Below are 144179 nucleotides of genomic sequence, written 5' to 3' on the forward strand. Positions count from 1 at the left end.
AAAGTAATTATTGATGTCTGGAAATTCAGCCGCAGACGTCCTGATGGGATTGTAACTTCTCTATTGAGCAATGTCAGTATTTGTGGACATTAAACTTCTGGGATTTTCTTCTTTCTTCTTTCCTTGTTACTGTAATTACCCCTGAGAGAAATGCGGCTCCGTGGCTTCATTACACATGGAAATCAGAGAATCAATTATATGTCCCGGAGCTGATTATTTTGTTTCTTAGTCTTTATTCTACAACGAAAGAGAAACTTTTTACATTCAATGTTTTTACATTTTATTGATGGCTTGATGGTATAGAAGTGCCTGATACAATCTAAATGTCAGATTAAAATAAACAGGTTATAGTCAATATAATATAATAATAATAATAATAATAATAACAATAATAATTCCTAAACATTAAAATGGGAAAGTAAATTATTATTATTATTATTATTATTATTTTCTATTTTAATTTCTTTGTTTCATATTAAAAACACTTTGGGAGTAAATTATCACTTGCACTTTCTTACATTGCATTCATTGATGTCTTTTACACAACATGTGATCATAAAAAAAATCTTTATTTATTTAACTGTTTTTGCAACTCTTTGTCTCTAAAATTCTAAATTGATGAATCACCTGAAAACATCCAGAAAACTCAAACTCTGTTCATACGAATAAAGATAAAAAAAGTGAACACATTAAAAACACTTAAAAAAAAGCTAAAATTAAAAGAAGAATTTGGAACAATTAAAAAAAATGCAAAAAACTAACAAATTTTGACAAAAATGCACAAATGCAACAAAGAATCAGGTCCCTTTGTTTACAGTTTCCTTTAATTCTTACAAAACAAGGACATTATACAAATGTATTCATATATTGTAAACATAATGATAAAATAATAATGCAATAATCAAATACCAACAGGTTTTTAATGCATTGTATCATCGGTAATCATTCCACATTTCCACGAGTGTAATAACATTCTGCATGTACTGTATAGAATAAAATACTGATTACATGTAATGTCCATCTCTGACACCTTACAAACTCCAGACCCGTGGATATGGCAATAGTATAATTGAGTTTATCTCAAACGTCCGTTCACACATTGCTGCCCATGCACAGTCCATTTTCACATGACTACATATTACGTTCACTATAAATACCCAATTCATTGCACATTGTAGTGCTCGGCTACCACATGCCCCACACATAAGTAACCAGTTAATTTACTTATTTGCTACACTATAAAGTTAATCATCAGTCAAGAAATGTTTAATTCAACTCTCCCGCTTTTCCTCTTCCCTGTTTGGTCTCACTTTTCGGGCACTGCTTGCTGCAGCACAATATAGCATCAAAAAAATGTGTACAATAAAGTACACATGCAAGGAGTACTAAATTCAAATATATTTTTATTTTATTTTGCAAAGGTCAAATATACAAATAAGCATGTAAAAACACAATCATGTAACATGAAATGACGATATTTTAGCGGACTCCTATGAAGGGGGAGTAATCACGTGTAGAGATGAGCGAACCGGTCCCGCTTCGGCTCGAGGTCGGTTCGTCTAACGGAGGTCCCGTTCGAGTTCGGTTCGTCGAACGTTCGACGAACCGAACTCGAACCGCATAGGAAACAATGGCAGGCATTTACAAACACATAAAAACACCTAGAAAACACCCTCAAAGGTGTCCAAAAGGTGACAAACAACTCACAACACAACACAAACACATGGGAAAGTGACAAGGACATATACTCATGCGAAAAGAAAGGGCTGGACAAGGAAAAAGAGGAGGACGCACAGATATATGAGTATATGCAAGGAAACATCGATGCCATTACTGTGCAACTTGAGCCCTGCTCATTTTAGGCTTCCAATCTGGATAAATTGCCTGAGCTTGCCACGTACGCCTTGGGGATCTTGTCGTGTCCTGCAGCCAGCGTTCTCTCGGAACCTGTCTTCAGTGATGCTGGGGGTCTGCTGGCAGATAAGCACACGTATCTGTCCACTGACAATGTGGACATGGCTCTCAGAGGACTTTTCTTCCCCTGGGTCAGCCAGGGGAGGTGAAAGGCACGCGTATTTTTGAGAGTGCTTCATGCAAAGCATCTTTTTCTTTTTCAAAAGGGGGGTCAACTGATGCCAGTCAAGTGGGGTGTGTGTGGCCCAATTAGTGGCAACGAGGGAGACTGTGGTTGGAGTCCCCTCGCTGTGTTTCTAAAAGAACCAAGATGAACAAGTCATAGCTCTCAGAGGACTTTTCTTCCCCTGGGTCAGCCAGGGGACGGGAAAGGCACGCGTATTTTTGAGAGTGCTTCTTGCAAAGCATCTTTTTCTTTTTCAAAAGGGGGGTCAACTGATGCCAGTCAAGTGGGGTGTGTGTGGCCCAATTAGTGGCAACGAGGGAGACTGTGGTTGGAGTCCCCTCGCTGTGTTTCTAAAAGAACCAAGATGAACAAGTCATGGCTCTCAGAGGACTTTTCTTCCCCTGGGTCATCCAGGGGAGGCGAAAGGCACGCGTATTTTTGATAGTGCTTCATGCAAAGCATCTTTGTAAGCTTGAAAATGGGGGTCAACTGATGCCAGTCAAGTGGGGTGTGTGTGGCCCAGTTAGTGGAAACGAGGGAGACTGTGGTTGGAGTCCCCTCTCTGTGTTTCTAAAAGAACCAAGATGAACAAGTCATAGCTCTCAGAGGACTTTTCTTCCCCTGGGTCAGCCAGGGGACGGGAAAGGCATGCGTATTTTTGAGAGTGCTTCATGCAAAGCATCTTTTTCTTTTTCAAAAGGGGGGTCAACTGATGCCAGTCAAGTGGGGTGTGTGTGGCCCAATTAGTGGCAACGAGGGAGACTGTGGTTGGAGTCCACTCGCTGTGTTTCTAAAAGAACTAAGATGAACAAGTCATGGCTCTCAGAGGACTTTTCTTCCCCTGGGTCATCCAGGGGAGGCGAAAGGCACGCGTATTTTTGATAGTGCTTCATGCAAAGCATCTTTGTAAGCTTGAAAATGGGGGTCAACTGATGCCAGTCAAGTAGGGTGTGTGTGGCCCAGTTAGTGAAAACGAGGGAGACTGTGGTTGGAGTCCCCTCGCTGTGTTTCTAAAAGAACCAAGATGAACAAGTCATGGCTCTCAGAGGACTTTTCTTCCCCTGGGTCATCCAGGGGAGGCGAAAGGCACGCGTATTTTTGATAGTGCTTCATGCAAAGCATCTTTGTAAGTTGAAAACGGGGGTCAACTGATGCCAGTCAAGTGGGGTGTGTGTCGCCCAGTTAGTGGAAACGAGGAAGACTGTGGTTGGAGTCCCCTCGCTGTGTTTCTAAAAGAACCAAGATGAACAAGACATGGCTCTCAGAGGACTTTTCTTCCCCTGGGTCATCCAGGGAAGGCGAAAGGTACGCGTATTTTTGATAGTGCTTCATGCAAAGCATCTTTGTAAGCTTGAAAATGGGGGTCAACTGATGCCAGTCAAGTGGGGTGTGTGTGGCCCAATTTTTGGAAACAAGGGAGACTGTGGTTGGAGTCCCCTTGCTGTGTTTTACACGCTTTTAGAAGGGCATGACATGGCTTAGAGGTTGACTTTCAGCATCTGGAAACTGTTGGCTACCAAAATGCTGCCTTTCCAACCTTTTTAACCGAGGATTTTCGAGACCTTATGCCCATCGCAGTGCCCCAAGAGCCGATGCCCAGGCGCCACTCCTTCTCCAACAAAGGCGTGCACGCGCTACACCAGCATGTCGCACTAAACATCACTGATTCCTTGAGAAACTCTGTGTGACAGGGTGCATTTCACCACAGATAATTGGCCCATTAAGCATGGACAGGGGCGTTACATGTCGCTGACTGGGCAATGGGTTACTGTGGGGAGAGATGGAGAAGGGTCTGCTGTACAAGTCTTGCCGTCCCCACGAGTTGTGTCAATCCTTCTTCTGTATGTAGAAGTTAATACACTGCTTCTGCCTCTTCAACCTCGTGTGGGTCCTCCACCTTGGCCCAAACCCTGTGTGGTCAGGCCACCCTTCCTTGTAACTGTGCACAAGGAATACCACACACCTCCTTACTATGCTGGCAGCAGAGCTCAATGCCATCAGGCGGTCAAAGGTTTACTTTGAAATGTATGGGAAATGTGAGTCACACCGCTGAGAAGTTGTGGATGGTTAGCTCTGGAGACCGAGTTTCATCAATGGTTGTCTCCACTCAACCAGCAGCCAGGGAAGGCCGGGTGCGACAATGATGCAAACATGGGTGTGGCCCTTCGCTGTGACAATGTGACACACGTGCCTTGTGTGGCTCACGTGTTGAACCTGGTTGTCCAGCAATTTTTAAAGCACTATCCTGGCCCACATGGCCTTCTGCAGAGAGCACGGTGTAATGCCTTCCTTGATCCACACACTCAGATGGGCTGTAAAGGATAGGCTAGAGGGAAGCCACTCACCAAGCAGGACCCCTAGAACCCTGAAACCCTTTAACCCCTATACAGGGATTAGGAATTACACAGGGCCCAAGTTGATCAATACCTGTGGAAGGCTGCAGTTCCAGAGAATAGTAGTCAGGCAGGGTCAAAACATTAATTGAGGAACAGGAACAGAATGGGACGGCCAGGACTTAATCAGAAAACAAGCAGAGGTGAAATGCGGATCGGCCAACAAGGTACATAAACAGCAAGCAGGAAAAGTAGTCACAGGTAACAAGCACACAAAATCATAAAACTGAACTGGGGGTAAAAGTAACCAGAGGTTCATAGCTATGTCTGGCAGTGGTCTGCAGACAGGAGGGGCATAAAAAAGGGTGCAGTGTATTCCCATTGGTTGTAGCTGAATGATGGTACTTCATCTATGAGATACCCACCACCTACATTCAGCCTGTGGTTCTGCATCTGTCAAGGAATCGCAGCCCAGTGGGCGAGCATAACCTGCATCGACCTGTGCTGCTGGCATTGACTCCTTTCCCATCATCAGCACTATTCACGAAAGGAACACGTTGTCACCTGGCGACCGGAGTACAAATTGATTGAGTGGACTACGCTGGTGACTTAACAGCCGTGTGCGGCAATGATGCAAACCTGGCTGCGGCCCTTCGTCATGGCAATGTGACACACGTGCCTTGTATGGCTCACGTGTTGAATCTGATTCTCCAGCAATTTTTAAAATACCATCCCGGCCTACATGGCCTTGTGCAGCGGGCACGCTGCTATGTGCTCACTTTCATCCTTCGCACCCAGCAGCTCAACAACTTTCATTGCTCCTGAAGTCTTAGGGTCTGGCGGTTAAATGCCTGAAATGCAATGTTCCGACACGCAGGAATTTGAATCTGCACATGTTGCAGCGTCTGTGGCAGCACCGCAGAGCCCTGCTGAAATACGGTATGACGTATACCCTGGGCTAACTTGATCCAGAGGTGGTGCAGATCACGCTGCTGGAGTGGTGTCAGATCAAGGACCTATACACCCTTCTACACAGTTTAAAAAAATTCGACGAAGATCTTTAGCACTGGCGATGCCATTCTCAGCGTGACAATTCTGGTCATCTACAAGATGGAGCACACTGTATGCATTATTCGGAGTCAGGTGTTGGTCCAAGAGGAAGGGGAGGAAGTACAGGAGGAGTCATATGCAGAAGGGATAATAAGATCTACAAGGTCCAGACGGTGAGCGGCACCTAGGCGAAAGTCAAGGGACGGTGTGGGAGAGGGATAAACAAGGGCGCATAGTATCTGCAAAAATTGTTGAGGAAGGTGCAGGAGCCCATGAAGAAATGGAGGACGAACTGGCGATGGGCATGGAAGACTCAGCAGATGAGTGAGAGCTTGCTCACATTTCGGTTGTGCGAGGTTGGGGGGAGAGGGCAGAGGAAGGAGGCACGATTCTCACCTCTCTGCCACCAACACACCAAGGACTTGGTCCTCCTGGATGCACAAGACACATGAGCGCCTTCTTGCTGCACTACCTAGAACATGACCCTCGGATTGTATGAATTCAAAGTAATCCTGACTACTGGGTTGCCACACTGTTAGATCCCCGGTACAAGACAAAATTTGGCGAAATAATTCCTGCCATAGAAATGGACGCACGTATACAGGAGTATCTGCAAAAGGTGGTACGCAATCTTAGATCTGCTTTTCCACTAAACACCAGTGCTGCACAGAGTGAATCTCAACGCTTTGTCATGGATAGGAGGAAATGGTCTTTTCCTTGTCCACATCGGAGGGACCGAGGGATGGCTGCTGTGCTGAGATGGCGTTGAGTACGGTGTCCCTGCAGAGTTGCACTTTTGGTCATATACCAAAATGAGTTGAAAAAGGACAGATGCTGGTGGAAAGGGGAACAGGTGTGTTGGAAAGGGGAAAAAAGTTTTGGTCCGTGGGTTTGGTGGTTAAGCAACAGTAACATTTGCTGAAATAACACCATCTGTTACAGTGGGACTGGCAGATTTGTATAAGGTGGTATATACTATGTTACCACTATATAACGAAAATTAATAAGAAAAGAAAGAGAAAGGTATATATCCACATCAGCAGTCAGTGTCCACCGTGCTCCCAGATGGAAAAGGAGAGGTTGGCAACTGGAAGGTTCGGTGGAGGATACAGAGCTGTGTGGCTATGAAACTAATAGTAGCCTGAACCAAGTTAGACGCCACTCGGATCTTGAGACTGGGAGCCCTGTTAGTGTCACAGGGTCCACACGCCCACCCAGCCCAGGAACTCCCTGTTAACATCACAGGGGCCATTGAGTACGCTGACCGTGTGCATTGGGGCCACACCTGTGGACAGCAGGCGCATCAGCAGCAGCAGGCCTGTTAATGCCACTGGGCTGCACAAGCAGGACTTGTAGGACAGGAGCTGGTCTTAACCGTTCTGCGTTACCAACTGTGGTGGCGGCCTGCATTGACGCCCTATCCCTGCCTACCTCTGGCCTAAAGCCGCAATGGGTTCAACACATGGAGGTGTGCTCTTTCGGAGCATAATAGCAGACTGCGCACCTCCTTGTTGGCTCCAGCCCGTTTTATAACCTGGGTCCGCCCCAAACCAGGGTGGACCACAATGCACCTCCTGGAGACAAAAGCAGAGTGATACATCATGAGTGGCATAACTAGCGTCCTATTTGGAACCGCAACTTCAATAATGACCTCATGGCTGCCACGACACAAACACCTCACCAGTCATCGTCTGACCATCAATAATGAGGTGACAAGTCATAGGGGCGGGCCTCTGCAAGCCATTTGGGAGTGGCCTGGCCACATCGTCAGGACACCTGATGCCCTGTGGTCTATATGGGCCCCCCACATCAGGGGCAGGGCCAAAGAGTTCATTACCGGACCTAGTTTCTGATGCAGTAAGTGCCTGAGCATGCTCAGTAGCATGAAATAGAGTCTCTGAAAAAAGACTATCAGCTTTAGCATGGTGTCTAGGCCCAACACAGGACTTAGACCCGGCACGGAGTGCAAGTACCTGTGCAAAGAGGCTTTTCACACTAAGTGTGGGAGCATGCGCTGTATCCCGAAATGAAGACTTAGCCTCAGGAATGGCACAGTCAGGCTGAGCATACTCACTAGGCGAAACACTGGAGTTAGGCTGCGGCTGGGGTAAATCGGCACACGCATGCGCACTAGCTAGTAACAATGAGTTTGCGTGTGCAATGCAGGCAGACGTGCTGCAAATATCTGTGCACTACTGGGGCAATACAAAAGTCCAATAGCCACGTTAAGGATGCCACTAAGTTCACTCAGTGTTTGCTAGTATAATGGCTTAGTAACAATGAGTTGGAGTGTGCAAAGGGCAGGAGGGTACAGTGGCAGGGTTGTGGGTCTGGGTAGAGGAATGGAAGCCTGCCTTTCTATCCCTCCTAATGGGGAAATGCAGCGAGGAAATCCCTGACCTTAGCTACACAGATGCTGTCATCTTGTGTAGCTGTTAAACTCTGTTTTCAGGACCTGTCACCTATGGCTCTGACCCTGCCGATATGAGCCCTTAAAAGGACTGATAGAAAGTGCTATCCCTAAGCTGTCTAGCGCTGTGTATGGAGCGTATACAGCAGTATCAGCGATAGGACAAAGGACGGAGCTGCGCCAGTGATGTCTGACACGAAGGACGCAGAAGGCAGATAATGGCGTGCTGGAGGAAAATGTCCGTTTTTATAATGCAGGGACATGTGACATGGACATCCTATCACACATGCCGTTGCTTCTCTGGCTAAAAGTCCACTTAGCTGTGTGTGTGTCTGGGATTGGCTGACATGCTGGCCCGCCCCACTACACGCGCGCGCTTAGGGAAGGAAGACAAGGAAAAAAAAAAAAATGGTGATTGCCATTATCCAAACAGCAGTGATTTGAATGCGCTGTTCCCGCACACTATACACTGTAATTTCATAATAGTGTGAGTCACAGAGTGACTTACACTATTGCAGCAGAAAGCCAGCTATGAATTAGCTGTTTTTTTGCTGCTAGAACCGTTCTCGAATGTATCTAGAACTATCGAGCTTTAGCAAAAAGCTCGAGTTCTAGTTCTATCTAGCACAGCCCCAAAATCACTCGAGCCGCGAACTGGAGAACCTCGAACCGCGAACCGCGCTCAACTCTAAACACGTGTCCAGCATTAAGTATATAGATGGTAATTATAACAGACCATCATATGTAATGTTGTATAGCAGTAGATATCAATAGGTGAAGTAATCCAATTATAACATAATGTACTTATGGGCGATTCATCAGGTATTAGTAACCAGAACAATAAAGGATTATAGTATCCTACCCATGATGAAATGCACATAAGCACAATAAGTAGTGTCAAGGGTGGAGGCTAGTTCAATAGGCTACAGCATATTAAAGCTGGGTTTACACACTGCAACATCTCAAACGACATCGCTGTAACGTCACCGGTTTTGTGACGCAATAGCGATGTTGTTTGCGATGTTGCAGTGTGTGAAACCTATCAGCGACCTGGCCCCTGCTGTGAAGTTGCTGATCGCTACAAGTCGTTCAGGACCATTCCTAGGTCCTTTGTTTCCCGCTGTGCAGCATGCATCGCTGGAAAGTTTCAGTGTGTGAAGACTTTGCAGTGACTTTGTTAGCAACTTCCCTTTCAAAAAGCTGCTTATCAACGTCCCCAACAACCAGCTAGGTCGCTCTGCAGGTCCGGATCGCTGTTGCGTTGTTGGCCAGGTTTGCCTGTTTGACTGCTCACCAGCGACTTAACAGAGACTTAGGGAGGTCGCTATTGCGTCACAAAACCGGTGACGTTACAGCGATGTCCTTTGCGATGTAGAGTGAGTCATTAGATATCGATGGACAATAAAAGGATTAAGTATCCTGCATACAAAGACTCACCCATGGAGGAAAGATCAGATGGTCAGATTGCTGGGCACAGTGACAGATAAGCCGACCCATGCTGTTTTTTTAAATTATTTACTTAAATAATAAAAGAAAAAAATTCTCTTATTTTGATACACAGTTAAGATAGGCGCATGGCTGCAACTTGTAGCCATAGGCTTTATCTATGCTGGGTATCACAATATGGGTACACGCCCCTAATCGTCACTGACTGCGAGATCAATCACGTGATCTGGGAACCATGAAACCATGCGTTCCACTGGGTGGTCACTGATAGTTGACGTATGTGTCGCGTTCTGGGACGTGACATACACCTTCCCTTTTCATGACATGCCCCCAACCGTCACGGACCGCGTGATCAGTCATGTGACCCTGTAACCAGGAATTACATCTTTCCACTTATGGATTTGTGATGGAAATATACGTTCTGCCAATCTATCCGGTAAGAACGTTGTATATACATATTGGATTAATGTGGTGCACCTTTATCTATCATGATTGAGTCACTCTTCATTGAATCGCTCTTATATACCAATCCCGGTGTAACCTTTGAGTATCCGGGTTTTCTCTCTTACCGCCGCATCATCTGCATAATTTGCAGAGGCGGACCGCCCAATAGGAGGTGGGACGAAGGCTCCTTTTTATAGCCCCACTATATCGTACATCCTCATTGATACCAGGCCACACAGGGTTGAGCTCTGCACTGAGCCATTACCGCCATCTTCAAGTGCCATATGTCTCCCCTGATGAGCATATGATGTGAAACGCGTCAGGATGCACTTGGTCTGGATATTAGGGCTAGCCACAACAGGGCCAGCTGTGGACTGCCCTTGTCAGGGCGGGAGTTTAGTGTGGAAAAAGGGTCAGCTTAATCCCTGACAGGGTCAGTGACCAAGCCACTACTCCCGTCATACTGACTTATGGATTTCAGCAAACACAGGAGAACCTTGACCCCTTAACGGGATACAAGAATTGGGTGAGATTATTCCATTTATTTGTGCCTTCAACATTGCACTATATTATCTATTTTGTATTGCTTATTGATAGACAGAGATCCTGTTGAATATACTATATCCATTAATAGCCACTATCTATTGGATACTGTAATTTACACTGTATATGCCTATCAAGGTGTCTCTCTGTCTGTTAATTCACACTGTGCGATTTTATAGCTAGGCAGATATTCATTTATGCCTAATATCATTATTGCTGGTTAATAACAACTCTGGGGTGTTTGATATAAACCTTTCATAATATTGTAGGTCACATATACCCATTATCCCCCCAGCTATTGATATTGGATGAGGTATTATATATATAGGGCACTTCACTCTCTTGTTCACCTGTGTTATATCATATGGGCGAACATAATATTCACCCGCTTGATTGAAAGTGATGGTGCTACAATCTATTAATCCTTGATTGGCCTCATCATTTTCAGGTTTTAAATTGTTGTGTGGATCACTGTTTGCACTTATTTATTTCATTTTATACAACCCAATTAAAAGTTAAGTTTTAAATGTCACATGTTGCTATATTCACAGAAAATCATACATGTAAGAGTTCTATTCTGATACCTACTGGTGTTGAATCTTTGCTATTTCAGTATCACAATATGGGGAAACCCAAAGAAAAGTTTTTTATTTATTTATTTTTACTCCTGTCTATAGTGACCCACAGGCTCTGTGATTGCAACCAGCCATACACACTATCACACAGGCTGGGGGGGGTGTCTGACTGTAACCAATCATAGACAGTAGGACTGTCGGTGAGGGGGGGGAAACAGTGAATATGTATGAAAGTATATGAGACTCGACAAGTATAGCATGCTTGCGCTAATCCCCCATCCCTTCTACCACCGTTATTAAGCATCGGATTCTGGTTCCCATTAGAGTTGAGCTAACCTTTCAAAGTTTGGTTTCACAATCTTCACTGAATGGTTCGTCAAATCTTTTTGAATCCCATAGGATTCAATGGGAGACCAAACCTAAGGCAGAGAAAACACCTTTAAGAGTGTCGAAAAGCTTCCTAAACAGAAAAAATACATTTTACAGTGCAGCCCGTGTTTTGTCACAGCCATTAGCTTCCTTGCCTTTTGACATAAGAAATAGTGAGGGAGGTTGATGAGAGATTGGTGAAAGGCTGCTACTCCAACACTCCTATGAGTAGAGATGAGCGATGTTCGAGGCTCAAGGTTCGCCAATTTCATGTTCGAGTGATTTTGAGGGGTGTTCGAGATGTCCGATGAACTCGAGCATTTTGCTAAAAGCTCGACAGTTCGAGTTACGTTCGAGAACGGTTCGAGGACCAAAAACGTGGCTTTTCACAGTAAGACTATGTGCACACCTTGCTATCTGCATGCGTCCTGCCTCCTCAGCACAATCCCTCTCTCTTTCCTACTCACCAATCACAAACGCCTTGCTGCACGCTGTCACAAATCTGCGGCATCTTTTCCTCTTTTGAAAATGTCTGCTGCTTCATTATTCAATCAGTTATTCCGTGCTTTCCCTGCACACCGGCGCCCATGATTGGTTGTAGTCAGACATGCCCCCACGATGAGTGACAGCTGTCTCACTGCAACCAATCACAGCCGCCGGCGGGTGGGTCTATATCGTGCAGTAAAATAAATAAATAAATAATTAAAAAAAAAAAAAGCGGTTCCCCCATATTTGATACTAGCCTGGAAAAAGCCACACGGCTGGAGGCTGATATTGTCAGGATGGAGAGCACTGCGTTATCGGGAGCCCACCACCCTAACAATATCACCCAGCAGCCACCCGGAATTTCCGCATCCATTAGATGCGACAGTCCCGGGACTCCACCCAGCTCATCCCGAATTGCCCTGGTGCGGTGGTAATCGAGGTAATAACGTGGTTAATCATGACAGGCGTCTCCCCGAGACACCTTCCATGATTAAACTGTAAATGAAAGTAAATAAACACACACAACGAAAAATGCTTTATTTGGAATAAAATCCAAAAAAACATCATCTTTCACCATTTTATTAAAATCCCTAAATACCCCTCCAGGTCCGAAGTAATCCACACGACACTGTCAGCTCTGCTACAGAACCTGAGTACTCTGTGTCCTGCCCACGTAGCACATGAAGAGAATCGCGCTGTCACCTCAGACTTCAGTCTGCTTTGCAGACCCCAAGATAACGAAATCTGCCTATGTTCCTCATTGGAGCCAGTTGCTGAATGGATAGAGCGTTCGTCTAAGAAGCATAACTTAACGAGTTCAAGTCCCGGCTGTGTCGGTAAAGATTTTTTTATTTTAAATTAATTAATTATTATTCTTTATTTGTAATTAATTGTAAAATGTAATTATTTTAATTATGCACAAAGGGGATAGCTCTCTCTTTCTCTCTCTCTCTTAGCCAGGTACAAATAGGCAGCTGGGGGTTGGGGGCAGCCCGTAACTGCCTGCTGTACCTGGCTAGCATACAAAAACATGGCAAAGCCCAAGTTATTTTTTGGGGAGCAAAAAACTCCTGCATACAGTCCTGGATGGAGTATGCTGAGCCTTGTTGATCTGCAGCTGCTGTCTGGTGTCTGTCTGTATGGCAGAGAGCAGACAGCAGCTGCAGAACTACAAGACTCAGCATGCTCCATTCACTAGTGTATGCTGGAGAGAAGACAGCAGCTGCAGAACTACAAGGCTCAGCATACTCCATCCAGGACTGTATGCAACAGTTTTTATGCCCCCCCAAAAAATAACATGGGCTTCGTCATATTTTTGTATGCTAGCCATGTACAGTAGGCAGGTACGGCTGCCCCTAACCCCTATCTGCCTATTTGTACCCAGCTGGGAACTAAAAAAATAGGGAAGCCCTTTTTTAATTATTTCATGAATTTCATGAAATAATTAAAAAAAAAATCGACATAGGCTTCGCCTCATTTTTGTGTCCAGCCAGGTACAACTAGGCAGCTGTGGATTGGAATCCTCAGCACAGGTTGGCCCGAGCTTTCTGGGTGCCTCTGCTGTGAATTGCAGTCCGCAGCCACCCCAGAAAATGGTGCTTTCATAGAAGCGCCATCATCTGGCGCTGTATCCAACTCTTGCAGCAGCCCTGAAGCCGGGTGCTTGCTGGGTAATAATGAGTTAATACTAGCTTTGTTTTACTAGCTAGTATTAAGCCAGAGATTCTTAATGTCAGGCAAGTTTGACCAGCTATTATGAATCTCCAATAAAGGGTTAAAAAAGACCCCACAGAGAGAAAAAATACTTTAATAGAAATAAATACACAGACAAACTTAGAGACTCCATGTTTATTACTCCCTCTCAGCCCTCCACGATCATGGTCTTCTGTCTTCTTTCTCCTTCAACCCATGCAGATCTGCTACATCAGACAGTACTGCATTGGAGGAAGACGCCACAGCTCCCCGTGCAGTCTAATCACTCAGTGAGAGTGAGCAGAGACTGCGTACTTTAAGCGGTGATGTCCCCGCTGACAGGCAGGTTAACGTAGCAATGGTGCTCCGATCACTTGATTCCCGGTGCCGCTATTTACCGGCTGTGACAGCTAGTCCCTGCATGTGGGCTGACTCTGTAAAGATCGCACACATGCAGGAATGGGGAGTCGACCATGTGCCAGAGCATTTCACCGGTACACGGACATGCTGGAACGATCACCGTGCACCGGAGAGATGCACTGACAGGACCTAGCAATGACGTCTAGCCATGTTAGCAGTCTGTAGCCAATGAGATAATAGACACGTGACTGGTCACATGCTATTTTGACGTCACGATAGGTCCTATCATTAGTACTGGTTACCAAGAGGACGCAGCGATTATCAGAAGGAAAAGCGGCGGGAGACAGTGTGCAGGACGCGTCGTGGGGACCTGTAAGTGTTTTGGCAATGTTTATTAACTGCATGTGTACATGTATAATTTGTTTTTATGTGTTTGTGATTGCCTCCCATTGTTTTCAATGGGGTTCGAGAGGTTCGTCGAACGGTTTGTCGAACGGTTCTCAAATGGGGCCTCCGTTCGACGAACCGAACTCGAGCCTTCAGAGGCTCACTCTTCTCTACCTATGAGTACAACCCGGTAGGTGGAGCAAAACCAGCCATTGACGCGCAGGCCAAGGAGGCCCCACTAACAAAGGGTGGAAATTATGTAGCGATTCCCAGGAGGTGTCAACAGAAGGGGAGGAGAGGGACGTGCCATACAGTATGAGGGACATCCCCGAGAGCAGCAGTGGTCAGAACAGCGGGACTACACAGGTACAGCAAATTTCGGTAATGATGGGAGTGGGCAGGGCTTCAAGGGCAAGGAGGCGGAGCTGGGTGTGTTGCCCAGTAGTGGGGGCATCCCCAGGGGGCAGTATGGGCATGCCCACCACTGGTAAAGATTGCAGCAGGACTCCACCACAAGCAATCATTCAAGCCCAGCAAGCAGTGGTAGTGCCCTGGGTGGGCGTGGCTTCCCGCAAACATAAGCCAACTTGGAAACATCATATGGCATGGTCAGAACACCGAGGCCCAGATCCTGGCGGTAGGCATACCCAGCAGCAGTGTCACAGGAAAGGGGCGTAGTTTAGAGGAAGCATGAATGGAGACAATGGAGGAGGTGGCAGAGAGCAGTGCTTCTCTGCTCTGGGACAGGAGTCCCTTACTACTGCTGGTGGGGAGCAGAGGGGCAGAGAGAAGGAAGAGGTGGGACTCCTGATGGAGATACGAAATCTGTAGTCCCCTGTTAACCTGAACTCCTCGTTCAGGTCAGACAACTACATGGACATGGAGGAGGGAGGGAACAAGAAAACTAAAAAGACCAAGAAAATGATGAAATAGAAAAGCTATAAATTTATAAGCATGGCCACCTTAGAGGTGGACGTTACCTCCTGTGTGATCTCCCAGGGGCAGGGATACCAAGACTCTGCTGTGTGCCTGGGGTGTCTGTCTGATGAGGAGAGCAAGAAAGGAGGAGGTGTTGGAGCCACAGCCACTGTAGTAGGAAATAGGGGTAGTGGAGCTTCGGCACTAGTAGTAGCAACTGACGTTTGTTCCCTGAAGGAATTCCCCTCTCTCTCCCCTTTCCTAAGCCGGTCGCTACAGTAGGTGGGGGATAAGACGGTGTGTGAGCATGTGACAGGGGGGCCTAGCGCTGATGAGCAGGTGCTGAAAGGCAACATGATGACCCAGGAGGGGGGGAGTCATGTGCCCTTCAGAGAAAATGGGCTGAAGGACGTGGCTCCCTGCATCAATTAAGTCAACCCCTGGGGCTAGAGTAAAGGATAGCATTCCTATATCAGGCTGGGCTCCCCACCAATTAGTGGACTTTCGGTCCCAGGGGAGAAGACTGGTATGAATACTGTAATTATGATAAATAGGGCTAAAAACCTGCCTCTGCCTGTTCCAGCAAATATGAGTGAGGAGGGAATGATTATGGAAGTGACATTGACTAAGGTTGCATGTGAGGTGACTGGTGAAGTGTCTGTTGGAATGACTGGTGTGGTTGGAAAGTATAGAATGCTTGTTGCAGGTTCCACTGCCCCCTCAGCTGCAGTGTCAGGCTCCAAGCATGCCAATACCTATGCCCAGGTGGCTGCTGCTGGAGACAGTATAATAAGAGTGGCTGTCGCTTTGTCTGATGACTTTGGGGCCGGTCACTTGCAACAGCGCCTCCTGAGCATCCCGAAGAGAGGAGAGGGGACCATGACAGTAGGGGATGGGTGGATAAAAAGACAGTGACTTGCTGCCTTTGTGAGGCCTCAGCAACAACAGTAGTAGGGTGTTATGACTCTGGCCCCTGACCCTGGGGCACTTACAGTGGAGGTTCTGTGTAGCAAGCTGGATGAGGAGAAGAGGTTGCAGAGAGATGAGGAGGCCGACACCCCACCATCCTCATCTAGTGAGAGTCTGGATGAGGATGTGCACGAATTGAAGACAAAAAGAAAAAGAAAAAAGTCAACAAGGCAAAATAAAGCAAGGAGGAAGGCCAGAAAGAGGGACTCTGGCATTCCTTCCCTGGAGTGGGGCCTCTCGGGGACAGTAATCCAGCATCCCGGCGGTCCCTCCTGTTGTACCATCATTCCAGTCCAGAAAGCCAAGGGAGCGTTCCGCCACCCCACCTTTCCAACTGGTACCAAACTCTGGATAACATATCTTCTTCCCATTTAGGTGGGAAGGAGGAGGGCGAGGTTTCAGAGGTGGCGGACAAAGATGTAAGGGCGCTCTAGGGGTGCAAGCTTTCCTCCACCAGGGGACCCCCCTTCGGAGGAGATCACTCCAAAGCCACCAGACAAAAGTGTGAGAGGTGCAGAAATAAAGTATGGATGTGTTGGTGTGTCTGAAGGGGGTGAAGGGGACATCCTCTTCGAAGGAGGACCACACTGCTGGAGATGGGAAAAAGTTGGCTGTTGAACTTAAACACCCATTATGGCAGCACCAATAACATCACCAGCATTAAATTAGATGTAGCTAGATTTATGGCCTTTCATTTTTTTTAGCCGTTATGATGCTGATATTTTGTCTTTGCAGGTGACCAGGTTGATCAACTAGTCATCCTTGTGCAAAGCAAGGCAAAAGTGGACCCATGGTCCCACCTACTGGTCTCTTGTGGCTGAGCCTTTTAGCGGGGCGGCGGTCCTTTTTAAAGCTACGGGGATCTCATACTAATGGGTAATTGAGTTACAAATGAGGGGGTGCTTGATTTTGGATGTGCTCATGAGGGGACATGAGCTTTGGGACAGGATAAGTCTCAATATGATCTTTAGAGGGGACTTCAGCAATGTCTCAATGCCCCAAGTTAAAGAAGGCTCCAGAATCTGCTGGCATACGATAGCATTGCACTAAATAGTATAGCCAGTGTGGCTCGCCTGGTGGATGGTCACATCAGGAATAACCCAGGCAATGCGGGGTTCCTCTTTTTAGAGGAAGTCAAACTATGTCTAGAATAGATAAGTTTTATTTGAAGAAGGAAGCCATCTGCTCGCCGATGTTGGTGATGGAGGTGGAGTTCTATGATAACGGTCTGATTTGTTTTTCTCTGAATGTTGCAATGACTCCACGGTTGGAAAGAGGTGTGTGTAAGTTAAATTCATCACTCCTGGTCAGAGCAGATGTAAGACACTGCTTTGAGGAATATCTTCAGAGCCAGGTACCATTGTTGGCACTCTTTAAGGCCTGCAACACACATCCGTGCCGCCGGCACGTGTTTGTCATTTTTTACACGTACCGGCGGCACGGAGACACGTTCAGCAATGCTACCCTATTGTAGCAGGCACACACACGTAAAACCACACGGAACGTGTGTCCGTGTGCGTTTTTATGTGTGTGCGTTTTTAAAAGCGCTGACATGTCCACGTTTTCTCCGGCAGCACGGGTGTCACACGGCCCGCACCCGTACCACACGAGTGTAGTGTGGATGCGGTCCCGTGTGACATGCGCCGGAGAAAACACACGTGTCAGTGAAAAAAAAACAAAACATTAACTCACCTTCTCCAGCCCTCCTGTCTCTGCCGCTGCTGCCTCTTGCTGCCGACCGCCGCTCATTAATCTCATAGAATATTCACTTCACTGCCTGGCAGCAGCAGCAGCGGGGAGACGGGAGGGCTGGAGACCGAGGATCAGCACCACGGACAGCAGCGCGGACATCAGGAAGGACCAGGTGAGTATGTTAATTACTGGTTCTACGTGTGCTATCGCGGATAGCACACGTAGAACACACGTGTCCCGCACGTACCAGAGACACGTACTTACCTGCACGCAACACGCAGGGGAAATACGTGTCTCTCGGCACGTGCGTGAATTTCACGTGAGTGTGGCAGAGGCCTAACATTGAGTCATTGTGGTGAGAGATGTTCAAGCATTGGGTGGCTAGGTTCTTCCAGCAGCTTTACAACCTCAGGAGCCTGAACAGGGATCACCTCTATCAGAGCCTGAGGAGGAAACTCGAGACCATTGTCTCGGCTGAAGGTGACTGTGAGGAAATCTCCAGGGTGAAAACCTTGCTGAAGAGGTCTGGGTACAATAGGCACATATCCTTGGTCTTTGAGAGGGAGTTTGGAAAATACCACTCGCCTGACCGTTACAAAAACTGCAGGATCTGCAGGATGTCAGTGAATTGTAAGACGTTGGTGGATCTGAAGGATGGTACGGGATCCCTAGTGTGGTCCATGTCAGGGATCCTGGAAGTCGTCAGATCCTTCTACTCTCAACTTTTGGGGAGAAAGGAGCCAAACTGGGAAGAGGTATCAGCTTTCTTGTTTAGACTGTTCCCATGGCAGGGGACAATCCCTCCTGTGTTGTTTAGGGAGAAGCTATCCAATAAAAAGAAATTAGACTGGTGATTGATGGGCTCCTGCCCAAAAAGTTGCCAGATCCAGATGGCTTAACATTTTAGTTTTACTAGACCTTTATGGACTCTCTGGTCCCCTTGCTGACTCTGGTTTTTAATAAGTGTCTTTCCTCAGGCACTCTGCCAAATTCAATGAGAAGGTCTGCTTTGATACTTCTTTGAAAGGGTGAGGATTCATCGCACGCTGAGAAAAGGAATCCCATATCACTTCTCAATGTGGACAGGAATTTTTTCGCAAAAGTGCTCTTTGCTAGGCTGGGGAACTTTGCACCAAAGCTCTTTTCGGGGTCCCAGCACTGCACTATTCCTGACTGTAGCACTTTTAGTGCTGTTCTGTGTGTCCGCAAAGCCATGAAGATGGATAGGGCAGGTCTTTGGAAGGGGTACATGCTGTCCCTGGATTAAACATTAGCATTTGATCGGGCCAATTATGAGTATCTCTGTCCACTCTACTGAGGTTTTGTGGATTGGCTTTAGGTTTTGTATAGAGAATGCTTAGGTGGGATGACCCTTTGCGGTCAGCTCTGGTGTTTGCAAGGGCTGCCATCTGAGCCCTCTGCTGTATGCTTTCACAATTGACCCTTTCATTAGCAGGGTATATTGTGGATGTTTCTAGTAGGTTTAAATGGGAAATCCTGGCTCACGGGCCATCCTAAGAGTGGTAGACTATCTGGACGATGTCATAGTTCTAATTTCCCAAGAAGGGGAGGCACAGATGGTGATGTTCGAAGTGCAGCGCTACTCGGAGGTATCCAGGACAAAGATCAACCAGGTAAATGTAAAACTCTCTAGCTGGGTGGATGGGAGTCTGATTTTAGTCTCCCAGGCACTTTCCCAGAGACCCAAAAATATGCCAAAGTCCTGGTCATTGAGTTCAGCCAGGGTGATTACCCAGGGAAAAATTGGGAATGTAGGATCCAAATTACCGCCCAGAGGGTGGACCGCTGGAAGGGATTGGCTTTAACCCTGAGGGAAAGAGTTGACTTGTGCAAAGCTTTCTTGCTCCCTTTATTGATTTATTTTGATAGTGTTTGCATTTTGCAAGAATCTCTCTGAACGAGGGTTTACAATGTGTTTTTCCAGCTGTTATGGGGAATCAGGCTTGACCTAGTAAAGAGGAGGTTACTTATAGCACAAGGAAACTAAAGGGTTTTAATACGGTCAACTTTGCGGTATTCTTAGTAGACAACTTTTTAAAGGTGAACATCTAGAACCTCTGGAAAGGAAAACTCCTCCGTGGATATTCACCTGCTGGGAGTGGTTTCGATCCTTTTTCCAGGAATGGGAGAAAGACGGGCATATGAAGGACATTTGTGCACCCCATGGACATATTCCGACTTATGTTACCCCAGTTCTGAAGGTGATTCGCCACTGTGATTTGGGGGTGTGGGAGATAAGGACTCTGTCAAGGAAATTAGTAATTGAGAGGTTCTTCTCGATGCACTTCTGAAAGCCACTGGTTCTCAAGAACTGCTCAGGCTGGTATCTGGAGGTGGGGTTATGGTTATTAAATTCTAATCGGATCCCCATGAAATTTTGGGACTTGGACTAGCATTGCTTTCATGGTAAGCTATATGTGAGGGACAATCTAAAGTACAGGAACTCCGAGGATAGGAATTGTCTTTGTGAGAGTTGTTCTGACATACTGGAAAGTATGGAGTACTTCTTGCTTAGTATATATAGAACTTTACATATACAGAGGTCTACAGGAGGGTGGGAACTTTCACAGGCTGGCCTCGGCTGGCCAGCCTCTCCTACACCAGTCAGGCATGTGGTGAATTTGGACGTCTGTGTGGATGGGACCTTACCACTTTATTTTTAGTGAGAATAGCGGTTAGGGTCTCACCTTGAAACACACATTGTTTAGTTTCAATGGGATGCAATATATTCCCAGTAGAAGTTTGTAGAAAAATCCTTGGTGACCTGGTGGGGGTTCCCTCCCTGGAACACGAGCGACTGGGGGCATTAAGGGTCTCTTGCCTCTCGAGGGGCTTCTCCTTTACAGAGCACGAGGCTTCTTGTGTCCCAAGCTTTCCGGGTGGAGCGCTAATCTAACACTGTACTTTTTTTTTTTAAAAACATGTATAAAAAGGAAAGGATTGCAAGCACTGAACGTGAGCAAGGTTTGGTGTTTGTACTGTTTCGGTAATGCTTATAGTGGTTGTAGTGCAGGGTTGTTAGTGAGATTGGGTGGGGAATCGGTGGGTGGTGGTTTTCTGGGGGAAGGTGCTTTTAAAGACCGTCCTGTTCTGGGCTGGGCCCCTACCTGGGGAAAACCTTCGGAGCCTGATCCAAGCCTAGAGAACTTCCCTTGAACTTGGTGGCTGATCAGGTCAGTGGTGGTGGGATAGTTAGAATTGTTAAGTAAGTTAGAATTGTAAGTTTGCTGTGGGAAAAAACACTGTGTGGATATATATATATCCCAGCACCACTCCTTACCCACTGATCCGGTCCATGTGTTCACCAGTCATGGCTGCCGCTCCCGCTCTTGCTCCCCTGAGTCCTGTTCTTGGTCTCAGGACTCTGACTCTGACTAATGCCTCTGTATAGGACCAGGCCGCGCCCACTCTCCTGGTCTTATAGGCCCAGCACACCTGAAGCAGGAAATGACATAGGGCTGTGCTGGGTATATAAGACTTGCCTTTCCATGTGGGCGGGGCCTGATCAATGTGTCTTGTAGCTAGTCTTATGAGCTAGGTGCTCAGGTCCCTTGGTACCGTGTCCTGCTGACTTTTTGTCCTTGCTCCCTGGTACCTGTGCCTGTTTACATTATTGTCCTAAAGAACTCTGTGACTCTGGTGACCTGTTTATACTTGTCCCTGCCTCGCCAGTGCTCCGGCTTCCGGTGGGGTGCAAGGTCCAGTGGATCCACCTCCTGGGCCCACCAGCCTTCCCGGCCCTGACAGATTGATCAGGCCATGGATCCCGCTGGAGCGCAAACATCCGAGCTGGCTGAGCTGCGCCAGGAGCTGGCACAACAGCGTGAAACCCTGACCCGGATGCTGAAATTCATGACGTCCGTGGACCACCGGTTGTATACGCTGCAGACTGCCGTCTCGTCCACCCAGCAACCAGTCTCCAGGTCCGAACCAGTTTCCTCCACGGCCTCGCAACTTCGCCTCGCTGCTCCGCCTTGCTATGCAGGGGATCCCAAGGCCTGCCGCGGTTTCCTGAACCAGTTGCTCCCGCACTTGTTTGCCTCAGACCAGGCCAAGGTGGCGTTCCTGATGTCACACCTGGAAGGCGAAGCCCTGGCCTGGATTAACCCCCTGTGGGAAAACGAGGATCCAATGATCACCGACATCCAGGAGTTCCTGCGAGCCTTCAGGGGAACCTTCGACGAACCCGGACGAACTACCGCAGTGACCTCTACGCTCCTCCGGCTACGCCAAGGGACCCAAACAGTCGGACAATACGCCATCCAGTTCCGCACGCTCGCTTCGGAGCTGGGCTGGAACAATGAGGCCTTAACAGCGGCCTTTTGGGAGGGCCTCTCTGGTCGTATTAAAGATGAACTAGCCGGCCGTGATGTTCCACGCACCCTGGACGCTTTGATTTCCCTGGCCACCCGGATTGACCTCCGCTTTCAGGAGCGTACCAAAGAGAGAGTCCGGGAGAAGCGACCACCTTGCCATGTCTTGCCTCCGCAGAGACCTACCGCTCCCTCGTCCCTGCCTTTCCGTGACTTATCGCCAGAACCCATGCAGGTGGACCGTCTGACCCAGGTCAAGCAACGCCGTGCAGAACGGCTCGCCCGGGGCCTGTGCTTCTATTGCGGAGATGGGTCACATATGCTATGTTCTTGCCCGGAGAAACCTGGTAGACCCCAGGTCCAAGGGATGGTGGGAACCGCCACCCTAGCCACCGAAATTCCTTTGGTTCCAGTGAAACAGACTGTACGGGTGACGACAGAGGGGACCCAGTTTTCAGCTGAGGCCCACATCGATTCCGGGGCAACAGGCAACTTCATTCACCAGGCCACGGTAGACAAATACCAGGTCCCTGTCACCCCGCTGAAGAAGCCTCTCTGGTTCGCCTCCATAGACGGCAAACCGCTCTACACACCTGTCCGGTATACCACCGAGCCCGTGAACCTCCAGGTTGGCGCTTCGCATACCGAGACTATAGCCTTCTATGTCATCCCAAGAATGGCTCCTGAGCTCCTGCTGGGTCTGCCCTGGCTTCAATTCCATGACCCTACCATTAGTTGGCGCTCTGGCACTATTTCCCACTGGGGACCCTTGTGTCAGGACCAATGCCTACAGCCTGTTCCTCAGTCCCTGTCACCTGAACCGTTGGAACCACCGACCCCTGAAGAGGTGACGACTCAGTCCAGTGCTGTACCACAACTCCTGTCACCTGTGACTGTGGTGCCACCAGACCCAGAGGAGACGACGCACTCCAGCGTCGTTCCACCGGCCCTGACAATTGAGACTGTGGTGCCACCGGACCCAGAGGAGACGACACACTCTAGTGTCGCTCCACCATCCCTGGCTATTGAGACTCTGATGCCACCGGCTACCGAGGATGAGACACGGTCCTGTACCCAGTCCGAGACGCCCGGTCCGGCCGTCCAAGACTCCAGTCCTGTTTCTGACGCTCCTCCCCTTTCCATTGCCTCCCTTGCCGCTGACATGGGTTCCCCGATACGGGACATAGTGGCCATGAAAACGGTCCGGGGTAAGCAGTCCTTCCTGGTCGATTGGGTGGATTGCGGTCCTGAGGCCCGGTCCTGGTTGTCCCGGAAGTACGTTTCTGCCCCTCTTCGGCGCGCCTACATGTCCCGGCCGCGGGGAGGGGGGCTTCAGGGGGGGTACTGTCACGCTCCCCGTGTCCCAGCACCACTCCTTACCCACTGATCCGGTCCATGTGTTCACCAGTCATGGCTGCCGCTCCCGCTCTTGCTCCCCTGAGTCCTGTTCCTGGTCTCAGGACTCTGACTCTGACTAATGCCTCTGTATAGGACCAGGCCGCGCCCACTCTCCTGGTCTTATAGGCCCAGCACACCTGAAGCAGGAAATGACATAGGGATGTGCTGGGTATATAAGACTTGCCTTTCCATGTGGGCGGGGCCTGATCAACGTGTCTTGTAGCTAGTCTTATGAGCTAGGTGCTCAGGTCCCCTGGTACCGTGTCCTGCTGACTTTTTGTCCTTTTTCCCTGGTACCTGTGCCTGTTTACATTGTTGTCCTAAAGAACTCTGTGACTCTGGTGACCTGTTTATACTTGTCCCTGCCTCGCCAGTGCTCCGGCTGCCGTGTGCCCTGCCTTCCGGTGGGGTGCAAGGTCCAGTGGATCCACCTCCTGGGCCCACCAGCCTTCCCGGCCCTGACAGGTTCGTAGTGTTTTTATGAGTCGGGCAGGTAGGGCTAGTTTTTGTTGGTTTTTGCCTGTTTTTTGTTTAGTTGGTTTTTATGTTGGCTGAGTATTAAGTTTTTGTAAATTGTTTTCATTTTTTGTAATGATTTTCATCTTTGATATAAAATAGAGTTCCATGCACCACACAGGATATGGCCTGTCATTTCCATTTTGAAAATGAATTGGTGGATGAGTGACAGGATTAGGTCTCTTGATCCCAGACCCCTGACAATTTGGAGACCCTACTTAAAGTCTCCACATTTCCAAAAACGTAAGGTTAGACAACAGGAAAGTGGCAACAATTCGTAAAGACTACAAATGGTTCAACGTCACAACATGGATGTGTGGGACCAGCCCTATAACAAGACCTGAACCAGCATTTCTTCCTTCACCACAGACAGCAAGATAACTAACAGGTGTAGGCCTCTTGCTTCCAGAACCCTGGCACTACACCATCACTTAATCTGAACAGTTTATGACTGGGGTGGCAAATAGAGATGGGCAAACTTTTCAAACTTCAGGGGTACACTTAAAGATAGCAAGGTCTGAGCCACCAGAATCTCTACACTACAGTTCAAAAATATGGGGCCACCCAGACAATTTTGTCTTTTCCATAAAAAAATCATACTTTTATTTATCAAATTCATTGCAAAATGAATAGAAAATATAGTCCAAACATTGTCTAGGTTAGAAATAATGATTTTTACTTGAAATAATAATTTTCGCCTTCAAGCTTTGCTTTCATTAATGAATGTTCCCTTTGCAGCAATTCCATCTTTGCAGAACTTTGACATTCTAGCTATTAATTTGCTGAGGTAATCTGGAGATATTTCGCCCCATGCTTCTAGAAGCCACTCCCACAAGTTGAATTGGCTTGTTGGGCCCTTTTTGCGTACCATACGGTCAAGCTGCTCCCACAACAGCTCAATATGGTTGAGATCTGGTGACTGGGCTGGTCCTCCATTACACATAGATACCAGCTGCCTGCTTCTTCCCTAAATAGTTCATGCATAATTTGGAGGTGTGCTTTGGGTCATTGTCCTGTTGTTAGATGAAATTGGCTCCAATAAAGCGCTGTGCACAGGGTATGGCATGGCATTTTAAAATAGAGTTATAGCCTTCCTTATTCAAAATCCCTTTTACCTTGTACAAATCTTCCATTTTACCAAAGCAACCCCAGACCATCACATTACCTCCACCATGCTTGACAGATGGCGTCAGGCACTCTTCCAGCATGTTTTCAGTTGCTCTGCGTCTCACAAATGTTCTTCTGTGTGATCCAAACACCTCAAACTTCGATTTGTCTGTCCATAACACTTTTTTCCGATCTTCCTCTGTCCAATGTCTGTGTTCTTTTGCTCATATTAATCTTTTCCTTTTATTAGCCAGTCTCAGATATGGCTTTTTTTCTTTGCCATTCTGCCCTGAAGGCCAGCATCCCAGAGTCGCCTCTTCACTGTAGATGGTGACACTGGCGTTTTGGAGGTAGTATGTAACGAAGCTGCCAGTTGAGGACCTGTGAGGCGTGGTTTCTCACACTAGAGACTATAATGTACTTGTCTTGTTGCTCAGTTGTGCAGCGCGGCCTCCCACTTCTTTTTCTACTCTGGTTAGAGCCTGTTTGTGCTCTCCTCTGAAGGGTGTAGAACACACCGTTGTAAGAAATCCTCAGTTTCTTGGTAATTTCTCGCATGGAATATCCTTCATTTCTAAGAACAAGACTAGACTGTCGAATTTCACATGAAAGTTCTCTTTTTTCTGGACATTTTGAGAGTTTAATGGAACCAACAAATGTAATGTTCCAGAGTCTCAACTAGCTCAAATTAAGATCAGTTTTATAGGTTCTCTAATCAGCAAAACTGTTTTCAGCTGTGCTAACATTCATGCATAAGGGTTTTCAAGGGATTTCTTAACATCCATTAGCCTTCTAACACAGTTAGCAAACACAATGTACCATTAGAAAACTGGAGTAGTGGTTGTTGGAAATGGGGCTCTATACACCTATTTAGATATTGCATTAAATACCAGAAGTTTGAAGCTAGAATAGTCATTTACCACATTAGCAATGTATAGAGTGTATTTCTGTTTAATTTAACGTTAGCTTCATTGAAAAAAATGTGCTTTCCTTTCAAAAATAAGGAAATATCTAAGTGACCCTAAACTTTTGAACTGTAGTGTATATCTCCTGTCCTTGACCCTGATGGTAAGACCCCCACTACTTTCACACACCACATTCAGCAGATAGAAGACAGCAGCAGCAAAAAATATGTCTTCACTGCTCCAGGTCTCGCTCCAGAGTAAACTGAATAACTGCCAATCTCTGCTGTGAGCAGAGGCTATTTATCTAGACTGGAACACATCACCAGGGAAAACACCTGGGCAGAGTTAATGAGCTTTTGATAGCAAGGAGAATAGACATTAACCCTGCGACTGCCAAAAGAAAAATGGAAGATTCACATTTAAGGCCTCAGATGAAACAAAGAGACTCCTAACCTGAGCCAGTCACAAATCTCTGAAAGAGATGACCGTGACACCCATCTTGGAGTCTTGAGATTTAAAAACCTGTCAGTCAGACAGCAAGACAGTGCCTTCATTCTCCCCATGTCACCATTGTGTCTTTGCGCAGCAGGGAAGTATGGTTCATGCAACACACAGGATGTGGCCTGGCATTTTCATTTTACAAATCAAGAGATGCACGATTGAAAGGTATAAGACTCTTATTCAAAGAATTCTGGCACTACAGCCAAAAGACAATTTTGAGACCCTAGTAGGAGTCTTCACATTTCCAAAAAGGAAGGTCAGGCAACAGTAAAAGTGGCTACAATTGGCACAGACTACAAATAGTTAAAAAAAAAAGCAACATGGATGCTTGGGACCGGCCCTATAACAAGACCTGAACTAACAATTTTACCTTCACCAGAGACAGCAAGATGACAGACAGGCGTAACCCTCTTGCTCTCAGACCCCTGGCAATATAGACAAAAGACAATTTGGAGACTGGACTTGGAGTCTCCAAATTTCCAAAAATTAAGGTTAGGCAACAGGAAAAGTGGCAACACTTTGCACACACTACAAATAGCCAAACAAAGCAACATGGATGCTTTAAACTGTCTCTAGAGCAAGGCCTGAACCAACTTTTCTACCTTCATCAGAGACAGCAAGATGACAGACAGGCGTAGGCCTCTTGCTTCCAGAACCCTCGCAGTACACCATCATTTAGTCTGTACAGTCTGGGCCTGGGGTGGCAAAGTCATTAAATATCTACAACTTTTTCATCTTTATAAAAGTCAGACAGTGTATGTGTGAAGCCCACCTGCAGTAGTCGCCCCAGGGACATCACTCCACCTTCAGGGACGCCACAGGATCTTCTTTTGGTATTTCTGGCAACAGGTATGTTGGTTTTTATTATCGTGACGCCACTCACGGTTTGCAGTCAGGGTTATGGGTGACTGCCACTGCAGGTTTAATGAGCGTCTGGGGCTGATGGGGTCTGCAGTTGGATGGTGTGGCATCCCGTGAGTGAGGCGGGCCCCAGGGGCTCGGGTGTGTAGAACAACAGGTCCCACAATAACTCAGTCTCAGTCCAAAATGTCTTTCAACAGATCTTTACTCACTTTTAGGTGTTTTGTGAGGTACCCGGGCAATGCAGAGATTAAACCAGGTATCCTTTAGCCGGTCTAAGGGTAACCATTAACTCGCCTTCCTAGCACTTCTTGTTTTGGATAACCCCTGACATGAAGTACTGTGGGATTCATCTAGGGAAGTCGCTACTGCCTTTTCTCCCCTTTTTGGCCTGTTTGCCTGCAGCGTGGACCAAGTGAGATGGCTCCAGGCTCGATCCCCCTTATGGGCCCTCTTGTTGCTGCCGAGGCTCGGACTCTAGATGGTTGGTGAGGAACTGGTAGTTCCCCTCACCAGCAGGTTTAGCAGGTAGTTAAACTTGAGCCTGCTCTGGGAACCTATATCCCGTGCGTGCCTAGTCACCAGAAGTCCTCGTACTTGACCGACTGACTCCCTCAGCGTCTTTCTGACTGACTGACTGGTAACCATTCTCCCCCGCTAACGGCTACTTCACGTGCAGGATCTGACTAGAGTGAATGCACGTCTCCGTCACCACTACAAGACTGGCTCTCCTCCTACTTTCCTGATAGCCTCTGCAACTTTAGCTCCCAGCCCCTCCACTACACCCCTTGATGAGATGTGGAGGCAAGCCCCCTCTTGGGTCTGCCCCAGGGTCCCATCTAATGGTTTGGGAGACCTGGTTGCTATGTGTCTGTGCGTACACACCCTATTCAAGCCTTCAGGATTACCTGGAAGTACTGCCTCAGCATGGATGCAGTACTCATTTGTGCCTGTTCAGGTCAGAGGTGCCACATATGCTTTGCAGGGACAGGCGGATATGCACTTATCGTAAATACACTGCCAGCAGCGCTGAAGAAACGTTCTGAGAGAACGCTGGCTGCTGGGCACACCAAACCTTTTTAGTCATGACTGGTGAGCTGATGACACTCTTCCATTTATAATGACCAAAATGCAAAAGGGTCCAATCCCCTCTATGGAATCAATATTGAGCTCTAGATACTCCTGCACCATCCTCTCCAGTCGTTCACTATGTACAGGGGAAAACACTGTGGAACAAAGAAGTGCAATAGGGTACTACCCGGTAAGGAATCAATAGACAAAAATTAGACACACTCACCTATTGCGGTTCTGACAATCATAACCCCTATAAAACATGTGCAGAGAAATTAACAGCCACAGCTCTGAGGTTAGACGTAGAAACCAATAGAAGAAGAAATCGGGTATACGCCGCGCTATCACCACAGAATCCTTTGTTAATTTAATTCCTTTATTTTCCGTGCAGGTCGATGCATTTCAGAGACATCTGTCTCCTTCATCAGGACATCAAAAGAACAGTATGACATCAGCTGAAGACAAGCTTCTATATATACAAGTGCAGTGCCACGTCAGAGGAACGCTCGCCACAAAATCAAATCATGGCGGGATAATCAACTGTTACATTACTGGTCATGTAAACATACAATTCATACAAAAAAAGACACATAACAAAACACAGAACTTCATACATTTCAAAAAACAGTATAAATGAACAAAAAAGTTGACATTAATTATCTTAAAACAGAAAGGATCCTTGGACCAATGCAGTTCACTAAGGACCTCTGGGCATTTTGTATTAGAAGATTTCCTCTGGCGTCCCCTTGCTCCCCTTTTGTGTCCTTTATATATCAACCCTGCACCCAAGTAGCCTGGAGTCGGACATGGTGCACCCCTGGCTCAAGGCAGGTCTATTCAGATACGCAGATATTATAGATGGAGGCACAATGCAGATCCATTCCTTTGAGTTTCTGAGAGATAAATTTTCCCTCTCTGATCGATTCTTTTTCCAATATCTGCAGATCAGAGACTTGGCTGGCTCTTTCTTTGGTAGGGCTGGGGTTTCGGATCCCATAGATTTTAAAAAAAATTGTAGAAGGGGCACTTACACCAAGTGATTGATTTCAGAAATCTACATATTGCTTTCTGAGCCTGGGGGGGCCTGAGGGGATTTTTCCATACATGCGGAAATGGGAGTCTCTGTTGGGAAGGCGGGTTCTCCCTCAGGACTGGGCAGCAATCTGGGGTAACGCAGCCAAGACATCAATTTGCACATTATATAAAGAAAATATCTATAAAATTTTGTTCTTTTGGTACCACACTCCAGCTTTCCTCCATGGCATAGACCCCTCTATACCGGCTTGTTGCTGGAGATGCAGGGGGAGCACGGGCACTATTTTACACATTTTCTGGTCCTGTCCAGGGATAGTTCCCTTCTGGGAGCAGGTTAGGGGACTAATGCAGAAAGTATTATATATAGAGGTGGATCTAGATCCCTTGATCTATATTCTGGGCCTCGGGATTGGGGGTTTGGGTAAAACAGCCTCCAGGCTTTTGTCCCACATCCTTACGGCAGCCAGGTGCCTGATTGCCAGAACTGGAGGCAGCCGGGGACTCCCTCACTCCAGAGCCTCAAATATAGATTGTTGGAGGTTAGACGCATGGAACATCTTACGGCATTACTGAATGACACAGTGGAACGCTTCCAGGTGGTGTGGTCTTCATGGGATTACTTTGCAGGGCGTGAGGATTTGTGAGACACAGGCACATAGGCCCTATGGACACTGTCTGGACTCTCGAGTTCTCTTCTTTCTCCCCGACACTTTTCCTTTCCCTCCCCATCCCCTCCTCCCTGTCTTGTCATTGTTTGTCCAGTTTTGAAGTTTGTTACTATATATTAGTATTCACTGGAATTGTTACCATTAGTAAAGTGTCCCTCAGGTCGCAGAGGCTACACCCTACGGCTTGGGGTTACTCAAGCTCGCGGGATAGGTGTGGTGACACGGAAAACAATGACTAGGTATTGCGACTTTATACATGACATTTATCTTCTTCGGGGATATGTATTTCAAGCACTGTGAATGTTGCTTTTTTTTACTGCTTATATGTATCTTGAAAATTTCAATAAAAATTTCAAAGTTAAAAAAAAAACCAGAAAGGAAAAATAGAAAAACAAGGAGGAAGGGGTAGGGGGAGAAGGAGGGAAAGTGGGTCTAGAACTCCAAAAACTGTGTAGGATTTTGCATTTATAGAAGGCTGTGTCCACAACCCTACAAAAGCGAGACAAAGATTTAGAAGAAATAGGAGTTCAGTGCTTGTAAGGAGCAGGAAGAACTGGGAGGGATATAAGGCTTATACTTGTTTAAGTATTTTTATTTGTGTTATATATTAAAAATTAAAAAATTAAAAAATCATGACAAAATTGTGTCATCTTTATAGTGAAATGTATATAAAAATTGGGAACCAAGTTATATTAGTAATAAATAAACAGCAAAAAAAACAAAAGAAAAAAATGGTGAGGAGAATTATCTTTTTTAATTAAAAAATATATTACATAAAAAAAGGTGAAGATGTGTTATAAAAAGATTGTGGTGTTATATTCCTAAAGTTATATCCCTAAAGTTATATCAAAAGCTGCTGAAAAAAAGAGGAGGGGGGCAATTACAAAAATGCCTGTTTGTATATGTAAGACTTCAAGAGAGAAACAACAGAGAAAAAGAATGATAGGATGTAGAGAACATGCATCTATGTGAAGGAAGCAAGTGCCTGTGTACCGTGGAGTTGCGCATGCGTAAAAAGGTACCAAAGTTTCAGAACCATGGGAAAAAGGAGTAAAGTGCCCTTGTGCAGGGGTAAATAGAGTTCAAAACTGTGGGGAAATTATGAAATGTGCATGCGCAAGAGTCAAGCCAGTTCAGATTATAGAAGGAGGTGTATAGCGGGCATGCCGATGATAGTGTGTCTGAAATACAGAAATTGCTCAACACTTTTTACAAAAGAAAGGACAATAAGGGGTTAGGAAATATAAATTACAAAAATATAAATATAAACTATTCCCAATTACAATGTTCTCGGATAAAAATACTAGTGTAAAATGAATATAAAGGGGGATGGAAATATGTGCTGATTATAAATTAAAAACAAAATTAATAAAAAAATGTAAATGTGAAGCGTATAACCTGTACCACGGGTAAAATATAATGGACAATATGCAGAATGTTGAATATAAGATATGCAAATAAATTTAAAAAATTCAGAATATGCAATTAATTAAAAATATATAATAAAACAATTGATAAAATTATTAATAGAATAAATCTGTCACTTCATTGAGACCTAAAGGCTTAAAGGGGGCTTTACACACAGTGACATCGCTAGCAATGTCGCTCCTGAAAGCACCCGCACCCGTCAGTTGTGTGTCATGGGCAAATCGCTGCCTGTGGTGTACAATATTGCTTGTACCCGTTACACATACTTACCTTCCTAGCGACGTCGCTGTGGGCAGTGAACAGCCTCTTTTCTAAGAGGGCGGTTCGTGCGGAGTCACAGCGACGTCACACGGCAGGCGTCCAAAGAAGTGGAGGGGCAGAGAGCAGCCACATGGAAGTCACGCCCACCTCGTTGCCAGAGGACATAGGTACGGTGTTGTTCATTGTTCCTGGGGTGTCACACGTAGCGATGTGTGCTGCCTCCCTCAGGAACGAGGAACAACCTGCATCCAGCACCAGCAATGATATTTGGAAAATGGACATGGGTGGCATTGTGGCTCAGTAGTTAGCACTGCAGTCATGCAGCACTGGGGTCCTGGGTTCAAATCCCACCAATGACACCATCTGCAAGAAGTTTGTATGTCTTGGTTTCCTCCCAAAGACATACAGATAAGGACTTTAGATTGTGAGCCCCAATGGGGACAGTGTTCCTGATGTATGAGAAATTGAGAAGCGCTGTGGATTATGTTAGAGCAATATAAAAATAATGATTTGATTTCTTTTTTTTTATTTGGACAACGTATCAACAATCAACGATTTGGTGAGTATTTTGCATCGTTAGCAATCACTCTTACGTGTCACACGCAACGACATTGCTAACGAGGCTGGATGTGCGTCACAAATTTCGTGACCCCAACGACATCTCGTTAGCGATGTTGTTGCGTGTAACGGGGACTTAAGAGTATTTCATTTATAGATTCAAAAGGTCTCTTTTTTACTGAGTGTTTCTAGTCTATTTGGAACATTAGAAGGAATATGTTCAATCGGAGTGATTTTAAAGGACGCACCTTTATTGTGTACCTGTGTGCAGTACCTCAAGAGGGCTGTTATGAAGCCCTTGTGATGTTCTCCCCACATGTTGTTTACTACAAATGTATTCAATAGGATTTATCACAAAGTCAGATTTGCAAGTGAGATGGCCTTTGATAGGAAAATTTTCAGATCCCATAGATGAACAAAAAGTCAGCCTTCAGCCTTTTATGTGGGATAATTTTGCAACATAGACAGTTTTTTGCTAGGCATTTGTATGAGCCAGCTGATGTTACCAGATTATGAGTGTCAATTTGCATCCTCGGCCTACTATTTGTCCAAAATAGAGATGAGCGAGCATCTAGCGGCTCGAGTTCGGTTTGGTTCGTCGAACGGAGGCCATGTTCGAGTTCAGCTCGACGAACCGTTCGACGAACCTCTCGAACCTCATTGAAACCAATGGCAGGCAAACACAAACACATGAAAACACATTATAAATATACACATACAGTTAATAAACATTGCCATAAGACTTAAAGGTCCCCGCGACACGTCCTGCACTCTGTCTCCCACTGCTTTTCCTTCCGATAATCGCTGCGTCCTCCCTGTAACCAGCACTGATGATAGGACCTTCCGTGACGTCAAAAAAAGCATGTGACCAGTCACGTAGCTATTATCTCATTGGCTACAGACTGGTCACATGGCTATGACATCATGCTAGGTCCTGTCATTGCACTCTCTGGTATGCAGTGATCGTTCCAGCATCTCCGTATACCGGCGAAATGCTCTGGCACATGGTCGACTCCCTGTTCTGCTTACCTGTTCCGTTATTCACCGGCTGACACAGCCGGCCAATAACGAAGATCACCATTGCTATAGCAACCCACCTGTCAGCGGTGACGTCACCTCTTACAGCCTGCAGCCTCTGCTCACTGACTGACTAAATAAACAGCAGTGCACGGGGAGAAGCAGCGTCCTTCCTCCCATGCAGCGCTGTCTGATGTAGCAGAGCTGCATGGGTTGAAGGAGAAAAAAGACAGAAGACCAGGATCGTGGAGGTCTGACAGGAAGTAATAAGCAGTAATAAGCATGGAGTCTCTAATATGTCTGTGTATTTATTTCTATTAAAGTATTTTTTCTCTGTGTGGTGTCTTTTTTTTTTAACCCTTTATTGGAGATTTTTAATGGCCGGGTCCAACTTGCCTGACATTAAGAATCTCTGACTTAATACTAGCTAGTTAAACAAAGCTAGTATTAACTCATCATTACCCAGCAAGCCACTCGTCACCAGGGCTGCTGAAAGAGTTGGATACAGGGCCAGATGATGGCGCTTCTATGAAAGCGTCATTTTCTGGGGCGGCTGCGGACTGCAATTCACAGCAGAGGGGCCCAGAAAGCTCGGGCTAACCTGTGCTGTGGATTCCAATCCCTAACTGCCTAGTTGTACCTGGCTGGACACAAAAATGGAGCGAAGCTCATGTCGATTTTTTTTTAAATTATTTCATAAAATTCATGAAAAAATTAAAAAAAGGACTTCCCTATTTTTTTAGTTCCCAGCCGGGTACAAATAGGCAGCTGGGGGTGGGGGGCAGCCGTACCTGCCTGCTGTACCTGGCTAGCATACAAGAACATGGTGAAGCCCACGTCATTTTTTTGGTGGGCAAAAAACTCCTGCATACAGTCCTGGATGGAGTATGCTGAGCCTTGTAGTTCTGCAGCTGCTGTCTGCTCCCCTGCATACTGCATACACTAGTGAATGGAGCATGCTGAGCCTTGTCGTTCTGCAGCTGCTGTCTGCTCTCCTCCATACAGACAGAAATCAGCTGCAAAACTACAAGGCTCAGCATACTCCATCCAGGACTGTATGCAGGAGTTTTTTGCCCCCCCAAAAATTATGTGGGCTTTGCCATGTTTTTGTATGCTAGCCAGGTACAGCAGGCAGCTACGGGCTGCCCCCAAGCCCCAGCTGCCTATTTGCACTCGGCTGGGAACCAAAAGTATAGGGAAGCCCTTTTTTTTAATTATTTCATGAATTTCATGAAATATTTAAAAAAAAAATGACGTGGGCTTCGCCCATTTTTTGTGTCCAGCCAGGTACAACTAGACAGCTATGGATTGGAATCCGCAGCTCAGGGTGCCCAAGCTTTCTGGGCACCCATGCTGCGAATTGCAGTCCGTAGCCGCCCCAGAAATGGCCCTTTCATAGAAGCACCATCGTCTGGCACTCCAACTCTTCTAGATGCTGTCACGCTCCCAGTGTCCCAGCACCACTCCTTACCCACTGATCCACTCCATGTGTCCACCAGTCATGGCTGCCGCTCCCGCTCCTGCTCCCCTGACTCCTGCTCCTGGTCTCAGGAGTCTGACTTTGAGTATTGGCCTCATGGTTCTGTATAGGACCAGGCCGCGCCCACTCTCCTGGTCTTATGGGCCCAGCACACCTGATGCAGGTAATGACATGGGGCTGTGCTGGGTATATAAGACTTGCCTTTCCATGTGGGCGGGGCCTGATCAACGTGTCCTGAAGCTTGTCTTCTGAGCTAGGTGCTCAGGTCCCCTTGTGCTGTGCCCTGTTACTGTTTTGTCTTTTGCTACCGGGTACCTGTGCCTGTTTCCAGTATTATCCTAAAGAACTCCGTGACCCTGGTTACACCCGTCCCGGCCACGCCAGTGCTCCAGCTGCCGTGTACCCTGCCCCCCAGTGGGGTACTCGGTCCAGTGGATCCACCTCCTGGGCCCATCAGTCCTCCCGGTCCTGACAGATTGATCAGGCCATGGATCCCGCTGGAGCGCAAACATCAGAGCTGGCTGAGCTGCGCCAAGAGCTGGCACAACAGCGTGAAACCCTGAGCCGGATGCTGAAATTCCTGGCGTCCGTGGACCACCGGTTATATACGCTACAGACAGCCGTCTCATCTGAGTCCACGCAGCAACCAGTCTCTACGTCTGAACCTGTTGTCTCTGCAGCCTCGCAACTTCGCCTCGCTGCTCCGCCTCGGTATGCCGGGGACCCCAAGAACTGCCGGGGGTTTTTGAACCAGTGCTCGCTGCACTTCAAATTACTCCCGCACCTCTTCGCTTCCGACCAAGCCAAGATAGCCTTTGTGATGTCGCACCTGGAAGGCGAGGCGTTGGCCTGGATAAATCCGTTGTGGGAGAACGAGGATCCGGTGACGACCGACATCCGGGAATTCCTGCAGGCTTTCCGAAGTACCTTCGATGAACCGGGACGCAGTACCGCGGTTACCTCCTCGCTCCTCCGGCTACGCCAAGGGACCCTGACCGTCGGCCAATACGCCATTCAGTTCCGCACGCTTGCCTCCGAGCTAGGCTGGAACAATGAGGCCTTGACTGCCGCCTTCTGGGAGGGGCTCTCCGGTCGCATCAAGGACGAATTAGCCGGTCGTGATGTTCCCCGTACCTTGGATGCTTTGGTATCACTAGCCACCCGGATTGATCTCCGTTTTCAGGAACGAACCAAGGAGGTATCCCGGGAAAAGCGACCAGTCCGTCACGCCTTTGTCCCGCAGAGGTCTACCGTTCCCCCGCCACTGCCGTTCTGCGACTCCACTCCTGAGCCAATGCAAATAGACCGGCTGAGCCAAGCCGAGCAACGTCGTGCAGAGCGACTCGCCCGGGGGCCTGTGCTTCTATTGTGGAAGCGGTTCACATCTGCTCCGCTCTTGCCCTGAGAGGCCAGGAAGACCCCAAGTCCAAGGGATGGTGGGAACCGCCACCCTTGGTACCGGAATTCCGTCAGTCCCGGTTACACAGACTGTCCAGGTCACGACCGAGAAGACCCAGTTCACGGCAGAGGCTCACATTGATTCGGGAGCAGCGGGTAATTTCATCCAACAAGCTACCGTGGACCGTTATCGGATACCGGTCATCCCGCTTGCAAAACCCCTCTGGTTCGCCTCCGTGGACGGAAAACAATTATACGAACCTGTCCGGTACACCACCGAACCCGTGAGACTTTGTATTGGTACCCTGCACACTGAGACTATTGCGTTTTATGTCATCCCGAGAATGGCTCCTGAGCTCCTGCTGGGTCTGCCCTGGCTTAAACTCCATGATCCTGACATCAGTTGGCGCTCCGGCGCAATCTCTCGCTGGAGTCCCTCGTGCCATGATACCTGTCTTCAGCCCGTCCCTCAGCCCCTGGCACCTGATCCTATCATGTCACAAGAACAGGAGAAAATGACGCAGTCCAGCGTTGTACCACAGATCCTGGCACTTGTGCCTGTGGTGCCACCGGAACCGGAAGTGATGACGCACCCCAGCGTCGTTCCACCGTCCCCGACGATTGAGACTCTGATGCCACCAGCTACCGGGGATGAGTCACCGTCCTGTGCCCGGTCCGAGTCGCCCGGGCCGGTTCTCCACGATGTCAGTACTGTTTCTGTCGGTCCTCCTCTTCCCGTTGCCCCCGCTGCCACTGCTGGTAGATTGGCTAAGCGCCGTGCGGCTAAGAAGGCGGTACGGGGTCAGAGGTCCTTCCCCGCCTTTGCGTTGGGCCCCGGCCCGGTGTCTCGATCCGGGGTGCCCCTGGGGTTCTGTGCTCGGAGGGGGGGGCTTAGAGGGGGGGGGTACTGTCACGCTCCCAGTGTCCCAGCACCACTCCTTACCCACTGATCCACTCCATGTGTCCACCAGTCATGGCTGCCGCTCCCGCTCCTGCTCCCCTGACTCCTGCTCCTGGTCTCAGGAGTCTGACTTTGAGTATTGGCCTCATGGTTCTGTTTAGGACCAGGCCGCGCCCACTCTCCTGGTCTTATGGGCCCAGCACACCTGATGCAGGTAATGACATGGGGCTGTGCTGGGTATATAAGACTTGCCTTTCCATGTGGGCGGGGCCTGATCAACGTGTCCTGAAGCTTGTCTTCTGAGCTAGGTGCTCAGGTCCCCTTGTGCTGTGCCCTGTTACTGTTTTGTCTTTTGCTACCGGGTACCTGTGCCTGTTTCCAGTATTATCCTAAAGAACTCCGTGACCCTGGTTACACCCGTCCCGGCCACGCCAGTGCTCCAGCTGCCGTGTACCCTGCCCCCCAGTGGGGTACTCGGTCCAGTGGATCCACCTCCTGGGCCCATCAGTCCTCCCGGTCCTGACAGATGCCCTGGTGATGGGTGGCTCGCTGGGTAATAATGGGGTTAGAGCTAGCTGTATATTATCAACTGGCCTTAAGCCCGAAATTCATGGTGTCATGCCAATATTGGACATGGCCACCATGAATTTCTAGTACAGATAAAAAAAAAATACAACACACATAAAAATATTTTTATTAGAAATAAAACACAACACAATTAATGACTCCATCTTTATTGAAATAAAGAACCCCCCTCCACAGTAATCCTGGGTCAAAGGTCCCGCGCCGTCCAATCCGGATCCAATATCATCTGATTGGTTTGCTGGAAGGCAAAGCAATCAGATGATGATGTGTCAGATTCAAGGGCCTGAATGAAAACTGTGGAAAAAGAAAGCGCAATAGGGTCTTACCCCAATATATATAGGGTGAAGCAAGGAGTAATACTACTCACCAATTCGGGTTGTGACAGTCACAACACCTATAGCAGCATGTAACACCAAGTCCCGGCAGCGGTCCCCATGAGGCAGATAACAGAGAGTAATAGAGACGGGTTTCACAGCCGCGCCAAAGGACTACTGGATTCTTCTCAGATTAATGTTTCTTTATTTCATGCACAGGTGAAGTCTACGCGTTTCAGGAGAACACAGCTCCCTTCTTCAGGACAAACCAGCAAAGAATCATCAAATCTCTAAGAAAAAGAGAGAGAGGGAGCGAGAGAGAGAAGAGAGAGGGAGAAGAGAGAGAGAAGAGAGAGAGAGAAGAGAGAGAGGAGAGAGTAATGCAGCCTCATTTGATGAACTGCTCTGATTTTAGAGGTGTGTCCCGCGGCTCACAGCTGATGTCCGGCTCCTCCCCTCAGTATATAATTAAATTAAATTATAATTCTAAATATATAATAATTATAATTTAAAATTAAAAATAAAAAAAGAAAGAAATTAAATTCTTTACCGGGACTAGAACTCGTTAAGTTGTGTTTTTTAGGCGAGCATTCTGTCCACTGAGCTACTACCTCCAATGATAAAGATAGGCATATTTGGTAATCTTGAAGTCTGCATTGCTGAAGTCTCTGCTGACCGCGTGATTCACTTCATTGCTACGTGGAGCTGATACAGAGCACTTGTGTTCTGTAGCAGAGCTGACAGTGTCATGTGGATTACTCCGGACCTGGAGGGGTATTTGGGAATTTTAATAAAATGGTGAAACTGGGTGTTTTTTGTCTTTTATTCCAAATAAAGGATTTTTCGCTGTGTGTTTCTTTACTTTCACTTTCAGTTTAATCATGGAAGGTGTCTCGTGGAGATGCCTGCCATAATTAACTCATTATTACCCCGATTGCCACCGCACCAGGGCAATTCGGGATTAGCTGGGTGGAGTCCCGGGACTGTCCCATCTAACTTTTTTTTAAAATTATTTATTTATTTATTTTGCTGCATGATGTCATTTAAAAAAAAAAAAAATAAATAAATACATTTTTTACCGGGACCAGGAATAGAACTCATAAAGTTATGCTTCTCAGGTGATGCTCTATCCAACGAGCTAGTGCCTCTAATGATGAAGATGGGCAGATTTGGTAGTGTTCATGTCTGCATTGCAGAGTGACGTTTCTGGTGACAGCGCGATTTACTTCATTGCTACATGGAGAGGACACAGCGCGATCGTGTTCTACGGTGCTGCTACATCTTCTTGTAGCAGAGCTTACAGTGTCGTGTAGATTACATTGGACCTGGATGTGTATTTGGGGATTAATAAACTGGTACAAGAGGGTGTTTTTTTGTCTTTTATTGCAAATAAAGGATTTTTTGCTGTGTGTGTTTCTTTACTTTCACTTTCAGTTTAATCATGGAAGGTATCTCGGGGAGACACCTGCCATGATTAAACTCATTACTACCCTGATTGCTATCGCACCAGGGCAATTCAGGATGAGCTGGGTGGAGTCCTGGGACTGTCGCATCTAATGGATGCGGCAATTCTAGGCGGGTGCTGGGTGACATTGTTAGGGGGTTGGGCTCCCGATAACGTGGTGCTCTCCATCCTGACAATACCAGCCCCCAGCCGTGCGGCTTTATCCTTGCTCGTATCAAATATGGTGGAACCACATTTTTTTTTTTTACTATTTATTTATTTTACTGCATGATATAGACCCACCCGCCGGCGGCTGTGACTGGTTGCAGTGAGATAGCTGTCACTCATCGTGGGGGCGTGTCTGACTGCAACCAATCATGGGCGCAGGTGGGCGGGGAAAGCATGGAATACCTGATTGAATAATGAAGCAGCAGCCATTTTCTAAAGAGGAAAAGATGCCGCAGATTTGTGACAGATGTGCAGCGAGACGCCCGTGATCGGTGAGTAGGAAAGAGAGAGGGATTGTGCTGGAGATGCAGGATGCATGCAGATACACAACGTGCGCACAAAGCCTACCTGTGAAAAGCCACGTTTTTGTTGATCAAACCGTTCTCGAACCTAACTCGAACTGTCAAGCTTTTAGCAAAAAGCTCGAGTTCGAGCTTGAGCTCGAACACCTGCAAAATTTCTCGAACATGAAATTGGCGAACCTTGCTTATCTCTAGTCCATAAACACAGAAATATGCTCAGTTTTGCTCTTTGGAATCATCTGTGCTGTCAGGACAAACAAGAATTACACGAAAAACACATACCCAGACTGTCCCCAACCACCCAACCAAGGGTAAACAAAGTTCCAGATGTTCCTCTTTGCTTAGTAAGCGAGAGGCAAACTCGAATAAAATTACCTTTTTTACCAGAAAAGAAACAACCCCCTTTTTTTTTTACTATGGATTTCAGTGGAATCATGCAAATTTGTAGTTCCCCTAACTGCATGGGCTCCTCCAAACCCATGAGTGGATTGTCACCCTGGGCAATGGAGTGCCTCCCCCAAGATAGGGTTTCCAGGGAAGATGGTCTCACCAATCTATCTCTGAGACATGTATCCACAGATATTGCTAAGGATACCAAGGCCTCTAGTCACTCAGGGGTCTTATAAAGAATCAAAGCATCCTTCAACCTTTATGACAGTCCCTGACAAAATTGTATTGTAAGAACTGGGATACTAAATGTGGTATCAGTTACCCATCTATAAAATTCTGATCAGTAAGTCTCTGCTGACCAATCCACCTGCTGAAGGCTGCACAGCCAGTACTCATCGATGAGTCCTAAGGCCTCAAATAATCCATCTACCAACTGGCGGAGATCAGAACTGGGAGGCAGAGAAAAAGCCCAGGTTGGGGGTCTCCCTGCAACAGTGAGATCACAATCCCCACCTGCTGCTCCTCATCTCCACAGGAGTAATCTAAAGTACAATTTACACAATTTTCTGAAAACTGTGTCTCTTCCCCTATAACACATGTCTAAGAGAGGAGGCTTGGGTTCAGGCTGGACCTGTTACCCACAGGATCTCCAAAGCCTGGAGTCTGTGACTACTGCTGCCACTGAATAGCTGACCAGAGGTCTGCAACCTTGAGTGACCGACCCTGAAGATGCCTAGTCAGGACAGTGACGGGATCCATAATAAAAGCCTGTTTATTATTAGTTTTTTTTTTTTTCAAAGCACCATTAATTTCATTGTAATGTACATGTGAAAACCGGGTTTACATATAAAATATATCTATAAATTTAATTGAACACAGAATTAGTCTCCATGAGCAGCAGTTACAGAGATATGGGCTGCAGGGGAACAGTGGCTAATAGACAGGATTACCTCTGTTATTTTCATTAATACATTTATTTCTAACATATTTTTGACAAGGATAGATCAAAAATAGAAATCATATATACACTATGTAACAATAATGGTGAGCAATTCATGAAATGTAAAATCATTATAAAATCTTCGCCTAAAACTTCATTAGGGTAAAAAGTAAACAAAGTCTAAAATATTATTATTATTATTATTATTATTATTATTATTATTATTATTATTATTATTATTATTATTATTATTATTATTTTAATTTCTTTGTTTCATATTAAAAATACTTTGGGATTAAATTATCACTTGCATTTTCTTACATTGCATTCATTGATGGCTTTTACATGACATTTGAGCATATAAAAATTTTCTTTATTTTTTAAAAATATTTTTTAATAATATTACTTTTCTTATTTGGAGTATATCATCATTTAAAATTTACATTCATTAACTTCAAAAGTTTGCTTAAAACAGTCTCATTAATATGTAAAAAAGGATAAATAATAATAATAATAATAATATAATGTATAGTATGTAATTTTAAAACTAATAATTGGTAAATAAAACATTATTAAAGAATAATATGTATTATTATTATTATTATTTTGTAATAATAATATACTTTTCCTATTTGGAGTATATCATTATTTAAAATTTACATTCATTAACTTCAAAAGTTTGCTTAAAACAATCTCATTAAAAATTAAAAAAGGATAAATAATAATAATAATAATAATAATAATAAGAATAATAATAAGAATAATTAATACTAATATAATAATGTATTGTATTTAATTTTAAAAATAATAATTGGTAAAACAAAACATTATTAAATAATAATAATAATAATAATAATAATAATAATAATAATAATGGTGTCAGAGACCTCGCCCTCTCTTGGATCTCTTCATACCTCTCAAATCGCACTTTTAGTGTCTCCCACTCCCACACAACCTCTTCATCCCACCATCTCTCTGTTGGCGTCCCTCAAGGCTCTGTCCTAGGACCCCTACTTTTCTCTATCTACACATTTGGCCTGGGACAACTCATAAAGTCCCATGGCTTCCAATACCACCTATATGCCGACGACACCCAGATCTACCTCTCTGGCCCAGATGCCACATCTCTGCTGTCCAAAATCCCGAAATGTCTATCTGCTATATCCTCCTTCTTCTCCTCTCGCTTCCTAAAGCTCAATGTGGCCAAAACTGAACTAATCATCTTTCCTCCGTCTCACCTACACTCTCCACCTAATCTATCTATTACAATAAATAACACCATGCTCTCGCCAGTACCCAAAGTTCGCTGCCTCGGAGTGACCTTTGACTCTGCCTTGTCCTTTATACCACACATCCAATCCCTCACCACCTCCTGCCGTCTTCAACTCAAAAATATTTCCAGAATCCGCCCTTTCCTCAATTTGCAATCTACTAAAATGCTAGTGCATGCCCTCATAATCTCCCGCCTCGACTACTGTAACATCCTCCTCTGTGGCCTCCCTGCCAACACGCTTGCCCCTCTCCAGTCCATCCTTAACTCTGCTGCCCGACTTATCCACCTCTCTCCTCAATACCACCCCGCTTCTCCTCTCTGCATGTCCCTCCACTGGCTTCCAATCTTCCACCGTATCCAATTCAAACTTCTAACACTGACCTACAAAGCTGTGCATAATCTTTCCCCTCCGTACATCTCCGAACTACTCTCCCACTACACTCCAACACGTCACCTCCGGTCCTCCCAAGATCTCCTCCTCTCCTCCTCTCTCATTCGCTCCTCACACAACCGACTCCAAGACTTCTCCCGAGCATCCCCAGTCTCCTGGAACTCGCTGCCTCAACACGTCAGACTATCCCCTACTCTTGCAAACTTGAAACGGAACCTGAAAACGCACCTGTTCAGAAATGCCTACAATCTACAATGAACTCGCTGCCGCCCGACCACCGTGCGCAGCTGCCGCCCGACCACCGTGCGGAGCTGCCGCCCGACCACCGTGCGGAGCTGCCGCCCGACCACCGTGCGGAGCTGCCGCCCGACCACCGTGCGGAGCTGCCGCCCGACCACCGTGCGGAGCTGCCGCCCGACCACCGTGCGCAGCTGCCGCCCGACCACCGTGCGGAGCTGCCGCCCGACCACCGTGCGGAGCTGCCGCCCGACCACCGTGCGGAGCTGCCGCCCGACCACCGTGCGGAGCTGCCGCCCGACCACCGTGCGCAGCTGCCGCCCGACCACCGTGCGGAGCTGCCGCCCGACCACCGTGCGGAGCTGCCGCCTGACCTACACCCCACCTATTGTCTCCTCCCCATAATCCTATAGAATGTAAGCCCGCAAGGGTAGGGCCCTCTTCCCTCTGTACTAGTCTGTCTACTGTAACTTGTATACGTATTTTGTATGTAACCCCCTTCTCATGTACAGCACCATGGAATTAATGGTGCTCTATAAATAATAATAATAATAATAAATAATAATAATAATAATAATAATAAATATTATTATTATTATTATTATTATTATTATTATTATTATTATTGACACATATTAATATTATTTAGTATAACAAATAAAACATATTTAAGTGTTTGCTAATTAAGTAATAATAATAATAATAATAATAATAATAATAATAACTCATTCTTTAATAATATTTTATTTTACCAATTATTACTGTTTTAACATTAAATACAATACATTCTACTAGTATTAATATTTATATTTTGTTTTTATTACAAAATGCTATGAACCGTCAGTGAACAGTTAATCACACATTGTAATATAATTTTCTATTTTAGTTTCATGAATCCCTTCTGTTTGTTTTTTTTTACACAATTATAATAATTAAATGACTTCATAATTTCATTAGTGATAATTGGAAAGAAAATAAAGTCATTATTGATGTCTGGAAATTCAGCCGCAGACGTCCTGATGGGATTGTTACATTGTATCTAGCATGACTTTCTTGTAATCCATTCTCTACTTTGCAATTAAACTTCTGGGATTTTCTTCTTTCTTCTTTCCTTGTTACTGTAATTACCCCTGAGAGAAATGCGGCTCCGCAGCTTCATTACACATGGAAATCAGAGAATCAATTATACGTCCAGGAGCTGATTATTTTGTTTCTTAGTCTTTATTCTACAACGAAAGAGAAAGAGAAACTTTTTACATTCAATATTTTTACATTTTATTGATGGCTTGATGGTATAGAAGTGCCTGATACAATCTAAATGGCAGATTAAAATGAACAGGTTATAGTCAATATAATAATAATAATAATCCCTAAACATGAAGTAAAGAAGCGGAGAGAGTCAAAATTATTATTATTATTATTATTATTATTATTATTATTATTATTATTATTTCTGAGTGGATTAAATTATCACTTGCATTTTCTTACATTGCATTCATTGATGGCTTTTACATGACATGTGAACATATAAAAATATTCTTTATTTTTTAACTGTTTTTGTAACTCTAGCTCTAAAATTCTAAATGATGAATCACCTGAAAACTTCTGGAAAATTCAAACTCTGCCCATACAAATAAAGATATAAAAAGTGAACACATAAAAACAAAAGTAAACACATAAAAAAAAACTAAAAAAAGTTGAAAATAAAAGAAGAATTTGGAGCAAATGAAAGATCAAACAACAAAAATCATCAACAAATTTTGACAAAAGAATGTACAAATGCAACAATGAATCAGGTCCCTTTGTTTACAATATCCTTTAATTCAAGTAAAACAGGGACATTATGACAAATGCATTAATATATTGTAAACATAACGACAAAATAATAATGCAATAATCAAATAACAACAGGTTTTTATTGCATTGTAGCATCGGTAATCATTACACATTTCCACGTCATGTACAAGTGTGTTGGTGGTGGGGGCTGCTGCCGCTGCAGGGGGCCGCTCGGATCCGGGTTTCCTGCTGCAGCTCGAGTGGTGACTGGACCCGGGCTCGCACAGGTGTCCATCCTCACAACCGTCGGAAGGGGGAATATTTACAAGGGATTCGATGTGTCTGTGACGCCACCCGTCAGTTCTGGTGAGGTATGGTGACACCGCCGCTGCCTGGTGATGGGGCTCCTGGGGTTGATGAAGCAGGGCAGCAAGATGAAATCCCCTCCATGGGTAGGGGAGGTGTAATCTTGGGGCCCGGTGTCGGTACACGGGAGTAATGGCTGCTGGAGGTGGCGTGCCGGGTTGGACCGGGGGTCAATGGTGTACTCACAGTTCAGTAATCACACACAAGTCCAGTGGTAAACAATTTGCCAGTGACCAGTCACCGTTGCGGTGTATTCGGGTCCCACACCCGGGTGTAGTAAACAGGTGTCTCTTCCTCCTGCACTCTGTGCTTGTCTCTTTTGTGGGACGACTCCGCATGGAACGGGGAAGTCCCCTCCCAGTACTGTATATGTTGGGAGCTGTGGCCCGCAAAATCTGACCCTTGGGATTTCTGTGGGTTCTGACAGACACCCTATCCCCCGCATTGGGCTTCCGTTTCACTCTCTGGGCTTCTGGAGAACAAGGCCTGAAACCTCATCCTCTGCTGGTTGATTAACAAGGGGCATGCAATCTTCCTCGTCCTAGGGTCCAGGCACCCCGTCTGTGCATGGCCTCCAGACCTTATTCCCGCTGTCAGCACCGGCGGACTACAACCCTGCCCCGGTCTACTTAAGCTCTCCCGCGACTGGATCTCCGTCGCCTGTGGCCCTGTTTACAGTCTGCCACCTAGCCGGGTAGTCCAAGGGCCCCTACCCCTGACTACATATCTCAGTCAGCAATCGACTACTATCACAACTCAACTTGAACTGCAACTCTACACTTCAACTGTCCAAACTTGACTATCATGTTTAAGCCTCTGACACCTCAGGACCCCTAGGTGGGCATTCTCATCCACCTGCTCCCGCCGACTGGTGTGTCCTTATTATCATGAGGGAGTGGCTAGGCTTTAATGGTGTCACGCTCCCCGGGTCCCCTGCTCTGCTCCCCGGCTCACCTGCCACGCTCTCCGGCTTCCCTGCGTCGCTCCCCGGTTCCTCTGTCCGGCGTCCGCCGCTCCCCGGTCTCCAGCCTCCATTGCCTGCGGTTCCCAGGCGTCCTGGTCCCCGCTCCCGGCGCCCGTCGGCTACTCAGCCCCAGCCCGGCTCTCCTGCTTCCTCCTCACCGCTCCCTGCCCTGGCTTCTGGCACCCGGGCCTCGCGCATGCGCATTAGGGCGCGCGCGCGGTCATTGACCCTTTCTTAAAGGGCCAGCATCCACTGACAGGAAATTGAGCACACAGGTACAGGGTATAAAGGGGTTAGTGTCCAAGTGGGTGGGGCCTGTTCTTCGTGTTTCCCAAGCTAGGAGTCAGGTCTCCTTGTGTTCCTGTGAGATACTCACCTCTCTCTCTTCTAGAGCCGGTCCTGCCTCGCCATCCGGTCCTGCCGAATCCCGAACGCTGACTATCTGCCATCCTGACAGTCCGTTCCATCTCGGATCCCTGTGGTGACTCGTCCTCTCGCTTCATCGGTTCCGGACTCCGCCTGACTACATCTCGGCTTCCGAACCTGAGCTCCGTCACCCGGACTACCATCAGTGACTCCGTGGTCCCAGGGACTTCTCCATTCTACTCTTGTGCACGGACTGTCCTGCTACCCGTAGTGCTCCAGCTACCGGACCCCTTACCTTCATCAAGGAGTTCGGCCCAGTGGATCCACCTCCTGGGTCTGCCCGTCCACCTGGCCCTAACAAATGGCTTTGTGTTGTACCGGGGTGGGTTGTACCTGGTTTTGCCAGGGCGTCACAAGTGTAATAGCATTATGCATATACTACATAGAATAAAATACTGATTACATGTAATGCCCATGTCTGTCACCTGAGAAACTCCAGACCGATGGGTATGGCAATAGTATAATTGAGTCTATATCAATAGTCCATTCACAGATGTCTACCTATGCACATTCCATTCACAGATGGCTGCCTATGCACATACCATTCACAGATGGCTGCCTATGCACATTCCATTCACAGATAGCTGCCTATGCACATTCCATTCACACATTGGCTGCCTATGCACATTCCATTCACAGATGGCTGCCTATGCACATTCCTTTCACAGATGGCTGCCTATGCACATTCCATTAACAGATGGCTGCCTATGCACATTCCATTCACAGATGGCTGCCTATGCACATTCCATTCACAGATGTCTACCTATGCACATTCCATTCACAGATGGCTGCCTATGCACATTCCATTCACAGATGGCTGCCTATGCACATTCCATTCACAGATGGCTGCCTATGCACATTCCATTCACAGATGGCTGCCTATGCACATTTCATTCACAGATGGCTGCCTATGCACATTCCATTCACAGATGGCTGCCTATGCACATTCCATTCACAGATGGCTGCCTATGCACATTCCATTCACAGATGTCTACCTATGCACATTCCATTCACAGATGGCTGCCTATGCACATTCCATTCACAGATGTCTACCTATGCACATTCCATTCACACAGGGCGTCCTACGCACATTCCATTCACACATGGCGACCTATGCACAGTCCATTCACACATGGCGTCCTACGCACATTCCATTCACACATGGCGACCTATGCACAGTCCATTCACACATGGCGTCCTACGCACATTCCATTCACACATGGCGACCTATGCACAGTCCGTTCACACATGGCGACCTATGCACAGTCCGTTCACACATGGCGACCTATGCACAGTCCGTTCACACATGGCGACCTATGCACAGTCTGTTCACACATGGCGACCTATGCACAGTCTGTTCACACATGGCTGCCTATGCACATTCCATTCACACATGGCTGTCTATGCACTGTCCATTCATACAAGGCTGCCCATGCACAGGCTATTCACAAATGACCGCCTATGCACAGTCCATTAATACAAGGCTGCCCATTCACAGTCCATTCACACATGACTGCCTATGGTGTTCACTGTGAATACCCCATGCATTGCACATTGTAGTGCTCGGCTATCACATGCCCCACACATAAGTATCGCAGTTAATTTACTTACTTGATACACTATGAAGTTAATCCTCAGTCAATAGATGTTTATCTCAACTCTCCCGCTTTTCCTCTTTCCTGTTTGGTCTCACTTTTTGGGCACCGCTTGCTGCAGTACAATATAGCGGCAGGTCCTCCTGTTCCAGGTATAACCCCTATACCTTGTCTTGTAAGCTTTTCTTGTTATTTTGGAGTTGATGGGGTAAGAGGGAAAGCAACATCTATTCTGCAATTATTTCTCAAGTTTTGCTTTACTGTGCTTTTGCATCTTACAATTTTTGATCTTTATTTTACCCTTTGTTTATGATTTTTTCTTTATTCATTGCATTTAAATAATGCTCATTATTGAGGTATACCTTAGAGATATGCATTTTTCCTATCTCATTTTTTCTTGGCCTTTGGTCAAGGTTTGAGCTTGGTCAATATACTGTATTAGTTTTCCTGGTAGAACTGAGGTAAGTTCATCAAAGACATGGATTAGTGCGAGATCACACTTACAATTCTGAGTGGTGTGCTTTTTCTCACACACACCCTAGAAACATGTTCACACACGTACTGACTAACATAGGAGTTGATTTTCACACTTTCATGTTTTCACTCTGGACGCTTGAACTGCCTTGGTGCATGGCAATCAGGGTAATGGTTTAAGGAAATAATGTCAGCTTTGTGATATCAGCTGGCATCAAGCCCTAGTGTTAGTAATGGAGAGGATTCCATTAGACATCATCCATTACTAACCCAGTAATGTAAAAACACACCCAAAATCAATAGTTCAATAAACACTCCTCAAAAATTATCCATGCAGCTCCACAATATGCCGTGACTTCTGACTTAGGCCAAAAACTGATATCTAAAAAAAAAGCACAAACAAAGAAATAAAACAAGACATTTACCCTTTACTTAAAAGAAATAAATCACGTACAGTATAGACCAAACATTTCGACACACCTTCTCAATCAAAGAGTTTTCTTTTTTTTCAGGACTCTGAAAATTGTAGCTTCCCAATGAAGGCATCAAAACTATGAAGTAACACATGTGGAATGAAATTCTTAACAAAGTGTGAAACAACTGAAAATATGTCTTATACTCTAGGTTCTTCAAAGTAGCCACCTTTTGCTTTGATTACTGCTTTGCACACTCTTGGAATTCTCTTGATGAGCTTCAAGAGGTAGTCACCGGAAATGCTCTTCCAAAGTCTTGAAGGAGTTCCCAGAGATGCTTAGCACTTGTTGGCCCTTTTGCCTTCACTCTGCAGTCCAGCTCACCCCACACCATCTCGATTGGGTTCAGGTCTGGTGACTGTGGAGGCCAGGTCATCTGGCATAGCACCCCATCACTCTCCTTCTTAGTCAAATAGCTCTTACACAGCCTGGAGGTGTGTTTGGGGTCATTGTCCTGTTGAAACATAAATGATGGTGCAACTAAATGCAAACCGGATGGAATAGCACGCCGCTGCAAGATGCTGTGGTAGCCATGCTGGTTCTGTATGCCTTCAATTTTGAATAAATCTCCAACAGTGTCACTAGCAATGCACCCCCACACCATCACACCTCCTCCTCCATGCTTCACGGTGGGAACCAGGCATGTAGAGTCCATCCGTTCACCTTTTTTACAAAGACACGGTGGTTGGATTAAAATATCTCAAATTTGGACTCATCAGACCAAAGCACAGATTTCCACTGGTCTAATGTCCATTCCTTGTGTTCTTTAGCCCAAACAAGTCTCTTCTGCTTGTTGCCTGTCCTTAGCAGTGGTTTCCTAGCAGCTATTTTACCATGAAGGCCTGCTGTACAAAGTCTCCTCTTAACAGTTATTCTAGAGATGAGAAGGTGTCTCCAAACTTTTGGTCTGTACTGTAGATTCTGCCTCAATTTCACTTGAAAAAGTTTCCTAAAAAATTAACACAATGAAAAGCAATGTAAAGTGACATTGCTGTGCAAATAATCAGTTAATTCTTTTAACCACTTGAGGATTCATAAAGAGAGATGGGTGAATGCGCTCGGTTCGGTACTCGACTGAGCATTAGGATGCTTGAAACACTAGATTGAATATCCTGATACTCAATTCTCTGTCATGTGTTGCTGCTGATTTCCAGCCACAAAACATGAGGGTATTGCCTTAACATCACTATAATGCTGCAGCCATGTTGGTTACTGGCATTACTGTGAATGACTGGCCGCATAGTATCAATGGGTCTACATATGACCCAATGACACCATGCTTGGTGCACTGTACGAAGAAATAGTATAGGGAAAGCTTCTGCTGGAGAAGGGAAAGTGTGTTACAGCATTACAGTTCCTGCTGCTGCACCAATAAACCAAGTGTCTTTTTCAGGGCAAATTAAATAGATTCTATTGTCTAATACTCCTGGTTTTGTCTGCATTTTTCATCAGGGTTCATTAGTCACAGACCTTAGTGTTGCCACATACAACTTAAAGTCCTTTCAGGTCCAATTTAAATAGATTCTACTCTGTAAAAATACAGTTAGGTCCAGAAATATTTGGACAGTGACACAATTTTCGCGAGTTGGGCTCTGCATGCCACCACATTGGATTTGAAATGAAACCTCTACAACAGAATTCAAGTGCAGATTGTAACGTTTAATTTGAAGGTTTGAACAAAAATATCTGATAGAAATTGTAGGAATTGTACACATTTCTTTACAAACACTCCACATTTTAGGAGGTCAAAAGTAATTGGACAAATAAACCAAACCCAAACAAAATATTTTTATTTTCAATATTTTGTTGCGATTCCTTTGGAGGCAATCACTGCCTTAAGTCTGGAACCCATGGACATCACCAAACGCTGGGTATCCTCCTTCTTAATGCTTTGCCAGGCCTTTACAGCCGCAGCCTTCAGGTCTTGCTTGTTTGTGGGTCTTTCCGTCTGAAGTCTGGATTTGAGCAAGTGAAATGCATGCTCAATTGGGTTAAAATCTGGTGATTGACTTGGCCATTGCAGAATGTTCCACTTTTTTGCAGTCATGAATAGAGATGAGCGAACCGGTCGCGGTTCGGCTCGAGGTCGGTTCGCCGAACGGGGGGTCCCGTTCGAGTTCGGTTCGTCGAACGTTCGACGAACCAAACTCGAACGTATAGGCTATAATGGGAGGCAATCACAAACACATAAAAATGCATTATAAATGTACACAAACAGTTAATAAACATTGCCATAACACTTACCGGTCCTCGCGATCCCTTCTGCACTCTGTCTCCTGCCGCTATTCCATCCGATGATCGCTGAATCCTCCCGGTGACCTGCACTGCCAGCAGAGAAGCAGGACCTATCGTGACGTCAAAATAGCCATGTGACCAGTCACGTGGCTATTATCTCATTGGCTACAGACTGGTCACATGACTATGACACGTCATGTAGGACCTGCGAGTGCATCTCTCCGGTACACGGTGCACATATGTGTATCGCCGTGTACCGGCGACATGCTCTAGCACACGGTCGACTCCCCGTTCCGTTAGGGACCGGCTGACACAGCCGGTCATTAACGGAGATCACCGTTGCCATAGCAACGCAGTTAGCGGTGACGTCACCGCTAACCGCGGCTCCGAGAGCACCGTTGCTATGGTAACGCGTCTGTCAGCGTTACCAGTAGCAGCCAGCACTGATCACTCACAGAGTGAAGGCTGCACGATTGTAGTGAGCATTGTAGTGAGGATGGAGGTTCCCCAGCCCCAAGTGATGCCCCTCACTACAATCGTCACTACTACTACACTAGAAAGAAAGCAGACAGAAGAGCAGGATCGTGGAGGGCTGACAGGGGTAATAAAGATGGAGTCTCTAATGTGTCTGTGTATTTATTTCTATTAAAGTATTTTTTCTCTGTGTGGTGTCTTTTTTTTAACCCTTTATTGGAGATTCTTAATGGCCGGGTCAAACGTGCCTGACATTAAGAATCTCTGGCTTAATACTGGCTGGTAAAACAAAGCCAGTATTAACTCATGATTACCCAACAAGCCACCCGGCTCCAGGGCTGTTGGAAGAGTTGGATACAGCGCCAGATGATGGCGCTTCTATGAGAGCGCCATTTTCTGGGACGGCTGCGGACTGAAATCCGCAGCAGAGGCGCCCACAAACCTCGGGCTAACCTGTGCTGCGGATTCCAATCCCCAGCTGCCTAGTTGTACCCGGCTGGACACAAAAATAGGGCGAAGCCCACGTCATTTGTTTTTTAATTATTTCATGAAATAAGTGAAATAATTAAAAAAAAACGGGCTTCCCTATATTTTTGGTTCCCAGCCGGGTACAAATAGGCAACTGGGGGTTGGAGGCAGCCCGTGGCTGCCTGCTGTACCTGGCTAGCATACAAAAATATGGCGAAGCCCACGTCATTTTTTTGGTGGGCAAAAAACTTCTGCATACAGTCCTGGATGGAGTATGCTGAGCCTTGTAGTTCTGCAGCTGCTGTCTGCTCTTCTCCATACAGACAGACAGCAGCTGCAGAACTACAAGGCTCAGCATACTCCATCCAGGACTGTATGCAGAAGTTTTTTGCCCCCTGAAAAAATTATGTGGGCTTCGCCATATTTTTGTATGCTAGCCAGGTACAGCAGGCAGGTACGGCTGCCCCCAACCCCCAGTTGCCTATTTGTACCCGGCTGGGAACCAAAAATAAAGGGAAGCCCTTTTTATATTATTTCATGAATTTCATGAAATAATTAGAAAACAAATGACGTAGGCTTTGCCCCATTTTTGTGTCCAGCCAGGTGCAACTAGGCAGCTGGGGATTGGAATCCGCACCACCGGTTGGCCTGAGCTTTCTGGGCCCCACTGCTGCGAATTGCAGTCTGCAGCCACCTCAGAAAATGGCATTTTCATAGAAGCGCCATCTTCTGGCGCTGTATCCAACTCTTCCAGCACCTGCCTGCTATACCTGGCTAGCATACAAAAATATGGCGAAGCTCACGTCCTTTTTTTGTAGTTTTTTGGCAAAAAAAAATAAAAAATGCTTCCCTGGATTTTCCATTGCCAGTGAAGGTAACACCAAGCAGTGGGGGTTAGCAGCCAGTAGCTGCTTGGATTACCCTTAGCTAGCAATACAAAAAATGCAGCGGGAGCCCATATATATTTTTTTTAATTATTTATTTAAATAATTAAAAATAAAATGGGCTTCCCTGTATTTTGATTGCTGGACATCACAGTGCTGTAAAAATAAATCTTTAAAAAAATGACGTAGCGCTCCGCGGTATTTTTGATTCTCAGCAGATAAAGCAGACAGCTATGGGTTGCCACCCCCATCTACCTGCCGTTACCTTGGTTGGCAATCAAAATACAGGGAAGCCCATTAATTTTTTCTATTTAAAAAATAGTTAAAAAAAAAAAATTACGTTGGGTCCCCCCATTTTTGATAGCCAGCTAGGGTAAAGCAGACGGCTGTAGCCTGAAAACCACAGCTGGCAGCTTTACCGTGGTTGGGGATCCAATGTGGAGGTCCCCTCAGGCTCTTTTTTATAATTATTTTATAAATATTAATAATTACACAATAAAAGTAGGGTCCCCCCCAAATTGGATCACCAGCCAAGGTAAAGCGGACAGCTGTGGTCTGGTATTCTCAGGGTGGGAAGGTCCATAGTTATTGTGCCTTCACAGCCTAAAAATAGCAGGCCGCAGGCACCCCAGACGTGGCGCATCCACTAGATGCGCCAATCCTGGCGCTTCACCCCAGCTCATCCCGTGCCCTGGTGCAGTGGCAAACGGGGTAATAAATCGGGTTGATACTAGCTGTAAAGTCACCTGAGATCAAGCCCAGCAGTTTGTGATGTCATGGCGTCTATTAGATACCCAACATCATAAACTGTCAGTACTAACAAAAACAAAAAATCGACAAAAGAAATTTATTTGAAAAAACAGTCCCCAAAACATTTCCTCTTTCACCAATTTATTGTAAGAAAAAAAATAAAGGGGTCCCACGACGACTCTGGACCGTCTAGAATATGGGGGGGAGACACTCAGGGAACGTATCCCCCATTTTCTAGGAGTGCGGACCCTTCATGTGAGGAGTGTGGGTGCAATGAATCTGCACTCACTCTCCCCGGGTCCACAGCAGCAGAGTCCATGTCGTAATGGTTGCTACCAAAGCTGCAATGCCCTGCTCATGAGGTAAGGGCATGCCTAATCAGGAGAACTACTGTAGAGGAAGCTCTGCTCACTGGTATATAGGTGCTCAGAGGTAATAATAGATAAAATTAGTGAGTAACCTCGGCACTCTATATCTCCCAGACTAAGTCAGTAAGTCACAATGGATAGTAATGCAAAATCACTCTTTATTGGTCCGTATTAAGAAAAATTTTTTTTCATAAGCATATATGTTTTTGTCCAAAACAAGTTACAAATGACGTTTCGGCCTGAGCCTTCGTCAGATTGGACTTATCTGCATGTAATCATGAAAAATGACAATAATCAGTATCACATAAGAGTGAGAGAACAATAACATAAACTCGAACAATGTAGAGGTACAATTGGGATGCAGCAAAAAAATTGCAACACAGCAAGAAATGAAACACATGATACAAATGTCATAATACAGTACAAGGACAATATAGTAATGACAAATATGGGGTCAGAGTAGGCTTAGACAGCTCTGGTACGAAAGAGATGTCAATCATAAAGTAACATGTGCAGTAGGTGTAGAGCTACAGTATGCATGGCAGAGCTAATGGGTAGACTGACCATAGAAAAAGAACGGAGAAAAAGTGGAGAAAAAGTGGAGAAAAAGTGGAGCATAAGAGGAGAAAAAGTGGACAAAAAGTGGAGAAAAAAGTGGAGAAAAAAGTGGAGAAAAAGTGGAAAAAAAGTGGAGAAAAAGTGGAGCATAAGAGGAGAAAAAGTGGAGAAAAAGTGGAGAAAAAAGTGGAGAAAAAAGTGGAGAAAAAGTGGAGAAAAAGTGGAGAAAAAGTGGAGAAAAAGTGGAGCATAAGAGGAGAAAAAGTGGAGAAAAAAGTGGAGAAAAAGTGGAGAAAAAGTGGAGCATAAGAGGAGAAAAAGTGGAGAAAAAGTGTAGAAAAAGTGGAGAAAAAGTGGAGAAAAAGTGGAGCATAAGAGGAGAAAAAGTGGAGATTAAGAGGAGAAAAAGTGGAGAAAAAGTGGAGCATAAGAGGAGAAAAAGTGGAGCATAAGAGGAGAAAAAGTGGAGAAAAAGTGGAGAAAAAAGTGGAGAAAAAGTGGAGCATAAGAGGAGAAAAAGTGGAGCATAAGAGGAGAAAAAGTGGAGAAAAAAGTGGAGAAACACTGGAGAAAAAGTGGAGAAAAAGTGGAGAAAAAGTGGAGCATAAGAGGAGAAAAAGTGGAGAAAAAGTGGAGAAAAAAGTGGAGAAAAAAGTGGAGAAAAAGTGGAGCATAAGAGGAGAAAAAGTGGAGAAAAAGTGGAGCATAAGAGGAGAAAAAGTGGAGAAAAAGTGGAGAAAAAGTGGAGAAAAAGTGGAGCATAAGAGGAGAAAAAGTGGAGAAAAAAGTGGAGAAAAACTGGTAAAAAAGTGGAGAAAAAGTGGAGAAAAAGAGGAGCATAAGAGGAGAAAAAGTGGAGAAAAAAAGGAGCATAAGAGGAGAAAAAGTGGAGAAAAAGTGGAGAAAAAGTGGAGAAAAAGTGGAGAAAAAGTGGAGCATAAGAGGAGAAAAAGTGGAGAAAAAAGTGGAGAAAAAGTGGAGAAAAAGTGGAGAAAAAGTGGAGAAAAAGTGGAGAAAAAGAGGAGCATAAGAGGAGAAAAAGTGGAGAAAAAGTGGAGAAAAAGTGGAGCATAAGAGGAGAAAAAGTGGAGAAAAAAGTGGAGAAAAAGTGGAGAAAAAGTGGAGAAAAAGTGGAGAAAAAGAGGAGCATAAGAGGAGAAAAAGTGGAGAAAAAGTGGAGAAAAAAGTGGAGAAAAAAGTGGAGAAAAAGTGGAGAAAAAGTGGAGCATAAGAGGAGAAAAAGTGGAGAAAAGGTGGAGCATAAGAGGAGAAAAAGTGGAGAAAAAGTGGAGAAAAAGTGGAGAAAAAGTGGAGAAAAAGTGGAGCATAAGAGGAGAAAAAGTGGAGAAAAAAGTGGAGAAAAAGTGGAGAAAAAGTGGAGAAAAAGTGGAGAAAAAGTGGAGCATAAGAGGAGAAAAAGTGGAGATTAAGAGGAGAAAAAGTGGAGAAAAAGTGGAGCATAAGAGGAGAAAAAGTGGAGCATAAGAGGAGAAAAAGTGGAGAAAAAGTGGAGAAAAAGTGGAGCATAAGAGGAGAAAAAGTGGAGAAAAAGTGGAGCATAAGAGGAGAAAAAGTGGAGATTAAGAGGAGAAAAAGTAGAGAAAAAGTGGAGCATAAGAGGAGAAAAAGTGGAGCATAAGAGGAGAAAAAGTGGAGAAAAAAGTGGAGAAAAAGTGGAGAAAAAGTGGAGAAAAAGTGGAGAAAAAGTGGAGCATAAGAGGAGAAAAAGTGGAGAAAAAGTGGAGAAAAAGTGGAGAAAAAGTGGAGCATAAGAGGAGAAAAAGTAGAGAAAAAGTGGAGAAAAAGTGGAGAAAAAGTGGAGCATAAGAGGAGAAAAAGTGGAGAAAAAAGTGGAGAAAAAGTGGAGAAAAAGTGGAGCATAAGAGGAGAAAAAGTGGAGATTAAGAGGAGAAAAAGTGGAGAAAAAGTGGAGCATAAGAGGAGAAAAAGTGGAGCATAAGAGGAGAAAAAGTGGAGAAAAAGTGGAGAAAAAGTGGAGAAAAAGTGGAGCATAAGAGGAGAAAAAGTGGAGAAAAAGTGGAGAAAAAGTGGAGAAAAAGTGGAGCATAAGAGGAGAAAAAGTGGAGATTAAGAGGAGAAAAAGTAGAGAAAAAGTGGAGCATAAGAGGAGAAAAAGTGGAGCATAAGAGGAGAAAAAGTGGAGAAAAAAGTGGAGAAAAACTGGAGAAAAAGTGGAGAAAAAGTGGAGCATAAGAGGAGAAAAAGTGGAGAAAAAGTGGAGAAAAAGTGGAGAAAAAGTGGAGCATAAGAGGAGAAAAAGTGGAGCATAAGAGGAGAAAAAGTGGAGAAAAAGTGGAGAAAAAGTGGAGCATAAGAGGAGAAAAAGTGGAGAAAAAAGTGGAGAAAAAGTGGAGAAAAAGTGGAGAAAAAGTGGAGCATAAGAGGAGAAAAAGTGGAGATTAAGAGGAGAAAAAGTGGAGAAAAAGTGGAGCATAAGAGGAGAAAAAGTGGAGCATAAGAGAAGAAAAAGTGGAGAAAAAGTGGAGAAAAAAGTGGAGAAAAAGTGGAGCATAAGAGGAGAAAAAGTGGAGAAAAAGTGGAGAAAAAGTGGAGAAAAAGTGGAGCATAAGAGGAGAAAAAGTGGAGATTAAGAGGAGAAAAAGTAGAGAAAAAGTGGAGCATAAGAGGAGAAAAAGTGGAGCATAAGAGGAGAAAAAGTGGAGAAAAAAGTGGAGAAAAACTGGAGAAAAAGTGGAGAAAAAAGTGGAGAAAAAGTGGAGAAAAAGTGGAGAAAAAGTGGAGCATAAGAGGAGAAAAAGTGGAGAAAAAGTGGAGAAAAAAGTGGAGAAAAAAGTGGAGAAAAAGTGGAGAAAAAGTGGAGAAAAAGTGGAGCATAAGAGGAGAAAAAGTGGAGAAAAAAGTGGAGAAAAAGTGGAGAAAAAGTGGAGAAAAAGTGGAGAAAAAGTGGAGCATAAGAGGAGAAAAAGTGGAAATTAAGAGGAGAAAAAGTGGAGAAAAAGTGGAGCATAAGAGGAGAAAAAGTGGAGCATAAGAGGAGAAAAAGTGGAGCATAAGAGGTGAAAAAGTGGAGCATAAGAGGAGAAAAAGTGGAGAAAAAGTGGAGAAAAAAGTGGAGAAAAAGTGGAGCATAAGAGGAGCATAAGAGGAGAAAAAGTGGAGAAAAAGTGGAGAAAAAGTGGAGAAAAAGTGGAGCATAAGAGGAGAAAAAGTGGAGATTAAGAGGAGAAAAAGTAGAGAAAAAGTGGAGCATAAGAGGAGAAAAAGTGGAGCATAAGAGGAGAAAAAGTGGAGAAAAAAGTGGAGAAAAACTGGAGAAAAAGTGGAGAAAAAGTGGAGAAAAAGTGGAGCATAAGAGGAGAAAAAGTGGAGAAAAAGTGGAGAAAAAAGTGGAGAAAAAAGTGGAGAAAAAGTGGAGCATAAGAGGAGAAAAAGTGGAGAAAAGGTGGAGCATAAGAGGAGAAAAAGTGGAGAAAAAGTGGAGAAAAAGTGGAGCATAAGAGGAGAAAAAGTGGAGAAAAAAGTGGAGAAAAAGTATAGCATAAGAGGAGAAAAAGTGGAGAAAAAAGTGGAGGAAAAAGTGGAGCATAAGAGGAGAAAAAGTGGAGAAAAAGTGGAGAAAAAGTGGAGAAAAAGTGGAGATTAAGAGGAGAAAAAGTGGAGAAAAAGTGGAGCATAAGAGGAGAAAAAGTGGAGAAAAAGTGGAGCATAAGAGGAGAAAAAGTGGAGAAAAAGTGGAGAAAAAGTGGAGCATAAGAGGAGAAAAAGTGGAGAAAAAGTGGAGCATAAGAGGAGAAAAAGTGGAGAAAAAGTGGAGCATAAGAGGAGAAAAAGTGGAGAAGAAGAGGAGAAAAAGTGGAGAATAAGTTGAGAAAAAAATGGAGAAAAAGTGGAGAAAAAGTGGAGAAAAAAATGGAGAAAAAGTGGAACACCCTTTGGTACCTTTCATGTGGCACTAAGGGGTGCTTAGCTTTGTATTTAGCCAAAAAAATGAAAAAAAAATGACGTAGGGTTCCCCCTAGTTTTGTAGCCAGCTAGGGTAAAGCAGACGGCTGCAGCCTGCAGACCACAGCTGGCAACCTCACCTTGGCTGGTAATCCAAAACTGAGGGCACCCCACGCTGTTATTTTAAATTAAATAAATAATTAAAAAAAAAAACACGTAGGGGTCCCCCAAAATTGGATCACCAGCCAAGGTAAAGCAGACAGCTGGGGCCTGATATTCTCAGACTAGGGAGGTCCATGGTTATTGGAATCTCCCCAGCCTAAAAATAGCAGGCCGCAGCCGCCCCAGAAGTGGCGCATCCATTAGATGCGCCAATCCTGGTGCTTCGCCCCAGCTCATCCCGCGCCCTGGTGCGGTGGCAAACGGGGTAATATATGGGGTTAATACCAGATGTGTAATGTCACCTGGCATCAAGCCCTGGGGTTGGTGAGGTCAGGCGTCTATCAGATACCCGACATCACCAACCCAGTCAGTAATAAAAAAAAATAGACGACAAACACATTTTTATTTGAAAAAACACTCCCCAAAACATTCCCTCTTTAACCAATTTATTAGATTGAAAAACAAATCCAGGTCTGCTGTAATCCAAGGGGTTGCCATGACGATCCACACTGTCCCAGTCAATGAAGAGCAGGATGTTCCCCATTGGCTGGGAGAGCAGTGCAGTGACCTGAGCCAACATCAATGGGTCAGCCCAGGTCACTGCAGGGCATGACAAGTGCTGCTGTCAGCGAGGTACATTACCTGCGCTGATCTCCAGCACACTGACAGCCCCTGTCACTGAGGTCAATGACCGGCGCCTTCACAGCAAGTATCGCGAGAGGTCCGTGACGTCACCGCTAGTCAGTCTCGGGTCGGAAGCGAGAGGTGATGTGACAAGCAGCGGCCATGGAGGACAGTGACAGCGCTGAGGTCGGGATGGCGGGACTTCATCACCGCAGGTAAGCCGAGCGGGGGGGGGGATGTGTGTGTGTGTGTGTGTGTGTGTGCGTGTGTGTGTGTGTGTGTATGTATGTGTACATGCCGCAGGCAGGAGGGGGCGGAGTGAGCTGGAGCTGAGCGGGAAAGTGTGGGCTTCCTGCACGTAACTAAGATAAACTTCGGGTTACTAACCAAAGCGCTTTGCTTGGATACCCGATGTTTATCTTGGTTACCAGCTTGTGGCAGGCTGCCAGCGATGGCTCCTGCACACTGTAGCTGTAAAAAGCCCTGCTTTTTGCTGCTAGAACCGTTCTCGAACATATCTAGAACTATCGAGCTTTTAGCAAAAAGCTCGAGTTCTAGTTCGATCTCGAACAGCCCAAAAATCACTCGAGCCTAGAACTGGAGAACCACGAACCACCAACTGCGCTCAACTCTAGTCATGAACTCCTGGATAGCTTTGGCTGTATGCTTGGGGTCATTGTCCATCTGTACTATGAAGCGCCGTCCGATCAACTTTGCGGCATTTAGCTGAATCTGGGCTGAAAGTATATCCCGGTACACTTCAGAATTCATCCGGCTACTCTTGTCTGCTGTTATGTCATCAATAAACACAAGTGACCCAGTGCCATTGAAAGCCATGCATGCCCATGCAATCACGTTGCCTCCACCATGTTTTACAGAGGATGTGCTGTGCCTTGGATCATGTGCCGTTCCCTTTCTTCTCCAAACTTTTTTCTTCCCATCATTCTGGTACAGGTTGATCTTTGTCTCATCTGTCCATAGAATACTTTTCCAGAACTGAGCTGGCTTCATGAGGTGTTTTTCAGCAAATTTACCTCTGGCCTGTCTATTTTTGGAATTGATGAATGGTTTGCATCTAGATGTGAACCCTTTGTATTTACTTTCATGGAGTCTTCTCTTTACTGTTGACTTAGAGACAGATACACCTACTTCACTGAGAGTGTTCTGGACTTCAGTTGATGTTGTGAACGGGTTCTTCTTCACCAAAGAAAGTATGCGGCGATCATCCACCACTGTTGTCATCCGTGGACGCCCAGGCCTTTTTGAGTTCCCAAGCTCACCAGTCAATTCCTTTTTTCTCAGAATGTACCCGACTGTTGATTTTGCTACTCCAAGCATGTCTGCTATCTCTCTGATGGATTTTTTCTTTTTTTTCAGCCTCAGGATGTTCTGCTTCACCTCAATTGAGAGTTCCTTAGACCGCATGTTGTCTGGTCACAGCAACAGCTTCCAAATGCAAAACCACACACCTGTAATCAACCCCAGACCTTTTAACTACTTCATTGATTACAGGTTAATGAGGGAGACGCCTTCAGAGGTAATTGCAGCCCTTAGAGTCCCTTGTCCAATTACTTTTGGTCCCTTGAAAAAGAGGAGGCTATGCATTACAGAGCTATGATTCCTAAACCCTTTCTCCGATTTGGATGTGAAAACTCTCATATTGCAGCTGGGAGTGTGCACTTTCAGCCCATATTATATATATAATTGTATTTCTGAACATGTTTTTGTAAACAGCTAAAATAACAAAACTTGTGTCACTGTCCAAATATTTCTGGACCTAACTGTACCTCTCCTAGCTGCACACATAATTTAAAATGTGCAAGGCTTGCAGTAAGGGATGGGCAAGTGGATATCTTGCTCATGATGCTGCACTCACAGACCAAACGTAGGCTATAACGGGAGCACAACAAACATATGCATCATCAAGACCTAGCTTCCTGTCCGATTTTGCAGGAGGGCACGGTACACCACTGTTGAAGCCAGAGCAGTGCAAGCAGGTTATGGGTTGGATTGCAGATAATGCTTCCATTCGGTTTGCCAGCACCACCCTGTCCTCCACAATGTCAAGTCTCACTAGTTTGGACCACGTAATCCTCAACCCGATCCTTCTTCCTCCCATCATGGCACATCCAAGGTGACAAGGGACAAAACACTTGGACATTTCGAGGAGCTCTTTGCCTTTCAATTTCTGGATTCTTCTGGCCTCTCACCATGTACATGTCAAGAGAGACTTTGGGAGATCGGTGATGCCAAAATATTTGAGCAGCCATAGTCAGAAGAAACTGTCTATGGGGAACAGCATTTACTGTATCAACAAGTGTATGATGATGAGACAGTTGCCAACAAGTCAACAAGTAAGGAGGAGAATCAGAGTGAAGAAGTGGAAAACGAGGTGGGGGATGAGGAAATGTTTTATTGCACTACAGAAGGTATTTCTCACACCAGCTTCATCCTGCCTGAAGAGGATGAGCAGGAGGAGTAAAGGGAACAGGTGGAGATTGATAATTATCCTTCTTTTGGGGACAGGGAAGTGTTGCTCGTGCCTATTGGGAGTCTAGCACACGTGGCAGACTGTGTCCTGCTGCCTTTTCAGGGACTCTTGTGCTGTGCGCATTTTGGGCAACACCAATTACTGGATGTGCCCCCTTCAAGATGCACACTACTAGGAGAAATTTCCATCTCTCCTTCCTGTAGTTGGGATGGCTACGAAAATGGTGTAAAAATTCTAATCTGAAATTTCTGATGGCACAGGTCATAGTTCTTTGGACAACCAAGGAGCAGAGATGAGTAGAGAAACACAGCAGGCCCAAAAGAGTCAAGGGTACACTATCAAAAATCTGCTACAGTTTAATGAGACCCTCCAAGTGCCCCTTCCCAGATGTGCCTTGTGCTCTGACAAGAAAGAAAAAGTATTGGAAGATGGTGGAAGATTACATAACTGACTGGAACACCATACATCATAATTCCTCTGCATCGTACAACCATTGGGTATCCAAGCTATATACATGGTATGAACTGTTCCTAGGAGACCAAAAACACAAATTCTCTCTAAAACTAATACTTTATTAAATGTTGCTAAATCTATTTTCAGACAACCAAATCAAATAACACAAAAAAGAAGTGTTTGTGTGAGGAGTGCATACTGGGTATCAAGACATGCTCAAGGGTAAATGGGACTAGCTGGTACAGTGATAAACTGAGAGGAGGGCGGCCACTGCACTTGGTGGTAGGAAAATTACTGCCCCTCCACTGTACACTGCCTGACAATTGGGCGTTAAGCACCCTAGGTGCATGATGCCCCTAGTCGATGGCGGTTGTCCTTTAAATATCCCTAGCTAAACACAGATACAATACCCGTCACCAAGAAACCTCATGATAAAGTGCTTTTTGCATAAAACAATATATATGTGGCGCCCTGGGCAAGCCAGGACGTCACAAGCACTACACCAACACACCCCACACTCCCGGTCAGGCACACCAAAGTCTGACAAAAACCCTTGTTGCCTCCCTCCAGGGGCTGATGCTCACACCAGGGGGTGGGCCAGGTGGTTGGTCCCGCCCACCGAGGAGTGCACAGTCCTTGAGGCGGGAAAAGAGAGCAGATAGTTTGCAGTGGAGAAGAGTGGTGGAAGTGAAGTGGCAGTTGAGGAGTCTGAAGTTGGTCCGGGTGTGTGGCCCGGACGGAACAGCAAGGTTGGCAGATGGTGGTGACCGTCTGCAGGAGAGGCCTATTGGAGCTATCCGTAAGGACCATGGATGGGCGGTGGCCCGGCAGTACCGGACCGGTACGCAAAGATAAGCCAGCACCATCCGGCAGGGGCTTACGGACCCCGACAAGGCTAGGAGTCGCCATGCAATTTGTCAAATCCGTTAGCGAAGGGAACCTCCTGGGTTTCCCAGCAGCCAAGTCCCGATAGAAGGCAACAGTCCAAACGTTAGAGGGAAACACAGTCACCACCAAGGCTAAAGTTCCCAGGGCCAGAGCCTACGGGCAAAAGGGGCTCCCTCAGCACATATCCAAGCTGGGGAGCGGGTTACTGGTGGGAACCCATTGGAACCGTACACACTACACAGGTGCAGGGAAAAGCAGTCACCATCAACCTGCCGGGAGGAGAAACACCGCAGCCATCTGTGGGACCCGTCCATCCAGCCGCTTTGTTTTATCGGAGACTCTGTGTACATCATTGGCTAAGTGAGTACCACCGTGCCGTGTGGCACAGCGCTGCCCCCGCGACCCTGCACCTCGCCAGGCCCCGTAACCTGCCTGCCATCCATCCTACCCCAAAACCGGGCCCCGGGACAACCAACCCCCTACCCACGGAGAGGAGAACTAACATCCAGGCTGCTCCCTGCCATCGCTCCCAGGATCCCCGTCCAGAGCAGCGGTGGTGTCACCAACCTCACAACAACCGTCGGTGGCGTCACGGACAATATCAAATCCCCACAATCCAATCCCCCCCTTTTCACTCACGGGCGAGGAGTGCCGCTCAAGTCCCCGGGATCCGGCCCACCGCTCGAGCCACCACCGAGCAGCAGCAGCAGCAGCTGGACCCGAGCAGTGGGAGAGCGCAGCGTCCCCTCCTCCGCCCGCGACATATACTTCGTGACATTCTTACCTATAGATGGGTATTCAAATAACAGTAAACAGTATCATAACTCACTAATCCAGTGTATATCCACAGAGCTACAATAAACCCCACAAAAAAATGCTCACTTTAGCTATTATTTGTATGGCACAAATTAGTTAACAAATATGTAATGGCTTGTAACTGAAACCAGCCAGCAAGTTAGCCTTATTGAAAAAATTAAGGGAAAAAATTGTCGGGGTACTTGCACCCACATGAAACATGAAGACCCCGACGCGTTTCCCCCCAATTAGTATATGGGGCTCATCAAGGGTTTGATGGTGGCTTGAGGACCAGCAATGTGTCCTATGATGAGTGGGTCACCTAAAAAAATGATGAATGATGAAGGATGCCTGGGGATAACAACATGGTATTCCCCGTGAAGCCATACCTCAGGCCGGCAACTGATTCCGATAGTTGGTAGGCTTTTTGGAAGACATTCTTATAAACCTTGGAAGAAATGGAGAGTAGAGCATCTGACCAAATTTAGATATAGTTTTGAAAAGATTCTTAACTCCTGACTCTCAAAGTGGGAAAGGATATGCAGGCATTCTTTATTGAAAAAATTGCAGGGGTACTTAGCATTTAGATGGTAACCTTCCTAGGCCATAGAAGGTTTAAGACACCAAAAAGTGCCCCAAACATGAAGATCCTAGTCAGAACGCGAGTGCAAGTGCACTCGTAACACAAGGAACTGGAGGTGAAAGATAGAACAAGGAGTCCGAAGACGTATCCCACGTGTACAGCCCTGGAAAGACTCACCCCAAGGCCTGTCCTGCGGCACCATTGGGACCGGGTTTATTCAATTGTAACGGTTTGTTGACCACTGTCTGTCCTGTTTTGTTTTTTATGTTTATTCATATATTTGGCACCTGGGGGAGGATACCTATTAGTGGAGTTTAGGGACAGGTAGGGTAAGCCACCGTTGAGCGAGGGATATCCAAAAAATCAAGGTATCCTCCATTGTCAGGAAGGGATAGGCAGAGTGCATTTATTCAGGCTCTGCCTTTGTCCACCTGACAATATTAATAAACGGCTTAAATTCCCTTCTCTTACCACTTTTTGGCCCTCTGTGTTCACTTGCACTTATATTGTCTTTATATATCCAAGTTTTTTAGATTTTTTACATGGGTTGTTACCTTGAATATTTTATAAAATCATTAACAGAAAAAAAGTTTACTCCTAAAATACGTAGTTTATTTTGATACAAAAGTTAAAAGATAAACACACAGAACCCCCCCCCCCTAAAAAAAAAAGCCAAATAAAAAAGAGAGAACCCACCATCCCATGGGGAAAGGGATATGGAGAAGAACCAGCTGGTTACAAGTGAACCGGTAGGTGATATGTCTGGATTAGGATAATTATATCACAATACTGGTTAACTTATGCACAATCAGATCATACTTATGTCCTAATATCAAAAATAACCATAGCTACCACCACCAATTATTCACCTTCAGATACAATCAAGCCAACTGGTACTCCAATAATCAAACATGAACACTGTTGTCCCGGCCTGTCAGTCGGTCAATTGAGTCAAAGATATATAAATGTCAGTCCAAATTTTAGTGGTATAATTACCATATCCCCCATCAGCAAGAAGTCAGGAAAGCAAATATAAAAGGGACAGGTAACAAATTTCTTCATCCCAAATGTTCAAAGACTAAAATGCATCAAGAAAGGGACCCGACGCGTTTCCCCTCTCAAAAGAGGTTCATCAAGGGTACAGATGGAATAAAATGTTGGAAATTATATTTGTAATTTCTTTAAATATCCACAGACAGATACAGTACAGACTAAAAGTTTGGACACACCTTCTCATTCAAAGAGTTTTCTTTATTTTCATGACTCTGAAAATTGTAGATTCACATTGAAGGCATCAAAACTATGAATTAACACATGTGGAATGAAATACTTAAAAAAGTGTGAAACAACTGATAATATGTCTTATATTCTAGGTTCTTCAAAGTAGCCACCTTTTGCTTTGATTACTGCTTTGCACACTCTTGGTATTCTCTTGATGAGCTTCAAGAGGTAGTCACTGGAAATGGTCTTCCAACAGTTCCCAGAGATGCTCAGCACTTGTTGGCCCTTTTGCCTTCACTCTGCAGTCCCGCTCACCCCAAACCATCTCAATTTGGTTCAGGTCTGGTAACTGTGAAGGGTAGGTCATCTGGCCTAGCACCCCATCACCCCATCACTCTCCTTCTTAGTAAAATAGCCCTTAAACAGCCTGGAGGTGTGTTTGGGGTAATTCTCCTGTTGAAAAATAAATGATGGTCCAACTAAACGCAAACTGGATGGAATAGCATGCCACTGCAAGATGATAGCCATGCTGGTTCAGTATACCTTCAATTTTGAATAAATCCTCAACAGTGTAACCTGCAAAGCACCCCCCACACTATCACACCTCCTCCATGCTTCACGGTGGGAATCATCCATGTAGAGGCCATCCGTTCACCTTTTCTGTGTCGCACAAAGACACGGTGGTTAAATCCAAAGATCTCAAATTTGGACTCATCAGACGAAAGCATAGATTTCCACTGGTCTAATGTCCATTAATTGTGTTCTTTAGCCCAAACAAGTCTTTTCTGCTTGTTGCCTGTCCTTAGCAGTGGTTTCCTAGCAGCTATTTTACCAAGAAGGCTGCTGCACAGAGTCTCCTCTTAACAGTTGTTCTAGAGATGTGTCTGCTGCTAGAACTCTGTGTAGCATTGACCTGGTCTCTAATCTGAGTTGCTGTTAACCTGCGATTTCTGAGGCTGGTGACTCAGATAAACTTATGCTCCGCAGCAGAGGTGACTCTTGGTCTTACTTTTCTTGGGCGGTCCTCATGTGAGCCAGTTTCTTTGTAGCATTTGATGGATTTTGCCACTGAACTTGGGGACACTTTCAAAGTTTTCCCAATTTTTCAGACTGACTGACCTTCATTTTTTTAAAGTAATGATGGCCACTCGTTTTTCTTTACTTAGCTGCTTTTTTCTTGCCGTAATACAAATTCTAACAGTCTATTCAATAGAACTATCAGCTGTGTATTCACCAGACTTCTGCACAACACAACTGATGGTCCCAACCCCATTTATAAGGCAAGAAATCCCACTTATTAAACCTGACAGGGAACACCTGTGAAGTAACAACCAATTCCGGTGACTACCTCTTGAAGCTCATCAAGAGAATGCCAAGAGTGTGCAAAGCAGCAATCAAAGCAAAAGGTGGCTACTTTGAAGACCACAGAATATGACATATTTTCAGTTGTGTCACACTTTTATGTTAAGTATTTCATTCCACATGTGATAATTCATAGTTTTGATGCCTTCAATGTGAATCTACAATTTTCAGAGTCATGAAAATAAAGAAAACTCTTTGAATGAGAAGGTGTGTCCAAACTTTTGGTCTGTTCTGTACATATAGCATATTATCATGTAATCTCCATTAGATTTGATTCAAACCTTTATAGATCTATGGTAGCAGCCAACCGATGATGTTTTATTTTCCATAAAACTTGCAACGCATATATGTATTCAAAGGGGCTGACGGCACATTTGAAGATGTGAGCACATCATAAATCCTCACTATCTGTTGTATACCAGATTGGATACCAAATGTATACAAATTACAGATGTCCTATATGTCCGATGGGACTCGGCATAGACAGAGTTTCTGCAGCTCCAATGTATGTCCTCAGAGTGACCCATCACGATTTACTTATTTTATACTTGACTAATAAAGTATATCATTTTTAGAGGTTTTATTTTGAGTTGGTTCTTAGTAATATACCTCAGTACTTGTTATTATTTGGTCTGATTGTGAATGTCCTTGTAGCAGAGGATTTCAAAAAGATGGTAGCCCTATCTATATTAGGGCATGCTGCACATTTTTCCACAAGATGGACATTCCTAATTCAAACAGCACTAAGAAAAGAAATTACACGGTATAGACTGATAATGGCTGGCACGAGAATCTCTCCAAGTTTGCTTGTTCGTCTTTCGGTGATGCTGGCCATAGGTGAAAAATTTTGTTTGACAATTGGATCTGTCAATAATATAGGCCAAAATGTACTTATGCTCTTCTTCATTACTGGCCATTGTGAATGGTATTTAGTTATTAACTTTACCTGATTAGTTTCCGGTGTTTCTTTGCTGAGTACAGTAGTTGTTGATGGTTGGAGTTTTTTCGCTCTGTGGTACGCATTGTTGATGGTCCTTTTACTGTTACCGCGTTCAATTAATCACTTTTTAAATTCATCCACTTATTTTTCAAAATCGATATCACTGGAGCAAACTTGTCTAATGCAGAGAAATTGTCCAGTCTTTTATACAGGTGACAATTTAAGAGCTGTCTGTAATGCAGGTAACGAGGTGATTAGGAGTGTGTAACTGGTCTGTAGGAGCTAGAACTCTTAATGGTTGGTAGGGGATCAAATACTTATTTCTCTCTACAAAATGCAAATACATTTTTATATTTTATACAATGTTATTTTCTGGATTTTATTTTGGATATTCTATATCTCACAGTTAAATTTAACATACCCTAAAAAAGTTAGACTCTTCATGTCTTTGTCAGTGGGAAAACTTTCAAATTCAGCAAGGGATCAAATAATTATTTTCTTCACGGTACATGGACTATGGGAGTGCATTATAAAACATGGAGGACTATATGAGCAAATACAGCTACAAAACATTCGGAGTATGGACTAGAGCATGGCGCTTAAGGGAAATTTAATTTAGTGCCTGAGCACCCCAATATTCAATCAGGTGTCAAGCAGTAGCAAGCACGCTCAACCATCACTAGTTAAAAGCAATAATTCTGTTTAAGAAACTATTTATTGTAAAATCAACAGTTTAAGCATTATCCTCAAGTGAATAAAAAATGAAGTCTCTAAGGCTTATAATACCAATGATATACTTCATCGTCTATAAAAAGGATTCAGTCGTAGCACAACATCTATATTACAAAGACAGGAAAACATGTCCATTTATTTAACACATGAACAACATAAATCTGTGTGAGAACTGAGGGACTGATTGAAAGGAAACAATAACGATATGTGGATCTACTGTAAGTATGTTGTAGTTTTGATTAAATTCATACTAAATACATACAGATAATTTGAAATACAAAACTACATAAAGCAATATAAGCTCAAAGAATGTAAAAAATGTCTTCAATAATTTATAATATAGTCAGGAATTGTTCTTTTTTATCAAAAGTTATTTTGTTTTACTTTACTTGAAGTCTTCTACTCTGTTGAACGTTTCTAAAATTAAAATAATAAAGTAGGTTTCTTGTGGGGGTCCAGGTTTGCTAAATCTTTGCTCATTTTTGAGTCTCTTGTGATCACATTCCTCCTGTTATGCTTATTTTCAGATTCTGACCTGAAAGTATTCAATAGAATATTTAATAAACCCTTAGAATGACTAAAATGACTAAAAATACCAATCAAGATTATTTCCTAATTGAATTGGACTCTTCCTTAATCTGCTAATAAAAAGTTATATTATAATAATCTCCAATTCAACAATAGAGAAAGAGCCACGGCACAATCCATTCAATATTCCAAAGGGCTTTATTTATTTCATTTGGTGCAGGTAAAAATAGCAGAGAAACAGACGGGTGCAGGCCCCCAGTGGACGACGGCTGTTTCGCACCTCCAATGGACCCATTGAAGCACAAGGAGGTGCTAAACGGCCACCATCCACTTGGGGCCCGCATCCAGCTCTTTCCCCGCTATTTTTACCTGCACCGAATGAAGTAAATAAAGCACTTTAGAATATTGAATGTATTGTGCTGTGGCTCTTTCTCTCTTGTTGGGTTGGAGTTGGATTTTTTCCTACTCTGACCACGTGCACCCGTGACCATTTCCCTTAAACGGATGATCTGGAGCTAGCCTACCTCTTCCCAGTATAAAGGTATTGCTTGGTTGTTGCAAATCCGCTTCTGCGTATCATTTTATATTATGATAATACGTATGATAATACTTAACCCTTTAGTGACAGAGCCAATTTTGACTTTAATGCCCAATCTAAATTATAGAAATCTGACCAGTGGGAATTGTACTTCATGACAGTGGTAAATGTAGAATGATATGTTTTGCGTTTATTTGTGAAAAGTTTGAAATTTGGCAAAAAGTTGGAAAATTTCACAATTTTCAAACCTTTAATTTTTATGCCCTTAAACCAGAGTTACGACACACAAAAAAGTTAACAAACACATTTAATACATCTACTTTACATCAGAAAAATTTTTGATGCATATTTTTTTTTGTTAGGAAGTTAAAAGGATTAGAAGTTTATCAGCAATTTCTCATTTTTCCAACAAAATTTACAAAATCATTTTTTAGGAACCATATCACATTTGCCGGGTTTTTGAGAGGCCTAGTTGAAAGAAAATTCCCAAAAGTGACAACATTTTAAAAACTGCACCCACCAAAGTACTCAAAACCACATTCAAATGCTTATTAACCCTTCCGGTGCTTCACAGGAATTAATGTAGAGTGGAAAGAAAACAACAAATTACGTTTTACCAAAAATGTTCCTTTAGCCCCAATTTAATCACTTTTAGAAGGAATTGTAGGACAAAATGAACACAAACTTGGTTACCCAGTTTCTTCTGAGTGATTTGATACCCCACCTGTGGTCAGAAACCAATGTTTGGACAAATTTGAGGACTCAGAACGGAAGGAGCACTATTTGAATTTTGGAACACAAATTTGGCTGAAATAGATTGTGGGCACCGTGTTGCATTTACAGGGCCCCTAATGTACCTAAACAGCAGAAATCCTTCATACTGGTCCTTATTTTGGAAACCAGACTCTTCCAGGATTGCATCAAGGGCTAAAGTAAGCATTTTAACCCAACAGAAATGTCACAGAATTTGATAACATTTGGTCGTCAGATTGAACATTTTCATTTTTTTCCCAAAAATGTTGCTTCAGCACCAAATTTTGCACTTCTGCAAGAGTTAAACCCAAAAGTTCACTCCAACATTAGTTGTTCACTTTCCTATGAGTGTAGTGGTACATCAAATGTAATCAACAAAGTATTGACAAACAGGAGGGCTTGCAACGTAAGGAGCAATATTTGAATTTTGGAAAGCAAATTGGGCTGAAATAGATTTCTGGTACCATGTCACATTTGCAGGGCCCCTAATGTACCTACAATGTAAAAACCACCAACAAGGGATGCTATAAATGTCAACTAGATCACTCAAGGACTTTATCAATGAGTATAGTGAGCATTTTAAATACTTTACAGGATTTGATAACATTTGATAACATTAGGTCATCATAATGAAAATATTTTTTTTCCCAAAAATGTTGCTTTAGCACCAAATTTATCACTTTTAGAAGAGAACACCAAATGTGGATCACAGGGGCTCTCACCCACTTTATTATGAGTGCATTCTGTTTTTACACATGACCAGGCTCGAAATGGCTCGAAATGGAAGAAGCAACATTTAAGTTTTGGAAAGCAAATTTGGAAAAAAAAGATTGCCGGCACCATGTTGCAGTTACAGAGCACCTAAGATACCAAAACATCAGAAACTATATTTTTAGAAACGAGACCCATCAAAGAATGTAAGTAGGGTATGCTAAGACTTTAAACCCATTTGTGCCTCACAGAACTTTTTAAAATATGTATCTAAAAATGATAGTTATTTTTTCCAATTAAAACATTATTTTAACCTAAAATTTGGAATTTTGACAATGCGTAACACAACAATTTGTCCCTTAATTTCTCTTGAACACAAAGATACCTCACACAAGGTCAAAATAAATGTTTGGGTACATGGAAGGGTTTAGAAAACAAACAAAGCTATTTGATTTTTGAAATGCAAATTTGGACAACCTGTTGCAATTGCAGAACCCCTGAGGATACAAAAATGCAAAAACATCTACTTGTCACTCCATTTGGCAAATTGAACCCTATCATGAATTCATCTATTAATGTGGTTGATATCAACCACTGTGGGTATCAACCACTGAGGACTCTCTGTTCTTTTAAACAATTTTTTTATCTCTACTGGCTAACACGGTACAAAGATATATTTTACTTCTATTAATGTGGTGATTATATTTAATCCACAAACTTCACAGAATTTTATTAGATAGGTCAGTGAAAGCAAAACACATAATATTTTTCTGTTAAAATTTTATTATAGCCTAAAGATTATAATTTACCCTAAGAGTAACATGCAGTGAAGTGAACAGGACAATTTGTTATGCATTTTTTTTTCATGGTATTCACCATACAGATTAAAGGGAACCTATCACGTCCCATATGCGTGCTAACCTACAAGCAGGGTGATGTGTGGCCTAGTAACCCCTTCCTACCCATCCCTTTGTTGTAATATTGTGTAATATGAATGTATAAAAAAGTTTTATAACTTACATGTTCCCTATGTAAATGATCAGAGGCTCTAGTCCCCTGGGCGTTGCATTGCCCTTTTGGCATTTGCATGCTTTCCATGGTATCATGCCCCTGTGGGCGTGATACCCTGGATTTACATACCATGGATTTACATGAGCGACATCAACGATGCTCCTTGAGATCCCGTGCATGCGCGCTTACCATTTCCGCAGCAGTAGTCTTCTGAGCATGCGCAGTGCGCATCTGATACCAATAAGCAAGCGCCCGGATAACAAGGCTGCGAGAATGGCAAGCACGCATTGTCAACGTGATTCTCTTCTCCCACTCTTGACACACTTGAGAGCAATGCAGCAGCAGATTCTGGATCCAGGATGTGAGGCACCAGAAACAACAGATACAGGAGGCCTGTGGTAGCATTTCTTCTTCGATATTACTCTCGGTGTCTCAAGAGTGGGAAAAGAGAATCGCTTTGACAATTCAACACAATGGGCAGCACTTTGAACACATCCTTTAGTGGGTTAATGTCATTCCATGTCACAAACATGTCAATAACTCGATAATGAATAAAGCTACATTAAAAATGAGCAGACCATTGTTTTTTCTTGTGCAATTCTCTATATGCTTAATGTGTCACATGACCTTCTTCCCTTTAAAAAAATTAAAGTTGAATTCAAAATGGCGGCTTTGCAGATAGGGGGCATCACCCAGCCTCAAATGTTTGGCCCCTCCCATGTACCAATATGCCACAAACAGGTGATATCAGCAACTACTTCCATTTTATCAGGGTGTATCCATACTTATGGCCCACCCTTTAGAATACATAAATGACTAAACGTGAGTGGACCTGTGAAAGTTCAGCTTCTCTGGGTTCGGCCTGGCTTTAATTAAAAGCACGGTTTGGGACCTTAACTTGACCTGAACTTGATCCTGGACCCTGAACCCCATACCCCAAATAAGTCAATGAAGACCTGAACTTCTGTGCTGTAAAATGTCTGTAAATTGGTCATACTAAGGGCTAGGGCAGTGTATAAGTAAGCAAAGTGGGGGCAATTGCTCTTCAAACAAATATAGACAGGGAATATTTTTTTTTTAAATCACGTGAGGTCCTTCCTATTTTTAGTAACCAGTGCAGGTAAAGCAGACAACTGCGCGTTGCAACCTTGAGCTGTCAGCTTTACCTTGGCTGGTTATCAAAAATAGAGGGGATCCTATGCCGCTTTTTTAAACTATTTAAATTGATAATGGAAAAAAAACAGCATAAGCTCTGCCCTACTTTTTATAAATATTCAATGTAAAGTTGACAACTGAGGGCTAGAATTATCAGGGTAGGAAGACCGATGGTTATTTGGACCCTCACAGCCTAAAAATAGCAGTTCACAGCCACCTCAAAAGTGGAACATCCATTAGATGATCCAATTCTGCCCAGCTTATAAACACTTCCCCACGCTGTCTTGTTCACAAATTTATTACTCAAAAAGAAATCATGGAAGTTCCAATGAAATCCAAAGAGTAATATCCCACAAAATTAATTGTTTCCTGTGGAGGTTCATTCTGAGAATTTTCTCAGAATGATACTCCATAGGTAACTGTCAGTCATCGACAGCTTGGAGTTTCTCCCTAGTGGTGATATCATTGTTTTACTAATGTCACCACTCATGGGAAATTCTAGGCTGCTGCTTACTGACAGTAACCTATGGAGACTTGATCTGAGAAAATTACCAGAATGCAGCCCTATAGGTATAAATGGGCTTCAAGTTACATTACTCTTTGGATTAGGTTGAAACATCCAGGATTTATTTTGAAGTAGTAAAGTGTGCTGGTGAGTCTTTATTTAAATAACTTTTTTTCCCTCATGTCTGTGTTTTTATGAATCTATACTTGCTTGGTTAGTAAGGAGGGTGTCTGATAGAAGCCTCCCCGTTACTAACCCCTGACCTTTATGTCACCTGTCATATCACTGCTGACATCAATCCCAAAAGTAATACCCTGCACCAGGGCAATAAGGAAAAAGCACCAGGTAAAGCACCTTCTGGATTGGCTGCGGGCTGAAATATTTAGGTTGGGAAGGGCCCAATATCCATTTGCCTTTCCCGTTTGATAACACCAGCCCTCAGTTGCCTGTTTACCTTGGCTGAATATTAAAAACAGAGGTTACCCCACATAGTTTTTTTTAAAAAAAATATTTAAATAAACAGTAAAAAAAAATGGAAAACGATCCCCTCTTTTTTTTATAACAAATAAAGGTAAAGCTGACAGCCGACAGTTGCAACCCTCAGCTGTCTGTTTTACTTCCACTGGTTATCAAAAGTAGTCAGGAGACCATGCCATTTTATTTTATTTTTTTAATCCTTATTGCTCACAGCAGCATACAGGCAACTTCTGCATGCAGTTACGCATGTTGATTGGCTGCACTTCAGCTTTTCAACAAACTTTGTAAGGATGCGAACTGTAACTGAACTCTGAACTTAGACATTGGACTTGATTGGATGATCAGATGAATTGTGCAACCAAAAAAAATGAAAAACGTGGCCCACCCACCCCCAGAAGTGATCTGTGCATAGCTGAGTGCATGTGAGTAGAGACGTGAACTGCCCAATTAGTTACTTCCATTAGAGTTCAGACCAAGTTCAGGTCCCAAACCAATCTTAAAGGAAACCTGTAAGGTCCCTTATGCATTCTAACCTACAAGCAGAGTGATGTGTGGCCTAGAAACTCCTTCCTACCAATCCCTGTGTTGTAATATTGTGTAATTTGAATTTATATAAAAGTTTTATAACTTACATGTTCTAGTCCCCTGGGTGTCGCTTTGTCTCATGGGCGTTTGCATGCTTTCCGTAGTATCATGCCCTTGTGGGTGTGATACTATGGATTTATCTGAGTGACGTCATCTTCAGCTCTTGGAAATCCGTGCATGCGCACTTGCCATTCGCGCAATCTTCTTATCCGGGTGTTTGCTTGTTGGTTTGTGCATGATCAGAAGACTCCTGCGGTTCCGACCATGCGCAGAGCGCATCTAAAGCCAGTATGTAAACATCCGTATATGATGGTTGCGCGAATGAGAAGTGCGCAAGCGCAGGATCTCCAGGAGCTGACGGTGATGTCGCTCATGTAAATCCATGGTATCACACCCATAGGGGCGTGATACCACGGAAAGCATGCAAATGCCTCTGGGGCGATGTGATACTTAGGGGACTAGAACATGTAAGTTATAAAACTTTTTTCTATAAATTATTATTACACAATATTACAACACAGGGATGGGTAGGAAGGGATTTCTAGGCCACACCTCACCCTACTTGTAGGTTGGAACACATAAGGGACCTGACAGGTTCCCTTTAACTTAAAGTTCGGCTGCACCCGTAGATCTGAACTTCAGTGGGTCTGCTCATCTCTAACTATAATCTAAATTCCTAAGATTAGGAAGGAAAAATCTCTGCAGAGTTTCTGCACTGAATAGAGTGTGTTCAATATGTTTCAGCCCAACTTTTAAGGTAGAGTGTGGTGGATGTGCATATGTATTACTCCTAAAAAAAATGTCTTTTGTTAAATATAAATCCCATGATTAAACCGCATTTTCTATTTTATAGAATTTTATTTTTAGACGAAAATTCTAACATCTAGTACGACCCGTCAATGCAAGAATTTGTCACCGCTATCAGCACATTCATTTCTGCATCTGCATATGTGGGAAAAAATCATTTTAATTGTCATCGTCGTTTCAATGGAATATAACATCACAATTGTGACTGAAATAATTCTTTTAGGTTTTCAAAATTTCCAACGTATAAAGAATTTTTTCTTCTTTTTGCTGCTTTTGACTTATTGTGTGACCGTATGTGGAAACCTCCTGATCATTCTGGTGGTGTCCTCCAGCCGATCGCTCCACTCCCCCATGTACTTCTTCCTCACACAACTCTCCTTCTCAGATATTCTCCTCTCCACCACCATTGTACCCAACTTGCTCCGTGTTGTGCTGTATGAGGGAATTTCTTTGCCTTTTATTGGATGTTTAACTCAATTTTATTGTTTTTCCGCTACAGAATCAATAGAATGTCTTCTCCTGACCATGATGTCCTATGACCGGTATCAGGCCATCTGTAACCCTTTACACTACAACTCGGTCATGACTGTTAGATTTTGTGTACAAAGTATTTTTCTCTCATGGTTGTTTGTGTTTCTTGTAATATTGATGATTTCTGTCACAATGAGTTATTTATTATTTTGTGGACCAAACGTCATTGACCATTTTTTCTGTGACTTTGACCCAATACTTGCACTTTCCTGCTCGGACACTTTGCTAGTGAAGATGGAAAGTCGGTTAATAGCTGTTCCTTTAGTTATTTGTCCATTCTTAGTTATAATAGTTTCATACATATATATAATTGTCACCATACTGAAGATCCCATCTGTGACCAGACGGCAGAAGACCTTCTCCACCTGCAGCTCCCACTTGGCCGTGGTGTTTTTATATTATGGGTCACTTATTAGCATCTATTTATCTCCAAATATGAACAATGCAAAGAAATTTCTCTCACTTTTCTACAATGTTGTCACTCCTCTAATTAACCCCATGATTTACAGCTTTAGAAACAAAGATATTAAGAGGGCCTTAGTGAGGATTTTACAACAAGTGCACAATAAGTTTGACAAATGTTAGTTCATTCATCTTTATTTCTCTACCAGTCAAGTGAACGGAAATACGGTAAATATTATAGAGTAGGGAATGTAAAGAGGTATTCGATAGATTACAAATATTTAAAGAATGGTGTTCTTCATCTTAAGAATAGAAAAAGATTTGTGTAACAGATTATAGGACTCCTTTATGCTCTTTTATATTAATCCATGGAAAAGTTAATGAATTGAAATCATTTTTATTAGGTTTTATTTTTAAATTATATCATATTTTTAACTATTATTTTTGTGGCGCTCTGAGACTTTAGTCGCCAAAGAGAATGGAACCTTATTTTAGGTGTGATATTTGCCTCAGGTAAGATGGTGGGGTTAATCACCGGTGTTCCACATTTCACACTTAAGGCCCCTTTACACACTGCAACATCGCTAACGACAACGCTGTAACGTCACCGGTTTTGTGATGTAATAGCGACCTCCCCAGCGACATTGCAGTGTGTAAAACGCATCAGTGACCTGGCCCCCACTGTGAGGTTGCTGGACACTACAAATCTTTCAGGACCATTTTTTGGTCCTTTGTTTCCCACTGAGCAGCATGCATTGGTGTGTTTTACACCGTTACAACGACTTCGTTAGCAACTTCCCTTTCAAATAGCTGCTTTAATATGTCCCCAATGACCAGCTAGGTCATTCTGCAGGTCCGTATCGCTGCTGCGTCATTGGCCAGGTCTGCCTGTTTGACAGCTCACCAGCGACTCACCAAAGACTTTGTAGTGATCCCGGCCAGGTTGGGATCGCTGGTGAGATCACTAGAAAGTCTCAGTGTGTAAAGGGGCCTTTACATAAAGCTCATGAGCCTTCTCCCAGGGGTGGATGGCTCAGGGTAGGCAGGGGGGTGGCCATCATGAGTCATGGGACTTTCCCCGGTCATTGAAGCAAGCCACTTAGAAGTAGGAGCACACTCACACAATTACTAGTCAGTCTACCCGAGACACCAGTTCTGGGGCATGATACCATCATATCTTTCTTCTCTTCATGGGACCTGGGGCTGGGAGCGGAACGTTCAGCCGAGGTGCCTCACAGCAGGAAGGGCAACTCTGAAAAAGAACTTTCTTCTTCTTTCCAACACTGGCGACTTCTCCTAACTTATCCGGGGTCTACGGAGTCCAACACAGCGGGTGACAAGTATTATCCGGGTGAGCGGCACAACATAAAGAGTGAGTAAAGACACCTGCAACTGCAGCAATTGACTCTGACTCGTAATTACCTGCACCGCCGCCCCGCACCTCGGCACTACTCCCCTCATCATCCTCCCCGGGGACCGTGCCACCTGTGGACAGCAATACCATCTCGGGCTGCTGCTACCATCCGCCCTGGAGGACAGCGACAGCCGCAGCAGCAGCTAAATCCCTGGCTGCATACCACAGGTGGCATCACAACATTTTTACTTATACTACACCCATCATCTTCCTTCCTTATTGGTGTACACCTCGATGTATGATGATGAGTAACGCAGGTACGAGACGCCCCATGCCTGACCACCACAGCCCCAAGGGGGGTACATATTTTATTTAAAGTTTAAATTTTTGTGTATTCTCCCTTGCATTTTTGCTGTTCTATGTTGTGATGAGCAGACACTAAAATGCTCAAGTGCTCGGTTCACAAAACAGTGGTGTTCCGCGCCCCCTTGCAAACTGGGACAGGAAACAAGATCAGATAAGTGTGTTTGCCGAGGTCCCACAGCAGGTCCAGTTTAGCCTAGCTCACATCCATGGCCTTGGAGTGCACCACGATCAGTAGGATGGGCACTTCCCCATCCCTAAACGCACCCCTTGCACATTTTTAATTAGGTATTCAGCTAAGAGCGCTATTAATAAGGACTACAATAAAATACATGTAGGCCTGACAAGTACTTTTGGTTTCACATGACAGCAGGAAGGACTGTAAAGAAATAACCCCTGCCTATAGGCCTCTATTGCGAAACTAGCCCTTCTCCAGAAACTCTCACTAAAGTAAGTGTAATAAAGTATTGCATTATTAGCGAAAAAAATAGATTTTTTTACATTACAGCAGAAATGACTCTACGGCAATAAATTCTGCATAGATGCCTATAAAATATTATTTCTAAATGGTATCAAGACTAAAAGAGAATACATATGGGACGCCCTGGCAAAACCAGGTAGTCACAGATAGGCCCCCGCATAACACCTTACCTCATCTAGAAAACACACAGCCGACCTGAAACCCTAGTCACCCCCCTTAGGGAAAGACAGACACAACAGTGGGTGGGACAAGGTGGTTGGACACACCCTCTCCCAGGGGGTCTAGACAGCCCGGGGCGGGAAAACAATAGTTGGTTCAGTTTGTAGTTCAAGTGGAGAGGAGTGTGGGCTGGAACTAGGTTTAGCTCCAGCAGAGAAAGTTCAAGTTGAACGGTGCCAGGGTTGGAGCCCTGGTGCCTTGGCTAGGAGGCAGACGGTGGTCTCCATCAGCAGGAGATGGGAAAACGGCTCGGCAGAACCGAGGTGGACTGGGACAGGGTTGTAGCCCGAAGGTACCGTCACGGGGGACCGACCCAGAAACCGTAGCACAAAGGAGGGTACTCGGACCCTGAAACCAGGACCGGAAACTAGTGGCCTGGTTAATTAACTGATTGAGGCCAGGATTATAGGTCCTGTCCCACCCAAAGTCCTTCATAGAAGACAACAGCCCACTGATAGGGATAGACCGCCAGGGCCCATAGTTTCCACAGACCAGTGTCTGCGGGCATGGCTTCTTAGGCAACATCCAGCCGGGAGAAGACTCCTGAGTTCCAGATAAGGCAGTCCACCATACACAAAGTCAGTGCAGAGAAAAAATGACAGAGACCACCAGCCCGGGTGGGGGACCCTAATGCAACCGGCTGCGGCGGCCGGCCACCAGCACCTTGGTTTACCAAAAGACTCGTGTGGTTTATTGACTGTGTTGTCGTTATACCCTGTACAAAGACACTGGGTCCCGGGGCAACCATCCCTACCCACGGAGGGGTTAACATCTAGCTGCCACTACATCTCCCCCGGGTGCCCACAACAGCTGTGGTGGTGTCCCACTTCACCACACACCACGGGTGACGTCACGAACTTAATACGGCCTATCCTGTACATCTACGTCCATGTCCCACTTTTTATTCGGCGTGTCCGCGAGACCCCCGGGTCCGGAGACCCTCGAACCACCCCCATAGAAGGTCCGGATCCAAACAGCGGCAGCTGCTGGCACGGGGGCGGCACACACACATATATATATATATATATATATATATATATATATATATATATATATCATAGTATCATAGTTTTTAAGGTTGAAGGGAGACTCTAAGTCCATCTAGTTCAACCCGTAGCCTAACATGTTGATCCAGAGGAAGGCAAAAAAAACCCCAATGTGGCAAACAAGTTTCAATGGGAAAAAAATTTCCTTCCTGACTCCACATCCGGCAATCAGACTAGTTCCCTGGATCAATACCCTGTCATAAAATCTAATATACATAGCTGGTAATATTAAATTTTTCAACAAAGGCATCCAGGCTCTGCTTAAATGTTAGTAGTGAATCACTCATTACAACATCATGCGGCAGAGAGTTCCATTGTCTCACTGCTCGTACAGTAAAGAATCCTCGTCTGTGATTATGATTAAACCTTCTTTCCTCAAGACGTAGCGGATGCCCCCGTGTTCCAGTCGCAGGCCTAGGTGTAAAAAGATCTTTGGAAAGGTCTCTGTACTGTCCCCTCATATATTTATACATTGTGATTAGATCCCCCCTAAGCCTTCGTTTTTCCAAACTAAATAACCCCAAGTTTAATAACCTGTCTTGGTATTGCAGCCCACCCATTCCTCTAATAATCTTGGTGGTCTTCTCTGCACCCTCTCCAGTTCAGCTATGTCCTTCTTATATATCGGTGACCACAATTGTACACAGTATTCTAAGTGCGGTCGCACTAGTGACTTGTACAGACGTAGAACTATATTTTTTTCATGAACACTTATACCTCTTTTAATACATCCCATTATTTTATTAGCCCTGGCAGCAGCTGCCTGACACTGTCCACTAAAGTGAAGTTTACCATCCACCCATACACCCAAGTCTTTTTCTGTGTCTGTTTTACCCAGTGTTCTACAATTAAGTACATAATCATAAATGTTATTTCCTCTACCCAAGTGCATGACCTTACATTTATCTACATTAAACTTCAATTGCCACTTCTCAGCCCAATCCGCCAATTTACATAAATCTCCCTGTAATATAAAATTATCCTCCTCTGTATTGATTACTCTGCAAAGTTTAGTATCATCTGCAAATATTGAAATTCTACTCCGCATGCCCCCAACAAGGTCATTTATAAATATGTTGAAAAGAAGCGGGCCCAATACTGACCCCTGTGGTACCCCACTATGAACTGAGACCCAGTCAGAGTACGTACCATTAATAACCACCCTTTGTTTCCTATCACTGAGCCAGTTTTTAACCCAGTTACACATATTTTCCCCTATCCCCATTATTCTCATTTTATGTACCAACCTTTTGTGTGGCACCGTATCAAAAGCTTTTGAAAAGTCCATATACACAACATCCACTGCATTTCCCTGGTCCAGGCTTGAACTTACCTCTTCATAGAAGCTGATCAAATTAGTTTGACAGGATCGATCCCTCATAAACCCATGTTGATACTCTGTCATAAGGTTATTTTTCTTGAGATACTCCAGTATAGCATCTCTCCAGAAACCCTCAAGGATTTTATCAACCGTAGAGGTTAAACTTACCGGCCTATAATTTCCCGGCTCAGTTTTTGTCCCCTTTTTGAATATTGGCACCACATTTGCTATGCGCCAGTCCTGCGGTACCGACCCTGTTATTAAGGAATCTGAGAAGATTAAAAATAATGGTCTATCTATCACAGAACTCAATTCCTGTAGTACATATATATATATATATATATATATATATATATATATATATATACAGTCATATGAAAAAGTTTGGGCACCCCTATTAATGTTAATCTTTTTTCTTTATAACAATTTGGGTTTTTGCAACAGCTATTTCAGTTTCATATATCTAATAACTGATGGACTGAGTAATATTTCTGGATTGAAATGAGGTTTATTGTACTAACAGAAAATGTGCAATCCACATTTAAACAAAATTTGACCGGTGCAAAAGTATGGGCACCCTCATCAATTTCATGATATTTCCTAACTACTTTTTACTGACTTACCGAAGCACTAAATTGGTTTTGTAACCTCATTGAGTTTTGAACTTCATAGGCAGGTGTATCCAATCATGAGAAAAGGTATTTAAGGTGGCCACTTGCAAGTTGTTCTCCTATGTGAATTTCCTATGAAGAGTGGCATCATGGGCTCCTCAAAACAACTCTCAAATGATCTGAAAACAAAGATTATTCAACATAGTTGTTCAGGGGAAGGTACAAAAAGTTGTCTCAGAGATTTAAACTGTCAGTTTCCACTGTGAGGAACATAGTAAGGAAATGGAACAGTTCTTGTTAGGCTCAGAAATGGCAAGCCAAGAAAAATATCAGAAAGGCAGAGAAGAAGAATGGTGAGAAGAGTCAAAGACAAGCCACAGACCACCTCCAAAGACCTGCAGCATCATCTTGCTGCAGATGGTGTCACTGTGCATCGGTCAACAATACAGCGCACATTGCACAAGGAGAAGCTGTATGGGAGAGTGATGGGAAAGAAGCCGTTTCTGCAAGCACGCCACAAACAGAGTCGCCTGAGGTATGCAAAAGCACATTTGAACAAGCCAGTTACATTTTGGAAGAAGGTCCCTTGGACTGATGAAACAAAGATTGAGTTGTTTGGTCATACAAAAAGGCGTTATGCATGGAGGCAAAAAAACACGGCATTCCAAGAAAAGCACTTGCTACCCACAGTAAAATTTGGTGGAGGTTCCATCATGCTTTGGGGCTACGTGGCCAATGCCGGCACTGGGAATCTTGTTAAAGTTGAGGGTCGCATGGATTCAACTCAGTATCAGCAGATTCTTGACAATAATGTGCAAGAATCAGTGACAAAGTTGAAGTTACGCAGGGGATGGATATTTCAGCAAGACAATGATCCAAAACACCGCTCCAAATCTACTCAGGCATTCATGCAGAGGAACAATTACAATGTTCTGGAATGGCCATCCCAGTCCCCAGACCTGAATATCATTGAACATCTGTGGGATGATTTGAAGCGGGCTGTCCATGCTCGGCGACCATCAAACTTAACTGAACTGGAATTGTTTTGTAAGCAGGAATGGTCAAATCTACCTTCATCCAGGATCCAGGAACTCATTAACAGCTACAGGAAGCGACTAGAGGCTGTGATTTTTGCTAAAGGAGGATCTACAAAATATTAATGTCACTTTTATGTTGAGGTGCCCATACTTATGCACCTGTCAAATTTTGTTTAAATGTGGATTGCACATTTTCTGTTAGTACAATAAACCTCATTTTAATCCAGAAATATTACTCAGTCCATCAGTTATTAGATATATGAAACTGAAATAGCAAAAACCCAAATTGTTATAAAGAAAAAAGGTTAAAATTAATAGGGGTGCCCAAACTTTCATATGACTGTATGTATATATATATATATATATATATATATATATATATATACTCTATATATATTTTTATATATATATATATATATATATATATATATATATATATGTATAGGCCTGTAAATTACTTTTGGTTCATCGTTTCAGCAGCAAGGAAGGACTGTAGGTTAATAATCCCTGCTTAGATACCTAGAGTACAATATCTATTCTCCAGAAGCTTGCAGTACACTAAGTAAAGCTAAGAGCAGTATTGTTAGAGAAAAAAAAGTGAAAATGTAATTTTTTTTTTCACATTTTAACAGCAAAGACTGTGAGATAATAATCCCTGTGTACATGCCTCTTATGCATATCCCTTCTCCAGCAGTTAGCTCCACATTAAAGGCAGCTAAGAGAGATATTATTGGAGAATAGAAAAGATTTTAGCCCTGAAAATACTTTTGATTTTATGTTGCAGCAGCAAGGACTGTGAGGCTATAATCCTTGCTTTCACGCCTCTAATATTCTATTCCTACTCTTTCAGCTTGTACTACACTATATATTTTTTACACAGCGACTGTAAGGCAATGATCACTCTAAAACACTATCCCTTCTCCAGCAGCTCTCCCTACAAAGTTTACGTGATAGAGTGAGTCAAATGGTGCGTCATCAGGTCTTATATAAACCTGATGATGCAATGCAGCTGGCCTATCACTGTAATGCTAGTAGTCAACATAGCTACAGCATCAGTGTGATTGGAGGTTAAACTGCTCATGTCTTGTGGCTGAAACACAGATGCAAAATATGCAGGGCTTGAACTTGTGCATGGCAATTGAGCACTAGGGATACTCAACTGATATCAAGCTTGCCAAAACACCTCATTGATCAATCAAAAATTGAGCAGTAGCAATAATTCTCACCTATTACTTCTGTCCTGCTGGAGAGTGGACCTATGCCTAAAGGCCCCGTCACATGCAGCGACGTATATAACGATATATCACCGGGGTCACGGATTCCGTGATGCACATCCGACATTGTTAGCGATGTTGTTGCGTGTGACACCAACGAATGGCCGTTAACTATGGAAAATACTCACCATATTGTCCATCGTTGACACGTCATTCATTTTCCAAAAATCGTTGATTGTTGTGGACGCAGGTTGTTCGTCGTTCCCGAGGCAGCACACATAGGTATGTGTGACACCTCAGGAAAAACGAACTACAGCTTAACTGCGGCCGCCGGCAATGCGAAAGGAAGGAGGTGGACGGGATGTTACGGCCGCTCATCTCCGCCACTCCGCTTCTATTGGGCGGCGGCTGTGTGACGTCGCTGTGACGCCGCACGAACCACCCCCTAAGAAAAGAGGCGGGTTGCCGGTAACAGCGACTTCGCTAGACAGGTAAGTACGGGTGATTGCTCTGAACGATATTGTGCATCACGGGCAGCGATTTGCCCATGACGCACAAACAACGGGGCTGGTACGCTCGCTAGCGATATCGCTGCGTGTGACGTGGCCTTAAGTCTCAAGTCTTTTGCAGTCTCTAACATTTTTTCCTCCAGGATTCCCCTGTATTAGCTCCATACATCTTGCGTTTAACTCTTACCAGCTCTCCTGCTCCTTCTGAAGAAAATGTTTCCCATAGTAGGATGCTGCCACCACCATGTGTTATGGAGGGAATGGTGTTTTCAGGAAGCTGTGCAGTGTTAGCTTTCGGCCACACATGATGTTTTGCATTAAGTCCAAAAAGTTCTACTTTGGTTTCATCTGACCAGAACAACGTTTTCCACATGCTCACTGTGTCCCCTATAGGGCTTTTTCCAAACAGGACAGGGCTTCTTATGGCTTGCTTTCAAAAATGACTTTCTTCTTGCCACTCTTCCATAAAGGCCAGATATGTGGATAAATTCTACCACCTGAGCTGTGGATCTCTACAGCTCCTCCAGAGTAACCATAGGCCTCTCAGCTCCTTCTCTAATTAGTGATCTCCTTGCTTGGAATATCACTTTAGGTGGACGGCCATGTCTTGGTACATTTTCATTTCTGTCATACTCCTTTCATTTTTATATAATGGACTTAACAGCGCTCGGTCAGATGCTCCATTCAGAGTTTCAGCTATTTTTTATAACCTAACCCTGCTTGACTCTTCTCCTCTTTATCCCTGACCTGTCTGATGTTTTTCTTGATTTTCATGATACTATTTGCTCTCTAATGTTCTTACACAAACCTCTGAGGCCTTCACAGAACAGGTGTAGTTATACTAAGAAAAAATTGCACACAAGTGGACTCAATTTAATATTTATTTGAATTGTGGGGAAAATTGGTAACTCAGGATTTTATTTAGAGTATCATATTGCAAATCGCTGGAAACAAATGTACATCACAATTTTTTGATTTATATTTTAAAAAAGTTAGAAAACTCTATCATTTCCATTATACTTTACAAATACTTGCTACATTGTGTTAATATAACGCATAAAATCCAATAAATTGCATTTGTTTGTAGGTGTAACTTGAAAAACATGTGGAAAAGTTCACAGCATATGAATACCCATACAAGGTACTATAAATGACCCCATAGCTGAAACAACGAATTCAAGCACAGTGATTAATGTATAAAATGACCTCCTTTCTTACTCAAAATCTCCTACGTACAGTACACAGAGCCAAATAGCTGCTTCCTATTTACAAGCAGGAGATGTGACCGAAATACAGAAATATTAATAGTGGAATTTAAATCCTATTTAAAATGGTGTCAGTGTACAAATGTGACGATTCAGTTTGATACCTTTTTCAAATATTCAAAATATAGCACAACGAACAAAAAAGTGTGTGTTCAGGGATTGGCAGGAATCTGGTAGCTTTTGTTTCATTTAAGTAGTGAAAACAAGATCAGAAATTTTGAAAAAAAAAGTTGCTCATGTCATGACTAGAGATGAGCGAACTTGCTAGAAAAAGGTTCGCCATTTTCAAATTTCCGGGGGAGACAGGTTTTTGTGACGTACTACATCTGCAAATGTTGTTGCCCCACCCACATCCCCCCACCCCCCCACCTCGAGAGGGATTCACAGACTGCAAGTGCCTCTCACTGTTGCGCTGGCTCATATCATTCAGTGAAGCAAGCCTCTGCTTTGTGCTCAATATTTCATGAACTACACATCTGAGCACTTGTGATACTAGGCCGAGCACCTCAAGTACCCGAGCACCCCAAGTATCCAAGCACCCCAATGCTAGATCAAGTACCGAGCAGTGCTGAGCATGCTCGCCCATCGTTAGCTAATGCATGTGAAATATAGGAGGCTGCATGGTAGTGTCGTGGGCGGAGGGGCCGCGCTCGCTACGCTCGGGTCCGGGGCTTCTGCTGCTGCTGCTCGGTGGCTCGAGTGGTGGGCTGGACCCGGGGACTCGAGCAGCGCTCCTCGCCCACGAGTGAAAAGGGGTGGTTTGTTTGGGGAGATAGTTCGAGACGCAACCCAGGGGTCGTGGTGATGATGGGCACCACCGCTGCTGGTGACGGGGATCCCGGGAGTGATGGCAGGGAGCAGCTAGGAATATTGGTTTCCCCTCTGTGGGAAGGGGTTGGTGATCCTGGGGCCCGGTTGTGATACGGGAAGGCAGGGTAGCTGGGGTGCAGGGTTGCGGAGGCAGCGTGGCGCGGTGCCGAATGGCACTGTTGTACTCACTCAGTGTTACGGGGGGACTGGCAGATTAGGACCAGGGGTATATATCCCAATCGCCAGTCGGGACCCACCATGCTCCAGATGGTAATGGAGCTGTTGGCACCCTGTGCATTAGGCGGAGACTATAGAGCTGGATGGCTCTGAGATAACTCAAGGAACCGGTCACGTGTGTAGGGACACGTCAGACCGGATGACAACCCAGTTAGCGTTTCGGTGGAGCGGACACTACTCCGACCACGTGTGTAGGAACACGTCAGGCCGAATGGTAACCAGTTAGCGTTGACCGAGAAGACCGCCGCGACAGCGCCCTGTCGGCCACGTGTGAAAGACACGTCAGGCCGAGCGGTCCTCCGATTAGCGCCTCTGGTCACCACTCGACTGGCCACGTGTGTAAAGGACACGTCAGACCAAGTAGTCACACCAGCAGCATTCGACTGGGAAGCCGAGGAGGATAACAGGGTTCACACACCAAATCCAGGAACACCCTATCAACTTCACAGGGGTTCTAGGGTGCGCTGTCCGTGCGTGTAGAGAACACAACCGGATAGGTGACACAGTAAGTACGCTGTCCATGTGCGTAGAGGGCACTCTCGGACAGCTGACGCAGCAGGTATGCTGTCCGTGTGTGCAGAGGGCACAACTGGACAAGTAACGCAGCAGCCGCAGTCCAGTCAACACCACTGGACTGCAATAGCCTGGGTCCGCCTCAAACCCAGGGTGGAACCACCAAGGTCCAATAGCAGAGTGCCATGTCATCAGTGATGTCACATGCGACCTATCCGGAACCGCCACGTCATTGATGACCTCATGACAGCCACACCTCAAACACTTCACCAGTCATCGTCTGACGACCAATGGTGAGGTGCCAGATCATAGGGGCGGGCCTCTGCGAGCCAGTCCGGAGTTGCCACGTCATCAGGACAGCTGACACCCTCTGCCCTATCAGGTCCTGCCACCACATGGACATGGTAAGTGAGGTCCTTCCCGGACCTAGCCTCTGATGCACGAAGTGCCTGAGCATGCTCAGTAGCCTGAGCAACAGGCTCAGAAAGCAGACTATCAGTTTGAGCATGTTCAGTAGCCTGAACTGAGGACTTAGTCTCAGACATAACACAATCAGGCTGAGCATGCTCACTAGGCAAAATACCGGGCTTAGACTCTGGCTAGGGTAAATCGGCGCACGCATGCGCACTAGCCGCCTCTCCACACTTGGACATGGTGGAAGGAGCAGCCAACTGGACGACCCGAGGCATGGCCAAGAATGGCAGCCGGCGCCTGGGCGCAACAGGAACCGCAGCAGGCTGCTTGCGGCTATGGCGGCACCTGTTCGTAACAGTACCCCCCCTCTAGCGGCCCTCCCACTCGAATGGTCTATAGTCGCTACAGATACCACTGAGCGACGGCCGAAAGATGGAGACATGCAGTTGAAGCTACAAGACTCGCTCCACCGCGTAATCTCACCAGACGACCAGTCGATATGTGGGGAATGCCGCTTCAACCAAGGAATACCCAGCAGAATATCATCTGCACCCTTAGGGAGAACCAGAAATGAAATGGTCTCCCTATGCCCAGATGACATGGCAAGGGTAATGGGCACTGTCCGCTGGTGAATTACCTTGGGCAACAAGGACCCATCCACCACACGGACTCTCACTGGCCTTGGCATTTGCACCAGCGGGATGGCATGCCGCCGGGCAAAAGAGGAGGAGATGAAACTATCCCCAGAACCTGTGTCCACACTTGCCCTTGTGGACCATGTTGACCCCTTAAAGCAAATGGACACAGGAAACGTCACCCTAATGGATGACGCAGAGTCCAGTCTACCTCCAGCTATGGTCACCAATCGCGGTCGCTTACCCTGACGCTTTGGGCAACGGTTGGCATAATGACCATACTGCCCACAAACGAAACAGGAAATGCCCTTGCGACTCGAAGACCTAGCAACACCAACCCTAGTGATGTCCATAGGCACAGAAATGTCCTCTAAGGGAGGTGCAGTAGGAGAGACCACTACAGTGGCTGAACGACCCTCTGACCTGCGCTCCAGCTGATGTTCGGAGGTCCGCAGGTCAATGCGGGTAGCCAGAGTCATGAGGCCCTCAAGGGTAGTTGGTACCTCACGCGACACTAATGCGTCCTTCACGTGCGAGGCTAATCCCCTCCAGAACAGTGGAATGAGAGTCCTCTCTGACCACCCCAGTTCTGCAGCAAGTGTCCTGAAACTCACAGCATATTGATTTGAGGAGGCACGCCCCTGCTCCAAAGTCAGTAGCTGTAGGGCCGAGTCGTGAGTGACTTGAGGCCCCAGGAACACTTGTCGCAAGGACTCCAAAAACTCCTTAGAGTCCTGTACTACGGGGTCATTCCTCTCCCACAATGGTGTAGCCCACTCCAATGCTCTATCAGAGAGCAAGGAGATGATAAACCCCACCTTCAACCTCTCTGTAGGAAACCGTGCAGCCAACAGCTCTAGATGGACTGAGCACTGGTTCACGAATCCCCTACATGCCTTGCTGTTCCCCGTAAACTTGTTGGGCAGAGAGAGGTGAGGGAGGGTTGGAGTAGGCTTGGTGACCGACACCATTGCAGCCGCTTGAGCCACCATATCATCCATATCAGTAGCAAGAGCAGACTTCTCCAAAGACCTCACTCTGGCATCAAGCTGCAGTATGAACTGACATAGCTGCTCTATCTCCGCCATGCTAGCCAGACCCTGGCGCAGTCTTACTGTTACGGGGGGACCAGCAGATTAGGACTAGGGGTATATATCCCAATCGCAAGTCGGGGCCCACCGTGATCCAGATGGTAATGGAGCTGCTGGCACCCTGTGGGTTAGGCGGAGACTATAGAGCTGGATGGCTCTGAGATAACTCAAGGAACCGGTCATGTGTGTAGGGACATGTCAGACCGGATGACAACCCAGTTAGCATTTCGGTGTAGCGGACGCTACTCCGACCACGTGTGTAGGAACACGTCAGGCCGGATGGCAACCAGTTAGCGTTGACCGAGAAGACCGCCGCGACAGCGCCCTGTCGGCCACGTGTGCAAGACACGTCAGGCCGAGCGGTCCTCTGATTAGCGCCTCTGGTCACCACTCGACTGGCCACGTGTGTAAAGGACACGTCAGACCAGGTAGTCACACCAGCAGCATTCGACTGGGAAGCCGAGGAGGATAACAGGGCTCACACACCCAATCCAGGAACACCATGTCAACTTCACAGGGGTTCTAGGGTGCGCTGTCAGTGCGCGTAGAGGACACAACCAGACAGGTGACACAGTAGGTACGCTGTCCGTGTGCGTAGAGGGCACTCTCGGACAGGTGACGCAGCAGGTATGCTGTCCGTGTGCGCAGACGGCACAACCGGACAAGTAACGCAGCAGCCGCAGTCCAGTCAACACTACTGGACTGCAATAGCACAACTAAAACGGCAGCACGGCGCCTGACCCTGATGTGCTGAGCCACGAATCTTGGCGTGACAGGCACCGTTCGCCCAGCCCTACCTACCGCTTTCAACAAGGCCTATGCCATCAAGAACTCTAAATAAAGACTGCTCACCTCCATGTTCTCTCCAGCCCCTTTTATAACCTGGGTCCGCCCCAAACCCAGGGTGGAACCACCAAGGTCCAATAGCAGAGTGCCATGTCATCAGTGACGTCACATATGACCTATCCGGAACCGCCACGTCATTGATGACCTCATGGCAGCCACACCCCAAATACTTCACCAGTCATCGTCTGACGACCAATGGTGAGGTGCCAGATCATAGGGGCGGGCCTCTGCGAGCCAGTCCGGAGTTGCCACGTCATCAGGACACCTGACACCCTCTGCCCTATCAGGGCCTGCCACCTCATGGACATGCTCAGTGAGGTCCTTACCGGACCTAGCCTCTGATGTACTAAGTGCCTGAGCAACAGGCTCAGAAAGCAGACTATCAGTTTGAGCATGCTCAGTAGCCTGAACTGAGGACTTAGTCTCAGATAAAACACAATCAGGCTGAGCATGCTCACTAGGCAAAACACCGGGCTTAGACTCTGGCTGGGGTAAATCGGCGCACGCATGCGCACTAGCCGCCTCTCCACACTTGGACGTGGTGGAAGGAGCAGCCAACTGGACGACCCGAGGCACGGCCAAGAACGGCAGCCGGCGCCTGGGCGCAACAGGAACCGCAGCATGCTGCTTGCGGCTATGGCAGCGCCGGTTCATAACACTCAGGCACAGATTCACAGAGTCTGTGGTAAACCAAACGGCTGGATGGACGGGTCCCGCAGCCGGCTGCAGTATCTTTTCTCTCCCCGGACAGATTGATGGTGGCATCCTTTCCCTGCACCTTTGTAGAATGTATTGACTCCGATGGTTGCCCAACGGTAGTCCGCTCCCCTGCGTATATGTACTGAAGGAGCCCGTTTTTCCCGCAGGCGCTGGCCCTTGGATCTCTAGCCTATGGCGGTGGCTTTTTATCCTCACTGTGTGGACGGTTGCCTTCTGTCGGGTCTTGGGTGTTAGGAAACCCCTGGGGTTCCGGTCACTCTCAGATTTGACCGTTTTCGGCGGCTCCTAGCCCGGTCGGGGTCTGATGGCCCTGCCCTTGTGCTTGGTACAGATCTGCTCCCCGGCTCGGTACCGGTGGGCCACCGCCCGTCCCCATTCCTACAGTTCCGCTGACTTGTACCACCTCCTGCAGACAGCCACCATCGTCTGCCAACCTTGCTGACAGTGCCTGGGCTCTTACCCAGACACTAAGTTTCTGTCCTCTCACTTTCAACTCCAACTCGAATCTCCTCCACTCCACGTGAACTCCAAACTCAACTGAACTGAACTCACTGCTTTTCCCGCCTCCAGGCCTGTGAACTCCTCGGTGGGTGGGGCCAACCGCCTGGCTCTGCCCATCTGGTGTGGACATCAGACCGTGGAGGAGGCACCAAGGATTTTGTTTGACTGATGTAGACTATCCAGGGGAGGGGGGGTGTGTGATGTTGTGTTTGTGACTATCTGGCTAGTCCAGGGCATCACATCCCCCCTTGGTGAAATGCAGACCGTCCGCGGGCTGCCCGTCCATCACCGGTTTTATTTCTGAAAAATATAAATTTAACATAGAAAACATATAACATAAGCATAGTTTAATTCTTCCCTTACAGGAGGCTTTTCTCTTAAACGTTACTAACGGTATGAATATTTTTATTAATAACAGACGGGTCCATGTTCTTCCACTCCCCCACCCAAGCAACCTACACCTTGATGCTGCCCCTAAGAAACGGGCAGCACCCCTCCTCCCCAGTCCGGAAGCAGGAACTCGGTTCCAGGTCACCCAAGTGGGAACGGGTACGGTGTCTCGCACCCGGCTGTCATTTCAGGGGACCCCACGTCCAGGGGGACCCCTGACCCCCGGAGGATGGTCAATGGTCCTGTTGGTGACCGGACCCCAGCCTGCTCTGCTGTGGGTCGTCCCTCCAATCTGCCTCTCCGGAGGCGGTAACGGAATACGGCCCACAAATTATTTACAAGACCACAAGTTCGTGGTTGGCCTGCAAGTTCTCAGCCTTGTCTCTGGAAGGGGGTTAGTGGAAACACATAAAGTCCCCACGAGGACAACTTCTTCGTCACGGACGGTAAAATCAGGTAAGTTATTCGGATTGATTGGTGCTCATTCATTAAAGTATTTACACAATCAGCATGCTGCTCCCCTAGATGGTTGTTTCCCTATACGTAAGCGGGGGCCTAGCTAGGTTGGGACGTGTGGACCTTCGGGGCCCAATGTCGTTAGTAGCAGGCGATGGGATAGAGGAGACAACTGGTTCCTCTTCCCGTATGTCGTGTATGGCAGGTGGAGACCTACGGGGGCTTAGTATAGGTGCAGTCCTGGGCACTGGTTCAAGCGGTTCACTGGCGGTTATTTCCGTTTCCATTTCTTCCACGGGTGGTGGGAACATTATCACCGGAACAATCACCGCACCGTTCTGCATAGGACAGTCTGCTTGAAAGTAACCCATCACTGTGTGGATCACCTCCTTTTCCTTTTTCCCGTTCGGTATGGGAGCCGGAGCTTTGTTTGTCAATCTCAAAGAGTGTGGGCACCTCTTCAGGTGGTCCCTGGAAACGGTAGCCGAGGACTTCCCCTGGTCACGACTAATCAGATAAGTCTTCTCCTTCTCCCATTAGGTGGGTTGTATGATGTACGGGATTTTCTCCCACTGGTCATCAAGCTTATGGGTTCTTCTCTTCCGTTTCAGCACTACATCCCCGGGCTCAAAGGGAACAGCTGGAGCCCGCTTGTTGAAGCGCTGTTCTTGTTTTTCCCGGCTCTGACGCAGATTCTTCTCCACATATTCTTGAACTCATCGGTACTGCGCTTGCCACCGGGTATCCCAGTCTGCAATCGAAAGGAGGGCCTCTGGAACTTCCAAGTCCATTTCTAGGTCCACCGGCAGCCGGCCCGGTCGGGCTCTCATCAGATACGCCGGTGTGCATTTTGTAGAACCACAGGGGATGTTATTGTACATGTCTACCAGATCAGGCAGCTTCTCTGGCTACAGGTTCCGCTCTTCCAATGGTAGTATCTTGAGGAGATCCAGAACCAGATGGTTCATCTTCTCACACATCCCATTAGTCTGGGCATGGTATGGCATGGTCCTGGTCTTCTTACAACTGTATAATTGGCAAAACTCTTGAAACACCTCTGCTTTAAAGGCCGAACCCTGGTCCGTAAGCACCCTCTCTGGGTATCCGTGCGGTCAACAAAAGTAGGCCTGGAAGGCTCTAGCTGCAGTACGGCCGGTCAGATCTTTGACTGGAACAACCACCATAAATCTTGAGTAGTGGTCCACGATGGTCAAGGCATAGGTGTACCCACTTCGGCTAGGTGTAAGCTTGACGTGGTCCAGAGAGACCAACTCCAGTGGTTGATGGGTAATGATTGGTTGTAGAGGGGCTTTCTGGCTGGCTTCGTCCCTTCTTCTTAGTGTACAGGGACCACACTCGGCACCAGGCCTCTACAGACTCCCACATCTCACTCCAATAGAACCGCTCTCTCAACAACATCTCCAGCTTCTTCCAACCAAAGTGCCCGGCACCGTCATGGTAAGCTTGTAGAACTTCGGGCACGTTAGCCTGAGGAACCACCAGCTGGCGAACCTTCTCATGAGTCTTTGAGTTGATCAGTTCCCGATACAGCTTCCCTTGATGTAGGCACAGCCGGGGCCATTCCTTCCATAGCCTCTGGGCTTCTGGGAGACCAGCGGGGTCCTTTTGGGAGGAACCCTGTTCAATCATGGTCTTGACCAACTGCACAGCAGGCGCCTGATCTTGAGCTTCTTGCCATCCCTGAATGGGTAGCGGGTCCAGGTTCACCTGTTGCTGACTGACACAGGGCTTTTCAGCCAGTGGCCGGTGGAATGCTGGTAACTCGATTTCTTCAAGGTCATCATCTTCTGACCCTCCATCAAGTAAGTGTGGCATAACGCGTCCGCGTTGGTGTTCTTGCGGCCGGCTCTGTACTTGATAGTGAAGTCGTAGTTAGACAGCCGAGCCACCCACCTTTGTTCTAGAGCGCCCAGCTTGGCGGTATCCAGGTGGGTCAACGGATTATTATCCATGTAGGCCGTGAATTTTGCTGCGGCAAGGTAATGCTTAAACCTTTCGGTGATTGCCCACACCAGGGCCAAGAACTCGAGCTTGAAGGAGCTGTATTTCTCAGGGTTTCTTTCCGTGGGTCTGAGTTTCCTGCTGGCGTAGGCGATCACCTTCTCCTTCCCATTCTGGACCTGGGACAAGACTACTTTGAGGCCCACATTGCTGGCATCGGTGTAGAGGACGAACGGGAGGCCGTAATCGGGGTACTCTAGAATTTCTTCCCCAGTCAAGGCCGACTTCAGTTGGTGGAAGGACTCTTCATGCTTCTCTTCCCATACAAACGGGGGTCCAGGGGCTCTGCCATCTTTGGTCTGCCCCACGAGGAGGTCTTGCATAGGCGCGGCCTTCTTCGTGAACTCCTTGATGAAGCAGCGATAACAGCCCACCAGGCCCAGGAACTGCCTCACCTCTCTCACTGTGGTTGGTCGCGGCCAGTCCTGTATGGCGGTAATCTTTTCGGGGTCTGGGGGGACACCCTTTGCGCTTACCACGTGTCCCAGGTACTGCACTTTGGGCTTCAACAGGTGGCACTTGAAAGGTTTTAGCTTCATCCCGTATTTGGCAAGGGACGCGAATACTTCAGCCAGGTGCCCTAGGTGCGCCTCGTACGTCTGGGAATACACAATCACGTCATCCAGATATAGCAAGATGGTCTCAAAATTGAGGTGTCCGAGGCAGCATTCCATGAGCCGTTGGAAGGTCCCGGGGGCGTTGCACAGCCCAAATGGCATGCTGTTGAACTCGCAGAGTCCCATGGGGGTGGCAAACACAGTCTTTTCGCGATCTTCTGGTGCAACCGCCACCTGCCAGTACCCACTGGTAAGGTCAAGGGTAGAGAAATGGTTAGCAGTTTTCAGCGCAGCCAGCGACTCTTCAATACGGGGAAGAGGATAGGCATCTTTATGCGTTATTTGATTGATCTTCCGGTAATCCACACACATTCTCATGGTGCCATCCTTCTTCTTTACCAGCACCAGTGGAGCTGCCCAGGGACTACAACTATCCCGTATGACCCCTGCCTCCTTCATGTTCCTCAACATGTCCTTAGCGCATTGATAGTGTGCTGGTGGGATTGGCCTATACCTCTCCTTGATGGGTGGATGTGTGCCTGTGGGGATATGGTGTCGAACCACTTTAATCCTTCCGAAGTCTAGCGGGTGCTTGCTGAAAACCTGCTCATACTCCCGTACTACCCTGTATGCCCCTTCTTTGTGATGTGTTGGTGTCGCTTCAGAGTCTACATGCAGTTCCTGGCACCACTCCTCAGACTGTTCGAGGGGTGCGCCACTGTTTGTGGAGGATGCAAAGGTAGAAGGGGTGGCTTCATGTATGGCGTGGGGGTCAATGGTGAGCAGTTTGGCAATGGTGATGTAGCGGGGAAGCCTAACCTCTTCCTCCCCACAATTCAGCACTCTCACAGGCACTCTCCCCTTTTTGACGTCAATCACCCCTCTGGACGCCATCACCGTGGGCCAGTGTTCTGAAGGCGTGGGCTCCACCATCGCCAGGTAATCGCGCTCCTGGAGGCCAACTGCTGTCCTGCACCAAATGATCATCTCGCTTCTTGGTGGCAGTACTAAGGGGGCCACCTCCATCAACCTTACTTCACCAATCTCTCCACCTGTCAAGTTCACTTGCTGCCGCTGTAGAAGGGCCCAGATTTCACGCTGCACTGCCCTCTGTCGGCCTCCTCCTGCAGTGACGGCCAACTGCTGCAACAAAATCAGCACCTCACCCATACAATGTTCCATCACATTAGTCCCTAAAATTACTTTTGGGTTATGGTCACTGGGTTCATTCAGCACCACAATCATCCCTTGGTGTTTTAACTCCGTACATCCTACGGTCAGGGCCACTTCTTTGTATCCCACCTGGGTCATAGTGAGCCCATTGGCTGCAACAATGGTCAGGCTGTCATCAGGGGGGCAAGTTCACCATTACCCCAATACTGCCTGTAAAGGGAATATGGCATAGTGGTTACCTGTGGTCCTGTGTCCAATAGGGCCATGGTCGGGACGCCGTCCACTGCCAGGGGGATGATGGGGCGGGCTCCAACGTACCGGTCTCTCCAATCGGGGGGGCCATTGAAGTCTACTCCTGAGGATTGGCCCTTGGCCCCAGGGGTTGCTCGTTTAACGGGCATCGCCTAGAGTAGTGGCCAGGCTTGTTGCACCTGTAACAAATAGGAGGCACATACCGCGAGTCGTTGGTCCTTCTCCTCTGCATCTCGGGGACGTCCTCTGGGCTGTCGGCGAGCTGGATCTTCCCTGGGGGCTTGGCTCTCGTCGGCAGCTGGAGTGCGGCGAGGATCTTGGCTAGGTCTCCATCCATGCAGCGGACCTGGGCAGCCAGCTCCTCCATCCTCCCGACGGGCACTGCAGGGGCCGATAGAGCCAGGAGAAGAGGTGTCACCATGATGGGAGCAGTTTCAGCCGGCCATGGGGCCGTCTCAGGAGCATCTGGTGTTGGGGCTTGCAGGGCTTTGATGGCCCATTCTTTCAATACTGCAAAGTCCAGATCGGGGTGTTCCAGGGCCCACAGCCATAGCTGCTTGCGGTCTTCCGTGGACCCCAACCCTTGCAGGAATTGTTCCACTAGCATCTTATTGCTGTCCACATCGTTAATGGTGTCCACTCGTTTCAGCGCACGGAGGGCTGTTTGCAGGCGCAAGGCATAGTCTCTTATTTTATCCGCAGGCCGCTGTCGGCACTGATAAAACTGCATCCGCAACTCCGCTTCTCAAAAGCGGTTTGGAGTTTCTCAAAAATGGTGTCACTGAGGCCTAGTCCGCCTCGGTCCAGGTCTCCATATCCTGCTCAGCCGCGCTGGTTAGCTGCCCTAATACTACCGCTACCCGTTGCCTGCCAGTCAGGGCATACAAATCGAGGACCGGGCTAATCTTTTTACGGAATGCTTGCAAAGCATCAGGCTTCCCATGATATTGCGGTAGCCAGGCAGCACCAGGTACATAGGGCAGGGAGATCGGCATTACCTGGGCGACCACTAGGCCCGCGGCCTCCCCCCGCTCTTGCGGCCGGAGCGAGGGCCGCCCCATTTCTGTTTTTGGGCTCCCGCCGCTCTTTTGACTGCTCCGTCAGGCGCAGACATCTTTTTCGCATCCTACCTTGGTTCTTTCCAGCATTTCCTCTTTCTGGGGGTGGGGCTTCACTTTCGCGCCCTCCCTGCTCGGGGAAGACGCTCGAGTGGGAAATCTTTGCTCCCAAGATGGAGGAACTTAAAATTTTTCTGTCGGATGCCGCCGGTGGGGACTGCAAGGTGCACTTCTACCGGTAGGTAGATTGGTTCTAATCCTGTTCGTGACGCCAAGTTGTCACGGGCGGAGGCGCCGCGCTCGCTTTGCTTGGGTCCAGGGCTTCTGCTGCTGCTCGGTGGCTCAAGCGGTGGGCCGGACCCAGGGACTCAAGCAGCGCTCCTCACCCACGAGTGAAAAGGGGTGGTTTGTTTGCGGAGATAGTTCGTGACGCCACCCACGGGTCGTGGTGATGATGGGCACCACCACTGCTGGTGACGGGGATCCCGGGAGAGATGGCAGGGAGCAGCTAGGATGTTGGCTTCCCCTCCGTGGGTAGGGGTTGGTGATCCTGGGGCCCGGTTGTTATACAGGGAGGCAGGGTAGCTGGGGTGCAGGGTTGCGGAGGCAGCACGGCGCGGTGCCGGATAGCACTGTTGTACTCACTCAGGCACAGATTCACAGAGTCTCTTGTAAACCAAACGGCTGGATGGACGGGTCCCGCAGCCGGCTGCAGTGCCTTTGCTCTCCCCGGACAGGTGGATGTGGCTGCCTTTCCTTGCAACTTTGTAGAATGTATTGACTCCGATGATTGCCCAACGGTAGTCCGCTCCACGGCGTATATGTACCGAAGGAGCCCGTTTTGCCCGCAGGCGCTGGCCCTTGGATCTCTAGCCTATGGCGGTGGCTTTTTATCCTCACTGTGTGGACGGTTGCCTTCTGTCGGGTCTTGGGTGTTAGGAAACCCCTGGGGTTCCGGTCACTCTCAGATTTGACCGTTGTCGGCGGCTCCTAGCCTGGTCGGGGTCTGATGGCCCTGCCCTTGTGCTTGGTACAGATCTGCTCCCCGGCTCGGTACTGGCGGGCCGTCACCCGTCCCCGGTCCTATGGTTCCCCTGACTTGTACCACCTCCTGCAGTTGGCCACCACCATCTGCCAACCTTGCTGACAGTGCCTGGGCTCCTACCCAGACACTAACAGTTTCTGTCCTCTCACTTTCAACTCCAACTCGAATCTCCTCCACTCCACTTGAACTCAAAACTCAACTGAACTGCTTTTTCCCGCCTCCAGGCCTGTGAACTCCTCGGTGGGTGGGGCCAACCACCTGACTCTGCCCCATCTGGTGTGGACATCAGACACTGGAGGAGGCAACACGGATTTTGTTTGACTGATGTAGACTATCCAGGGGAGGGGGTGTGTGATGTTGTGTTTGTGACTACCTGGCTAGTCCAGGGCGTCACAGTAGCACAAAAAGTCTTGCACCCATGATGTAGTATTTTAGGATGTAACATTTAAAAATCAACACAATCTTATTTTTATAAATGAGGCCACACAAGGCCCTGCTTTGTTTATAGTGTGTGCAATAAATATTGATTCTCCCTCACATTAATTTTATGATTTTGTTGCCATTAAATTATATTTTTATAAATCTTTTAATTTTCAAATCTTAAAAATAATCCAATATAATAATCCAAATCCATAAAGACTAGATCTCACTTGAAATATTTTCGAATGTGTGTAATCATGGTGTACACATGGGAGTTTTGTGGATATCTCACAGGATTTTTAGCTTTCTTTGATCAATGTATAAAATAAGCAAAAGCAAATATTAATACACTATTATAAAATTACTGGTTGCCTATCAGGCTGGCTGCACGCTGCTGTTCACACGTATTTTGTGACAATAGTATGTGTAAGTCTGCACAGAGGAGATAAAGCGGAGGTGAGTTCAGGTGTCTTCTGATCTTTACATACAATTCTGCTGTTATCATGAATTTTTGAAAATAAACTATAAAACTGATGTAGAATTTCTCAGAATGTCAATAAAAAAGAAATACAAATTAGTCTAGATACAATGTACTAGCATGAATATTGTAGGCGTGTAAATATAGCCAAAGTTTTTTTTAGTCAGTGCTTAAAATTGCATCTTGAAATAAGCAGATATAACAAGGTGTAAACTCGTGAAATCGCAAGAATTTTACCAGGAAATTTGATTTGCTTTAAATTTAATCTGTTCTAATTGGTTTTTTTTTAATATTAGAGAATCCAAAGAGACCACAAAGGTAAGCAAACATAAGATATAGAAAAACACATAAAAACAACTAATACTCACCCTTCCAGGTACCTCCATCTGTTACTCCCACACATAGAGCCCTCAGAAACTCTTCTTGCTGCAACCGCACTCTGGAACCCCATATAACTGCACTCTGAAACCCCGTATAACTACATTCTGAAACCCCGTATAACCGCACTCTGGAACCCTGTACAAGGATTTTCAGGTGTGATTGGGATTAAATTTCCCTGCACATGCATGTCGTAAAATTACAGGGCATAGTGCGACATCACAAAATTTCCTAAGCCTAGACAAGGTTAAAAATCCAGGTTCATAGTGAACACTATGGGTTTTAGGCATGTGGTGGTATTGAAAACCATATGTGAGAAAATAAGCATAGGCACTGACCAGAGATGTGAGGTATCCATATTTTTTTACCTTTTGCCTGCCGCCATTTTGCTGAGTTCACTCAGGACAAATTACAGAAAATCTTTATTCTGGAAAAAAATAGAATTTTCCAAAATTCGAGTAGATCTCAACTCCACAAAAAATAGTTTCTCCAACTCTAATTACAACAAAACATTTTGAAATCTTAAAAAATAGATTAATTTTGTAAGCAAGTTTTGGGTGTTAAAAAAAATGTAGGAAACTATCAATGATAATAAGTTTCTTAAAGTTTTACATCATAGTGATACATTGGTTGGTTTTACTTTCAAGATGCTTTTTAGGATTGCTGATATTTATTAAAAATGCATGAAAATATGAAAAATTATTAAGGAATATGTGGATATCTAAATCTGCAAACAGGTAACTGTAGACCAATAAGACTAATTGCTTCAATGTGTGAAGTATTTAAAGGTAACTGGAAATGTCAGGAAACTATTCAATAACACTGGTCAACACAAGAAAATCATCAGCAAAGGTAATATGTCTGTTTTATGAAGTTTAATGTGTTGATTCCAAAAATCTGCTTAGTTTTGCTCTATCACCTAAAGTTTCTGAGATAGAAGTATTTTTATTATATTATTTCTGCATTTTCAGTGTATGTGATTATTCCTGTTATTCCCATTTCTTTGCTTGTCTTACTTAATTGTGACTGGTTAAATATGAGTAAAGTGGCTATGCCATTTGCTGTTCCCATGATTTAGAGAGAACTCAAAAATCTTAGTGATGGCTGCTACTTTTGTTTTGTCAAACGAAGGGCTTTTCTACAAAGAATAATTACTCTGAAATTAAATCTGCAATTAGGCCAGTACTATGCAGCTGAATCTACTGGTGAAGACATGGAGACCTCAAGTCCGGATGAGTAGGTACCTGATGGAGCAGCCAAGCAACCAGAACACTTTACTCAACATGAATTAAATGATCTCATCAGAGACCTTTAATTGTCAAAAGATAAAGCTGAACTTCTTGCATCTAGGTTGAAAGAGAAAAATCTACTTCATGATGAGATCAAAGTGTGTTATTACCGAAACAGAAATAACACTTTAACACAAATTTTAACAGTTGATGGACCAATGGTGTACTGTAACAATGTGAATGGCCTCTTTGAAGAACTGAATGAAGAGTATTTTGTTACATATTGGCGATTGTTTATTGACTCATCCCAGAGAAGTGTGAAAGCAGTGTTGCTTCACAATGGAAATACGAAACCATCAATCCCTATTGCTCACTCATGTCATCTACAGGAAAGTTATGAAAATCTGTCAGTTGTTGTGGATGCTATACAATATAAGCATCATCAATGGAATATTTGTGGAGATGTGAAAGCGATTGGTCTGCCAATGCGAATGCAAAGAGGTTTCACAAAATATTGTTGCTTATTGTGTTTATGGGACAGTAGAAATGCAGTAGAGCATTATTTCCCTCGTGATTGGGGACAGAGAAATATCTATGCTCGAGGTAGAGAAAATGTTAAGCAGAATCCTTTAGTTGCTCCAACAAAAATCTTTCTTCTTCCACTACATATAAAGTTATGAATGATTAAAAACTTTATGAAAGCCAAAGACAAATTCATAAGGGTTCCCGTACATTTCACAGAAATTTTCCAGCATTTCACCAGCAAAACTGAAGGAAGGGTTTTTTGTTGGTCTTCAGATCAGAGAGCTTATGAGAGATGATGTGTTTGAAGGAATCTAAATGATAAGGAATTGAAATCTTGGAAAAGCTTCAAGTGGATCTGTGAAAACGTCTTAGGAAAAAATAAATCTCCAGATTGAAGGATGTTGAGGAACTCCTAAATGCAACCAGTGTCTTGGATTTCGCATGTCCCTGAAAATGCACTTTTTTGCATCCACATTTAGATTTCTTCCCTCAAAATCATGGGGATGTAAGCGATGAAGAAGGCAAGCAGTTTCACCAGGACATTAATCCTTTAACGACCACGGGCAGTAGTCTTACGTCCTAGCGGTCACGGTGTTAATATCTCCCGTCTGCTGCCGGCAGCCGGGGAGAGATTGGTGCACATTTCAGCTGATTTATACATCTGACATGTGCCTGCTAAGCATGAGTGGAATCAAAATCTGCCCGTGCCTTTTAACTCCTTAAATGGCACTGTTAATATGTGACAGCACCATTATAATAGTGATCGCGCAAAAACTTTACTCCCAGGCCGATACCGGAAGTCACGTGATGTGATCACATGGATCCGGTGGTTGTCATGGTAGCACAGAGTCACTGCAATGGTCTCTCTTCTGTAGAGTGTAAGCTCTTATGGTCAGCAGGGTCATCTCCCTCTGACTATCGTAGAATTTAAGCTCTTTTGATCAGTGGGGTCCTTTCTCTCTCTCTCCTGTAGAGCGTAAGTTTTAATGGTCAGTGTGGTCCTCTCGCTCTCTCTTCTGTAGTCTTTATACATGTGTACAGGTTGATTATAAAGAAATATCAAACAGATTAGTATCTCCAGGATTGGTCAAGTAATATAATCTTTACAGTGTGGAAAGATGTTTCTTTAAAGTTTAGGTGAATATTTAGAGAACCTGACTTATGGCTACAGAAATGCAATTTTATTTTTTAATACATAGTAAATTATGAAAAATTTGTAGATCTTTGAGATTTATAGACTTAAGTCTTCACAACATCTTTCCTTCAGGGAACAATGCCAAATAATATCACCTCCGTCGTCCTTCTAGGATTTCCGAATGTTCATTGCTTCAATTTTCTCTTTTTTCCTTTACTGATTATTATATATTTTGGGACTATTTTTGGAAACCTTCTCATCATGACCTTGTATTCAGTGAGTAAATCCCTCCGGTCCCCCATGTACTTCTTCATTGCACAGCTGTCATTATGTGACCTCCTGGTGATCACAGATATTGTCCCCACTCTTCTTTATACCATATTGCATGGAGAATTCACTGTCTATCTTATCTCCTGCATATTCCAGTTGTGTTTCTTTGTTACTTTAGAGTCCTCAGAATGTCTTCTCCTCGCTTTGATGTCTTATGATCGTTATCTCGCCATCTGTAACCCCCTCCGCTATAACACTATAATGAATCACCGGTTTTGTGTAAGGTCGGTAAATTTCATTTGGTTAACTGGATTAATCATGGCACTGACAGATGTCATTTCTATACCCAATTTGCATTTCTGTGGACCACATGTTATCGACCATTATTATTGTGACCTTGAACCGATACTGCAGCTCTCCTGCTCTGATACATCCAGAATTCGTAGCCAGGTGATAATATTGGGATTTTTTGTTGTAATAGGACCTTTCATAGTAATTGTGATGTCCTATGTGTACATTGCCATCACCATTCTGAAGATCCCATCCACCACCGGTAGACATAAAGCCTTCTCCACCTGCAGCTCCCACCTCATTGTGGTTTCCATGCTTTATGGGACATTAATGACTGATTATATGTTTCCAACAAGAGGACAATCTCTGATCCTGAGCAAAGACTTATCTCTAATTTATACTATTCTGACCCCACTGCTTAATCCTATAATATACACCATTAGGAACAAAGACTTTCAAAAAGTTTTTCTAAAACTTAAAATTATTTTCTAATTTGATCATGATGATTGGATGCCAGATTATTTTTTTTAACATTGTAACAAACAAAAAATTACTTGTACTAAATGCATACTTCTCCAGTAAAACATATAACTGCCCATCAGGCTCCAATGAAGGTGAATAATTTTGTAGACAGAGATAACGAGAGCAAGAGTAAAAATATCAGATTGTTAGTAGATAGTGGTGAGATGGTGAATGTTGAGTTTTTAAGGTTGGATAGGGAACACAGGGGAAAATAAGGACTATTTAGAGTTTATTGTTAGTGATTGTAGAAGACAATTCCATAAAACTAAAGGATGAGGTAGAAATGGAGGCACTTAACTCTTTCACCCCAGGCAATTTTCCATTTTTCCATTCTTTTTTCGCTCCCCTTCTTCCGGGAGTCATAATTTTTTATTGTTCCGCCAATCTTGCCATATAAAGTCTTATTTTTTGTGGGATGAATTGTACTTTTGAAGGAAAGCATTAGTTTTACCATATAGTGTAATGGAAAATGGCAAAAAAATCCAAGTGCAAAAAGTTGCAAAAAAAAAAGTGCTATTGCATGATTATTTTTGGGATAGTTTATTCACAGTGTTTACTATATGGTAAAACTGATATGTCGGTGTGTTGCCTCAGATCAGTACAAGTTTGTAGAAATCAAACATGTATAGGTTTACTTTTATCTAAGGAGTTAAGTTTGTCACAAAAAAGGCACACTTTTTGCGCCATTTTCCGTGATCCGTAGTGTTCTCATTTTTTGGGGTCTTTGGCTTATTTTTTGTGTCTTGAGCAGGTGTTTTTAATGGTACTTTGTTTGCACAGAAACACCATTTTGGTCCCCTATTATTGCATTTTGCGCAAAATTTGCAAAGACCAAAAAGCGTAATTCTGGTGTTTGGAATTTTTTACTGCTACACCATTTACCAATCAGATTAATTGAGTTCATACTTTGATAGATCAGGTGTTTTTGAATGCAGTGATACCAAATGTGTGTATATTTTTTTATTTTTTTAACCCTTTTATATTCAATGGGGCAAAAGGGGGGTGATTTTAACTTTTAGTTTTATTTTTTTTTAACTTTTTAAAACTTTTTTTTTTAACTTTTTTTATTATACTAGTCCCCCTAGGGGACTATAAGGATCAGCAGTCTGATTGCTTGTTCCTGTCTGCAGATCACAGCTACACGGCTGCTGGGTGTAAGAGGAAGTGACTTATGATAGCTACAGGAGTCATCACATGACCCTGTGCTACCATGGCAACCATCGAATCCACATGATCACGTCACGAGACTTCCGATGGAGCCGAGTAACTAAATGATTACCACGGCTCGCTGTTGTATCATGCTGTGACAGTTTCACAGTGAGATGAAAGGGGTTAACAATCGTGAGAGAGGGTAGATCCATTCGTGCTTGATAGTTACACATGTAAGCTGTTCAAATCAGCTGACATGTGCAAAGAATGCTGCTGGCTGCTCTTGGCAGCCGGCAAGGATTAACCTGTCACGTATCCAGTACGTCATGTGTCGTGAATACGTTAAATGCCATGAAAATAATGAGTAGATCAGCAGAGATAAAGTTTAAGTGTTAATTTACGCTGACTGGAGGTGACTTCAGCGCATATGGCTAGGTGAAAAAATGATGGTAACTAACAGCATACAAAGTGGAAAAAGGTATTGAGAACTTCACCAATTTTCTAAGTAAATATATTTCTAAAGGTGCCATTGACATGAATTTCTCCCCAGATGTTGGTAACAACTAGAGATGAGCGAGTACCAAAATATTCATAATCACTCTACTCGTAATGAGTACTTTGCAAAACTCATGTATTTGTTCCGAATAACGAGTACAATGCAAGCCAATGGGAAATGCAAGAAAATTATTCTGCTGGACTTAACAAAAAAAGGCTGAAATGTATGGGAAAGTAATGAAAATGAATGAGAAGAGTCTGGAGAATGTGCTGCATGCATTTCTGACTCACTTATGGCTTCTGGGAATGAGGATGTCACAGTATTACGCCACTTTTACAGATGCACAAGAACACCGGCCAAACCTATCCTAAATTGCATTTTACAGGCCAAAAAGGTTAAAAAACAGTTTTTCCTTCATAATTACTTTCATATAAGGCTAAATAAACTGGAGAATAAAAAAAATATCCCTTTTAGCGTTTGTTCACAAAGTATTTTGACTTTTTTTACTTTTACAATTAGGAGGGCGCTGAATTATACATTTTGTAGGTCCCTCTGTCATACATAATTTCTAAATGAAGAAAGAGACTGGTACTCCTTGTATTGAAAAAACCACATAGAGCTATATAAAGAAAACTCACCAAAAGGAGCCAAGACAAATGATATGTGCACACACAAAATGTGGTGAGCCTTCCTCATAAAGTTGACTGCAGCCAAGGTGCACGATGCTGATGATACAGACACTCAACCTTCACACTAGAGGGGAGGGGCGGCTGCTTAGCATAAGACTTGCACAATAATAAGGTTTGCACTGGGAGCCCATCATATGAGTGAAATGCACAGTGTCTGAACTGTAACCTACAAATGACGCCAGAAACTGTTAGAGCCGCCGCTCTATACCTTCTCAGGTAGATGTGATGGATCGGCCGGTTGTGAGAGTAACGGTTAACACACCAAGACAAGACAAGTCCGTAGTGTATCAATATTGCTCTGATTTAATAGTGGATATAGGAGGTTCTTATACCTTTCAAGTTGATTACACAATATGAGACATGTGATATGATTACACAACTTTCAGATATATACCAAATATAGTCATTTTTAGGCTCCAAGGAAGATATTACCACATATGGAAGGATAATGTCTTGAAGCCAACAGAGATATAGTTTATCATAACAATAAGCGTTGAAGGGATGTGATCAATCAAACCTTGTAATACAAACTGCGTATTCCAAGAGGAGTACATAAACAAAAAGAATAACAATTCTAAGGGATTTAGTGATAATCATAGCAAATAGCAGATGTGGAATAGAACATCAATTACTCATTTCCTGGTTGCATAACCGGTCAGAGACTCATATATGTACGAATATAATGAACTTGTGAACTAACTAAAAAAGAGACAAAATGGCTTCTCTAACAAAACCCAGGTCAGGCGGGCTAAACAGCACTATATAGGTGCATCTCACACGGATACGCGCGACGCAGTGTCTGAATTATGGCCTATAAATGACGCGCAAGACCAGGTCAGGCGGGTCAGATAGCACTATATGAGTACATAACACATGACAGGCTCAACCATAGTGGCATTCTTAAAGTGGCTGTTGGACTTCCATTAGTGTCCCACTAGTGCAAACCTATTTGCAGCACCTCTGCATTGCACACTCAAGCTCATTGTTACTAAGCCATTATGCTAGCAAACACTGCGTGAACTTAGTGGCATCCTAAAAGTGGCTGTTGGACTTCCATTATTGTCCCACTGGTGCAAAGATATTTGCGGCACCTCTGCATTGCACACTCAAACTCATTGTTACTAAGCCAATCTAATAGCAAACTATGCTGCCAGTTTAAAGGTCATAGTTCCATTCTCAGGGATAGTTATTGTTGTTTATTCTGCTGTTAATAAAGCTAGACCACCGCTGCAATCTACATCACCTCTCAATATTTACTACCACATTTTAAGTGCACAATTTTGTCACAATCAAAATGAGTGGCAAAATGACAGATGCTGGTGGAAAGGGGAAGAGGCGTGTTGGAAAATTAAAAAAAGGGTTTGTCCGTGGGGAAGGTGGCAAAGCTCCATTAACATCTGCTGAAGATAGACCATCTTCCAGCAAAAGTAAGATGCCTACTACTTACCGTGGACAATCCGATGTGCTCCCTTTTTTACGGACACAAACAACTGGAACAAAGGTAGATGATGGCCAAAAAAAAAAAGCTTGAATGGATCTCAAGTGGTCCAACAAGTGCCCTCTCCGCCACCTCAACTACCGCATCCAAAAAACACCAGTCCTCTGAGTTGTCATCCCAATCACACTTGCATTCTCCCAGCTCTGAAGTCTCCATCCGCTTTGCACAGTATGGTGGAACTGAGATGGCTGAGTCTGTAGAGCTGTTCAATCACACTATAGCCTAGGAATCAGAGCTCTGCTCCCAAGCTACAGTGAGTACAGACCAGGAAATGGTCTGCAATGATGCCCAGAACCTTTGTGACTCTGATTCAGGCCGTGAGGACCAAGTTTCTGAGCATAATGTTGACCCTTATTCACAAACTGTAACACCTGTTGTTATAGACAATGAGGAACATACTGATGACGATGAGACGCAGATACCAGATTGGGATGACAACTTAAATATTGGTTCACGTCAGGAAGAGGCTCGGTCGGAGGGTGGGGGAGTGCAAACACAACGCTTGATGAGGAAGTTCTAGATTTCACCCACTGTCAACCCACAGTCAGGCACTCAAGGAGGTCAACAGAGGTGGTGGAGGAGGATGCTACTGACGACGAAGTTACCTTGCGCCTTCCTTGACAGAGTCGGAGTACTGGTAGCATGTCTACAACTGCATCCTCAGCCACCACTCTGCCTCTAAGCACTAGTCGGGGTGGATCAGCAGGTCGCATGCCCTCTAAGCCTTGCCTAGCTTGGCCCTTTTTTTAGCAAAAGATCACCCAAATCATTTGATATGTAAAATTTGTTGTGATTCTGTTAGTAGAGGGCAAAACCTCAGCATTTTGACAACTTCTTCCATGAATCGTCACATGAATAAATATCATATGTCCCAGTGGGAAGCTCACCGTGCTGCAATGCAGCCTAGCGGAGTGAACCATCCACCGTCTGCCCCTTCCAGTGCATCCGCGCTCTCTTCATCTTCTAGGACTGTGGGGACAGCTGTCACACCTGGTTTTTCAAGCACAACTTCCACCACTGTAACCGCAACAGGCAGTTTGCTTGGTAGGTCGTCAGTTGGTTTGGAAGAGGAAACAAGTGCGTGTGTACAGCTCTCTCTGACATCGATAGCACCAACGTTGGATGAAGGCAACATCATGTCTACTGTTACACCTCGTGGCTCTCCTGTGGCAAGGAATGAGACAGTCTCCTTGCCTGCCATGAGCGCTCCTGCTCAGCATCGCCGAAGGTCTGCCAGACTGCAGGAGAGACCTCCTCAGAGAGGCAGCACGAGGGTGACACCTAGTGGTGCTCCTGTTGCAAGAGATGAGGCGGTCTCCCATTCCTTGCCTGCCGCAGCTCCTCCTGCTCAGCAGCCTCGAAGGTCTGTGAGGTTGCGCAATGTGCAGAGGTTTGCTGTTCAGGGAAGCAGTGAGACTCCCATTATCTCTACACATTATGAGACCGAGGATCACACCTTTATTTCCCAGAGGCAGGAGGGTGAGCATGTGCTATGCTTGGTGGATCCTGTCGCCCACTGACGTCACACGGCTTGATGACAAGGCTGGTGACGTGGTGAATCCTGACTGGCCAGGCTGGGATGTCGTGGATCCTGATTGGGTCAAGTCCGTCATCTCCGCCTCGCGCCCGCCCTTGGCTGGAGCTACACCTCCTTAAAAGCTCCTCCTGCCATCATGGCGGCGCGCGACCGTCCTTCTATGTTTGGATGTCTGGCAGAGTGCTGCCACGCCACTGCTCAGGCATTATCGTCTTCTGTGGGCTTGGCCCTTGCTGCTTAGGCAGCACCTGGTTTGCAGGCCATGTCCCTGCCTTGCTGCTCCGGCAGTAGCTCCTTTGACAGGCCGTGTTCCTGTTCCAGGTGAGCTCCTCGAGTCTCCACCGGACTCACCTGGTTATTGACAGCACACGTGCGTGGGCACCTCTGTGGTACCCTCGTGCCATATTCTCGTGACTTCCACTGGCACACGTGCGTGGGCACCTCTGTGCTTCCCCGTGCAACAGGTACACCGAGCCGTGTGATCCCTGCCATACAACCCTCACGGGTTAGGGCAGACCGGTGTACATAGATCGTCTGTGACATTCCAGACGATCGCTAGCAGCAACCCGCTCACTCTTCACCCACCATAGCAGCGGTCCCTTACACCGCACAGTGGACCTTGACCGGCGGAAGCTGTCCATTCTCCATCTTGGCACGCTTCCCCGGGTCCCCCTCGTAACAGTCTACGCCTGCACTTTCCTCACAAACCTGCATTTTTCCAGGAACACCCTACTCAACACCGTCTACACACAGCAGCCAGATCTCTGTCCCTCAGATGTGGACAAATAAAAGGCCATTTCCTGCTACCCATGACAAAGCTAAGAGGTTGACTTTATCCCTCTGTAAGCTTTTGCCTACCGAAATGCTGCCTTTCCGCCTGGTGGACACACAGGTTTTTAGAGACCTTATGTCTGTCGCTGTGCCCCAGTACCAGATGCCCAGTCGCCACTACTTCTCTAAGAAAGGTGTGCCTGCGCTACACCAGCATGTCGCACACAACATCACCGCTTCCTTGAGAAACTCTGTGTGTGAACGGGTGCATTTCACCACTGATACTTGGACCAGTAAGTATGGACAGGGACGTTACATGTCGCTGACTGGGCACTGGGTAACTATGGTGATAGATGGTGAGGGGTCTGCTGCACAAGTCTTGGCGTCCCCACGACTTGTGTGTCAATCCTCTGTCTGTCCAAGTTCCGCCACTGCTTCTGCCTCCTCCACCTCGTCTGGGTCCTCCACTTCCGCCCCAAGCCTGCCTGGTCAGGCCACCAGCGTTCTAACTGCGCATAAGGAATCACGCACGAGCGCAACGGCATCAGGCGGTGTTCAGCTTAAAATGTCTTGGAAATAAGAGTCACACAGCGGCTGAGTTGTGGGCAGCTCTGGAGACTGAGTTTGGTAAACGGTTGTCTCCACTCAACCTGCAGCCTAGTAATGCCGGGTGCCACAATGCTGCAAACCTGGGTGCGGCCCTTCGCCTGGGCAAGGTGATACACGTGCATTGTATGGCTCACGTGTTGAACCTTGTCGTCCAGCAATTTTTAACACACTATCCCGGCCTAGTTGGCCTTCTGAACAGGGCACGAAAACTGTCTGCTCACTTCCGCCGTTCAACCACCGCTGCTGAGCGACTTGCATCGCTCCAGAAGTCTTTCGGCCTGCCAGTTCATCGCCTGAAATGCGATGTGCTGACACGCTGGAATTCGACTCTCCACAACGACTGTGGCAGCACCATCGAGCCCTGGTGCAACACATCATGATGTATAGCCTGGGCCAACGAGATGCAGAGGTGGGGCAGATCACCCTGATGGAGTGGTCTCAGATACAGGACCTATGCACCCTTCTGCACAGTTTCGACATGGCGACGAATATGTTTAGCGCTGACAATGCCATTATCAGCATGACAATTCCAGTCATTTACATGCTGGAGCACACGCTAAACACTATTTGGAGTCAGGGGGTGGGACATCAGGAAGGGGAAGAACTACAGGAGGATTCATATGCGCAAGAGACAACAACATCACCAAAGTCCAGACGTTCATCACCAAGGTGGCAGGCATGGGACCATGGGGGACAGGGATCAACAAGGGCGCATGGTAGCAGGCGAAATGTTGAGGAATGTGCAGGAGAACATGAAATGAAGAAATAAGGGACGAACTGTCCATGGACATGGAAGACTCAGCGGATGAGGGAGACCTTGGTCAAATTTCAGTTGAAAGAGGTTGGGGGAGATGTCAGAGGAAGAAAGAATGGTTAGCACCTCTATGCCACAAACACAGCGTGGACTTGGTCCGCATGGCTGCGCAAGACACATGAGCGCCTTCTTGCTGCACTACCTTTAACATGACCCTCGTATTGTCAAAATTAGAAGTAATGATGACTACTGGCTTGCCACACTATTAGATCCCCGATACAAGTCCAAATTTTGTGACATAATTCCAGCTATAGAAAGGGACGCACGTATGCAGGAGTATCAGCAAAAGCTGTTACTCGATCTTAGCTCGGCTTTTCCACCAAACAACCGTGCAGGTGCAGGGAGTGAATCTCCCAGTTGTAACTTGACAAACATGGGATGGTCTCGTCATCTTCAACAGTCTACCTGTACCAGCAGCACCGTATCTGGTGCTGGTGACAGCAATTTTATTGAATCTTTTCATAATTTTTTTAGACCATCCTTTGCAAGGCCAACAGAGACAACAAGTCTGACACATAGTCACCAGCTGGAGAGGATGATACAGGAGTATCTCCAAATGAACATCGGTGCCATGACTTTGCAAATGGAGCCTTGCTCATTTTGGGCTTTAAATCTTGAAAAATGGCCAGAGCTATCCACTTACTCCTTGGAGATTTTGTCGTGTCCAGCTGACAGCGTTGTCTCTGAACATGTCTTCAGTGCTGCTGGGTGTGTGCTGACAGATAAGCGCACGCGTCTGTCCAGTGACAATGTGGACAGACTAACGTTCATCAAAATTAACAAGTCATGGATCCACAAGGAATTTACTACCCCGGTGTCATCCTGGGGAGAGTAAGTGCTTGTGGATTTGGAATGTGCTTGATGCAAATCTACCTGTGAAGTTTACAACTGGGGCACAAGTGCTGCCACTGAAGGGTTGGGTGTGTGTGTGGCCCAATTTTTGGAAAAAAGGGAGACTCCGCTTGGAGTAACCCTTGCTTACAGTGTTTTTAAAAATGATCCAAGATGAACAATTCATGGTTCAGCAAATACTTTGCTACCTACCCCGGTGTCATCCTGGGGACGGTTAAGTATGGTGTATTTTTGAATGTGCTTGATGCAAATCTACCTGTGAAGTGTACAACTGGGGCACAAGTGCTGCCACTGAAGGGGTGGGTGTGTGTGGCCCAATTTTTGGAAAAAAGGGAGACTCCGCTTAGAGTAACCCTTGCTTACATTGTTTTTAAAAATGATCCAAGATGAACAGAGCTGGGACCAGGAAAGACTTAGCTACCTATCCCGGTGTCATCCTGGGGACGGTTAAGTATGGCGTATTTTTGAATGTGCTTGATGCAAATCTACCTGTGAAGTGTACAACTAGGGCACAAGTGCTGCCACTGAAGGGGTGGGTGTGTGTGGCCCAATTTTTGGAAAAAAGGGAGACTCCGCTTGGAGTAACCTTGCGGTGTTTTATATGATTTTAGAAGGGCGTGCCATGCCTATATCTGTGTCTCGTCCTCTTTTTTTCTCTTCAAGATGTTTTGTTTTCGCATGAGAATTTGTTCTTGTCACTTTCCCATGTGTATTCTGGATGCCTTCATAGACCTGAGAACCATTTACCTTTGAGTGCTGCCTGGAACTTTTTTCTTACGATACATAATTTCTAGTTAGCTATTCCCAAGTACTGTACAAGGCCAGCTAGAAAATGCCCATTGGTATGTTGATCTTTCACCTGAGGTGCCTCAAGTGGTCCTGTATCATATGTTTTGGAGGGCTACTGTTACTTATACATTTAGGCGATCCCTCCCTCATTGAGACTCAGATAGTGGAATACATATTCCATAGCAGTTTACAATGTGCCCATTATGGTGGTGGGCTTTACTCTCTTCTTCCTACTCCTCTTCCGTGTCATTCTGCAGCCCTTAATTCAAGTTTTTAGAGGGCCTGAAGGTGTCAGGAAAGCTGAGCTTGATGAGGACCCTGAACTGGCTAAGTAACATACATTTTGGAGGGACTGCTCTTATTTATACATTTTGGTGGTCCCTCCCACATTGAGACTGAGATGATCGAATAAATATCCCATAGCAGTTTACAATGCCCCCTTGTAGAGCTGGACTTTACCTTTCTCCTCCTTAATCTCCTCCATGTCATACTGTGGCCCTCAATTGAAGTTTTTAGTGGGAATAGCAGGTGTCAGGAAAGCTGAGTTTTATGAGGGCTCTGAGGTGGGCCAGTAAAATACATTTGGGAGGGACTGCTCTTACTTATACATTTGGGTGGTCCCTCCCTCATTGAGACTCACATAGTGGAATACATATTCCATAGCAGTTTACACTGCGCCCATTGAGGCTTTGGACTTTACCCTTCTCCTCTTCAAATTTCCCGGTCTGGAATGTAAACGTGTGTGTAAGCCAGAATAGCAAGAGCAAATTTTGTCTTGGATGGCAGACAACAAGGTCTCTTCATATTTCTCAAGCAGCAACAAATTTTCCATGACCACATAGTCTATTGTGGATACGCAGAAGGCTGGCCAATCCAAACATCAACGTGGTCCTCCATCCTCCCCCGATAATAAGTTTAGCAGACATATGACCACAAGCTTGTCCACTCTGAGGATCTGTTTTGTACTATCCTTTGATTGGCTCTGACTTTTCATTGTGGAGCATTGAAGAGGGACTTCAGGAGGAGGAGGGAGATGAGGAGTGCTGTCATCTGCTTTGTTCTTTTCTCCATGATCTTAAAATGTCTCTACAAATTGAGTTTGTGTATAAACTCATTAATATGTAGAAATGAATTAAAAAGGTTTATGGCTGAATTTGGGCAAAATGATAGCCCTCTTTCAAGCAATTTGATCTCTCCTTCACTAGGAGTATAACTAGACAAATTAAAGATACCCTTATTCGGTTCCTTAATAAGGGATGACTTCGATATAATTTGGCCAACTTAACCTATATAAAAAGAGCACTCTGGTTTTAGCCAGTTTATCCACGTATTATTGTTGGTCTATATAAAAAATTGTTAGTGCGGTGTACAATCTGCATGTTGGCAATAGTAGATATGAAATTTTCAATGCGTTTTGGCATTGATTCTACCAAGTTGTTGCACAAATTCTTCAATTCTTCATCATGGAGCCACAATTGTATGGCACTGTTTATCAGGCGTTCTTTGGTTATACAGTCCATTTTGCCAAGATGTCTCTTCACAACGCTCCACAAATTTTCTATAGGATTTAAGTCTGGTGAATTGCCGGCCAGTCCAGCCCTTCTACTTTATTTTCTTCCAGGAATTTCTTCATACACTTGGAATTGTGACATGGAGCCAAATCTTGTTGGAATGTCTCTTCAAATTTACGCATGAATGGCACAATAAAACGTCTATGTATTTGGATGAATTCATCATTCCATCAACAGGAAATAAGCTCCCTGAACCATCAGCTGTGAAAAAGCCCCAAAAATCTATTTTTGACGATGTTTTACAGTTTTTTAAATATGATCAGCTCGCAATGGTTCATTTTTGCTTCTTCTAACAACACTTGCTCTGCACCCTTGAACAAAAAGATGGGTTTCATCACTAAAATTTACCTTTTTCCACTGGCTAGTTGTCCAAGATTTATATTTTTTTGCCCATGCAAGTAATTTTGCCTTCATTGGAGATGTCAGAAGTTGTTTCTTTACTGGCTTTGTTGCCTTCCAACCAACTTCCAGAACCTGGAACGACCTGCAGCGAACAAGTCTCTTTGGAGGTCTTTTCATTTTTTTTCTTGCATTAATTTTACTAATTCTGATAAGTGTTTTATCAGTTCTTGGTGTCGTTTTCCTTTTTCTTCCACATTTCCCTTTTCATTTTGGAGAAAACAATCCAGTTTCATTGTGTGTGCGAATTATTCTTGAAAAAGTAGATTTTCCAATACCAATGGTGGAAGCGATTTTTCTTACAGTCAGACTTGTATGTTTATTAACAGTAATAATTCTAGACCTCTTCCGTGGAGTAACATCCATTTTTACAGGCGCGAAACACACTGAGAGAAAAACTACACTAAACCACTCGTCACAGACACAAGCTGTCAACAGAAGCTGAGGGGGCAGCTAGCTGTTATTTTGTGACTACAACCATTCAAACCACATGTTGTTACTCAAGGTTGTACACTTACACCTGTTCAAAGCAGTTGAAACTGGTTTGAATCACTGACTGGTAACAACTTACAATTGCTTTGTCCAAATTAATTTTCACAGCATTGTACATACTGCATATTTGCAAGTGTATCTGTATTTAGAAAAATATATGACAAAATAAAAAACAAGGAGCCCTATTGTGTGCATCAGACAGATCCAGCTGCAGTATACAGGATAAGCTCACTATGGTTTAGCCATTGTATCCGCAAATTATTGGTGCTCTATAAAAAAAAGTGCATCTTGCCAATTAAATTGCCTTTAGAAAATTTAAAAAACCTGCACTCTCGGTATAAACATGTATTATTGGCGATCCTAATACACTTTTAGTGCAGTAGTTAAAATGCGTTTATTGCCACTTTTCTTGGTCTGCTGTAAATTATGCACTGAAATAAATTTATAGGAATTGGTAGTGGTGCCTGCTGAGAAATTGCTATTGAACAAGGTAAAACAGTGTTCTTCTAACTATTAGAAACTAAATAATTTATCTTTTGTATCAGGTGTCTGACAGGTGTGGTCATAGGCTTGCGTAACATCTATTTAAAGGGGAAGGGTTCATATAAACATGAATGGTAAATCAGTACGAGATTGTCATAGAAAGGGGAATAGGTGGGGTGTTGGAGGTGTACGTGTGGGAAGTTCTCTTAAGGTACCGTCACACTAAGCAACATCGCTAGCAACATCGCTGCTGAGGCACGACTTTTGTGACGTAGCAGCGATCTTGCTAGTGATGTTGCTGTGTGTGACATCCAGCAACAACCTGGCCCCTGCTGTGAGGTCGCTGGTTGTTGCTGAATGTCCTGGACCATTTTTTAGTTGTTGCTCTCCTGCTGTGAAGCACACATCGCTGTGTGTGACAGCGAAAGAGCAACAACTGAATGTGCAGTGAGCAGGGAGCCGGCTTCTGCGGACGCTGGTAACCAATGTAAATATCGGGTAACTAAGGAGCCCTTTCCTTGGTTACCCGATATTTACCTTCGTTACCAGTGTCCGCCGCTCTCACGCTGTCAGTGCCGGCTCCTGCTCCCTGCACACATAGCCAGACTACACATCGGGTAATTAACCCGATGTGTACTCTGGCTAGGAGTGCAGGGAGCCAGCGCTAAGCGGTGTGCACTGGTAACCAAGGTAAATATCGGGTTTTTTACCCAATATTTACCTTAGTTACCAAGCGCAGCATCACTTCCACGCGTCACTGCTGGCTGGGGGCTGGTCACTGGTTGCTGGTGAGATCTGCCTGTGTGACAGCTCACCAGCAACCCGTGTAGCGATGCTCCAGCGATCCCTGCTAGGTCAGGTTGCTGGTGGGATCGCTGGAGCGTCGCTTAGTGTGATGGTACCTTTAGTCAAAAGTCTAGTGAGCAAACATCGGTTCAGTCTGTCCCAAGAGAAATGAGAACAACTTGTGTTACTGGATTGCCTACTACTCTAGACTTATTTGACAGCTGTACATCAAGCACTGTATCAAATAACCTCTCCTCCTCTTCTTCCACCTCCACATCACACACAGTTCATTCCTCAGAGTTGCCACCCCAAATACACTTGATTATGTCCACATCACAAATCTCCAACCGGCACACTGACTCTGGGGAACCAGACATGGTCGTGTCTGCAGAGCTCTTCACACAGTCTATCACATGGCCATCACAGGTCTACTCCCCAGATTCCCAGACTGTTGAAGAGGAAAGCATCTGCACTAATGCCCAAAATCTTTGTGAGTTGGATCCAGGCTCTGACAAAGTGGGGTCTCAGCAGGATCCCCACTATCGCCAACTGACATTAAGCCCCGGGGATGGAGGTGATGTTGATGACACTCAGGTAGCTCAGTCTCACACATACTGTGCTGTGATGTCAGGTCAGAAAGAGGAGGAGGGGGACAACGTAGTACATGATGAAGAAGTTGGAGAATCCACTTGGTGTGAACCCAGAGGCACACAGCTGAGTAGCTCAACTGATGACGAGCAGGAGGAGGAAGCTGAGGATGTTAGAGTGTAAATTCCCGTACATTCCCATAGTGATGCAACCATGAGAAGCACTGCATCCTTAGTAGAGATGAGCGAACCGGTCCCAGTTCGGCTCGAGGTCGGTTCGCCGAACGGAGCTCCCGCTCGAGTTCGGTTCGTCGAACGTTCGACAAACCGAACTCGAACTGCATAGGAAACAATGGCAGGCAATCACAAACACATAAAAACACCTAGAAAACACCCTCAAAGGTGTCCAAAAGGTGATAAACAACACACAACACAACACAAACACATGGGAAAGTGACAAGGACATACAGTTAGGTCCAGAAATATTTGGACAGTGACACAATTTTCGCGAGTTGGGCTCTGCATGCCACCACATTGGATTTGAAATGAAACCTCTACAACAGAATTCAAGTGCAGATTGTAACGTTTAATTTGAAGGTTTGAACAAAAATATTTGATAGAAATTGTAGGAATTGTACACATTTCTTTACAAACACTCCACATTTTAGGAGGTCAAAAGTAATTGGACAAATAAACCAAACCCAAACAAAATATTTTTATTTTCAATATTTTGTTGCGAATCCTTTGGAGGCAATCACTGCCTTAAGTCTGGAACCCATGGACATCACCAAACGCTGGGTTTCCTCCTTCTTAATGCTTTGCCAGGCCTTTACAGCCGCAGCCTTCAGGTCTTGCTTGTTTGTGGGTCTTTCCGTCTTAAGTCTGGATTTGAGCAAGTGAAATGCATGCTCAATTGGGTTAAGATCTGGTGATTGACTTGCCCATTGCAGAATGTTCCACTTTTTTGCACTCATGAACTCCTGGGTAGCTTTGGCTGTATGCTTGGGGTCATTGTCCATCTGTACTATGAAGCGCCGTCTGATCAACTTTGCGGCATTTGGCTGAATCTGGGCTGAAAGTATATCCCGGTACACTTCAGAATTCATCCGGCTACTCTTGTCTGCTGTTATGTCATCAATAAACACAAGTGACCCAGTGCCATTGAAAGCCATGCATGCCCATGCCATCACGTTGCCTCCACCATGTTTTACAGAGGATGTGGTGTGCCTTGGATCATGTGCCGTTCCCTTTCTTCTCCAAACTTTTTTCTTCCCATCATTCTGGTACAGGTTGATCTTTGTCTCATCTGTCCATAGAATACTTTTCCAGAACTGAGCTGGCTTCATGAGGTGTTTTTCAGCAAATTTAACTCTGGCCTGTCTATTTTTGGAATTGATGAATGGTTTGCATCTAGATGTGAACCCTTTGTATTTACTTTCATGGAGTCTTCTCTTTACTGTTGACTTAGAGGCAGATACACCTACTTCACTGAGAGTGTTCTGGACTTCAGTTGATGTTGTGAACGGGTTCTTCTTCACCAAAGAAAGTATGCGGCGATCATCCACCACTGTTGTCATCCGTGGACGCCCAGGCCTTTTTGAGTTCCCAAGCTCACCATTCAATTCCTTTTTTCTCAGAATGTACCCGACTGTTGATTTTGCTACTCCAAGCATGTCTGCTATCTCTCTGATGGATTTTTTCTTTTTTTTCAGCCTCAGGATGTTCTGCTTCACCTCAATTGAGAGTTCCTTAGACCGCATGTTGTCTGGTCACAGCAATAGCTTTAAAATGCAAAACCACACACCTGTAATCAACCCCAGACCATTTAACTACTTCATTGATTACAGGTTAACGAGGGAGACGCCTTCAGAGTTAATTGCAGCCCTTAGAGTCCCTTGTCCAATTACTTTTGGTCCCTTGAAAAAAAGGAGGCTATGCATTACAGAGCTATAATTCCTAAACCCTTTCTCCGATTTGGATGTGAAAACTCTCATATTGCAGCTGGGAGTGTGCACTTTCAGCCCATATTATATATATAATTGTATTTCTGAACATGTTTTTGTAAACAGCTAAAATAACAAAACTTGTGTCACTGTCCAAATATTTCTGGACCTAACTGTATACGCATGCGAAAACAAAAGAGCTGGACAAGGAAAAAGAGGAGGAGACACGTATATGAGTATATGCAAGGAAACATCGATGCCATTACTGTGCAACTTGAGCCCTGCTCATTTTAGGCTTCCAATCTGGATAAATTGCCTGAGCTCGACACGTACGCCTTGGGGATCTTGTCGTGTCCTGCAGCCAGCGTTCTCTTGGAACCTGTCTTCAGTGCTGCTGGGGGTCTGCTGGCAGATAAGCACACGTGTCTGTCCACTGACAATGTGGACATGGCTCTCAGAGGACTTTTCTTACCCTGGGTCAGCCAGGGGACGGGAAAGGCACGCGTATTTTTGAGAGTGCTTCATGCAAAGCATCTTTTTCTTTTTCAAAAGGGGGTCAACTGATGCCAGTCAAGTGGGGTGTGCGTGGCCCAGTTAGTGGAAACGAGGGAGACTGTGGTTGGAGTCCCCTCGCTGTGTTTCTAAAAGAACCAAGATGAACAAGTCATGGCTCTCAGAGGACATTTCTTCCCCTGGGTCAGCCAGGGGACGGGAAAGGCACGCGTATTTTTGAGAGTGCTTCATGCAAAGCATCTTTTTCATCTTGACAATTGGGTGAACTGATGCCAGTCAAGTGGGGTGTGTGTGGCCCAGTTAGTGGAAACGAGGGAGACTGTGGTTGGAGTCCCCTCGCTGTGTTTCTAAAAGAACCAAGATGAACAAGTCATGGCTCTCAGAGGACTTTTCTTCCCCTGGGTCAGCCAGGGGACGGGAAAGGCACGCGTATTTTTGAGAGTGCTTCATGCAAAGCATCTTGTTCATCTTGAAAATTGGGTCAACTGATGCCAGTCAAGTGGGGTGTGTGTGGCCCAGTTAGTGGAAACGAGGGAGACTGTGGTTGGAGTCCCCTCGCTGTGTTTCTAAAAGAACCAAGATGAACAAGTCATGGCTCTCAGAGGACTTTTCTTCCCCTGGGTCAGCCAGGGGACGGGAAAGGCACGCGTATTTTTGAGAGTGCTTCATGCAAAGCATCTTGTTCATCTTTAAAATTGGGTCAACTGATGCCAGTCAAGTGGGGTGTGTGTGGCCCAGTTAGTGGAAACGAGGGAGACTGTGGTTGGAGTCCCCTCGCTGTGTTTCTAAAAGAACCAAGATGAACAAGTCATGGCTCTCAGAGGACTTTTCTTCCCCTGGGTCAGCCAGGAGACGGGAAAGGCACGCGTATTTTTGAGAGTGCTTCATGCAAAGCATCTGTTTCATTTTGAAAAGGGGGGTCAAGTGATGCCAGTCAAGTGGGGTGTGTGTCACCCAATTAGTGGAAACGAGGGAGACTGTGGTTGGAGTCCCCTCGCTGTGTTTCTAAAAGAACCAAAATGAACAAGTCATGGCTCTCAGAGGACTTTTCTTCCCCTGGGTCAGCCAGGGGACGGGAAAGGCACGCGTATTTTTGAGAGTGCTTCATGCAAAGCATCTTTTTCATCTTGAAAATTGGGTCAACTGATGCCAGTCAAGTGGGGTGTGTGTGGCCCAATTAGTGGCAACGAGGGAGACTGTGGTTGGAGTCCCCTTGCTGTGTTTCTAAAAGAACCAAGATGAACAAGTCATGGCTCTCAGAGGACTTTTCTTCCCCTGGGTCAGCCAGGGGACGGGAAAGGCACGCGTATTTTTGAGAGTGCTTCATGCAAAGCATCTGTTTCATTTTGAAAAGGGGGGTCAAGTGATGCCAGTCAAGTGGGGTGTGTGTCACCCAATTAGTGGAAACGAGGGAGACTGTGGTTGGAGTCCCCTCGCTGTGTTTCTAAAAGAACCAAAATGAACAAGTCATGGCTCTCAGAGGACTTTTCTTTCCCTGGGTCAGCCAGGGGACGGGAAAGGCACGCGTATTTTTGAGAGTGCTTCATGCAAAGCATCTTTTTCATCTTGAAAATTGGGTCAACTGATGCCAGTCAAGTGGGGTGTGTGTGGCCCAGTTAGTGGAAACGAGGGAGACTGTGGTTGGAGTCCCCTTACTGTGTTTTACATGCTTTTAGAAGGGCATGACATGGCTTAGTGGTTGACTTTCAGCATCTGGAAACTATTGGCTACCAAAATGCTGCCTTTCCAACCTTTTTAACCGATGATTTTCGAGACCTTATGCCCATCGCAGTGCCCCAAGAGCTGATGCCCAGGCGCCACTCCTTCTCCAACAAAGGCGTGCACGCGCTACACCAGCATGTCGCACTAAACATCACTGATTCCTTGAGAAACTCTGTGTGACAGGGTGCATTTCACCACAGATAATTGGCCCAGTAAGCATGGACAGGGGCGTTACATGTCGCTGACTGGGCAATGGGTTACTGTGGGGAGAGATGGAGAAGGGTCTGCTGTACAAGTCTTGCCATCCCCACGAGTTGTGTCAATCCTTCTTCTGTATGTAGAAGTTAATACACTGCTTCTGCCTCTTCAACCTCGTGTGGGTCCTCCACCTTGGCGCAAACCCTGTGTGGTCAGGCCACCCTTCCTTGTAACTGCGCACAAGGAATACCACACACCTCCTTACTATGCTGGCAGCAGAGCTCAATGCCATCAGGCGGTCAAAGGTTTACTTTGAAATGTATGGGAAATGTGAGTCACACCGCTGAGAAGTTGTGGACTGTTAGCTCTGGAGACCGAGTTTCATCAATGGTTGTCTCCACTCAACCAGCAGCCAGGGAAGGCCGGGTGCGACAATGATGCAAACATGGGTGCGGCCCTTCGCTGTGACAATGTGACACACGTGCCTTGTGTGGTTCACGTGTTGAACCTGGTTGTCCAGCATTTTTTAAAGCACTATCCTGGCCCACATGGGCTTCTGCAGAGAGCACGGTGTAACGCCTGCCTGGATCGACACACTCAGATGGGCTGTAAATGATAGGCTAGAGGGAAGCCACTCACCAAGCTGGACACCTAGAACCCTGAAACCCTTTAACCCCTACACAGTGATTTGGAATTACACAGGGCCCAAGGTGATCAATACCTGTGGAAGGCTGCAGTTCCAGAGAATAGTAGTCAGGCAGGGTCAAAACATTAATTAAGGAACAGGAACAGAATGGGACGGCCAGGACTTAATCAGAAAACAAGCAGAGGTGAAATGCGGATCGGCCAACAAGGTACATAAACAGCAAGCAGGAAAAGTAGTCAGGTAACAAGCACACAAAATCATAAAACTGAACTGGGGGTAAAATTAACCAGAGGTTCATAGCTATGTCTGGCAGTGGTCTGCAGACAGGATGGGCATAAAAAAGGGTGTGGTGTCTTCCCATTGGTTGTAGCTGAATGATGGTATTTCATCTGTGAGATACCCACCAGCTACATTCAGCCAGAGATTCTGCATCTGTCAAGGTAATGCAGCCCAGTGGGTGAGCATAACCTGCGTCCACCTGCGCCGCTGGCATCGACTCCTCTCCCATCATCAGCACTATGCATGAAAGGAACACGTTGTCACCTGGCGACCGGAGTACAAATTGACGGAGCGGACTCCGTTGGTGACTTAACAGCCGTGTGCGGCAATGATGCAAACCTGGCTGCGGGCCATCGTCAGGCCAATGTGACACACGTGCCTTGTATGGCTCACGTGTTGAACCTAATTCTCCAGCAATTTGTAAAACACCATCCCGGCCTACATGGCCTTGTGCAGCGGGCACGCTCGCTATGTGCTCACTTCCATCGTGCGCACACAGCAGCTCAACAACTTTCGTCGCTACAGAAGTCTTTAGGTCTGGTGGTTAAACGCCTGAAATGCGATGTGCCAACACGCAGGAATTTGAATCTGCACATGTTGCAGCGTTTGTGGCAGCACCGCCGAACCCTGCTGCAATACGTTATGACATATAGCCTGGGATAACTTGATCCAGAGGTGGTGCAGATCACGCTGCTGGAGTGGTGTCAGATCAAGGACCTATGCACCCTGCTACACAGTTTACAAATGTCAACGTAGATGTTTAGCACTGGCAATGTCATTCTCAGCGTGACAATTCTGGTCATCTACATGATGGAGCACACTGTAATTATTATTCGGAGTCAGGTGTTGGGACAAGAGGAAGGGGAGGAAGTACAGGAGGAGTCATATGCGGAAGGAATAACAAGATCTACGAGGTCCAGATGGTCAGCGGCACCTAGGCGGCAGTCATGGTGAGGGAGAGGGATTAACAAGGGCGCATAGTATCAGCAAAAAGTGTTGAGGAAGGTGCAGGAGCCCATGAAGAAATGGAGGACGAACTGGCGATGGGCATGGAAGACTCAGCAGATGAGTGAGAGCTTGCTCACATTTCGGTTGTGCGAGGTTGTGGGGAGAGGGCAGAGGAAGGAGGCACGATTCTCACCTCTCTGCCACCAACACACCAAGGACTTGGTCCTCCTGGATGCACAAGACACATGAGCGCCTTCTTGCTGCCCTACCTACAACATGACCCTCGGATTGTACGAATTCGAAGTAATCCTGACTACTGGGTTGCCACACTGTTAGATCCCCGGTACAAGACAAAATTTGGCGAAATAATTCCTGCCATAGAAATGGACGCACGTATACAGGAGTATCTGCAGAATGTGGTACGCAATCTTAGATCTGCTTTTCCACTAAACACCAGTGCTGCACAGAGTGAATCTCAACGCTTTGTCATGGATAGGAGGAAATGGTCTTTTACTTGTCCACATCTGAGGGACCGAGGGCTGGCTGCTGTGCTGAGATGGCATTGAGTACGGTGTCCCTGCAGAGTTGCACTTTTGGTCATATACCAAAATGAGTTGAAAAAGGACAGATAATGGTGGAAAGGGGAACAGGTGTGTTGGAAAGGGGAAAAAAGTTTTGGTCCGTGGATTTGGTGGTTAAGCAACAGTAACATTTGCTAAAGAAACACCATCTGTTACAGTGGGACTGGCAGATTTGGATAAGGTGGTATATACTATGTTACCGCTATATAACGAAAATTAATAAGAAAAGAAAGAGAAAAATATATATCCCCATCAGCAGTCAGTGTCCACCGTGCTCCCAGATGGAAAAGGAGAGGTTGGCAACTGGAAGGTTAGGTGGAGGATACAGAGCTGTGTGGCTATGAAACTAATAGTAGCCTGAACCGAGTTAGACGCCATTCGGATCTGGAGACTGGAAGCCCTGTTAGCGTCACAGGGTCCACAAGCCCACCCAGCCCAGGAACTCCCTGTTAACATCACAGGGGCCATTGAGTACGCTGACCGTGTGCGTAGGGGCCACACCTGTGGACAGCAGGCGCATCAGCAGCAGCAGGCCTGTTAATGCCACTGGGCTGCACAAGCAGGACTGGTAGGACAGGAGCTGGTCTTAACCGTTCTGCGTTACCAACTGTGGTGGCGGCCTGCATCGACGCCCTATCCCTGCCTACCTCTGGCCTAAAGCCACAATGGGTTCAACACATGGAGGTGTGCTCTTTTGGAGCATAATAGAAGACTGCGCACCTCCTTGTTGGCTCCAGCCCCTTTTATAACCTAGGTCCGCCCCAAACCAGGGTGAACCACAATGCACCTCCTGGAGACAAAAGCAGAGTGACACGTCATGAGTGGCATAACTAGCGTCCTATTTGGAACCGCAACTTCAATGATGACCTCATGGCTGCCATGACCCAAACATCTCACCAGTCATCGTCTGACCATCAATAATGCGGTGACAAGTCATAGGGGTGGGCCTCTGCAAGACATTTGGGAGTGGCCTGGCCACATCGTCAGGACACCTGATGCCCTGTGGTCTATATGGGACCCCCACATCAGGGGCAGGGCCAAAGAGTTCATTACCGGACCTAGTCTCTGATGCAGTAAGTGCCTGAGCATGCTCAGTAGCATGAAATACAGTCTCTGAAAAAAGACTATCAGCTTTAGCATGGTGTCTAGGCACAAAACAGGACTTAGACCCGGCACGGAATGCAAGTACCTGTGCAAAGAGGCTTTTCGCACTAAGTGTGGGAGCATGCGCTGTATCCCGAAATGAAGACTTAGCCTTAGCAATGGCACAGTCAGGCAGAGCATACTCACTAGGCGAAACATTGTAGTTAGGCTGCGGCTGGTGTAAATCGGCACACGCATGCGCACTAGCTGCCTCTCCACACTTAGACGTGGAGGAGAAAGTAGCCAGCTGGACAACCCAAGGCACAGCCCTAAATGGCAGCTGACGCCTGGGTGCAAATGAAACCGCAGCAGGCTTCAGGTTACAGGTTTTGTAACAACAAATACCATCCAAAAGAACAAGTGTACTTCTTCCCATGGATAATCTGATATGATCTTTTTTTTCACTGACACAACCATCGCTAACAAATGTAGATGAGGCCAAAACAGCAGCTGCTTCAATGGATCTCAAGTGCTCCATAAAGTGGCCTCTCCTCCACCCCAATTTCAAGATCCCAAATACTCCATTCCTCTGTGGTGTCAATCCAATCGCACTTGCTTCCTAACAGCTCTCAAGTTTCCACCAGCCCTGCTGAGTATGGGGTAACAGAGATGGTTGAGTTTGCATAGCTGTTCAGTCGCACTATAGCCTGGGAATCAGAGGTCTGCTCCAAAGCTGCAATGAGTACAGACAAGGAAGTTATTATTATTTTTATTATTATTGATTTATAGAGCACCATTGATTCCATGGTGCTGTACATGAGAAGGGGGTTACATACAGAATACATATACAAGTAACTATAGACAGACTGGTACAGAGGGAAGAGGGCCCTGCCCTTGCGGGATTACATTCTAAAGGATTTTTGGGAGGAGACAGTAGGAGTGGTTTAGGTTGAGCGTCAAGTACGTATGGTGGTGGTGTCATTGAAGGTTATAGTCATTTCTGAACAGATGAGTTTTCAGATTCAGTTTGAAGCTTGCGGGTGTAGCAGATAATCTGACGTTTTGAGGTAGCGAGTTCCATGAGACAGGGGAAATGATCTGCGCAGATGGCCAGAAGCTTTGTGAGTGGGATCCAGGCCCCGATGAAGAAGGTGCTGAGCCTAATCTACACCCTCATTTCCAAAAAGTAAATCCTCCTGGTGGAGACAATGGGGAACATGATGAGGAGCACAGATACCTGATTGGAATGACAACTTTACTATTCGGTCAGGGCAGGAAGAGGTTGTCTCGGAGGACTCAGGACGAGGGGAATGAAAACACACAGGGTTATTGATGAGGTTGGAGACCACACTTACTGTCAAGCCAAAGTCAGCCAGTCGATGAGGTCAGCAGAGGAGGTGGAGGAGGATGCTACTGACGACGAGGTTACGTTGCGTCTTCCTGGCCAGAGACAAAGTACTGGAAGCACGTCAACAACTGAATCCTGGACCACAACTTTGACTCTGAGCAGAAGTCGTGTTGGCTATGCAGGTCGCATGGGCTGTAAACCTTGCCTAGCCTGTGAATTTTTGGACATCGCAAAGGATCACCCAAGTCATGCAATCTGTAAGATTTGTCAACAATCTGTAAGTAGAAGGCAAAAACTCACACCTTTGAGTAGTTCCTCCATGAAGTGTCACATGGATATGAATTGATAGCGTGAAGGTGTATTGCTCAGCTTTAGCCACTGTCAATGCAACATGCTAATTTGCCATTGCATGCATTGTTGCAGACTACACACAAGGGGCTGCTGTTATTTTGGATCTGCCTTTGTTTGGTCACTATAGCAATATCAAATTGCTCTTCGGGTGTGGACTTGGAGATGCTGTCTATGAACAGAAGGAAAAGCTAAAGGTGTGTGTTACAGCAAGGAGCCACCGTGGAAACACTTCGTTCAATTGTGAGGGGAGTCATGTTGTACTTTGATGATGAGCCCCGTAATGCCAGTGAGCAGCATCCTGTGCCACAGACCAACATTCTTACAGTGCTGTCTATACTGTTTACCGTGAGAGGAGCGTACAGTCTGTATTTCTGGCAACTGGACATCAGATTACCCAGGTACGGTAGGCTGTGCCCAGACAATAATGCGGGCACGCAACACTTTGTTTAATTAGCAAAACACATATCTGTTCTGGGTAGGCCAACTATTTATAGACAATAAGACTTGCTGCCTCTGCACTGTCAAATTGTCACATACAGTTTAAATCATAGAGGGACAGCAACATATGTTTGCATTGACTGTTGCTTTTCAAGATTTCCATGACTGTGTTGCAGAGCTGTGTGGTTTGCATTCACACTGTTATCATCTGCATTATCTGTGAGGCTTCAGCTAACAAGGGTATTCAGGGGGGGTAATGTGTTTTGTCTATGTTTAGGTAGATAACTTGGAAGCTCTTGTGATGCGCCACTGGTAAGTCGTGTTCGCACACACACACACACGCACGCACAAACACACAATAACTGCTACACAGAGGGATTAGCAGGTAGTAGGCAGCAGAATAGATTGTTCAATTATTTAAATTGTATGCATGGTTCTTATTGTTTGTTTTGGTAAAGTTAAACAATCATTTATCAACCCAACTGCCTAGAGTCCTTTTCCTGTGTCCTGGTTTTGCTGCATACTGGGGAGCCCACCCTGTACACGACTTAAAATGAAGCATAAGTCGCAATGTGAATTTCACTGTGCTACAATGCAGCCTAGCGTGCCTGTGCAACCACCGCCTGCCCCATCAAGTGCATCTGCGTGCTCTTCATCATCTGTGACTGTGGGGACAGCAGTCACACATGGTTTTTCACACTGAACTTCCACTCCTTTACCCGCAACAGGGAGTGTGATTGGCAGGTCATCACTTGTTTTGGAAGTGGAAACAGAAGGTATTGTTGAGCTGTCAGACATCGAGAGAACCATCATTGGATGCAGGCTACATTATATCAACGCCTGCACCTTCGTCACAGATTGCCTGGACTACCTGCAGTTAATAATTGCATTCCAGAAATGGAAAGGAGTGTAGAATGCACATGTGTTGTACCTTGCTTGGCAGCAAAGGAACCCTAACTTAGTATTCCAGACAATTTTAGGATGGCAGAAAAAGAGTCAGCTCTTTGGGCAAATTAAATAGCGTGGCAAAAGTGGACAGATGGGTACAGGGGCCGTGTTCTGTGGGTACCAGGACAGTAAAAGAAGTCTCACTTTCTATCCCTCCTAATGATCAAATGCAGCAAGGAATTCCCTGAGTTTGCTATAAAATTAGCATAGCTAAATGTGCATGAGGGTAGAATGCAGAGGTGCTTGAGATTGCTTGGCACAAGTGGCACAATAAAGGAGTCCAACAGCCAGTTCTATGATGCCACTAAATGGCAGTATTTTTTGCTATCATTATAGCTTATTAAAAACAGAGCAGGAGGGTGTCCTGCACAGGTGCTGCACATAGATTTGCACCAGTGGGCCACTAATGGAGTACAACAGTCACTTCTTGTATGCCACTAAGTTTACTCAATTTTTGGTATTATAATGTCTTAGTAAGTAACAATGAGTTTGAGTGTGCAATGCAGGCAGACGTGCTGCAAATATCTTTGCACTAGTGGGACTAGACAAAAGTCCAATAGCCACGTTTAGGATGCCACTAGGTACACTGAGTGTTTGCTAGTATAATGGCTTAGTTATAATGAGTTGGAGTGTGCAATGCAGGCAGACGTGCTGCAAATGTCTTTGCACTAGTGTGAATAGACAAAAGTCCAATAGCCACGTTTAGGATGCCACTAGGTACACTGAGTGTTTGCTAGTATAATGGCTTAGTTATAATGAGTTGGAGTGTGCAATGCAGACAGACGTGCTGCAAATGTCTTTGCACTAGTGGGACTAGACAAAAGTCCAATAGCCACGTTTAGGATGCCACTAGGTACACTGAGTGTTTGCTATTATAATGGCTTAGTTATAATGAGTTGGAGTGTGCAATGCAGGCAGACGTGCTGCAAATATCTTTGTACTAGTGGGACTAGACAAAAGTCCAATAGCCACGTTTAGGATGCCACTAGGTACACTGAGTGTTTGCTAGTATAATGGCTTAGTTATAATGAGTTGGAGTGTGCAATGCAGGCAGACGTGCTGCAAATGTCTTTGCACTAGTGTGACTAGACAAAAGTCCAATAGCCACGTTTAGGATGCCACTAGGTACACTGAGTGTTTGCTAGTATAATGGCTTAGTTATAATGAGTTGGAGTGTGCAATGCAGACAGACGTGCTGCAAATGTCTTTGCACTAGTGGGACTAGACAAAAGTCCAATAGCCACGTTTAGGATGCCACTAGGTACACTGAGTGTTTGCTAGTATAATGGCTTAGTTATAATGAGTTGGAGTGTGCAATGCAGGCAGACGTGCTGCAAATGTCTTTGCACTAGTGTGACTAGACAAAAGTCCAATAGCCACGTTTAGGATGCCACTAGGTACACTGAGTGTTTGCTAGTATATGTAAAATAGTGAGTTTATGGAAATTGATTCATAAACTGGGTTACATATATTCATAAATATATGTATATTTCGCCATCCCCTTTAAGAGTGTCTTTGTGAGTTGGAAATACTGACCAAGAGTCTGACATGGTAGAACCAAGGCCATCTGCTATTGTTCATCAAAGTTGTCAACGAAGAGCTATATTCTGTTTGGAATTTTGGGCTAAGAACTGAAATAGCTATGAGAAACTTCTCTCTGTTACTCTAAGGTCAGAGTTCAGCGAGCTTCAAAAGGAGTTATATATAAGTTGAAGTAGGTTTTGTTACAAGTCTCTAGTGCGCAAGTACACTTATTTCGCGGGTAAAACGTACCACGTGACATGATGTAATGCTCAACTAAATTAGGATAGTTACTTTTTGTGTTACCATGTAAAGAGATAAGGGCAATCAGGAGGAGGGGTTTGGGTTATAAAAGAAGCCCACACTTCAAAGGTTGAGGAGAAGGAGGGAGAAGGAGGGAGGAGAAAGACGGACTCATCCGACCAGACCATCTACAGATCATCCCGAGACGGCTTACACACTACAGCGATGTAAGATAAATGAACTGTTATTTTTTCTATCTGTCTATCCATCTATTAACTCAAGCCAAGACAGTTATTTTTCTCTAATGACTGTAACCCTCCAATTCTTATCTGAATAAATCCATAATATGTTTTGACCTATCTTCGCTCCAATCATTTATATACTGGCTATGCAGTTGTCGCCCTAAACCCATTATTTAACATTTGGCGAGCACCAGCCTGAATGATTGTGAAACACAGCTGTTTTCTGTGCGAGGTGATTTTTTTTCACGCTGCCTATTCACAGCGATAAGGACTCTTTTTTCTCTCACGTCATTCCCTGCCCTTTGTTCAAGAAGGGGGGTCTGTGAGTTTGTGAGTAATTTCTGTCCAAGTGCTGCAGGCAAACGACGATACACTGTGTCCACATCAGAACCTAAGAGAGGTTTAACGTGACAAGCTGCAAGGAGGTCGTATGTGTCAAGCCTTGACGGTTGGAGCCATCTCAGGACCATCCATCCAAAAAACGGTTGGAGCCATCTCAGGACCATCTATCCATAAGACGGTTGAAGCCATTCAAGGACAAGCATCACATATTGGTGAGAAATGGATTTTATTCATGATTATTTTAGTAACTGTCATGTAGAGTATTCATTTGATCATACACATAGTGACGCACAGTTATGGTCAAATCTGTACCGGCAATGTGAAATTGAGAATACTAAGTTAGATAAGAAGTTTTTTACTGTGAATCGGTTACAGAAAAAGATACAGAATGTGTTGGGTATGGTATACACTTACAACTCCATGGTGGGTGGGGCACAGCCATATGCACACACTATCTGCATGGTGACTGACACACCCATAACAACAGACACACACGTCACAGATGCAGAGACAACAGATTGTCCAAATTGTTCGATATTAGCAGAACATATCGAACATCTGGAGGATCAGTTGGATACAAGAGCAGATTTAATATCAAAACTACGGAAAGATATTAAATATGTATCTGTTAATACGAGACAGAACAAGACAGATCCTTCCCAGTCACCTGCATCAGGTTTAGGTTCAGACGTACCGGACGGGCTGGATACGGCCAAGGACGGGACTCTGAATGAGGAGGAACTTCGGAAAAAGAAGTTACTTGATAAGGCCGCCCGTCTTAACATTAAAATCCATGACCAATTAATGAAAATCATTAAAGACATACCCAAATATGATGATAAAATGGACGCCTTCCATAATGCGGACATTTTTGAGTCACATTCGGATAAATATAATCTAACAAATGAACAGAGAAACAAGATTTTCAGGGTATGGCTTCCCTCCCACATGGCAAAAAGGTTACAAGCAACACCTAGGACTGACGAACACAATGACCTGATCCATGACAGAAAGGAAGATAGGCTGAGACAGTTAATTCTCTTTACCACAGGAGAGACTACCCCAACAGTCGAATTGTTAGAAAACCTTAAGACACACATACAGGAGGATCCATTTGTCTTTGTAGTCAAATTTGAACAGGCCTACAGAATGATAATGGAAATCGGATCTGATCAAGAACCGCCTTCCATGATCAAGGCCTTTGTTAAAAAGTTTAAATATTTGGACCCTGCTTCATTCGAAATAGCTTCTAGAATGGAAAGTCTACAAGAGGCCACATCATTTATTGATAGAATACGTAGACGAATGAAGCAAAATCAGGTAAAATCAAAAATAGCCATGATAGAAGGGACCACTGACACATTAGTATCCCAGGAAAAACAGATCAAAAACAACAAAAGACCGGTGTTGAATTCTAAAAACAAGAATTCAGGGGGGGGTAACAGGAAAAGCACAATTCACTGCTTTTTCTGCGGCCTACCCGGACACCTGAAGTGGGAATGCAAGAAATTCCTGAGGGCGGGAGTTGAGGAAAGGCTGGGTAAGGAAAATGGACTGATGCCAAACACATCCAGTGCACCTCCCCCATCTTCAGCACCTCCACCTTCATACACGCCCACTCATACTGACAACAGAAATAACCAATCACCATATACGCCCACTCATACTGACAACAGAAATAACCAATCACCATATGCACCTCTGACCAGACAGATAAGAGAAATGACCATACAGGGATTGCATGGAAGGGGCAAGACACCTGCTGCTCTTCTCCCTTCTCCATCATCCTGACTGGCAAAGCCAGTTTCAATGGATAGCTGTGGTCGACCATTTTTAAAGGTAAATCTTGAAGGTCAGGAAGTAACATTTCTCCTTGATACAGGTGCGCAATTGAGTGTCACAAATGTTGATTTACATTTAAAGCCAGATTCCCCTGTATGTACAATTGTTGGTTTCAGTGGTAAAAATGGAACAAAGGTGACTTTAGCGCAGGATGTTTCTTTGGAAATACCTGGTTTTTTGAAAACGAAAATGGATATTTGGTGTTGTCAGGATACTGAGAATATAATTGGCACTGATTTTATGGAAAAGCATGGCTGGATTATTGATTTGGGTAACAAAACAGTTTGGAAAGACTCTAACGGTTGTAAGGCGGTAGTTATTGATTCAAATGAATATAGTCATGTCGGGACCATTTGTTTGACCGATGTAGTGTCAGCAGATCATTTGTGGCCTGAAACTGGTGGTGATGAAGTATTGACTGAGTTAGTACAGCGGTTTCCTTCTTTATGGGCTCAGTACAGGAATGAGGTTGGAACAATGAAGGATGTTGTTGTCAAAATTGAAGGCCGAGATCCGCCTCCACAGCGTCAGTATAAGTTGCCTCCGGAGTCAGTTGCTCCGATGTCTAAAATTATACAGGAATTGTTGGCTCAGGGTGTGATACGAAAGGCAAATTCTGTCTGTAACAATCCATTGTGGTGTGTTCTGAAAAGCGATGGTAGCTATCGGATGTTGTTGGACTTGAGGATGTTCAATAAGTTTACTCCCAATGTAGCACCGATTGTAGCTGATACCCATGACATGATGTCGAGATTGGATGCTAAGGCAAGGTACTTCTCAGTATTGGATATCAGTAATGGTTTTTTCAGTATACCGATTGAGCAAAGTTGTCAATATAAGCTTGCATTCAACCACCTGGATCAAAAATACGTATGTTGTCGTCTTCCTCAGGGGGCTAGTATGTCGCCAAGCATTTTTCATCAGGCGCTAGCGAACGTTTTGTCGAAATTTTCTCGTCCGGAATGTTTATTGCAATATGTGGACGATATCTTGTTGAGTACGGAGGATGAGGAGATGCACTTGATTTTGCTTGCAGAATTGTTTGAGCTGCTGCATGATGCAGGTTTAAAACTGAATACCAAAAAGGTCAAGCTGATGCAGACTGAGGTCAGGTTTTTAGGAGTTCTGCTAAGTCCAGGTACACGGAGACCCCTACAGGACAGAATAGAGGCAATTGCATCTCTTCCAATTCCAACATCACACAAGGCACTAAGACATTTTTTAGGACTTGTAAATTACTCAAGGGATTTCATTGAAAATTTTGCTGACAAAGCCAGACCTTTGTATGATCTTTTAAAAGGTGACAATGATGATTATTTTGGTCCCTGGAGTGTTGAACAGGAAAAAGCCTTCACACAATTGAAACATGATCTACAACACGCACCTGCGTTAAGTATGGTGGAAAAGAACGCACCTTTTGCGCTTCAAGCACACACTTCAGAGACAAGTATCTCTGTGGTTTTGCTGCAGCTGCAAGGGGGGGGAATGGAGAATCTTGGGGTACTTCTCTAAGCTTCTCTCACCTGTTGAGAGGGGGTTTGAGGTGTGCGCAAGACACCTGGTGGGAGTGTATTTTGCGATAAAAATCACTCAACACATCATCGGGTTCCAAAAGGTTATTCTCCAAACGCCACATTCCACACTGAAACATCTCTTTGAGAAAAACATCCCAGGTGTGTCAAATCAGAGATTTGCCCATTGGTTGCTCTCATTGTCTCCAAATCAAATTGAGGTAGATTATAAGGCCAAGTATGTTCTTCCTCAATTGATGCAGTATGAAGGACAAACCCATGATTGCATAGAAACGTTCCATGAACCAAGTCCATCTCTCTTCAGACGACAGTCGGAAGACGCAGATGAACCTGTGTTTGTAGACGGTTCTAGATTTTTTCTGGAAGGACACTATCACACAGGATATGGAATTTTCTATTCCAAGCGAGGACAAGTGGTAAAACACAAGTTACCGAGTCATTTCTCAGCTCAAAGGGCAGAGATAGAAGCGGTAAGAATGGTCCTACAGCTGAATGAAGCTGATGATCAAACTCCAATGGTAATCTACAGTGATAGCTCCTATGTTGTCAGATCCCTAACCGATTACCTGCCTGTTTGGGAAAGGAGAGGCTACGTGGACTCGTCCAACAAAGCCTTGCTGCACCGCGAAATGCTAGAATCAATTTTTGAGATGGCATCTAGGGCCCCAAATAGATTTGCTATAGTGAAAGTCGCTGCACATCAAAGATCTGATGATGAGTTATCTGTAGGAAATGCAACCGCAGATGCTCTAGCCAAAGAAGCTGCCCTGACAGGAGAGGAAGTGTTTGACTCCGAACCTTCTGAGAATTCAGCGGTTCAGAGAGCAGACACGTACATACCTTCATTTGCAGAAGAACAAAGGAAAGATCCTTCTCTTGTTACTTCTCTGGATGATCCAAAACCTCCTTTTATCTGTGAAAATGGGGTTTTGTGTCACAATTCAAATGGAGAATTGCGTCCAGTTGTACCAAAACATCTACAGGTAGAATTCACTCGATACAACCATGAGAGTTTAGGTCACTTGGGACAACAGAAATTGTTAGTCATTCTCAAGGAGAAATTTTATTGGGAAAAAATGGACGAAACAGTTCAAAGTGTTGTACTATCATGTCTCATTTGTGCCCAAATAAATCCAAGACCTAAAGGACAGAAGCCACCACTTCTACGGATCGCACCTGCAGATGGTCCATGGTCTACACTGCAGATAGACTATATTGGTCCTTTACCCTCAGGTAAACATGGTCTCAGGTATGCATTGATTGTGGTAGATGTGTTCTCAAAATGGGTAGAAATATTACCTGTTAGGAAAGATGATGCTTTGTCCACAGCAAGGGAATTGGTACAACATGTCTTTTGTACTTGGGGGATCCCAAGGATGATTACCTCCGATCGAGGTAGCCACTTCACAGGTAAAATCATGCAAACTGCTTGTGCTATTCTAGGGGCGCGACAGCAATTTCATGTCCCCTATCATCCACAATCTGCGGGAATTGTGGAAAGAATGAATAGGACAATCAAGTCCAGAATTGCAAAGATGCTTTTGGACAAAGGTAACACTTGGGTTGACAAGGTACCTTTCATACTGATGAGTATAAGAGGTTCAATCTCTTCTACAACTCAATTCACTCCGTTTGAGTTGATGACGGGAAGAAAAATGCCATTGTGGTTTCCACATGAGCCATTTTTATCCACTCCACAAAAAGATGCTATCTCAAGGTCCCAATGGTTGAGATCGCTGCAGGAGAACCTGAAAGCGATTCTGCCATATGCGGAATCGAGAATGCAGAAAATGGAGCCACCCTATGAGTCCAAATTCAAGAAAGGTGCTCTAGTCATGATCAAAACCTTTCGCAAGAGTGGTCCATGGGAGTGTAATTGGGAAGGTCCTTTTGAAGTCCTTGAGACTATGGGACAAGTCATGATTCTTGTGCACCGAGTGTCAAATGTGGTAAAAAAGACCCGGAAAACACAAAAAGTGTGGGTTCACGTTGACCAGTGCAAAATATTTGTGACAAAATAATGATACTGCATTTCTTTCCAGGAAGAAATGGATTCCTATACGAACTGGAATAAAGAATCTAAAGACTGTGAAGGAAAGGTGACATCAAGCCTTCTGGAGAAAGAACATCTTCCCAAGCTCAAGACAAGCTTCTACGTGATGGGATCTACTTTCCTGCTGCTTTGCTTTATTTCCGTCATTGTTTACATGTTACATCAAGGAACAATCGCCAATGATGTGAATGAACAGACTAGAGAGATTCAACATTCTCGAAGACCGAGAGGATCAGAGACAAGGAACTTACTGACAGAGAACATCACGGATGATTCTGTGGAGATAACAGGAAATATCTGCATGGGATATGGAACAAAATGTTGCATTGAATTACATTTCATACACGACACAGACATAATCTTACATGCGATTGCAGGACCTAAAACTAGATTCACACAATTACAAGGAGAATATGTACACAATAATAAAACGGGTACATGGGAATGTTCTCCTACAGATGTACTATACTGGAACATAGAGATCAGAGGTGATGAACCTGCTGTATGGTCCGGTGATATTACAAATGACATGATTGCAAGGGGAAAGTTTGGAAGATCCAAAACAGAAATTTTGTTAAAAACTCAGGTTTTTGGGAAAATTCTGGATCCTTCTTTACTCTCCATCACAGAAGGAGATAAAGATTGGGTCAAAACATGGAATTTCCAGATAACACGGGAACCTGTGCAAGTTCAGGTATCTGTAGTGTTTACCGTTACTAACACTATAGTTCCGGAAATAAGGGTTTCACCACAGACAGTACATAATAAAGTAAATACATTACCCATAATGTTAAAATGTAACACAAGGTTGAAATTGCCTTCTGAGTCTTTGTTGACATGGACCAAAAATTCATCGTTTTTGGGAAGTTTTTTAAACAGTCCAACTAATGTCATTCACAGAGGTCAGATTGGTAATATCAGGTGGATGGATGATACTTTCATTTTTTCCATAGAGAATCCATCTTCCAGGGACTCTGGAATTTACCAGTGTTGCGTTGAAACAAAGACACATTACAGACATTGTAAAGACGTTAGTGTGAATATTTGGTCAGCAGCAGATAGTGCATGCACAGACACGAGGTTCATGCCGTCTACTCCTTTCCAAATTAATCAATTTCAGTCCAAGTCCTTATTAAGGGATGGAGAATTTATGACAATGGTGTGGACTTTCAATATGTCTCATTGGAAGATCTCTACCAGGTTTCCTCAGTGTCAATCACATCTCATAAACATGGAGATGGGGATAGAACAATGGTTTGGGAAAAGAACTACTCAGACTAGGAGTAAGAGAGGAGTGTTAGAAGGAATTCTGGGAGGAATCGGGACAGTGGGAAGTCTGACTAATGCCATGAATATACAGACGCTTAAGTCAGATTTGGATAATATTGGTTTTATTGGAGGAAAAGGTGTAAAGGTTCAGAAGAGTCTGAATCAACTTCTTGAAAAGATGGTAATGAATACAGCTGGTGTACTAGGCTCTTCCGTGTCACATCTACAGGATGCTACATTAGCTCTCGTGGAAAGCACACACGAAACACAAGTAGCTAAAGCGTGCCTGGAGATACAGGTAGAGTACTCTTCTAATTTAAAGTTGATTGCACAAGCTTTACAGAGTGGAATTACTCCACTGGGAATACTGTGAAATTTACCTGTAGAGTATGATTTTGCATTGAATCATACGGATTTGTGGGTAAATAAGTGGTTAGGATGTGAACGAAACATTTGTGTTGGCACATAACTAATCCCGGTGATTGGAAGAGAGGGGACTATTGTTCCTCTTACAGTTTTGGGTATACCTGTGAGTAACACACAACAAGTGTTCTATCAACTGCAGTACACAGATTTTGCATTTGATGGAGTGAACACTGAACAAGTAGACATTTCTTCATGTTTGCATTTTGTTTCTAAGGTGATGTGTTTACCTGGACAGGATAAGGTGATTTATCATTCATGTTTTCATAATCATTCTTCTTGTCATGCGAGAATAGAGACTGTACAGACACTACATGATCTGGTGACTCCAGTAAGTCCAACTAAGATTTGTTTTCAGGTCATGTCTGAGACAGAGAAGGTTTCTGTTTTCTATTCTACTTGTGTACATAAGGAAAACCTACCTATGGGTTTGTATTGTATAGAAGGAAATGTGAGATCTCTTTCAAAGAAGGAAGGAAGTTTTAATATCACTTCTATAGGAAAGAGAAACTTAACGGCATTTCCGATACAATTCAATTTATCACAGATAAATGATTTTCCTTGGGATATGTGGACAAGTGAAATAAAGAAAGACAAGGGTTTGTTAGATTTATTAACGAAACAGTTAAAGGAAGCAGAAATTATATTCAGGCATGAACAAGGTGAATTAAGTGATATTGAACACGAATGGAATCCTTTCTTGAAAAATGTTGAATCCTTTCTTGAATCCTTTCTTGAAAAATGTAATATTACCAGTTATGTATATTAGATTTTATGACAGGGTATTGATCCAGGGAACTAGTCTGATTGCCGGATGTGGAGTCAGGAAGAAAATTTTTTCCCCATTGGAACTTGTTTGCCACATTGGGGTTTTTTGCCTTCCTCTGGATCAACATGTTAGGCTACGGGTTGAACTAGATGGACTTAGAGTCTCTCTTCAACCTTAAAAACTATGATACTATGATACTATGAATGTCAGGTAGAACTTGGTGGAAGAGTTTTAGTAAATCTGTACATTCCTGGTCTCAGTCATCTTTTCTGTCAGCGGTTGGTATTGTTTTATTTAATCCCATCATAATCATATTTTTATTAGTTTTGATGTGTATTATATATCAAGTTTTTGTGATGTGTAGAATTCAGAAGATATATAGGAACATAAAAATAGAAATGAAAAAGGAAGATAACATTCTTAGAGGAATGTTAAATCGCAAGATGACTTTTTGACAGAAAGTTGCAGATTGGTTTATCAAGTCAAATATTGGTCTAGAATTTCCAACAAGAATGTATGTGATACGAATGATGACACGATTGAGTTAGGGTTTCCCGGGGTTCATCAAACTTCCATATAAGGGGGGACTGTAAAATAGTGAGTTTATGGAAATTGATTCATAAACTGGGTTACATATATTCATAAATATATGTATATTTCGCCATCCCCTTTAAGAGTGTCTTTGTGAGCTGGAAATACTGACCAAGAGTCTGACATGGTAGAACCAAGGCCATCTGCTATTGTTCATCAAAGTTGTCAACGAAGAGCTATATTCTGTTTGGAATTTTGGGCTAAGAACTGAAATAGCTATGAGAAACTTCTCTCTGTTACTCTAAGGTCAGAGTTCAGCGAGCTTCAAAAGGAGTTATATATAAGTTGAAGTAGGTTTTGTTACAAGTCTCTAGTGCGCAAGTACACTTATTTCGCGGGTAAAACGTACCACGTGACATGATGTAATGCTCAACTAAATTAGGATAGTTACTTTTTGTGTTACCATGTAAAGAGATAAGGGCAATCAGGAGGAGGGGTTTGGGTTATAAAAGAAGCCCACACTTCAAAGGTTGAGGAGAAGGAGGGAGAAGGAGGGAGGAGAAAGACGGACTCATCCGACCAGACCATCTACAGATCATCCCGAGACGGCTTACACACTACAGCGATGTAAGATAAATGAACTGTTATTTTTTCTATCTGTCTATCCATCTATTAACTCAAGCCAAGACAGTTATTTTTCTCTAATGACTGTAACCCTCCAATTCTTATCTGAATAAATCCATAATATGTTTTTGACCTATCTTCGCTCCAATCATTTATATACTGGCTATGCAGTTGTCGCCCTAAACCCATTATTTAACAGTATAATGGCTTAGTTATAATGAGTTGGAGTGTGCAATGCAGACAGACGTGCTGCAAATGTCTTTGCACTAGTGGGACTAGACAAAAGTCCAATAGCCACGTTTAGGATGCCACTAGGTACACTGAGTGTTTGCTAGTATAATGGCTTAGTTATAATGAGTTGGAGTGTGCAATGCAGGTAGACGTGCTGCAAATGTCTTTGCACTAGTGGGACTAGACAAAAGTCCAATAGCCACGTTTAGGATGCCACTAGGTACACTGAGTGTTTGCTATTATAATGGCTTAGTTATAATGAGTTGGAGTGTGCAATGCAGGCAGATGTGCTGCAAAAATCTTTGCACTAGTGGGACTAGACAAAAGTCCAATAGCCACGTTTAGGATGCCACTAGGTACACTGAGTGTTTGCTAGTATAATGGCTTAGTTATGAGTTGGAGTGTGCAATGCAGGCAGACGTGCTGCAAATATCTTTGCACTAGTGGGACTAGACAAAAGTCCAATAGCCACATTTAGGATGCCACTAGGTACAATGAGTGTTTGCTAGTATAATGGCTTAGTTATGAGTTGGAGTGTGCAATGCAGGCAGATGTGCTGCAAATATCTTTGCACTGTGGGACTAAACAAAAGTCCAATAGCCACGTTTAGGATGCCACTAGGTACACTGAGTGTTTGCTAGTATAATGGCTTAGTTATAATGAGTTGGAGTGTGCAATGCAGGCAGACGTGCTGCAAATGTCTTTGCACTAGTGTGACTAGACAAAAGTCCAATAGCCACGTTTAGGATGCCACTAGGTACACTGAGTGTTTGCTAATATAATGGCTTAGTTATGAATTGGAGTGTGCAATGCAGGCAGACGTGCTGCAAATATCTTTGCACTAGTGTGACTACACAAAAGTACAATAGCCACGTTTACGATGCCACTAGGTACACTGAGTGTTTGCTAGTATAATGGCTTAGTTATAATGAGTTGGAGTGTGCAATGCAGGCAGACGTGCTGCAAATGTCTTTGCTCTAGTGGGACTAGACAAAAGTCCAATAGCCACGTTTAGGATGCCACTAGGTACACTGACTGTTTGCTAGTATAATGGCTTAGTTATAATGAGTTGGAGTGTGCAGAGGACAGGAAGGTACAGTGCCAGGGTTGTGGGGCTCTGGGTAGAGGAAAGGAAGCCTGCCTTTTTATTCCCTCCTAATGGGGAAATGCAGGGAGGAAATCCCTGACCTTAGCTACACAGACGCTGTCTCTGTTTTCAGGACCTGTCACCTATGGCTCTGACCCTGCCGGTTTGAGCCCTTAAAAGGACTTATAGAAAGTGCTATCCCTAAGCTGTCCAGCGCTGTGTATGGAGCGCATACAGCAGTATCGGCGATAGGACTCAGGACGGAGCTGCGCCAGTGATGTCTGACACCAAGGACGCAGAAGGCAGGTAATGGCGTGCTGGAGGAAAATGTCCGGTTTTATAATGCAGGGACATGTGACATGGACATTCTATCACACATGCTGTTGCTTCTCTGGCTAAAAGTCCACTTAGCTGTGTGTGTGTCTGGGATTGGCTGACATGCTGGCCCGCCCCACAAGACACGCGCGCTTAGGGAAGGAAGACAAGGAAAAAAAAAAAAATGGCGATCGCCATTATACAAACAGCAGTGATCTGAATGCGCTGTTCACGCACACTATACACTGAAATGTCATAATAGTGTGAGTCACAGAGTGACTTACACTATTACAGCGGAAAGTCAGCTAGGAATTAGCTGTTTTTTTGCTGCTAGAACCATTATCGAACGTTTCTAGAACTATCGAGCTTTTGCAAAAAGCTCGAGTTCTAGTTCGATCTGGAACAGGCCCCAAAATCACTCGAGCCTAGAACTGGAGAACCTCGAACCTAGAACCGCGCTCAACTCTAATCCTTAGCCATAGCTCTGGCTGCGGCCAGAGGCGGTTGTGGTTCTGCAGTTCGCAAGAAGTTTTGCCGAGCCTGGGTCTTTTTTGAGACCGTAAGAAATGACTCATCATTCTTTTAATGCCAACGTTGTAAATATTGACTGAGTATAGGCAGAAATAGTTATAATTTGACTACTACAAGCATGCACAAGTAACATGCATTACTGTGGGCCAGTAAAATGAGGAGTAATGAGCCTACCCAGCCACTGGCTCCAAAATCAGAATCATCTGCCACTTCTTTCTCCTCCTGCATCAGATAAAGGATTATAACACAGGTCTCCGACAGCAAAACCTCCCCTTGTGTACCTGCTAGAGTGAGGGTGAGTGATGAGGGGCAAATACCCCGAAACAGCTGTCTGTGGATGGATACCATGTTTTGGCATAGTCAGTTTCCTTGACTGGAGACTGCCCTTTCCGTTTTTTTTCCTTCCCAGTGAAAGACCTGGCTAGTTTCCTGGCAGAGTTGAGAAACATGTGATGGTGTCTCCGTGGCTTTCCTGTTTGCATATTTCCCAGGGGGCATTTTGTAGAATCACTGCATTGAGAAACACGTGATGTTGTCTCCGCAGTGTGGATGTTGATCTCCCTAAGGTCAACCATCCTTGCTAATGTAGTCTTCTACTAGGCATTGCTCCCACTAGCCAGATTCCTACTCCACACTGATGATGGGCAAATACCTGGAAACAGCTGTCTGTGGATGGATACCATGTTTTGGGTATAGGCAGTTTCCTTGAATGGAGATTGCCCTTTCCATGGTTGTTCCTTCCCGGTGAAAGACCTGGCTAGTTTCCTGGCAGCGTTGAGAAACATGTGATGGTGTCTCTGCGGCTTTCTTGTTTGCATCATTGTGAAAAATGACTCAGTACTGTAAAAAAATGACTACATTTGACTACTACATGCATGATCAAATAGCATGCATTACTGTGGTAATTTCACTGCGTTAAAATGCAGACTACCATGCCTACCCAACCACTACCCACCAAATCAACTGCATCTGAAGCTTCTTTCTCCTATGGCCAACCTCTCATGAGCCAAGTAGTTGGGTGTCCTACTCAAAGTTGTCATTAATGAGGTTTCACCAAGAATTTAGGCCTACCAATATTCTGTGATCTTTGCACAACATTCTTCACTATTGTAATGCATGTCTTCACTGTTTTAAAAAAAAAAAAAATGCCCACAGCCCATGTGTTCCATGGACAAAACTCCCTGGTGTTTTTAAGCCTCATGGGGAGAGGGCAATTCCTTATGGAGCTGTGGCAATTGATGGTATTGTACTGCTGTTTTTAACCCCTTCACGACCTTGGACAGAAAGATCCGTCATGGTGCCCTGGTACTTAAAGACACATGACGGATCTCTCCGTCATGGCGAAATTGCGGCACCGGAGCCCCAGTGACTGCGATCGGTTCACACAAACCACAGAATCTGGCAGGAGGGGACCTGTGCCTGACCTCAGG

At 45.1% G+C, this 144179-nt stretch overlaps 2 protein-coding genes across 2 annotated transcripts; both read left to right on the forward strand.

Moving 5' to 3' along the window:
• The first annotated feature begins 19241 nt into the window (after window positions 1–19241).
• LOC142302952 (olfactory receptor 1468-like) lies at window positions 19242–77469 on the forward strand. The gene is made up of 2 exons (XM_075344055.1): window positions 19242–19388; window positions 76414–77469. Exons 1-2 carry the CDS (start codon window positions 19242–19244, stop codon window positions 77467–77469), a joined length of 1203 nt encoding a protein of 400 aa, XP_075200170.1.
• A 26260-nt stretch (window positions 77470–103729) lies between these two features.
• LOC142302953 (olfactory receptor 11L1-like) lies at window positions 103730–104644 on the forward strand. The gene has a single exon (XM_075344056.1). It carries the CDS (start codon window positions 103730–103732, stop codon window positions 104642–104644), a length of 915 nt encoding a protein of 304 aa, XP_075200171.1.
• The last annotated feature ends 39535 nt before the right edge of the window (window positions 104645–144179 follow it).

Source organism: Anomaloglossus baeobatrachus, chromosome 4 (genome assembly GCF_048569485.1).
Source record: "Anomaloglossus baeobatrachus isolate aAnoBae1 chromosome 4, aAnoBae1.hap1, whole genome shotgun sequence".
NCBI classification, from domain to species: Eukaryota; Metazoa; Chordata; class Amphibia; order Anura; family Aromobatidae; genus Anomaloglossus; species Anomaloglossus baeobatrachus.

Excerpts from the sequence above, each read along its gene's own strand:
- LOC142302953 (XM_075344056.1), top strand. The coding sequence starts at position 103,730 with ATGCCAAATAATATCACCTCCGTCGTCCTTCTAGGATTTCCGAATGTT.
- LOC142302952 (XM_075344055.1), top strand. The coding sequence starts at position 19,242 with ATGGGAAATCCTGGCTCACGGGCCATCCTAAGAGTGGTAGACTATCTG. Across the intron at positions 19,389-76,413 it reads CCAGGACAAAGATCAACCAG|ACGAAAATTCTAACATCTAG; the intron begins GTAAATGTAAAA and ends TTTTATTTTTAG.